The 144,179-nt window shown below is 41.5% G+C and overlaps 3 protein-coding genes across 6 annotated transcripts in view; 1 reads left to right on the top strand and 2 right to left on the bottom strand.

The window, feature by feature from the left end:
• The window catches only part of LOC144504330 (deubiquitinase DESI2), a 67,021-nt gene extending 14,370 nt beyond the window's left edge, over positions 1 to 52,651 (bottom strand). Inside the window, exons 1-4 of the mRNA XM_078229493.1 lie at positions 52,520 to 52,651; positions 14,810 to 14,882; positions 14,050 to 14,143; positions 11,155 to 11,296 (exon numbers count right to left, since the gene is read on the bottom strand). Coding sequence (XP_078085619.1) covers positions 11,155 to 11,296; positions 14,050 to 14,143; positions 14,810 to 14,882; positions 52,520 to 52,558 — 348 coding nt within the window. The 5' untranslated portion in view covers positions 52,559 to 52,651. The remainder of the gene's footprint in view (positions 1 to 11,154; positions 11,297 to 14,049; positions 14,144 to 14,809; positions 14,883 to 52,519) is intronic.
• A 21,449-nt stretch (positions 52,652 to 74,100) lies between these two features.
• On the bottom strand, positions 74,101 to 84,653 carry arv1 (ARV1 fatty acid homeostasis modulator). Its single transcript, XM_078229492.1, has 5 exons — positions 84,275 to 84,653; positions 80,527 to 80,646; positions 79,327 to 79,480; positions 76,552 to 76,776; positions 74,101 to 74,871 (listed from the first exon to the last, which is right to left on the bottom strand). Exons 1-5 carry the CDS (start codon positions 84,368 to 84,370, stop codon positions 74,744 to 74,746), a joined length of 723 nt encoding a protein of 240 aa, XP_078085618.1. The 5' UTR covers positions 84,371 to 84,653; the 3' UTR covers positions 74,101 to 74,743.
• On the top strand, positions 84,653 to 143,963 carry ttc13 (tetratricopeptide repeat domain 13). Of its 4 annotated transcripts, none has more exons than XM_078229489.1 (23): positions 84,653 to 84,861; positions 97,165 to 97,259; positions 100,204 to 100,279; positions 101,438 to 101,508; positions 101,955 to 102,020; positions 103,045 to 103,137; positions 103,268 to 103,384; positions 104,478 to 104,588; positions 105,755 to 105,837; positions 106,997 to 107,138; positions 111,178 to 111,352; positions 115,801 to 115,957; positions 116,943 to 117,073; positions 119,188 to 119,320; positions 120,321 to 120,413; positions 123,969 to 124,052; positions 128,029 to 128,113; positions 129,628 to 129,734; positions 131,603 to 131,738; positions 134,179 to 134,258; positions 135,367 to 135,445; positions 138,299 to 138,378; positions 142,239 to 143,963. In XM_078229489.1, the coding sequence occupies exons 1-23, from the start codon at positions 84,672 to 84,674 to the stop codon at positions 142,351 to 142,353; spliced, it is 2,499 nt and encodes an 832-aa protein (XP_078085615.1). In that variant the 5' UTR covers positions 84,653 to 84,671; the 3' UTR covers positions 142,354 to 143,963. The 4 variants fall into 4 exon arrangements, with proteins under 4 accessions (XP_078085615.1, XP_078085614.1, XP_078085617.1 ...); XM_078229488.1 differs by having other exon boundaries at positions 129,625 to 129,734; XM_078229491.1 differs by lacking the exon at positions 120,321 to 120,413.
• Positions 143,964 to 144,179: the final 216 nt, after the last annotated feature.

Genomic DNA, 144,179 nt, shown 5'->3' with positions numbered 1-144,179 from the left:
GCTGGGTTAGGTGAAGGAAAAGGCACATCAACAGCATCAATACTGCCACGAGTCAAAATTATCCGTTTACATTTTAAAAATTAATTCGTGGGACATGGGCATCGCTGGCTGGCCAGCATTTATTGCCCATCCCTAGTTGCCCTTGAGAAGATGCTGATGAGCCGCCTTCTTGAATCGCTGGAGTCCATGCGCTGTGGGTTGACCCACAATGCCATTAGGGAGGGAATTCCAGGATTTTGACCCAGTGACTGCGAAAGGATGGCGATATATTTCCAAGTCAGAACAATGAGTGGCTTGAAGGGGAACTCGCAGGTGGTGGTGTTTCCATGCATCTGCTGCCCTTGTCCTTCTAGATGAAAGTGGTCGTGGGTTTGGAAGGTGCTGTCTAAAGATCTTTGGTGAATTGCTGTAGTGCATCTTGTAGATAGTACACACGGCTGCTACTGAGCGTCAGTGGTGGAGGGAGTGGATGTTTGCAGATGTGGTGCTAATCAAGCGGGCTGCTTTGTCCTGGATGGTGTCAAGCTTCCTGAGTGTTGTTGGAACTGCACCCATCCGTGCAAGTGGGGAGTATTCCATCACACTCCTGACTTGTGCCTTGTAGATGGTGGATAGGCTTTGGGGAGTCATGTGGTGAGTTACTCGCCACAGTATTACTAGCCTCTGACCTGTTCTTGTTAATGTGGTGAGTCCATTGAGTTTCTGGTCAATGGTAACCCCGAGGATGTTGACAGTGGGAGATTCAGTGACGGTAACACCATTGAATGTGGTGCTAAGAGTGTTTCTTATTGGTGATGGTCATTGCCTGGCATTTGTGTGGTGCAAATGTTACTTGTCAGCCTAAACCTGGATATTGTTCAAATCTTGTTGCATTTGAACACGGACTGCGTCAGTACCTGAGGAGTCATGAATGGTGCTGAACATTGTGCAACCATCCGTGAACATCCCCACTTCTGACTTCATGACGGAGGAAAGGTCATTGATGAAGCAGCTGAAGACGGCTGGGCCTAGGACAGTACCCTGAGGGACACCTGCAGAGATGTCCTGGAGCTGAGATGACTGTCCCTCCACAACCATAACCATCTTCCTATGTACCAGGTATGATTCCAACCAATGGAGAGTTTGCTCCCTGATACCCACCGATTCCAGTTTTGCTAGGGCTCCTTGATGTCACACTCGGTCGAATGTAGTCTTGATGTCAAGTGTTGTCACTCTCACCTCACCTCTGGAATCCAGCTCTTTCGTCCATGTTTGAATCAAGGCAGTAATGAGGTCAGGAGCTGAGTGACCCTGGCAAAACCCAAACTGGGCGTCACTGAACAGGTTATTGCTGAGCAAGTGCTGCTTGGTAGCACTGTTGATGACCCCTTCCATCATTTACTGATGAACGAGTCAACCGTTATGGAAAAGAATTATGGTAGTCACTGGGCCTTAAGCAGCGAAAGCACTTCATCACTGATCACGAGCGTATCCTAAACATTCCCAAATACAAGGAGGGTTGGGGAAGTCTTAAAAAAGGATGCTGGTGATTTACATGACTCTTATGATGTAAACCATTACTGGAGTCAGTAAGCTGGAATTACATGTTTATAAATTTTGAACAGTGAACCCAATGATATGTTGTAAGTTCTATACAAGATCTGAAACTTTAACCTTATTTTACTCTCTATATAGACCCTGTCTGACCTGCTAACTGCTTCCAGTGTTTTCATTTTATGTTTCAGGTTTCCAGCTTTTTGCTTCACCGTTTGTAATTCCTGTTCTGGGATATCTTCCAAGAGTTTTGAAATTATATAATTGCTGAATTGCAGCCAAGGAGCACTAGGGATAACCAAAGTACAAAACCACTTAAAGATTGAGCAAGCCTATGATTCAAGGATCATGTTTTTGTTTAGTGTTTGCGTGCGAGAACTGATTGCAGTTTTAACATTTAGGGGAGTAACTTTTTAATGACTATAAATTAAACAACTGTATGATTACCGTTCATTTACCTGCTTAATGGTCAATTAATCTGCTTTGGTTCATAGCCTAAGCCACAGTGTTTGTTCTTCTGCCTTTTTGAAGTTGAAGACGTGGTAGCACATATATGAAAGAGTAAACCAAAATCCTGTGCAAGGGCTCTCTGCCCAAATCCCAAGTTAAACTAAATATGGTCACATATGGTCTGGACTATACAAAACTAGATCCACACAAGAGTTTGGACAGTAATGCTGAATCCAAGGAGAGTACCTAGTGTAAATCATCACAAAAAATGAAATTAATCCACAAAGATAAACCTAACAAAATTACAGTTTAATTCAGCTTGGAACCATTTCTAAATATTTCCGAACAAAATGCATTGGTTTTGGTGAAAACTTTCCAACTAATCAGCCACTAAACTTTTCCTGCTGACTGCATACTACCCTGCCCACTAATATTAAACATCACTGTTTAGCCAAGGCTCTGCCCAACTTTGAGCAGCATCTCCCAAACCTGTGATCTCCATTGCCTAGAAGGACAAGGGCAGCAGAAGCATGTGAACACTATCATCTCCACGGCCCACACCATATCGACTTGGACAAATAATCACTGTTCCTTCATCGGTGCCAGTTTAAAAATTTGTAACACTCTGGAGTATTATGCGCAATTTTGGTTTCATTACCCAAGAAAGGATATACTTGCCAAAGAGGGAGTGCAGCAAAGGTTCACCAGACTGATCCCTGGGATGGCAGGTTTGTCGTACGAGGGGAAATTGGGTCGACTGGTTCCGTATTCAATGGAGCTTAGAAGGATGAGAGGGGATTAATTGAAACAAAAAAAATTCTGACAAGTTTGGATAGACTGGATGGATGCAGGGATGATGTTTCCAGTGGGTGGGGATCGTGATCTCAGGACACAGGGTAGGACACCATTTAGGACTGAGATGAGGAGAACATTCTTCACTCAGGAGAGTGGTGATCCTGTGGAATTTTCTAGCACAGAAGGCTGTGGAGACCAAGTCACTTAATGTATTTAAGAAATAAATTTCTAGAGACTAAAGACAGCAGGATTAAGGAAAATCCCAAGGCTTTTTATACATATATAAAGAGCAAGAGGGTAACCAGGGAGAGGGTTGGCCCATTCAAGGACAGGGGAGGGAATCTATGCGTGGAGCCAGAGGAAATGGGCGAGGTATTAAATGAATTCTTTGTGTCAGTATTCACCAAAGAGAAGGGCCTGGTGGATGATGAGTCTGGGAAAGGATGCGTAGATAGTTTGAGTCATGTTGAGATCAAAAAGGAGGTGGTATTGAGAAACATTAAGCTAGACAAGTCCCCAGGGCCTGATGGATATACTTCAGAATACTGAGAGGAGCAAGGGAGGAAATTGCTGGGGCCTTGAGATAAATTTTTGTATCCTCACTGGCTACAGGGGAGGTACAGTAAGAAGTCTCACAACACCAGGTTAAAGTCCAACAGGTTTATTTGGTAGCAAATACCATAAGCTTTCGGAGGGGAGGTCCCAGAGGATTGGAGAATAGCCAATGTTGTTCCTTTGTTTAAGAAGGTTAGTGAGAATAATCCAGGTAATTACAGGCCCGTGAGCATTACATCAGTGATAGGGAAATTATTGGAGAGGATTCTTCGAGACAGGATTTATTCCCACTTGGAAATAAGTGCATTTTGGAAGGTCCAATACAGATAGGAAATATACAGTAAATGGCAGAACCCTTAAGAGTATTGATAGGCAAAGGGATCTGGGTGTACAGGTACACAGGTCACAAAGTGGCAATGTAGGTAGAGAAGGTGCATGATCGGTGCAGGCTTGGACGGCCGAAGGGCCTGTTCCTGTGCTGTAATTTCTTTGTTCTTTGTAAAGGCATCAAGTGGTATGCGTAGAGAGCGGGAACATGGCGTTGAGATAGAGGATCAGCTATGATGAATGGCGGAGCAGGCACGATGGGCCGAATGGCCTACTTCTGCTCCTATTTTCTTTCCAATCTTTCCAAGGTGGCGTCGGAGCGTGGCAACTTCTTGCAAGCTGTACCCAGCATACTCTTTAATTCTATCTTTTACTCTCGTTCTATGCTTCTAATACTTTATTCTAACACTTTTAAATTCTATGACAAAAACACTACATTCTGCCCTCTCTCCTTTCCTATATATGGTATGCTTTATCTGTGTAGCGAGCAAGAAACAATATTTTTCCACTGTATACTAATACATGTGACAATAATAAATCAAACCAAAATTTTGTTTCAGTGCAATGAGGAATGGGCAACAAATGCCAGTCTTGCCAGCCACACCTATACTATGAAAAGTAACTTTGATTTAAATACATCCTGTGGAAAAGGATGTAACAAGTTTTGCATGTCCATTTCATTTTTCTATTTTTTAATGTTGGATCTTTAGAGTTCAGTGCAATCTCAGCAGGTTGTTAAGAGCTTTTATGGTTGTTCAGTTATGTGGAAACTGGACAGAAAGAAATGTTTGAAGTTTAGCCAGCATGTGGCTTCCTATGACCTTTTGCCCCCGGACTTACAAAATATGTATTTTTAAAAAGTGGTTTATGAAAGCCCTTCATAGTTGAAATGCCGGTATTTTGGCAAACTGACAATATTTAAAATATGCCACAAAATTGAGAACTTAAGAAAAGTTATCTATACCACTTCAAAGCACTTCATAAAATAACTGGAGCTATTTTTTCAAATCTTTCATCGACACCGATTATTCTGGCATCTGGATTGAGGCTTATTTGAAAGCCTTATAATGATTACACCAAAGAAAATCTTGAATAGTGCGGCACAGAAAAAGACTTATGATTACTAAAAGCATGAGGTTCACAAAGGTAGGAGTTCATCCTTGTTTTGTTACAAGAACTACTTCAACTGCTTCATGACATAAAACAGGGGAGCACAGGATGCCAAGAAACTGCATTAACTTAAAATGAAAATAATTTAAATTCTTGTCTTTCCTATTTCCATGCAAAACAGCATGTTGCTCAAAGGCTGCCAAGGATTGTGACAGAATGGGAGAGATATTATTCAGATAAGAAGCTCTCACATATTTCCTATCCTTCCTGTCCCGTTTGGCTCACGTGCAACTCCTTTAACGAGATACGGATAAACATGAGCACAGGTAAAGACATAATCTGCTTTGCAAAATCTGGGAGGTCAGTTCAGGCTTGTGACAACAAAATCAAGAAAAATATCTATTGTGACATCTCAAATTCATCACCTTCCTTCTGCAAACTTCAGGCTTTTAAAACCCAGGTTTTAGGCTGTCAATCAAAATCTTCATCTATTTTAATCTTGATGATGCTTGGTGTAATGAACCATAACTATTTATCTTGGTTTTGGGGGAAAAAATGCAACCGCTTTGCTTTTGCTTTGAAAGTTGCAAGGCAAATAAAGTAGTTAAAGTCACATTAAGAATAGACAAACATCTAATCTTCCCTGTGCCCTTTCCTAAAAGCGCTGACATGTCTATCTTTTACCAATTAATCAAAAAAATATATAAAACTGGGTATGACACCAAGACCTGACACCCATGTGCTCTACTTTGAAATCAGTGCTGTTTGGAACATCCAAAACAAGAATGTGATTGCATGGGAGGGAGCGCAGGGAAGATTTACCAGGATGTTGCCTGGGATGGAGCACCTGAGCCATGAAGAAAGGTTGGATAAGCTTGGTTTGTTTTCTTTCAAGCAGAGAAGGTGAGGGGGGACCTGATTTGAGCTGCACAAGATTATGAGGAGCACGGGAAGCAGCTGTTCCTCTTAGTTGAATGGTCAATAATGAGGGGGCATAATGTTAAGATGAGGGGCAGGAGGTTTAGAGGGGATTTGAGGAGAATGTTTTTCATCCAGAGGGTGGGTGAGAGTCTGCATTGCACTGCTTGGGAGGGTAACAAGAAGCAAGAAACCTCACAACTTTAAAAAATACGTGGATGAGCACTTGAAATGTCATAACATTCAAGACTATAGGCCAAGTGCTGGAAAGTGGGATTAGTGTAGATTTAGTGTAGTTTTGTCAGTGCAGACTTGATGGGCTGAAGGGCCTCTTCTGTACTGTACAACTCTATCCCTCTTTTCAATAGACTGCTGGCACCTCTGGAGTAGTTAATCAACTTTTATCCAGCAGCATAATAATTTCTTGTTTATATAGTACAACAATTTTACATGAAAAATCTCGCACAGGTACGACATGTAGGATTTTTTTAAAAAAGGACGAAACTATTATCAAAAATAAAACATGACAATATGATAGGTCCCGACCAGGAAGTATTTGCACTCTCTCATCTGAGCAAATTTTTCCAAAGATAACAAGGTCATTTTGCAACAATAGTTTCTCAGCAAGAATGAACAAATCCTCAAAAACCTACTTGCACTGGTAGTTAGGAGTCTTACAATACTTCCCAATTACTGCAACACCTGAATTAGGAGTAGGCCAGTTGGTTCTTCAAGCCTGCTTCGCCTTTCAACGAGATCATGGCTGATCTGATTGTAACCACCCCCCCCCCCCCCCCCCCACTTTACATTTCCCGTCTACCTCCAAAAACCTTCCACTCCCTTAATCAAAAATCTATCTCACTCTGCCTTAAAAAGATTCAAAGATTCTGTTCCATTGCTTTTTGAGAAAGAGTGTTCCAGACACAGCCGCCATTTGGTCTAAAATCTAACAGGCATATTACTTAGATTTTTTTTTAATTCATTGGGCAAAGCCAATTTCCAGCTCCAGAAAGATTTGAAAGCTGTGGGACATCCCATAAGTAAACTTACTACAGTTCTACCAACACTTTTTTAATTAAGCAAACGTTTTCCATATTCCATTGTTATCTGCATATCCGTTCTGAGCACAGCACATACTATTCTCTCAGCCAAGTAGGTGACCTCCTTGTTGGCAGTAGCCAAAGCTATTCTTCAACCAACCTCCAGGAAATACACAAGCACGGAAAACTCATCCATTATTTTCATTCACTCTAAAGGAGCTATTAGCAACACAACAGAGACGGAGTACTCGCTGCACATAAAATTTATTCCCTTTGGCACAGTACGCTGGAATGCCAATGCATTGTTCCACATTGAATAAAATGCTGAGGGGATAAAAAGTGCTTTGCAGCTGAGTGAAAGCAGCACCATCAAGTGCAAAGGATCATCCTTCGTCAGGCCCAACTCTAACGGAGGGTCATCTGGACTCAAAATGTTAGCTTTACTCTCCCTCCACAAATGCTGTCAGAACTGCTGCGATTTTCCAGCATTTTCTGTTTTTGTTTCTAACAGATTGCCCATTTTGCAAATAATATCACTGATGACACGCGATTATGTGACTAAACAATAAGTGAGCAAAAGCAACAATATCAGACATCTGTCTGAACAAATTATTTGACACAAACAAACCCATACTTCAATTGTTTGTAGAATGCATTGAAGGTTTTAATGTTACCAAGGATGTAGTAAAATTTACCGTCTTCAATGCTCAGCACATTCCATATCATCCATAGTGTGGTTACACCTCTGAAATTTGCATTATGCTAATCAACACAACATTAAAACCATTAATGCTGCATTATTTCAATGAGTACATCGAAAGATCCCAGGTTTGATAGCCACCAATGCGGAGTTACAACAACTTTTATTTATATAGCACCTTTAATGTCATAAAACATACAAGATACCTCAGAGGAGCATTAACAAAATTTGACACCAAGCCACAGAAAGCGATGTTAGAGCAGAAAGAGGTCAGTGTAACGTCTCAAATTGTGAGGAGGAAAAGTAGAAAGGTGAAACGTTTTAGGGAGAAAATTCTAGTGCTTTGGCCTTGGCAACCATTGGTGGAGTGATTATAATTGGAGATGCTCAAATGATTAGAATCAACAGAGAGCAGAAACCTTCAAACTTGTGGGGCTGGAGGGGATGGGGAAGGGTTGGGGCCATGGAGGGATTTGAAAAGAAGGATGAGCAGCTTAAAATGGTGTCGTTGTTTAACTGGGAGCTAATGGAGGTCCTTCAGGGCCTATGAGTGAACAGGACCTCACATGGGTTTTAACGCAGGCAGCAAAGGTTTGGATGGCCTTAAGTTTACAGAGAGTAGAATGCAGGAAAGGCAAGCATTGTAATAGTCAAGTAAAGAGGTAACAAAGACAAAGTGAATGAAGGTTTCAGCATCAGATGTGCTGAGGCAGGGGCTGAGTCAGGCAACATTCCAGAAGTCATAATAAGCAGTGTTAGTGATGGTGCGAATATGTGGTTGGAAGCTCATCACAGGATCAAATATGACACCAAGGTTGTCAACAGTCTGGTTGAGCCTCAGATATGGAGAGGGATAGGGTCAGGTGTTAGGGAGTAGAGTTTGTGGCAAGGACCAAATACAATGGATTCAATCTTACCTGTGTCGAGGTGGGGAAAAATTTCTGCTCATCCAGTATTGGAATTTAGAAACAAGTGAGGTCAAGATATGTGGTAGTGCATCAAAGAGCTCCAGTAAAATTGATGCAAATTGCCATCGGGGAAAAACTCTCCACTGGTTGGAGTCATATCTAGCACCAAGGAAGATGATCGTGGTTGTTGGAGGTCAATCATCTCAGTCCTAGTAGTGCCCTAGGCCCAACTATCTTCAGCCACTTCATCAATGACCATTCCTCTATCAAAGTCAGGAGTGGGAATGTACACTGATGAATGCACAATATTCAGCATCATTTATGACTTCTCGGATACTGAAGCAGACTGTGTCTTGGCAAATTATATACGCACTACACAAGTGCCAGTAACGACCATCTTTTGTAAGAGAGAATCTAACCAACTCTCCTTGGCATTACCATTGCTAAACCCTCAGTATCAATATTCTGGGGGACTATCATTCACCGGAAACTGAACTGGACCTGCCAAATAAATATTGTGGCTACAAGTGAAGATCAGAAGCTGGAAAGTCTGAGGCAAGTAACTCGTGTCCTGACTTCTGAAAGCCTATCCACCAAAGCACAAGTCTGGAGTGCGATGAACTATTCTCCAATTGCCTGGATGAGTGCAGCCCCAACAACACGCATGAAGTGCGACACCATCAGGACAAAGCAGTCTGCTTGACTGGCACCCCTTACAATAGCTGAAGCATTCACTTCCTCCACCAACAACTTAGTGGGGAGCAGCGTGTACCATGTACAAGATGCTCTACCACAACTCACCAGTGCTTGTTCAACAGCACCTTCGAAACCTGAGACCTTTACCACTGCAAAGGACAAGGGCAACGCGCATGGGATCACCACAACCTGCAGCTTCACCTCTGTTCACACATCTTGAAACTATTTTGTCATTCCTTTACTGTTGCTGGATCAAAATTAAAATTAACTTATTTTCTAACAGTACTGTAGCTGTACCTGAACCACATGGATAGCAGCAATTTAAGAACTCACCATCACCTTCTCAAGGACAATTAGGAATAGGCAACAAATGTTAGCAATACTGGTGACGCCGACATTCCATGAAAGAACAGTAAACAAACTAGGGGCAATACAAGTATTTTCAGCACCGCGGTGTTAGGAAAGGCAAAATAAACCAGGTTGTGCTGCTCTTAATCAAGTAACCACTGTAGCCAGAGCTCGTGCAGGAACATTACATGCCCCAGGTGAACGTTAAGCTTTGCACCACCCTCCACAATTAACGTTGAAAATAAAACTTTCTACATTCTCATTGTCCCGCACTCGTCTCCACACACACACACACACACACACAATTGAACCCGGGTCCCTGGTGCTGTGAGGCAGCAGTGCTAACCACTATGCCACCATGCCATCCTAGAAATAAGGTATAGCTGTAAGTTGGTTTAATTAAATTTTTCTGGGGAAGGGTAAATAGTTAGATTCATGCTGGACAAACTTGTATGTGTGGGAGCTAGTTAAGTTCCAACCGTACTTCTATTGTGCTTAGAGAGGGCTACAGTGCAAAGAATAAACAAACTAGCAATGGTTGCTTAGCAACTGGGGGCCTTGTAAGATAGAAAAGCCTTTAAGGTTTTAGTTTTAGCTAGATATATTTCAGTTGGAAGGGAGTCAACCTCTCTCAACTCTGCCAGAAGAAAGACTGGACAAGATGGGGACTGCAAAGAGGCAGGCTTCCTAAAGAACCAGTTAGTGTCCAGACAACCAGGGAATTGGGACAGAAATAATGTCTTAGGAGCAACTGAAGTCAAGAGAGCCAAACATCAAAGTATTGTTCAGAAGAATTCAAGGAAGAGTAACCTAATTATTCCGAGTTAGAAAGACAATTGCAGTAACCAGATTTAAAGCGGAAAAGCAGACTTCAGAAGTAAATCAAAAGTTTGATGCCATTTTAATACAGTCTAGGAATTAAGAGTGAACAGCTTCAACAGCAGTCAAGACAAATAAATCCTAATTGAGGTGGTGTAAAACCTGGACTAGATTCACTGTTAAAATTAGAGCAGACACTTTTAAACAGTGTCATTTGGAAGACCTGGGCTGCAATTCAGAGTGAAAACTAAGAGAAAGCATTAAAACATTTTTTGGGGGGTGGAGTTTGGAAACTCTCATGTGACAATCACCTGGTGGGGATTCTGAGAGAAATCCATAGATACTAGCTTGGGTTCAAAACGGAGTGTGTGTATTTGACCACAGTCATCTTGGGTATGCCAATGAGACCATAGTGGTTTAAGATGTACTTTGTAATCTATATTAATCTTAAACTTGGAGTGTTATTGTTAAGGTAAGGGGGTAGTAAAAGAGTATTGCATCATAATCCAATTTTTAATTATTTAGTAATTATTCTTTCCTTGTTAAAACTAATTAGCAGCCCTATGACTCTGTTCCTCCACGTTTTGTTAAAAAAAAGTTAGTTTTTTGAGCCAGGGTTCCATTCTGTGATCTTCCCATCCAGTTACAATGTCATAACATTTTACAGCATGTAAACAGGCCCTTCGGCCCCACTTGTCCATGTCAACTGGGTTCATGACTGGAGACGCACAAAGAAAAATCCAGAATGCTAATATTGGTGTCACTGTCTAAATTACAGAAGGCCGAGTAAATTAAGTTGGGAGAAAGAAAAAGATAGAAAAGAGAAAGGCCGAGGTAAAAAAAAAATCTGAGCTATTTTGCTGTTGACAATGTGACTTCCAAATGCAATAGCCAATTAAAACAAAACTCAAATGAAATTAACTCGTGCTGGTTCTGTAAATTACAATGTACTTGCCTCGGATATAGCTGAAGAAAAATGGTTGCAATTTTTGTGCATTAAATGATACGCATTTCCCTTGTATTCCTTTCCAAGCTCCTCTACAATGCGCTCCACGTCATCCTCTGTAAAATCGGTGCTACCCATCACAATTGCTTCCCTATGGAACACAAATAGGTTAAGTGAACTCAGACAGGAAAGTAATGAATGTTGATCTTGTACAACAAATCCTATGACACTGAATTCCATTTATTTCATAAATTCTTATTTTACTGAACTATCTTAAGTTCCACAGATGGTTCTGAAGTTATCAGAAATATCCCTTTCCCCGTACCAGTCAAACTTTCTTGGATTTGGAAGTGGCCATGGTAGAAAGTGAACTATTCATATGTAAAAGTGGGCTTATCCACAATTCATTCTAGCCAAACATGTACATATAACTTCACCAACCATTGTGCAGAGTGGTTTTAAATGTTAAATACAGATAAGTTACCCCGAGTCTTAAATATTACACATTATCTAACATACCACAGAATCTGCACCGGATCTCCAAACAAGCAACATGACTTGGTGCCATTCCCCTGCCTTTTCCCCATAACCCCTACACATTGTTTCCAATCAAGTAAGCATCTAATGCCCTCTTGAATGCCTCGAATGAACTTGCCTCCACCACCCTTCCAGGCAGTGCATCCCAGACCCCAACCACTCGGTGTGGAAAAGTTTTTTCTTGCATTATATTTGCTTCTTTTGAAAATCACTTTAAATCTGTGCCCTCTCATTCTTCATCCTTTTAGGAGGGGGAACAGTTTCTCCCCCTCTACTTTATCCAGTCCCCTTGTGATTATGAACATCTCTCTCAAATCTCCTCTGAGTCTTCTTCTCTCGTGGAGAACAGTCACAACCTCTTCAATCTATCCTCATTCCTGAAATCATTCTAGTGAACCCTGAAGTTTTGCATTCCTGAAATCATTCTAGTGAACTTCTTCTGCACGCTCTCCAATGTGTACACATCCTTCTTACAGTCTGGCGTCCAAAACTGTACACAATGCTCCAGTGTCTTGTAGGAGTGCAGTATAACCTCCTTGCTCTTGTACTGCATGCACCTGTTAATAGAGCTCAGAATATTATATGGTTTATTAACTACGGTCTCCACCTATCCGACCACTCACAATGATTTATGCACATCTGCACCCAGCTCCCTCTATTTCTGCACCAATTTAAGAATTTCACCTGCTAATTTATATTGTCTCTCCATGTTCTTTCTACCAAATGCATCACCTCACATTTCTCCCAATTGAACTTCCATCTGCCACCTATCTGTCCCTTGTCTATGTCCTTTTGAAGTGCCACACTGTCCTCTTCACAGTTAATGGTTCCAAGTTTTGTGTAATCTGCAAACTTTGAAACTGTCCCTTGTGCATCGAGATCTAGATAGGTATATATCAGGAAAAACAAGGGTGCCAACCCCTGGAGACCACCACTACAAACCTTCCTCTAGCCCAAACAATCTCCATTACTCTCAGCTTCCTATTATTCCACGAATTTTGCGTCTATATTGCTACTGTCCCTATCAGTCCATGAGCTATAACCTTTCTCACAGGCTTGTGTAACACTGTATCAAATGCCTTCTGAAAGTCCACGTACATCACATCAACTGCATCATCGATCCTTACCTTCTCAAAAAATTCCACCAAGTTAGTTGAATACAATTTTCCCTTTAGAAATCCATGCTGCCTCTTCCTAATAAACCACACTTTTCTACGTAGCTACTAACTCTATCCCGATTAATTGTATCCAGAAGCTTGCCCACTACTGATATTAAATTGACTGACCTGCAATTGCTGGGACCATCTTTACATCTTTTTTGAACAAGGATTATTTTACAGCAGGAAATAGGTAGGCAGCTTTTATTCCCCCAACATAATAGTCAAAATTCTAGAGCCACTCAGATGAGAATGATTTTCAGTACCTCTATGTTGTAGAGTATTAAATCCAAAAGGGGAAACAGTCGATCGAGGTACTGGAAAATACCACTTCAAGTGAACACAATTACAAATGTTTTGGCTCCCCCTGTAAACATTATGTAAAATTATCTTGGACTTGGTACTAATTTGAGAATCATTCTGTAGTGCTACTGGTGCAAACTACAGAATTTCTACATAAACAACCATAATTTGTAAAGACAAAGGCAATTTGTACTAAACAGGCACTTGCTCTCAAGCTGGATATTATTTTAGGGCAGTGATTCATAGAAGTGAGGTAATGTCATAAGGTCAGTGCCCTGGAACTTCTTACATAACACCATGATGGAAGCACCACAAGCAAAAGACTGCTGGGTTCCAAGGACACGACATTCTCCACTAGCGATGGCAATACATGCAGTTTTGCCAGTGTTACCCACATCCTAACAACAAATGAAACATTCCATAGCCATTACCCCAATCCGTTTATCTCCCCCTTCTAATCCGATTCCACCCCATTTTCAACTATATATTCCAGCATGCACATTTCATACTCTGGCCCTGATTACAGGTTGCTCCCCAACAGCTCAGAAAGTACCAGTGAAGGTTGACCTTTTGGTCTTCCCAGCTCTATCCTCTGAAAATCCCATAAAATCACTTAGCATTGATACCCATCTAATTATGGCCAAAGAATACAACATCTTCAGCGGGGTGGTTGGGGGGGGTCAAATAGTGCTATGACACATGTCCTTGGCTTTTAGTTATACAGCAAGAATAGATGGCACTGCCCATCAGTAACTGCACCAATAATTTTGCGCATGCTTTATGTGCGGTTTTCCCCAAGTTCATCAAACCAGTTTGACTCTTGGAGTACGATGGATTCTTAATGAAGACAGATTATTGAACTTTCAGAAGCATCAGAAATAAAATAATTCTGGCACACATGACTTACTTAAATTTGAATGTGTCTCCTAGCTCTGTTGAGTCTCCAGGACTGATCTCGAATATTCCTGAAAATGGGTAAGGATGGCCACCATATGCAAACTCTGTAGAAAATAAAGTGACTTTACACAGATATTGAGTTCTAACCTATATTTTGCTTTGTAACAACATTGACATGAACTTATGTGATGCAATTTGAACCACTCAGCAGCAGGACAAATTGCAAATGAACTCCATTTTGAGCTACAAAATGAGAAACTGTATCAACTCTCAACAATTTATGATTCTCTGTTACTTACACTCAACGTTCTCAATTACAACATCTATTACAGTGTAGAAAGAGAGAAAATTTAAAATCAACATTATGCAAAGAAAGGTTGTGGTATGGATTGCAGTTTGCAGATTGAGAGTTTCAAAAGCAACTGTCAATTTAAAGCGTTGGTTTTAAATATCATTGTCCTTAGGGATGTTTTGCCTTGTCAGGAAGGAGACAGGCAGAACAGTCGGCAGAAGCAATCCCAGAACCAGGAGGCATTACAAAGCAGCAGTGAGAGCAGCTAAGTAGTAATCGATACCCAGCACTCTCCCACAATCTATGAGGTAATGCTGTAGGTATGGTAGTAGGGACTATAACAAACTGAGGCTCACCACAAACTTCACAGATAATGTCAACCATATGACTAAAGGAATGTCTGACAGAACTGTACAAGCATTTGATAGGGTGCAATTAAAAAGTAAATAATGGAGTTTTAATTTTGTTTAATCCTTACCTCTGCCATATATTTCGATGCCCGAGTGGAAGACCCCAATTCCCAATGATGATGTGTATTCATTAATCCAGTACTAGAAACGCAAAACAAAAACAACATTCAGAGAAATTATAAGTATCTGATAATAACAGCTCAAATTTGGGACAAACAATTTCTAAACAAAAACAGGAAATGTTGGAAAAACTCAGCAGGTCTGGTTGCATCTGTGGAGAGAAAAAATAGTGTTAAGATTTTGCACCTATATGACTTCTTCAGAGCTAAAGAGGGAGAAATGTGGTGGATTATCTACTGTGCAAGAGGGGATGGATCAGCTGCAGCAGAGTAGAAGGTCAGTGATTGGTGGGAGCAAGGAGAGATATGTGGGTCACGAGACAAAGGAAGAATTAATGGCAGGAGAAAGTGCTGGTAGTTGCATAAAGACCAGATATCAAAATGTGTTCAGGAGGGGATAAAGCTCAGTGAAAGCATAACTTAAGAACAAGTGACAGATGGCCCAGTGGCATAGGAACCAAAAATGCTTGGGATATTAAACAAAGGTTATGGAGGAGGAGAAAGATCACAGTCTAAAGTTGTTGAACTCAGTGTTGAGTCCTGAGGGTTTTAATATGTCTAATCAGAAGATGAGGTGCTGCGCCTCCAGTATGCATGGTAGGTGCCATTGGAGCATTGCAGCAGGCCAAGGACATGTGGGCATGAGAGCACGAGGCTGAGCTGAAATGGCAAGCGACAGGTTGGTTGGGGTCATGCGGGCTGAACGAAGGCATTCCGCAAAGCGGTTACTCGGTCTGCGTTTAATCTCCCCGATGTGGAGACTGCATTGGGAGCAGCGAATACAGTCGACCAAATTGAGGAAGGAACAAGTGAAATGTTGCTTCACCTGAAAGGGATGTTTAGGGCCTTGAACGGTGGGGAACAAAAAGATACTGGGGCAGGTGTTGTACCTTCTACAATTGCAAGGAAAGGTGCTGTGAGAAGGGGTTGAGCAGTTGGTGGTGATGGAGTAGTGGACCAGGGTGTCACAGAGGGAACAGTCCTTCTTACTAAAAAAAAGTTCTAAACAAAGATCAACATTATGATACTTCATTCAAGACATAGTTCAGTAGGACAGGTAGTTAATCTATTTACAAAGTATCTATAAAGTATACTGTGTATTAATGGGAGAGCGGTGAAAATATAAAAAGGTATAGGAGATTCAACCCGACATAAAAGAAAAAATGATTATGTTTTCCACGGATGATAACCTGCTTTACTGTATAATAATGTTTGTAGTCTGAGGGTTGTTGACAATGGACAAGGTCAATCTCCTTTTCAGTCCATGAAGTAATTTAATGGAAAAGCATTTTTGCTAAAACTTCTATTTGAGGAGGAAGAGCCTGTGTTTTTAAAATAGGATAAATCTAACAGTTGGGAAGAATTTAAATTTGAAAAGTGGGTGGTAGTGGATTAGAAGCAATAGTCAGGAAGAAAATACAGCAAGACTAAAGAATGAATTAAGATATATTTACATGAACGCTAAAGAAAAATAAAATGAATGGTTTATACAAAATTACACAGATTAAAAAGGTCGTAGATCTGTTTCCAGGCCATTGCATAGTTAGCTCAATTAGGCTGATGGTGGCAGCTACATATGGCTTGAGAAGGAGGAGAAAAACAGAAAGCATTCCTACTCCTGATAGCTTTCCAACAAGCTCTACAGTCAGCATGTATATCTAGTGAAGACAATATTCAACTTGGCTGTATTTCCCACTGACATCAAATAGCAGTACACCACCCCTTATGGTTTGTAAGTGAATGATAACCACATGTACAAGGTACAAATGGCAGCTAGTGAAACCATAATGTGTAATTGGGCATGTTGTGACCACTAACAATCACAACATACAGGATTAATTATCCAATCTGCATATTTAAAAAAGGTTACATTCGGATGGTACTTTAAGACTAAGAACCTGCAACCAGTTTTTTTAAGCAAAGTTAAAAGATTAAAAAATGTCAATGCTCTTGCCAGATTCATATAAAGAAGAATATATGTTTTGCATATATTGTTTTGCATTTTGTACCAGTGAGTGACCCAAGACACTGTCAGAACTGCCAAACTGAATAACAAACAGCACCTAAACTAACCCCTTGATTTTAAATACTAAGCTATGATTCTTGCGATTGCACCAAACATACTGAATCCATCATCATTGTTCTGGTTTGTCTGCGATGATCACAGTGGTTCTAATTCAGTAAATTCAAATTCATTACAATAGTGCTGTATACTGTAGATGCATCATAGTGCAGGCTTTCAATAAATTCTGGCCCAATAGTTACAATTTCTTGGAGTATTTGCTAAGATTTGTCAGCTAAGCAGACGCATTTGAAAAGAATAAACTGGCAGTGTAAAAGCTGTAAAAGTCCCAAAAAAAATGTAAGTGAATTATATCAGTGTTTACACCACAATTCCCTGGGACTTTTGCACTGGGTCACACACCTTTATTGAAGAAGTTGAAAAGCTAGTTATTGCACATTTGTACCTCATAAAAACCAATGGATATTTGATTTTCGAACTAATGAGTTAAATAAATTGGATAGTTCTTTCAAAGAGCTTGCATAGATATGCCATGGGCCAAATGGCCACCTTCAGTGCTGTATCTTCCTGTGATTTTATGACAGCCCTCACATTTGAGCAACATATTATTGAAACTGAGAAGTAATTTAATACATTAGATAGCACAATAAGCTGGGGAGCAAGTTTTAGACCAAATGTCCCACAGCATTGGTGCACCTGGATAAGATGATAAGGAAGGAAAGAGCATTTGAACGCATGAATTAGGAGTAGGCCATCTGGCCCCTCATGCCTGCTCTGCTATTCTGAATTGCTGATCTGATTGTAACCTCAATCCACATTCTTACCTACCCCCAATAACCTTTCAATTCCTTGCCTGTCAAGAATCCATCTACCTCTGCCTTGAAAATATTCAAAGGCACTGCTTCCACCACCTTTTGAGAAAGAGTGTTTCAAAGCCTCATGATCCACAGAGAAAAAAGTTATCCTCATCCCTGTATTAAATGTGTGACCCCTTATTTTTAAAACAGTAACTTCAAGATTCTTCCAAATGAGGAAACATCCTTTCTACATCCATCCTGCAAAGAAGAGGTAGGACAAGGAAACAAGGTAGAGAACAGTGGCCAAAAAGTGTAATCGGAAGTTATGCAATCAGGGTGGGCACTGTAAGGTGAAAATTAAGCACTGCTTCACTAGTCATAGAATCCCTACAGTGTAGAAGGTGGCCATTTGGCCCATTGAGTTTGCACCAACTTTCTGAAAGTTGAAACGGAGATGCCCAGGAAGAAGGCACTGAAAGAGAAAACAGATAAAGCAATTTATCTCTCAATTGCCAACTTCTTCCAGTTCTAATGAAATATCAACCTGAGCTAGTAACTCTGTTTCTTTCTCCACAGGTATTGCCTGACCTAAATGCTTCCAGTAATCTTTGTTTTCTATGTCTTAATTTACCTCTTTGTCCTAGTGGGACCTTGGTGTGTGCAAATCAGGCACGGCATTGGCCTGCAAGAGTGATTAGACTTCAATAGTACTTAATTATTTCTTAAACCTTTTGGGTACCGTGTTGTTCAAATGCAAACTCTTTTTTCCTTATAAAATGGAATTGGCCAGCATTGGTATTTACAGGCAAATCTTAGAAAGCAAGTCAGTGAACGAAATGCACTAATTAGAATGTGTCATGAAAATGTCAGGGAAATCCAAGAAACTAGAATACATTCTGTGGGTTCTGTTCTGGCCATATATTTTAAACTGTAGGAATATGTGAGCAAGATAATTAAGGCAGGGACAGAGTGACTGTCTGAATGGAACTAGTGCATTTGATAAGTTAATGAGCCCAGCAACACTTCAAAGAAATGGTTACCTGAGGCAATTTAGTAAAAATGGATACAGAAGAAGTCAAAGGAAGAGTTGCAATGTGTGAAGGAAATACCATAGGGAAGGTGTATAAAGTGAGTTTACTTCGCTTTTAAACTCTAAAATCTAATATAGAGAGATTAAGGTAAATAAGTCTGGGCGAGTGCAGTTCTAAAGAGATTAGGTCAGAAAAGGGAGAGGTCAAAGGGAAAAAGTATTTAAGGGGATACTGAAACCTATGCAGAGGTGCTGTTTTTTGGATCCCAGTCAACAGCAGGAACTCCCAGTGAGGTGTGTGTGTGAAGGAAGCCTGATTTGATAACCAAGCTGCTGGTTCACTTCAAAAGCAACCCCAAGAGATGTAAAAGCACTGTGTGGTAACAGTTACAGGATTTTTATAGATCGTAAATTCTATAAGGTGTTGTTGAACAGACTGGCGAGAGTTAGCTCTGAAGGTATGTTAAGATGGATTGGAACTGTTTAAAGTACGAATACTATGTAAAGCTGTTGTCTTAGTTGAGCACTTCTGCTTTACTTTTTTAATTCTATTTCTTAATAAACATTTTCTTTATTAAAATCATCAGAGTGTCAGGGACGTTATTTTCTGGATTTCAAACCTCTCCTCATGCTAAAGTCCACCTCAGTGTACCCGAACAGGCACTGGAGTGTGGCAACTAGGGGATTTTCATAATAACTTAATTACAGTGTTAATATAAGCCTACATGTGACACTAATAAATAAACGTCTGGGATCTAAATATTCACAGTCATAAAATTTTCAGCGGAGATTATATGGAAAAAAGCAGGCTGTTTTTGTGAGTTGAGGATACGTTGCACAGCCACAGAAAAGAAAGTTGAGAAAAAGAAAAAAGTCAATGTTAGTGCTCAGGAGGAAGCTGTCTGCATTCAGTTAAGTCAGGGTACTGTTACAGCAGGGCTTTTCAAAATGGGGGATGCAACCCATGCGTGGGTCATGGGGATGTTGGAAATGGGACACCGGGTATCCTGTTTAAAAAAAACGTGGGATGTTCTGTGGCACTTTTCAAAAGAAAAATAGACGTTCTGTGATTCTTTTCAAAACATTCCGAGGTGTGTTCAAAAATTGGAGAGATGTTCTGTGATCCTGCTCAAGAGAAAAGTGGGAAGTCCTGTTTATAGCACATATTTTGTAGAAGGCGATTTGACAATGAGGACCTCTCACCTCAGACGATGACGTAGCCAGCATGATGTATTGCTTGGTACAATTCAAGTTATGTACACTTTATGAATAAAGGAAAAGATAAAGTGGTGTATTTTTAAATGTAACAGTAAATCCCTTTTAGATTGTAACTACAGCAGCAGTATTGCAGCTTGCCTGGTCAGTGGGCTGCAAGGGGGTGGCCATTTTGTAAAAATGCGTCTCCCAAAAAAAATGAGAAGCACTGCGCTACAGTATCAAGAATACACTAAGATGTGACTGGGAAAGAAATCAAGATGTGGTTTGCAAAACTGACAGGGCTGTAAGAATGGTGGAATAAAAATCTGAGTGGGACTTGTGTAAGACAAACTTTGTGATTGAAATAATGAGTGTTTCCTGGAATGTTACCAGAACAATATTGGTAGTCAGCATATTTAAAATGAAAAATGCAGAACTAGATCTAATTTTAGGTAACATTTGAAAAATTAGGTTCACTCTGGAAGTAGGAAAAGTCAAAACAAGATGATTAACTGGGTGTCAGCGAAAAATCAATGGAATGAAAGAGGACTTTTAATCCCAGATTAATTGCTTGGGGAACCAAATGGGAGATCACAATTGACCATCATTGGGAGTGACTTAAATATAAAATGGATAAGTATTATGTTAAATATCTTTCAACTAAAAGTTAAGGGGGTGTGAAAGAATGCAGGGGCTCAATCAATAAAGTGATTAAAACCAAGATTATACTTCAAAAAAAGAGGTATATGAAAAGTAGAACCAAGAATAAGTATAAAATGTATGGAAGGAAAGAGAAAGCAGATCAGGAAATCAAGAGGAGCTATGAATGTGCTCACAATTCAGAGAAATCATAAGAAAATCATAACTGGTGACCAGGCAGTCAAAGGAAAGGTGGGGCCACTTAGTTTTAAAAAAACATCCTGAAAGTGAAGGAATGGTAAACATTGTTAAAATTACATTATTTTGCAGCAGGTGTAAGTGGGATTCCAAGGGTATTTGAGAGAATGTGAAAGATATTTTAGTGAAGATCGAAGTTCAAAATAAGTGGGTAAAAGAAAAATATAATAGGTCTAATAGCTGTAAATTATCCAAGCTCAGATGGTAATGAATACCAGAATGCTGAAGGTCGAGTCTGGTAAGGAAATAGCAGTAGCATTCACCATAATACTTCCAACTACTTGGAAATGGAAACTGTGCCAAAAGTCCAGACGGTGATCAATTTTACAGACTTGGCAAGGGAAAGGGATTGTCATAACAAGAATTTATATGGCAATTAATCTTACTTTAATTTTGTATAGAATTCTAGAAAACAGTCAAAACAAGACCGGGACTAGTCAGCATGGATTTGTAAATAGCCAGGCTGTGTTGAATTAATTGAATTGCACCGTTTGAGAAAGTGCTTGAAGGGGAAAACACTATCAAGTGTTTTCAGGAAATTGAAAAGATGCCGCATGGAAGCATTGTGAAAATTAAGACACATGGCATTGAAGGCAAATCAGCTGCATGAATAAGACGACAGAAAGGAAAAGGTAGCATAGTAAATATTTTTCAGATTGCTGTGTTGTTGATAGTAGCATCCCCCCAAATTACTTTTGTTTCTAGACATTAAACACTCAATCTGGTTTACCGAATGTCCTTTAGGGAAGGAAATCTGCCATCCTTACCCAGTCTGACCTACACGTGACTCTCGATCCACAGCAATGTGGTTGACTCTTAACTGCCCTCTGAAATGGACTAGCAAGCCACTCAGTTCAAGGGCAATTAGGGATGGGCATAAACTGGTGCCATCCACATCCCATGAAAGAAATATAGGAAAAAAAATTCCTTTTTCCATATGGAGAATTATTAGAACATAAAATGCTTCATCAAGAAGCAGTTATTGAAGTATAATTATAACATTTTTGAAAAGGTAACTGGTTAACTATTTCAAAGGAAAGAATGTAAAAGGATGTCAGGAAAGGGCAGATAAGTGAAGTTTCATAGCTCCCAGCGAAATTCAGCACAAGAGCATTAGATTTCTGTTGTGCTGTAATTTCTATAATGGTGACATACCTTGTAATTACAAAAGTAGTCCTATCTTCATACAGCTGGGGGTTCAAATTTCCTACACCCTCAGAACCTAAATCTATCAGCCACCAAGCTATCTTTGGTGGAAAACATGCAACTTTTCGCACTGTGCAAATAAAGGAGATCAGCATTGTATGGAATGGAACAAGAGATTGATGCTGACAAGTGAAACAAAATATATTCATAGAATCTCTACAGTGCAGAAGGAGGCCATTCAACCCATCGAGTCTGCAGTGACTTTCCAACAGAGCATCTTACCCAGGCTTTATCCACGTAACCGTCCGTTAATCCCCTTACCCTATCCATCTTTGAACAAGAGGAGGAAATATATCATGGCTAATTTACCTTCCCTGCACATCTTTGGATACTATGGGGCAATTTAGCATGGCAATCCACCTAATCTGCAGATCTTTGGACTGTGGGAGGAAACCAGAGCAGTCGATTGAAACCCACACAGACACGGGGAGAACGTTCAAACTCCACACAGACAGTCACCGATGGCTGGAATTGAATCTGGGTCCCTAGTGCTGAGGCAGCAATGCTAACCGCTGTGCCACCATGTACTTGTGCTGCTCTCAGCTTCTGTTCACTGCATTGTCGGTATGTGTTTGTAATATAAAAACAAAAAATTGCTGGAAATATTCAGCAAGTACCTGTGGAGAGGGAAACTCGGTAAACATTTTAGATTAATGACTTTTCAGCAGAACCAACAAAAAAACGATCAACCCAAAAAATTAATTTCTTAATGCTTAATTCTCAGATGCTGCCCGACCTGAGTATGTCATAGTAACACAGACAATAGGAGTAGGCCATTCAGCCCTTCGAGCATGCTCTGCCATTTAACATGATCAGGGCTAATCTTCTATCTCAACGCCATACTCCAGCGTTCACCCCAGACCACTTGACAGCTTTAGAGTCTAAAAATCCATTTATTTCCTTCTTAAATATATTCAGTGATTTGGCCTCCACAGCTTTCTTTGGTAGAGAATGCCACAAGTTCACCACCTTCTGAGTGAAGAAATTTCTCCTCATTTCAGTTCTGGTACAGTGGTTAGCACTGCTGCCTCATAGCATCAGGGATTCCAGCCTTGGATGTGTGTGTGTGTGTGTGTGTGTGTGTGTGTGTGTGTGTGTGTGTGTGTGTGTGGAGTTTGCATATTCTCCCCACGTCTGCACAGGTTTCCTCAGGATGCTCTGATTTCCTCCTACAGTCCAAAGATGTGTAGGTTTGGTGGATTAACAATGGTAAATGTGCAGAGTTACGGGGAGAGGACACAGGGGAAGACACCTGGGTGGGATGTTCTTTCAGAGAGTCAGTGCAGACTCGAGGTCTCTTTCTGCACTGTAGGGATTCTTTGATAAATGGCCTACCCCCAAATCTTGAGACGATGATCCCTTGTTCTCGAACCCCCAGCCAGAGGATACAACATTCCTTCATCTAATTCCTGTCAGAATTTTATACGCCCCAAAGAGATCCCCTCTCATTCTTTTAAATTCCAGTGAATACAGTCGACCCAATCTCTCCTCATATGATATTATCATTCCAGGAATCAGTCTGGTGAACCTTCTCTGCATTCCCTCAATGGTGTACATCCTTTCTTGGATAAGGAAACCCCAAAAGCTGCACACAATACACCAGCTGTCACCTCACCAAGACTTTGTCATCTGCTGTAAGACATCCTTGCTCCTGTACTCAAAGGTTTTCTTGCAATGAAGGCCAACATACCATTTGCCTTCGTAACTGCTTGCTGTACCTGCATGCTTGTTTTCAGTGACAGGTGTACTAGGACACCCAGGTCTCTTTGTACATCAACATTTCCCAATCTGTCACCATTTAAATAACACTGCCATTCTCTTGAGCCATCCAAATTGAATAATTTCACATTTATACACATTATACTGCATCTGCCACATATCTGTCCACTCACTCAACTTGTTTAAATCACCGTAACATCCTCCTCACCATTCACATTCCCACCAAGTTTTGTGTCATAGCAAATGTGGAAATATTACTTCTGGTTCACTCTTCCAAATCATTAATGTATATGGTGAATAGCTGGGGCCTAAACACCGATTCCTGTGGGACCCCACTAGTCACTGCCTGCCATTGAGAAAGACCCATTTATTCCTACTGTTTCCTGTCTGCTAACCAATTCTCAATCCATGCCAATATATTAACCCCAATCCCATGTGTTTTAATTTTGCACACTATTCGCTTATCCGAGACTTTATGAAAAGCTTTCTGAAAAGCCAAATACACCACATCCACTGGTTCTCCCTTATCCATTGTACTAGGTATGTCCCAAAAATCTCCAATAGGTTTGTCAAACATGATTTCTCTTTCATAAATTTCCCATGTTTTTATTTCACAATTCTCAGCATCAGCAGTATTTTGCTTTTGAACTGCACTCGTCACGCTGTTGCCAAACAAACCACAATGTTGCAAACATAATCAAGTTGTTCCATACAATACTGCACTCATAATGCAGTAAGCAGAAGCTTAAATATAGAGCAAGTTCCTGCCATAAGCATAATCAGCAAGTATATGTTAAAGTTTTCAATTTGAAGCAATCATAACTGAAAGAGCCTGAGAGAGCGCTCGTAAATAAAATTCTCCACATTTGCAAATGGAAATACATTTTATTCCACTCTATACATCACCAATAGCTAACTTAACACTCTAAAATACCAGTCTATTTCACTCTCTATAGAGTACCAAAAAATGGCTGCCATTCAAACATAGCACAGAGAGAGTGTTGTAGACGGATGTCCCAGCTGCTTCTCAAGTCTATGGAAAAGATCACATGCCACAATTTGAAGAGTGGCAGCAAGTTCTCCCAGTGCCATGGACAATACCCCCCTCTCAATTTCCACCAAAATGTTCTTCATCATTCAGTTGATCTGCTGTTTGAGAGCTTGAGCAAAAATGAGCTGCAGCGTTTGCCATATAACTGTGACAATCTTTTAAACGGTGAAACACTTGGCAGAGTTACAAGGTTGTGGGAGGATAAGCAGTTGTTTTCGGAAATTCTCCACAGCGTCAGTAACTCAGCTAAACTTTCAATGGAAAATACTATGGTTTTCCTTGCACCCAACTTTAGAATGAACATTTTGGATGGATCTTTCATACCCTCGAATAAGGATTGTCCTATGAAGCATATTTTCCCCAAATTAAAGTTGTCATGCACCTAAACGCAGGATTTTTGTTTTTGTTTAGGATGACACAGGGTTTTAGTAACATTTGTAATATGCATTTTGCATTGGGGATGCTGTCAGTAGACTAGTAATCCAAAGGCCCAGACTAATGCTCTGTAGGCATGGGTTCAAATCACAGAAGCCCTGGATTTTAAATTTAATTAATAAATATGGAATATAAAACTAGTCTTAGTAATGGTATCCATAACAAATATCATCAATTGTTGCAAAAACCCATCTGGCTCAACAATGCCCTTTAGGGAAGGAAACCTGCTTACCTAGCTTGGTCTACATGTGACTCCAGAGCCACAGCAATATAGTTGAATCTTAATTGCCCCTCTGAAATGGCTCAGCAAGCCACTTATTGCAAGGGAAAACTGGGTTGGTAACAAATGCTGGCCTTGTCCCACAGTGACGAGTGTCGCTGGCTGGACAGCATTTATTGCCATCCCTCCCGTTGTTCGGCAGCTGAGAGTCAACCACATTGCTGTGGCTCTGGAGTCACATGTAGGCCAGAGCTGGTAAGGACGCAGATTTCCTTCCCTAAAGGACATTAGTGAACCAGACGGGTTTTTTCGACAATAGTTTCATGATAGGTTCTTAATTCCAGATTTTTAGAAAAATCAAATTCCACCATCTGCTGTGGCGGGATTCAAACCCGGGGCCCCAGAACATTAGTTGAGTTTCTGGATTAATAATCTAGCGACAATACCACTCGGCCATTGCCTCGTTCAATGCCCACATCCCGTGAAAGAATTAAGAAAAATAACTGAATATTGGCAGCAAAGCGATACAAACAGTCACAGATTGTGACTTCACAAAATGCACCTGCAATAGTACTTCCTATTTTACAAGAGTGCCAACAATTCAGATCCCACAATTATTAATATGCAGACCTACATTTCCCTCTTCTTCAAAATTATTCTAAAACGCATAGAAGTTTTAGATTTTGAGGAGATTCACCCACCATTTCAGATCTGTGCATTGTTCCCAAGTCACTCTGGTGAGGTAGGTGACAGGGAAGCTCTGCTTTCTTCCCTAAACAGCTCAGGATATCAGACTGGCATGAGATCCCACATGTGCAATAGTTGGCAGGCTTGCTCAAATCACAAGCTCATGGACAAATGAGAGGCTACGCTAGGATATATGTGAAGCATTAGTATACTTATTTAATACGAGTAGCTCGTAAAAATAAAACCAGCCTCCCATCCATTGACTCTGTCTACACTTCCCGCTGCCTCAGCAAAGCAGCCAGCATAATTAAGGACCCCACGCACCCCGGACATTCTCTCTTCCACCTTCTCCCTTCAGGAAAAAGATACAAAAGTCTGAGGTCACACACCAGCCGACTCAAGAACAGCTTCTTCCCTGCTGCTGTCAGACTTTTGAAAGGACTTAGCTTGCATTAAGTTGATCTTTCTCTACACCCTAGTTACGACTGTAACACTACATTCTGCACTCTCTCCTTTCCTTCTCTATGAACGGTATGTTTTGTCTGTATAGCGCAGAAGAAGCAATACTTTTCACTGTATGTTAATACAAGTGACAATAATAAATCAAATTGCAAGAACCTAAAATGGTAGGAAGCCATGAGATTGAAAATGCTGCACAAAGGGTTTCTGACACTCGTAGAATTTACATTTATCTTGTATCTGATCAGGATGTCAAACTGCTTCACAGTCAATTAATTACTTTAAGTGCAATTTCTATTGTTGGGAAGGAACCAATTTTAAAATCGATGGGGTGAACGGAGATGGGGAGATGCACTTTTTTGAAGTACGTTTTCCTCCTTTAATAAAGTTAAGACTAACAATTCAAACAGGAAGCCAACATTTAGGAAGATAACTCATGTCATCCTCCACAAGCACTTGCGCAACTTAAAAATGTATAATTTGATACTGTGCAAATAAACAATTTGAAAGCCACAAATGGCACAAGCAACCATAAAAGCAGGTGAAAATGGGCAAGAGTGCCAACTTTTTAATCAAATGAAGAGCATTAACAGAAAACAACATATTGAGACCCAGGAGCAGCACACAAAACCAATGTAGCTCAATGGCCTAAATAAAACAAAACACACCGGCTTTGTGCTTTTTAAGTCTCCAAAATCCTGAAGATGGGGAAGCCTGTTTAACGATAAACTGAATAAGGTCAGTAGTAACTAAATGATAATATGAACAATAAATTCTGGGAAAAGTGGAGAACCCATTCAGTACACAAGAACTTCGATAAAGGATACACAGGAATACTAACAAGCAACAGGTTTGGTTCAACTGTAACACTCTCATTTCTAAGTCAGAAAGTGATGTTAAAGACCATTTCCAGAGACTTGAGCATGAAGACTATGCTATCACTTTGGTAGAGCACTGAAGGAGTGCAGCACTATGTGAGATGTTACTTTTTAGATAAGATGGTAAACCAAGGTCCGCATTTCCCCTCAAAGGGCCATACAGTTCTCCTGGTGTCTTGGAGAACACTTGGGCCTCAATCAACACCACCAAAAACAGATGACGTGGTCATTTACTTTATTGTTGTTTGTGGGGTCTAGCTTTGCATAAGATTTCTGTTGTACTTTATTACATTGCAACCATGATTGTCATGTGCTTTTGTTGTGAAGCATTTGGGATGTTTTTGATTTAATTTGATTTGTCACATATTGGCATACAGTGAAAAGTATTGTTTCTTGCGCGCTATACAGACAAAGCATACCGTTCATAGAGAAGGAAACGAGGGTGCCGAATGTAGTGTTACAGTCATAGCTAGAGTGTAGAGAAAGATCAAATTAATGCAAGGTAGGTCCATTCAAAAGTCTGATGGCAGCAGGGAAGAAGCTGTTCTTGAGTTGGTTGGTACGTGACCTCAGACTTTTGTATCTTTTTCCCGACGGAAGAAGGTGGAAGAGAGAATGTCTGGGGTGCGTGGGGTCCTTAATTATGCTGGCTGCTTTGCCGAGACAGCGGGAAGTGTAGACAGAATCAATGGATGGGAGGCTGGTTTGCGTGATGAATTGGGCTACATTCACGACCCTTTGTAGTTTTTTGCAGTCTTGGGCAGAGCAGGAGCCATACCAAGCTGTGATACAACCAGAAAGAATGCTTTCTATGGTGCATCTGTAAAAGTTGGTGAGAGTCGTAGCTGACATGCTAAATTCCCTTAGTCTTCTGAGAAAGTAGAGGCGTGGGTGGGCTTTCTTAACTGTAGTGTTGGCATGGGGGGGACCAGGACAGGTTGTTAGTGATCTGGACACCTAAAAACTTGAAGCTTTTGACCCTTTCTACTTCGGCCCCGGTGATGTTCTCCTCCACACTTGAAGTCGATGACAATCTCCTTTGTTTTGTTGACATTGAGAGATTATTGTTGCCACACCAGTTCACCAGATTCTCTCATTCCTGTACTCAGTCTCGTCATTGTTTGAGATCCGACCCACTATGGTGGTGTCGTCAGCAAACTTGAAAATCGAGTTGGAGGAGAATTTGGCCACACAGTCATAGGTGTATAAGGAGTATAGTAGGGGCTGAGAACACAGCCTTGTTGGGCACCGGTGTTGAGGATGATCGTGGAGGTAGTGTTGTTGCCTATCCTTACTGATTGTGGTCTGTGGGTTAGGAAGTTCAGGATTCAGCCACAGAGGGAGGAGCCGAGGCCCAGGCCACGGAGTTTGGAGATGGGTTTTGTCGAAATAATGGTGTTGAAGGCTGAGTTATAGTCGATAAATAGGAGTCTGACATAGGTGTTCCAGGGCTGACTGCAGGGTCAGGGAGATGGCGTCTGCTGTGCACCTGTTGTGGCGGGAGACAAACTGTAATGGATCCAGGCAGTCCGAGAGGCTGGAATTGATTCGTGTCATTACTAGTCTTTCGAAGCAGTTCATAATGATGGACGTCAGAACCACCGGACAATAGTTATTAAGGCACGCTGCTTGGCTTTTCTTAGATACCGGGATGATGGTCGTCTTCTTGAAGTAGATAGGGACCTCAGATTCTTATAACGAGAGGTTGAAGATGTCTGTGAATACCCCCGCCAGCTGATCTGCGCAGGATGCGAGTGCTCGTCTGGGTATCCCATCCGTGCCAGTCACTTTCCGTGGGTTGACCTTCGAGAAAGCTGCTCTGACATCTGCAATGATGACCTCAGATACAAGTCCATCCAGGGCTTCCAGAGTGGAGGGCATGCTCTTGCTGATCTCTTGCTCAAAACAGGGGTAGAATGCATTGAGCTCATCGGGGAGGGGTGCGTTGGAGCTAGCAATTTTACATGCCTTCATCTTGTAGCCTGTTATGTCTTGCAGACCTCATCATAGTCGGCGAGGGTCTGTGTGGCTAGCTTGTTCCTGTACTGTCTTTTGGCATCTTTGATGGATCTTCTTAGATCATATGTGATTTTCTTGTATAGTCATGATGTGGAGATGCCGGCATTGGACTGGGGTAAACACAGTAAGCGTTTTAACAACACCAGGTTAAAGTCCAACAGGTTTATTTGGTAGCAAATGCCATTTTGCGACCAAATAAACCTGTTGGACTTTAACCTGGTGTTGTTAAAACTCTTACTTTCTTGTATAGGTCAGGGTTGCCTGACTTGAATGCCTCAGACCAAGACTGATGTCTGGATATCGTGAAAGGCATTATACAAATTCAAGATAGTTCCTGATTTCTTTCCTACACAGCACAGATTAATACGTAAAAATAAGACTCACTGAAAGAAAATTTCAGACATACCTCATGAATTTGTGTTTGAAGCACTTCAAAAATACGATACATAAAAAATCAAAAGCGGAATTTAATTCTACAGTTTCTGACAGAAAATCTGAGGCACAAAAAAATCCGCCCAAACCATGCAGATCCTGAAAGGAATAATTAACTAAATTAAAAGCTCTCCAGGTTTAAAAAAAAATTAACCAATGGGATGTGAGCATTATTAGCATGGCCAACATTTGTTGCCCATCCCTAATTGCCCTAGAGAAGGCACTGTTGTGCCTTTTGAACCATTGCAGTCTATGTATTGTTGCAAGAACACCCACAGTGCTGTTAGGAAGGGAGCTCCAGGCTTTTGAACCAGCGACAATGGCAGACTGGTAAGATAGTTCCAAGTCAGGATGGTGTGCAACTTGGAGGGGAATTTGCAGGTGGCGGTGTTTCCATGCATCAGCTGCCCTTGCCTTTCTCGGTGTAGAGGTGGGTTTGGTGGACTTCATGGACTGCTGCACAAACAAACATGCCTACATCTTAAACAGACCACTGTTTGCAGCTTATTGGTCCCCTGCATGGCATTTCAGGATTATTATGCGGCCATGCAGCTGAGTGGGACTGTTGGTGGTTAGGCTGCCTTCTTGAAATGTGGAAATCTGGGGCGGTATGGATCTTTTCTGCATCCAGCGCATTCAACTCTGAGCTATGATGGCGGGAACCTCAGGAGGCGGCTGTGATGGATCATTTACTTGGTACTTTTGGTTGAAGATGGTTGCAAAAATGCTTCAGCCTTGTCTTTTGCTATTCTTTCTGGTTTCTCCTTTCATTCAGAATGGGGATGACCATGGTGTTGATGGTATGTTAATCATATTAACATCCACAGATGAAGGGCATTGTTTAATTAAGTATTTTGAGCACATATAAATAGGGGACAGCTGGGACACAGCGGGGGGTCGATGCAGAGAAGAGCCATGAGACTGAACAAAGCCAATAAACTCTATCAAGAAAGAAAAGTTGTGCATTGATTTTCACTTCATTCTATGAGCACATGTAGCCTCCTCCTTCTGTTAGTTGTTCAGTTATCCAACAATATTCCTCTCTGGATGTGTCAGGACTGCAGAGTTTTGACCTGATCATTGGTTGTGGATTGTCAGTTGTTAAAATTACAATTCTCCCACTAAAGAATATTTTTTTAAATAATGCCCTTCCTTGGCGTATGTCACTTTTGGGGGCAAACTGGCATAGTGGTTAGCACAGCTGCCTCACATCATCAGGGACCCAGCTTGGGTCCCTGTCTGTTTGGAGTCTGCACGTTCACCCCGTGTCTGCATGGGTTTCCTCCGGGTGCTCTGATTTCCTCCCACAGTCTGAAAGACGTGCAGGTTAGGTGCATTGGCCATGCTAAATTCTCCCAGTGTACCCAAACAGGTGCCGGAATGTGGCTTATGTACCACAGAATGCCAGTTCTTGACGTAGAGTTGAGTATTTTGGAGTTTATGATATGTGAGATTTCAGTAATAAATCAGCTCTGGCAGGTGCAAAAGCAGACAATGTTATGGAAGTGGAATAGGTGATCTTGGCAATGGCATGTGTGTCATCGTAATTTCATCTCAGGGTGAACACCAAGGTGGGTAACAAACTGATTCAACCGCACAGTTGCCAGGGAAAGAAATGGAGTTGATGGTTTGGGAAGGGAGTTAGTGGCAGGGACTAAAGACAACGGTTTCAGTTTTCCCAATGTTTATCTGCTAACTGATCAGCAATGATGTATCCGCATTACAAAATGTATAAAAGGATAAATAGGTCAGACTAATAATGCCTTGTGGTGAACTGTAAAGCCTCAATCTTACACACAGATTATGGCAGGCCTGATGATTCTCTTCCATTGCCTGTCTCAGAAATAATTAGTGACAGAAAGGCCACAAACTTCAAACTAAGGAGGTTCATAAGCTGCTGTAGCTTCGATCAATATGCCTGGATTCATTCAATGAAAAGTTAGCATTACATTGTCTTAAAAATATCTTCAATGTTTACACTTCAAGTTTATATTTGGTAATATTGACACTTTGAGCACCTTATCAAAAATACCTTGTCAGCGACTTAATCATCCAAACTCTAATTCCTCGATTTGATTTATTATTGTCACAGGTATTGATATACAATGAAAAGTATTGTTTCTTGCGCACTACACAAAGTACACTGTACATAAAGGAGGAAAGAAGATAGAGCAGTCATAGCTGGGTGTAGAGAAAGATCAACTTAATGTGAGGTAGGTCCATTCAGAAGTCTGATGGCAGTAGGGAAGAAGCTGTTCTTGAGACAGTTGGTACATGGCCTCAGACATAGAACATAGAACATAGAACATTACAGCGCAGAACAGGCCCTTCGGCCCACGATGTTGCACCGACCAGTTAAAAAAAAACTGTGACCCTCCAACCTAAACCAATTTCTTTTCGTCCATGAACCTATCTACGGATCTCTTAAACGCCCCCAAACTAGGCGCATTTACTACTGATGCTGGCAGGGCATTCCAATCCCTCACCACCCTCTGGGTAAAGAACCTACCCCTGACATCGGTTCTATAACTACCCCCCCTCAATTTAAAGCCATGCCCCCTCGTGCTGGATTTCTCCATCAGAGGAAAAAGGCTATCACTATCCACCCTATCTAAACCTCTAATCATCTTATATGTTTCAATAAGATCCCCTCTTAGCCGCCGCCTTTCCAGCGAAAACAATCCCAAATCCCTCAGCCTCTCCTCATAGGATCTCCCCTCCACACCAGGCAACATCCTGGTAAACCTCCTCTGCACCCTCTCCAAAGCCTCCACATCCTTCCTGTAATGTGGGGACCAGAACTGCACACAGTACTCCAAGTGCGGCCGCACCAGAGTTGTGTACAGTTGCAACATAACGCTACGACTCCTAAATTCAATCCCCCTACCAATAAACGCCAAGACACCATATGCCTTCTTAACAACCTTATCTACTTGATTCCCAACTTTCAGGGATCTATGCACACATACACCTAGATCCCTCTGCTCCTCCACACTATTCAAAGTCCTCCCGTTAGCCCTATACTCAACACATCTGTTATTCCTACCAAAGTGAATTACCTCACACTTCTCCGCATTAAACTCCATCCGCCACCTCTCGGCCCAACTTTGCAACCTGTCTAAGTCTTCCTGCAAACTACGACACCCTTCCTCACTGTCTACCACACCACCGACTTTGGTGTCATCAGCAAATTTGCTAATCCACCCAACTATACCCTCATCCAGATCATTAATAAATATTACAAACAGCAGTGGCCCCAAAACAGATCCCTGAGGTACACCACTTGTAACCGCACTCCATGATGAATATTTACTATCAACCACCACCCTCTGTTTCCTATCCGCTAGCCAATTCCTGATCCAATTTCCTAGATCACTCCCAATCCCATACATCTGCATTTTCTGCAGAAGCCTACCATGGTGAACCTTATCAAACGCCTTACTAAAATCCATATATACCACGTCCACTGCCTTGCCCCCATCCACCTCCTTGGTCACTTTCTCAAAAAACTCAATAAGGTTAGTAAGGCACGACCTACCTGCCACAAAACCATGCTGACTATCACCTATCAATTCATTACTCTCCAAATAACTATAAATCCTATCCCTTATAATTTTTTCCAACATCTTGCCGACAACAGAAGTGAGACTCACCGGTCTATAATTCCCGGGGAAGTCTCTGTTCCCCTTCTTAAACAATGGGACAACATTCGCTAACCTCCAATCTTCTGGTACTATACCAGAGGCCAACGACGACCTGAAGATCAGAGCCAGAGGCTCTGCAATCACTTCTCTTGCCTCCCAGAGAATCCTTGGATAAATCCCATCCGGACCAGGGGATTTATCTATTTTCAGACCCTCCAGAATATCCTGCACATCCTCCTTATCAACTGTAATACTGTCTATTCTACTCCCTTGCAACCCAGTGTCCTCCTCAGCTATATTCATGTCCCCTTGCGTGAACACCGAAGAGAAATATTGGTTCAATGCTTCACCAATCTCCTCCGGTTCCACACATAACTTCCCTCTGCCATCTATAACTGGCCCTAAACTTGCCCTAACCAACCTTCTGTTCTTGACATACCTATAGAACGCCTTAGGATTCTCTTTAACCCTATCCGCCAAAGTCTTCTCATGTCCCCTTTTAGCCCTTCTAAGCTCGCTCTTCAACTCCCTCTTAGCCAATCTAAAGCTTTCTAGTGCACTACCCGAGTGCTCACGTCTCATCCGAACATAAGCCTCCTTTTTCTTTTTAACCAACAAAGAAACTTTTTTGGTGCACCACGGTTCCCTAGCCCTACCAATTCCTCCTTGCCTGACAGGGACATACCTATCACAGACTCGCAGTAGCTGCTCCTTGAAAAAACTCCACATGTCGGACGTTCCCAGTCCCTGTAATCTCCTAGTCCAACCTATGTTTCCTAATTCTCTCCTAATAGCCTCATAATTACCCTTCCCCCAGCTAAAACCACTGGCCCGAGGTTCATGCCTATCCCTTTCCATCACTAAGGTGAACGTAACCGAATTGTGGTCACTATCACCAAAATGCACACCAACTTCCAAGTCTAGCACCTGGTCTGGCTCATTTCCCAGCACCAGATCCAATATAGCCTCACCTCTAGTTGGCCTGTCTACATACTGAGTCAAAAAACCTTCCTGCACGCTTTGAACAAAAACTGACCCCTCTAACGAGCTAGAGCTATAACAATTCCAGTCAATATTAGTCAAGTTAAAATCCCCCATAACAATTGCCCTATTACTTTCACTCCTAAGCAGGATTGACTCCGCAATCCTTTCCTCAACCTCTCTAGAACTTTTAGGAGGTCTATAAAAGACTCCCAACAGGGTGACCTCTCCTCTCCTATTTCTAATCTCCGCCCATACTACCTCAACAGATAAGTCCTCATCAAACCTCCTCTCTGACACTGTGATACAATCTCTGACCAATAATGCTACCCCTCCCCCTCTTCTACCTCCTTCCCTACTTCGACTAAAACATTTGAACCCCGGGACCTGCAGCATCCATTCCTGCCCCTGCTCTATCCATGTCTCTGAAATAGCCACAACATCGAAGTCCCAGGTACTGATCCACGCTGCAAGTTCACCCACTTTATTGCGAATACTCCTGGCATTGAAGTATACACATTTCAAACCCTGCTCCACCCCACCTCTGCAATGCCGTGCATTGCAGTCCCCATCCATGCATCCCTCACTTTCAGCCCCACTACTCAGGATCCCTCCCCCCCCCCGAATCAGTTTAAACCTCCCTGCATGGCCTTAGCAAATTTACCCCCCAGGATATTGGTCCCCTTCTGATTAAGGTGTAGACCATCCTTCTCATAGAGGTCACACCTTCCCCAGTACGAGCCCCAATTGCTTAAGTACCTGAACCCCTCCCTCCTGCACCATCCCCTCAGCCATGAATTCAAACCTTCCCTCTCCCTATTCCTCTCTAAACTATCCCGTGGTACAGGCAAGAGTCCAGAGATAACCACTCTGTCAGTCTTGGCCTTTAGTTTCCACCCCAACTCCATAAATCCCTGCCTAATATCCCCTTCCCCTATCCTCCCTATGTCGTGTGTCCCCACATGTACAATAACTTGTGGTTTATCTCCCTCCCCCCTAAGAGTCCTGAATACCCTGTCAGACACATCCCGGACCCCAGCCCCTGGTAGGCAACACACCAACCCTGAGTCCCTACCTTTAGTTCCGACCCTCCTATCTGTCCCCTTAATTGTGGAGTCCCCAATCACAAGGCCCAGTCTTTTACAGCCCCTAACCACCTGAGCTTTCTCACTCGGCTCACCCCCAGAGATCTGCTCTCTATGCTCAGTTGATTCCTCCTCAACTGTAGCCTCCAGCACCGAAAACCTATTATGGAGGGGAACCGCCCCAGGGGATTGTCTTCCCGATTGCTTCTTACCCCTCCTCCTGGCATTGACCCAAGCCTCATTTCTAGGAGTTACTATTTCTCTATAACTCCTATCAACTTCCACCTCCGCCTCCCGAATTATGCGGAGTTCCTCTACCTCCCCCTCCAGCTCCTTTACACGCTCCTCCAGAAGCTGCAATCTAATGCACTTCTTACAACTAAAATCTCCTGAAACACTACTGGATTTCCTCACCACATACATCCCACAGGAGATGCAGCATACTGCCTGAACTGCCATCCCTGAAGCCATTACCAGCAAGAAAAAAAGAAAACAAAAAACTTCCCCACACTTATAATTAGGTTAGAGGAGGATGGAAGGGTGGGATCCTCTACCAGTGTAGAGGATCGGGTATCTCCTCTGCACCAATTTATAGGGCTAGGGGCCCGAGAGAAAAAAAAACTACTACTGAGGGGGAACCTCCCAGGTAACTGACTTTTAAAGTTAAAATAAAAACCCTTCCCAGACTCCTTTGCTGCCCACTTCTAGTTTTCACTTTAAACTTGAAAAACTGCTGTTAAAGTAAAGGCCAAAAAAATACACACACTAGCTGACTAATTAAATAAATAAACAATTCAATTAATCCAATTAATCTCTTACCAGCACTGCTGCTTTTCAATCACCCCTCTCAGCTTGCTCCAGTGGATCAATGAGGGGGAACCTCCCAGGTAACTGACTTATAAAGTTAAAATAAAAACCCTTCCCAGACTCCTTTGCTGCCCACTTCTAGTTTTCACTTTAAACTTGAAAAACTGCTGTTAAAGTAAAGGCCAAAAAAATACACACACTAGCTGACTAATTAAATAAATAAACAATTCAATTAATCCAATTAATCTCTTACCAGCACTGCTGCTTTTCAATCACCCCTCTCAGCTTGCTCCAGTGGATCAATGAGGGGGAACCTCCCAGGTAACTGACTTATAAAGTTAAAATAAAAACCCTTCCCAGACTCCTTTGCTGCCCACTTCTAGTTTTCACTTTAAACTTGAAAAACTGCTGTTAAAGTAAAGGCCAAAAAAATACACACACTAGCTGACTAATTAAATAAATAAACAATTCAATTAATCCAATTAATCTCTTACCAGCACTGCTGCTTTTCAATCACCCTTGAAACTTGAAAAACTGCTGTTAAAGTAAAGGCCAAAAAAATACACACACTAGCTGACTAATTAAATAAATAAACAATTCAATTAATCCAATTAATCTCTTACCAGCACTGCTGCTTTTCAATCACCCCTCTCAGCTTGCTCCAGTGGATCAATGAGGGGGAACCTCCCAGGTAACTGACTTATAAAGTTAAAATAAAAACCCTTCCCAGACTCCTTTGCTGCCCACTTCTAGTTTTCACTTTAAACTTGAAAAACTGCTGTTAAAGTAAAGGCCAAAAAAAAATACACACACTAGCTGACTAATTAAATAAATAAACAATTCAATTAATCCAATTAATCTCTTACCAGCACTGCTGCTTTTCAATCACCCCTCTCAGCTTGCTCCAGTGGATCGTATCTTTTTCCTGACGGAGGAAGGTGGAGAGTATGTCTGGGGTGCATGGGGTCCTTAATTATGCTGACTGCTTTTCTGAGACAGCGGGAAGTATAGACAGTGTCAATGGGTGGGAGGCTGGTTTGAGTGATGGACTGGGCTTCATTCACGACCCTTTGTAGTTTCTTGTGGTCTTGGATAGAGTAGGAGCCATACCAAACTGTGATACAAGCAGAAAGAATGCTTTCTATGGTGCATCTGTAAAGGTTGGTGAGTGTCGTCGTGGACATAGCAAATTTCCTTTGTCTTCTGAGAAAGTAGAGGCATTGGTGGGCTTTCTTATCTATAGTGTCAGCATGGAGATGGGGGGGGGAGGGGCAGGACAGGCTGTTGGTGATCTGGATACCAAACATCTTGAAGCTCTCGACCATTTCTACTTCATCCCCGTTGATGTAGACAGAGGCATGTCCTCCATTACACTTGCTGAAGTCGTTGACAATCTCCTTTGTTTTGTTGACATCAAGGGAGAGATTATTGTTGTTGCACCAGTTCACCAGATTCTTTATCTCTTTCCTTAACTCCGTCTCGTCATTGTTTGAGATCTGACCCACTACGGTGGTGTCATCAGCAAACTTTAAAATTGAGTTGGAGGGGAATTCGGCCACCACAGTCATCGGTGTATAAGTAGTATAGTAAGAGGCTGGGGATACAGCCTTGTGGAGCACCGGTTTTGCAGATGATCATGGAGGAGGTGTGTTGCCTATCCTTACTGATTGTGGTCTGTGAGTTAAGACGTTCAGGATCCAGTCGCAGAGGGAGGATCTGAGCCCCAGGCACGGAGTTTGGAGATGAGTTTTGTAGGAATAATGGTGTTGAAGGCCGAGTTGTAGTCGATAAATAGGAGTCTGACATAGGTGTCTTTGTTATCTAGGTGTTCCAGGGTTGAATGCAGGGCCAGGGAGATGGCATCTGCGGTAGACCTGTTGCGGCGGTAGGCAAACTATAGTGGATCTAGGGAATCCAGGAATTCAGTAATCCCACCTGTTTACTATCACCTCCGTAATGTCACTTGACTTTGCTTTATCCATGGTACCACATTTCCTCAGACCTCATGCCCAATGTTTTCTTTCTTGAAACCTTATGGAACGTTTCCGAAAAGCCTACATAAACTAAATCTACTGCACTTAATCAATCTGTGTTAACGGTCATTGATTAATCTACATTTTTATATGCTGGCTAAAAGTAATCCCAATAAGTTACCTGGTTTATCCTTTCCTCCCTTGAACAAAGTTGTTGTACTGTCTACTTTCCAATCTAACAACACAATTTGCATATAGAAGTTATAGGAATTGGTGATACTCCATCACTGACTTTGACAAAAGTTAACCATCAAGATCCAATGATTCATCAATTTGGAATTATGCTCATATTTTTTCAAACTCAATTCCTCGTCTACAATCATCTGTTCCTTCCTCTAATATTCTTCTTCCACCATTTGTTAAAACTGATGGAAAACATTCAATATCCCTGCCATAATTTGGCCACAACTGGGATTCCATCCTTCAAACTATTAATGCAAAAATTTTCAGAATCATCCATTTAAAAAAAAAAAGAAAACCTAGTTAAGAGCAAGATTTAAGTTAAAAATGTATACAGATTAGGGTGACTGAATACGCCATGGAATATAAATGATTTATGAGCAATGATGACCACAAGGCAATCATTAAAAATTGTATGATTCATTCTTGCTCAATTTAATATCACTGACGGGAAAGGTTTGACAGAGACAGTGGAGAAAGAGCGAGAAACTCTGAGGAACATTTCCTCCGAAGGTTGAATGGGTTGGATAGAATCCTTACTAGAACAGATCATTTGTGCAAGAAATGGGCATGATGGCATTTTCTGACTTAAAGTTTTCTGACTGCATAGCTTAATTAACCCTGTGTCTGTGTGGGTTTCCTCCCGGGTGCTTCGGTTTCCTCCCATAATCTGAAAGACGTGCTGGTTAGATGCACTGGCCATGCTAAATTCGCCCTCAGTGTACCCGAACAGGCACCACAGTGTGGTGACTAGGGGATTTTCACAGTAACTTCATTGCAATGTTAATGTAAGCCAACTTGTGACACTAATAAACTATAAAAATTCTACCATACATGGCATACTTCACACTTAAAATGTGAAATGCATTGAAAAAAAATAACACTTTAAAATATATTAATTATAGAACTCTCAGAAGATATGGAATCGAGTTCTCTTTTGTTCAAACTAAAACCATGTAACAATCGGCCTCTTGTGCAGTTTATAAAGATTCTTTAGTTTGGACTGCTTGTGATTTTTGTTGTCCAAACACAAAATGACTTTGAATTACCAGTGTACTATTATGTAAATAGAATGTACAGTAGGTTTCCACAAACAGAAACAACTTAGTGAATAGGATTCAGATCCTTATTTTCTGTAAATTGCTTCCTAAATTCCTTATAGAAATGACTCAACTCTTCAATAAGATGATCATTTTGCAACCAATTTTTGGAAACCATTATTTTCTATATTGATGTTTCCCATTAATTGTGAAACCATTTTGCTCTTCAATGCCATCAGAATAATTGCTTACAACCTTTGATCAATGTAATTTCAGCACTATAATAACTATTTGTCATTATTTTTAGAACCAAAAATAGTCATTGCATTTGCCAGCGTGCCATCAATTTCATCTGTCCTTGGCTACGAACCATGTTAAAGCAAACTATTCTCAACTTTGGCATTGTATTTTGCCCAGGGCTGAGCTTCCGACCCATATCCTTATCATTTAAGACCATTTACTTCCAACTCCAGAATATTATCCACTTCCACTGATCCTCAGCCCACCTGCTGCTGGAATAATCATCCATGTCTTTGATAACTCACCCTCCACATACTAAGCTTCAACTAATTGAAATTCTGCTGCCTATGTCATATTTTCACTCACCTCCGTATACTGGTTTCCAATGCCTCCAATTCAAAATTCTGCTCTTTCAGCTCAAGTTCCTTCATTTCATAACCTTTAGCAATGAACCATTCAACCCCATGCCCCTTCCAAAAACTCTCTTCCTCTGATTTTGGCCTCATGCCTATCCCTTTTCCTATATCCACCGATGTGTATTCCATCAGCCTCTGGGCCCGAGATTCTGGAATTTCCTCCATAAAGAGATCTGTCTCTCCACCCGAAAACCTAAGTTTAGATCACCCATCCAATATCTCCTTGTTTGAATTGACACGCATGTTTGATTAGGCTTGGGATGTCTATGTTGAACTGACTAAACGAATACAAATTGTTATTGCATAAACAGTTTTAATTTATTCAGATTACTTTATAGAAGTGCTACATGGTAGAAAGTGAGATTGCAGCTGTAATTTAACCACAGGATTCAAATTACAGTCATAGGCAATTTAATCCTTGGGCCATCTGAATGCCTGTAGCATACTGTGGGATACAAATATATACTTTACTTTTACAAAGCTGTCTTTTTGAAAAAGATATACTGTGCTTAAGAGCTCAAGAGTCAGTAACAGTTCTTATAAAGCACATTTCAGTTTCCAAAAGCACATCAAAAGTGATGGAAACAGTTGACACTTTGAAGAGAAGTAGCCTAAGGAGGCATGAGAGAGTGTCTGAACTGCAAAGTGCTCAGTTTCAAATAGCTGGCATATTTGGTATTTTTAAAGTTTCAAAGATAAATCCAAAGCAGACAGCTATGATATAGAGTTCCCAATCCAAGACGATGGGGAACACCACCCATTGCTACCCACATTGTTTCCAAACAATCCTGTCCATTAATGATGGGCTCCAGACTCAATGCAGAAAATAACATAGAAATCATAGAAATCATAGAAACCCTACAGTGCAGAAGGAGGCCATTCGGCCCATCGAGTCTGCACCGACCACAATCCCACCCAGGCCCTACCCCCACATATTTTACCCACTAATCCCTCTAACCTACACATCCCAGGACTCTAAGGGGCAATTTTTTAACCTGGCCAATCAACCTAACCCGCACATCTTTGGACTGTGGGAGGAAACCGGAGCACCCGGAGGAAACCCACGCAGACACGAGGAGAATGTGCAAACTCCACACAGACAGTGACCCGAGCCGGGAATCGAACCCGGGACCCTGGAGCTGTGAAGCAGCAGTGCTAACCACTGTGCTACCGTGCCGCCCCACAACATGTGGACAGATTTAACACACACATACATATGGTTTCAATGACAGCAGATTGCTGTGACCTACAATGTTGGTAATTTCACATACAGCCCAGGTTTTCCGTTAGAAATAGTCACCACGTTGATTAATTTTGTTGCGGAACTCTCTTATTTCCTCTTTGATCTCTATCCAGCAACATTTCTCAACATTACTCAATTCCATTACAATAATTACATGTATTTTCACTGCTTCTGTTGTGACATGAAACATAAATTCCAACAATTGCATTACCATTAGGATTCTCATAGTCCCAGTTAAATAATAGCTTCTTGCACTAGTTACCAAATCTGAAAAAGTATCATGTTGAAAGTAAAATGTATAGTTAAGAAGGTTCACACATGCATGTGTTTGGATCTCATGAACACACAGAAAGAATTCTGTTCGTAGATATAATTTCAGCCAGTACGATACGTCATTTCAGAGTTCACAGTGGCGTCTCCATATCCAGACGTGCATGTATCAGCAACATGGCATATTTTAAATCCCAGCTGGCAGGTTCAGCTGAAATGAAGAGTCCAAATTATCGTGGGGAAGGGGAGAAAATAGGAGAAGCATCATCCCATCAAGCAATATGATATAGTACATCCCACCTTACCAGCTGAAGAGAGCTACATGATAGGACAGAGCTCTTTCAGGGAAAATAATTTAAGGGGACAATACGAGGAAAAAACAAATTGGCAATTCTACCGTTTCCTTAAGTCAAGCAATATTTTTTTCTAAATCAGGTTTTCATTAACTAGACCTTTACTGGATTTAGGGGAGTGATGGGCACAGAGGTTAAAGAACATTGCTGGTTGAAAGTGGAGTTAGAGAGATATAGTCCTTCCTAACATCATTGTGGGTGTTGCTCCACCACATGACTGCAGCGGTTCAAGGTGGCTCACCACCACCTTAAAGGGCAATAGGGATGGGCAATAAATGCTGGCCTAGCCAGTGACATTCACAACTCATGAAATAAAAAAGGAGGCATTCAGTCCGAGTCCATGGTGACTCTGACGAGCACTCGCATTCCACTCCAAGTTTTTAATTCCCTCAAGCGCCCATCCAATTTCCTTTTGAAGTCATGAATTGTCTGTTTCCACCACCCTGAGTCAGCCAGTTCCAGGTCATTACCATTAGGTGCGTAAACAAGTTCTTCCTCACATCCCCTGCATCACTTGCTCAAAAAGTTAAATCTGCATTCCTTGTCCTCAGCCATAATTAAACATAACTCAATGATCACGAGACAGAATTGTTAAATATCATGGAATGACATCGGATAGAAGGAGGCCATTCAGCCCATTGTACCTGCCCTGGCACTTTGAAAGAGCTGATCAAATAGTCCCATTGGCTTGCCCTTTCCCAATAAGCTTTCAAATTGTTCCCCTTCTTTGAAAGTTTATTACTGCTTTCAGGCTGTGTCTTCCAGGCCATAAACAACCTGTGTTAAACAATTCTCATCTCACCTCTGGTTCTTTTGCCACCCACTTTCAATCTCTGACGCTGGTTATTGATCCTTCTGCCACTTTGAAGGAGTCTCTAAGGAGAAACTATCAAAATCCTTCATGATATTGAATAATTCAACTGAATCTCTCCTTTTTTCTGTGCTCCAAGGAGAACCACAGCTTCTTGAGAGTGTGCGTGTGTATATATCCACACACACTCAGAAGTGCACAATGGCATTGTTTATAATGGGTCAGAGGTTAGGACAGGCTGGAAAGGCAGCAATTGGAAGTTTTAACAGAAAAAGTTAAGATTTCAAATAGCAGGAGTCTGTTGGCCAAACATTTACACATTTAAAATTAACATTTAAAGAAAAGTTTTATTGTATGGCACGACAGAATGTGATCAATACATATCTGACTTTTCAGGTTATTGGTGTATTGTGGTCTGTGAAATATATCTGGTTATTTTGGTTATCTGAACAGTCTTTTTATTCTTTTCTGTCATTATCTCTGTGAGCTCTTCTCTCCCCTTATTTGACTCATTCATCCCATATATGACTCCAGCCCCACAAACTGTTAATGGTTATAAGCAAATGCAGAGATCTTGTCTGTGTACTGGCTCAAAAGGACATGTGTTATACTGGGGACCTTTCTTATGTTTATTTATTTGTCACAAGTAAAGCTTACATTAACACTGCAATGATGTTACTGTGAAATTCCCCTAGTCGCCACAGTCCAGCACCTGTTTGGGTCAATGCACCTAACCAGGACGTCTTTCAGAATGTGGGGGGAAACCGGAATACCCGGAGGAAACCCACGCAGACATGGGGAGAACATGCAAACTCCACACAGACAGTGACCCAAGCCTGGAATCAAACCCGGGTCCCTGGCACTGTGAAGCAGCAATGCTAACCACTGTGCCCGGGGGCTAAAGCAGGCACAGGCACATTGGGCTGAATGGCATCTGTGCTGTCTCATTCTATAACACTTAATAATCTTGTCTTCTGATCAATGAGAGTAATATTTTATACTGACAATTTTCTTCTACCTCTTCAACCCTCTAAATTAGGTAAAGCTCTCCTTTAAGGAACCCTGACTTGTTAAAAAATGGGCTTCTCTTTCCTTTGTTCACTGGATTTGCAGTTATGTAGAGAGGTTTAGTTGTCACTTTTTTTTTCTTTTTTCTCTTTCTTATTCACCCAAAAGAGCTGGCTCCTATCATGCAGCTTCAGCTAGTAGAGTGAGGGCACTATGTGAGGGAGGCAAGGATGGCAAACTGGAAGGAGGGTCTGGTCAGGGTGTTCAGAAAGCTTTTGGTGGCAGGTCGGGCACAGAATGGCTTTTGTGTCAGATGCCTTGATGACCCAATCCAATTTGCTTGCCCCACCATTCACCTCAAATATCCCTTACCATGAGTCACTGCAGAATTGACCTTCTTGTTGTTTCCACCTTTGAGGTGCAGAGGGAATCCCAAAGAGTAGAATCAAAGATGCAGAAGGCTCTACCATAATAGGTGCAGCAGTGATTTAACATTGACGTTATCTGCTAAACCATTAGCCCACGGAGTTAATTCTGCAGACTCTCAATTTGAGTAGCTCATGAACTTTATCTGAACCTCAAGCTGGGTATATTGCTTTGCAGTTTATTGGCTTGTTTTTAAGATCAAGTTTATATCACTTGCAAGAAATGAAGTTCCTACCAAGGAACGTAAGGACTGCTTGTATTGTCACAGGATTGCCATGTAATTTTAACAGGATGCCACATACCAGAACCTCACCATTCTGTACAGTCACATTTGGCTCGAAACATTAACTATTTCTCTCCACAGATACTGCCAGACCGGCTGAGTTCTTCCAGCACTTTCTATTTATATTCCAACATCTCACAAGGTGGTTTCACTCCCAGGTGTTAGGAAGGAGTCCAAGTTCACAGATTGTATTTGTCTAATTGTAGGTCAGTCCTGTAAGAAAGGCCCACAGTGTAACAAATGTGGCTTTTAAGCTACTACACATGGAAGAGCCCAGTGCATTTGTTTGTAACCATTAACAATTTGTGGAACTGGAGTCATATGTAGGACAAATAAGTCATTACAGAACCACTTTACAGCCAACATTAGTGTCTGAGAATTCCCCATGTACCACTACCAGCGAAGTCTAACATACTCAAAAACACGTGACTAGAGGTTTGAACAATCATGTAAATAATAGGTAGCATAGTATTACAGTGCTGCCCAAAGCTGTCCATTCTAGATATTATGAAGATTAAGGGCCACTGTATTGAAAGGTAACATCACATCATGGATAGAGGGATGGCTGAAGAGTAGGAAGTAGCAAAGAGGGGGTAGGGCCTGGGTGGGATTGTGGTCGGTGTAGACTCGATGGGCCGAATGGCCTCCTTCCGCACTGTAGGGTTTCTATGATTTCTATGAGGGAGTAGACTACTATTATTTGGGAAAGTGACTAAATTTGACCAATTCACTCAAAGGAGGACATAATCAGGCAAGATGGCAGAGGAGACAAAGTACAAAATAGCGAAGGCACTCATTCTTATCACCATCAAATTCAGTTTCAACCAACTTTATTTTCAAAACATAACCAAAGCTAAATCATATCCAACCCCCCACTGTGTGTTAATAATGGAGAATTATTTATTACACCATACTGTCAATCTTGGGACAGAGGATTTTTTTCGGTCTTACAAAATCATAAAAATACAAGTATCTATAGTAATACTTTTTTGCAATACTTCAGTGCATCTCTGGTTGGTGCAATTACTTTAGATTGTCTACACTAAATGTCTTCACACTTTATTGGTCCAACAATTTATATTTATATATCACCTTTAAAGTAACGAGAATGTCTGAAGGAGCCTCATAGAAGCACTCTAAACCAAAATATGACATGGAGTCACACAAGGAGATGTTAGGTTAAATCATAAAATACTTGGTCAAAGTAAGTTAGTTTTAAAGAGTGTCTTAAAAGAGGGAGAGAGCGAGGTAGAGGGAGGGAATTTCAGAGCTTGGGACTGAGGCAACTGAAGGCACGGCCACCCGATTAAAATCAAGGGTGATCAACAGACCAGAATTCAACTAGCACAAATATCTCAGAGGGTTGTGAGGCTGGAGGAGGTGACAGGGGTAGGGAGGCAATGTACTTCATTCATGGTGTCAGCTTATGAGGTGGGAGATTGGTTATAAGTACACGTAATGAATGCCAGACAGGACTCAATAATTAAAAACACTGGCCCTAAGCTGCTTGGAGCTCCCAGCACACTGGCTACAAAATCATCTCAGGCTTCTACCTGAACAAAAGATGGAGCCACCAGAAATGTATACACAACACAGAGAAGGGCCATCTGGATAAGACTATTTCATTTATCAATACCTCAATGTTAATGCTCAACCTATGAGGCTCCAATGTACTCAAAAATCGCGAAACACTTAGAGAAACTTACAGTAAGAGCAATAAACATATAACAATATTCAAATTAAAATCTCAAGAATTTCACATAAATATTGCATAGAGTACACAGATTCTTTACATAACTTATGTGTGGCTCATATAACTTTGTCTTTCTGTGTTCTGTACCAGTGTTCCAAAATAAATGACCCCAATCTTGATCAGGAAATTGCCCTTCGGTCATGTCAGAGCCATTTATTACTGTCAATCAATGTGTCATGAAGAAATAAATCACTACTCATTTGGATGACTCACTGACACTGTTCAGGCTGAAGTTACTCAGCCAGTCTCACTCCAGGGGTATTCATCCCAGTTGAGCACATGCCTGCACATAAACTGCATTCCAAAAGAGAATGATCCCTGACCCAACCCAAGTTGATGAGCCGGAACCAACACTGTTCAGACAGGGGCAATGGTCACCTGCGTTGTAACCTTTGATTCGGTGAAAGACTATCAATGTACTGTAATTTGATGGAATTTTCTCCACAGAAACACTTACCTGCGTGTACTCTGGATTCTGAGGTCAGTGTGCTGTACAGCATATAACTGGAAGAACTGAGAAAGTCAAAACGAGGGAATGGTCTCATTTATACCATGGTTAGAAAGCACATCTGGAGCAATAAGGGTAATAATTGCTCTGAAACGTTGATGTGCAGCGTATGCACATAGACTGGCTCTCAGAATGATCAAGCATTACTGATTGGCTTCCAGATGTTCCAGTCATAGTGCGAGAAACAGCCAACATGGCTGCCAGATTGGTCCATGACAATTTATTGCTCAAGGCCAAAAGGTAGCAAATAATCTGCTCAAATACTATAAAATGCTCACCTCCCCCTCCAATTTTCTCTCCTTGGAAAATCGCTGACTGTTGGCCTAGTGCATAAACCTTGGCAGCTCTCTGCTCCCTCGCCCAAATAATCATTCAACTTTTCTGAACACCAAGAATTTCTACAGACTACTGAATAATTTGAAGGGATGAAATCTTGACCCAGCCCTTTTCTCACGACTTCCACACATACCCATTTACCAGATGCTTCCAAATAAGGGTGCGGAGTGGAAACCCTGGTTTGATTACCCACTGCTACTGTGTTATAGTGGTATTACAGTCCCTGAGCATGAGGCAAATAAACTCAACACACACTTTGGAGTCAAAACTGCAACTTTTTTAGTCCATACCCACATGGACATTGCTAATCACTAGACGAGACAATCTTGAACCTCAACGAATTCAATGAAAAATTATTAGAACTGGTCTGAATTACAATAATCACTTCTGTTATAGTGGTGCAAGATCAGAATCCAACCAAAATATTCTAACTATAAACTGCAGAGAGTTTCATTCAAGTAACTAATAACATACTTACATTGCAATATAACTACAATATGATATGACTGCCTGTGCTCGGAATTCAGTCAAATCAAACTACAGGACATATCCAGTGATTGGTAACATCAATGGAATAAAAGTTCAACATCATCTGAAAGCATGCTGCCTTTAAGAAAATGGGAATTACACAACTAATTTTAAGTTTAAAATTTTTTTTTATTCCTCGATGGGATGTGGGCATCGCTGGCAAGGCCAGAATTTGTTGCCCATCCTTAATTTCCCTTGAATTAAATGGGTTACAGGGCCATTTCCGAGAACAGTTAAGAGTCAACCACATATTAGTGGATCTGAGTCACATGTAAGCCAGATGAGGCAAGGACGGCAGATTTCCTTCCCTAAAGGGCATTAGTTACCACATGGGTTTTTACGACAATCAGTTATGGTTTCACGGTCATCATTACTGAGACAAGCTTTCAATTCCAGATTTTAATGAACCAAATTTAGATTCCACCAGCTGCCTTGGTGGGATTTGAACCCACGTCCCCAGAGCATTGTATCGTCTGTATTATTAATCCAGTGACATTACCACTACATCACCATCACCCCTATTTCATCCATGACAATGTATTGCGTTCATAAAAACTCATAACAAGCTTTTTTAAAAATTCCAAATGGAACAAATGAGTGATTTAAACATCAAAATAAAATTTTACGGTAAACAAACTCTTGATACTGCACACCATTACTCATCAAGAATGAAGTGGTAATTTTGATATGCAAAAGTGTAAAATACACTCCATTAAATTTTGTAAAAGTGGTTTCAGTTTTAATTTGCATATGATTTTACGACACACACTGCTTAATGTATGGTATTACAGTAAAGTGTGTTCTGTACTGTGGTACATGCAAACTCGGGATTTAAGCTGTGCCGGATTTAGGATCTTGCCCCATTTGGGCCAAATCAGGACAGGTCAAAGGTCACTCAGAGCACAGGAATAAGCCGGTGCATGAAAGGGTGTAGGTATCGACACCACACCAATGCAGCATTGTACTGTACAATAATTTTGTTTTCCAACTCCAAATACTTGCCATTGTTACCAAATTCAATATTATCCCTATACATGGAGAGCATTAATATTTGCGATTGGAGATGACACTACTTGAAATTGTGCAGGAGCCCAACCAAGAACAATACAGAACAGGAACAGGCCCTTCGGCCCTCCAAGCCTGCACCGCTCATGTGCCCACGAGACCATTCTTTTGTATCCCTCTATTCCCAGTCTGTTCATGTGGTTATCTAGATAAGTCTTAAACGATCCCAGCGTGTCTGCCTCAATCACCTTGCTTGGCAGCGCATTCCAGGCCCCCACCACCCTCTGTGTAAAATACGTCCCCCTGACATCTGTGTTGAATCTTGCCCCCCCCTCACCTTGAACCCGTGATCGTCACCCCCGACCTGGGAAAAAGCTTCCCACCGTTCACCCTATCTATGCCCCTCATAATTTTATACATCTCTATTAGGTCACCCCTCATCCTCCGTCTTTCCAGGGAGAACAACCCCAGTCTACCCAATCTCTCCTCATAGCTAAGACCCTCCATACCAGGCAACATCCTGGTAAACCTTCTCTGTACTCTCTCCAAAGCCTCCATGTCCTTCTGGTAGTGTGGTGACGAGAACTGGACGCAGTATTCCAAATGTGGCCTAACCATCATTCTATACAGCTGCAACATCATATGCCAACTTTTATATTCTATGCCCCCTCCAATAAAGGCAAGCATGCCATATGCCTTCTTCACCACCTTCTCCACCTGTGCTGCCGCCTTTAAGGATCCGGGCATTTGGCCTCTGATATTCGGGTAAGCGTTCTCCAAGGCGGCCTTCACGACACACGACGGCACAGAGTCGCTGAACAGAAACTGATAGCCAAGTTCCGCACACATGAGGACGGCCTCAACCGGGATATTGGGTTCATGTCACACTATGTGTAACCCCCCACAGCTTGCCTGGACCTGCAGAGTCTCACTGGCTGTCCTGTCTGGAGACAATACACACCTCTTTAACCTGTCTTAATGCTCTCTCCACTCACATTGTTTGTACTTTAAAGACTTGATTAGCTGTAAGTATTCGCATTCCAACCATTATTCTGTAAATTGAGTCTGTGTCTTTATATGCCCTGTTTGTGAACAGAATTCCCACTCACCTGAAGAAGGGGCTTAAGGCTCTGAAAGCTTGTGGCTTTGTTACCAAATAAACTTGTTGGACTTTAACCTGGCATTGTTAAACTTCTTACTGTGTTTACCCCAGTCCAACACCGGCATCTCCACATCATCAATGAGGTAATACAGATGACATATTAGCTACACCCTCACTGATGCAAGTTTCAAGATATTCAAATTCCTTTATAACGTCAGCTGTGGCTCAGTTGATAGCATTCTCACTCAAATCAAATGTCCCAGTTCAACAGTCACTCCAGATCTCGAATATGAAAATCAAGGCTGGCATGCCAGTGCATTTCTTATAGTTGGAGGTGCCATCCTTCGGGTGAGATGTTAAACGAAGGCCCCATCTGCCCATATGGGTCAATGCAAAAGGTCCTATGGCACCCTTTCAAAGAAGAACAGGGGGAGTTATCCCCAGTGTCCTGGTCAATATTTATCTCTTACTCAACATCACAAAACATACCCCCTGGTCATTTTCACATTGCTGTCTATGGGAGCTTGTTGTGTGCAAATTGGCAGGCCATTTCTTTCATTAGAAAAGTGACTGCACTTTTTAAATAAGTATTTAATTGCCGGTAAAGTGCTTTGAGATGTTCAGTGGTTGTGGAAAGTGCTACATAGATGCAAGATTTTATTTATTTATGGGTTCCAGAAGAGAAAATAAACTGTGTGTGGGTAACACAGCAAACCACCCTAGCATAACTCAAAACACTGGCAATTACCTCAAACTACACAAGTTCCAATCACTAACCAAATCATAAAGGAAACCTGGTATGAACGAATACAATGTTCCTCTTCTTTGATACTGCACCCATCCAGCAATTCACATGGGAATTGTTGAAAGAAAAATGAGATGTTTAAACGTCTAAGTCATGTCTCTGACTCTTTCCGCTTTGGTATTGAACAATCCCACTACAAGTACCAAGGATGAAATACATTTTAGTAAATACTGACTTTTAAAACTCAGGTTAGTCTCTGTGGTAAATTAGTTCCTGTGCTCGCTGTGTAATGCAACCATGCACTTTTAAAATATATTTACAACGCTGCTACAAATTGGCAATCAGAGTAACCCTTTGCCAACGCTTACTTGGAGAGGGTGGTGCAGGCAAGATTCCCAGTTAAACTGAACTTGTGTCACATTAAATCGATCCCATTGACCAAGTGAAACTATCACATTCAAGGTTAGATGGGAGGGGAAACATTTGTGAATACTTCCCCTTGAGTTTAACATGCTAACAAGACAGATATGCTTACTAATGGGAAGTGGACATCATTGGCAGGGCGGCATTTGCTGCCCATTCTTAATTGTCCTCAAACAGAAAGGCTTGCGAGGTCATTTCAGGGGCAGTTAAGAGTCAACCACATTGCTGTGGATCTGGAGTCACAGTAGGCCAGACCAGATAAGGATAGCAGATTTCCTTCCCTAAAAGACATTGCCGTCACTAATACTAGTTTTCAATTCCGGTTCCAGCAGCTGCCACAGTGGGATTTGAACCCATGTCCCCAGTAGCCGGAGTCTCTGAATCGATAGTCCAGTTACCACAACATCACCATCTGCTGGGCCAGTAAAGTTTACAATGTTGTGGAGATTTGCATAAATTTGTAACCCCAAAAGGGTTAGATTATTTTGGTCACACTCAATAAAACACACAAAGGGTAAGCTTTAAATTTTGTTTAAAAGTATCAGAATCAAGTTATTCAACAAGAACTAAAATTATCTCAAGTAAAAGTGGTATGACTGAACCTCATTGTTGAGAAGTGAAACAAATAGATGCAGTCACTAATAATTTAAAAGAAACATTTTAATCTGCAACAGAGCACCATTCAGCTTCAGACAAGGTTTCTTAGTTTTGAAAGGTTCCACTTCAGTTCCATTTTCACAATGACTTTCATCACGCAAACCATTTCACCATGTAGCACAGTGCAACAAATATATTCACAGTTTAAAAGGTTAGTTTATGCCTTTATTCGATCAAATCATTAAAGCAAAAGCAATAAGATCAGCAAAGTGCAAAGACACTGATTTAAGAGGAAACAGGAATTCAACTTCCAAACCACAAAAATCTCATGAGAAAAACTGAATTTGACTAATTTGCTTAAGGCAAATTAGATTCTTTTTGACTCAAAAGTGCAATTATATATATAAATAGATGTGTGTGTGTACATTTCATTTATATAGGCTTGAATGGATGAAATTTTAATGGTTTTTCAGATGGATTTTGGGAGGAGGTTTGAGTGGATTTTGGGAGGAGGTTTGAGTGGATTTTGGGAGGAGGTTTGAGTGGATTTTGGGAGGAATTTTGAGTGGATTTTGGGAGGAGGTTTGAGTGGATTTTGGGAGGAATTTTGAGTTAAAGTTTGAGTGGATTTTGAGATCTACTTCACTTCTTTAGTCCTAAATTTCTCGAGTAATTCAGCAGCAATGGAACAAATATCTTGAAGCAGCTTAAGGATTTGTAGTAGTTTAAAGGCAGACGGTATGAGTTAGTAAGTTGTGAGTGTTACTGAGGGTTAAATTGCCGCTCACTCACCATGTCGTACACATTGAGGATCACCAGCTCGTTGGCCATTCTCTCCCGGTTGCTCCAGCGGGCGGCGCAGGCTGGGCTTCCCCCTCCTCTTCCCTCACCCCAAGCCGCGGCTTCCCAGGGCTATCCCCTCCGGCTTCCCCCTCCCCCCGGCCCGACCCCGCCCTGCCCTGGCCCCGGCCCCCTCCGTCTCACCGGGCGAGACGCCGCCGCCCCAACGGCCGCTCCTCCAGCAAAGGCGCTCGAGCGACTCTATCACCGCATCCACCCTCCCCCCGTCCCCATCGTCGGCGGACAAAAGACGAAGCAGCTTCTCATCCCTCCGCACCGCCCGGGGGCGCTGCAGCGATAGGAGGAGGTGGTGGAGGTGACGGAAATCCAGACCTCCCCAACTCCCGGGGGCGCTGCAGCGATAGTGGTGATGGGAATCCAGACCTCCCCACCGCCCGGGGGCGCTATGCCAGGAGGAGGAAGTGGTGGAGACCCCGCCCCGGGCGACTACCCCACGGAAGGGCATCGCTGAAGGTTTCAATGAGAGGCAATCGAAAGGCGAGAGTGTCGATGCATCGGTAGTCAGGGAGATAAAATGGAGCGGGATACGGTCCTCGAGCCTCTCATCACGGCAAGGGTCCAGAAGTTATATTAGGGACGTTAATTGTCATTCGTTTTCATAATAGTCCAAATACTGTAACCAAAAGAGAAAATGCTGGAAAATCTCAGCAGGTCTGGCAGCATCGGTAAGGAGAGAAAAGAGCTGACGTTTCGAGTCCAGACGATCCTTTGTCAAAACTCTTGCTTTTGCCCAAATACTGTATTTTGTATCTTGTACATGTAATTGAAGGGTATTTTTCTCCAAATAGAAGTCCTGTCTTAACCCCAGATATACCAAAGGAGTATCAGCCATCCTTCAGCCAGAGTAAATGTTGACTTTTTAAAAAGTCAACCATTAAATGCTGGGAGTGCCACAGCAAATCAGACAGTATCTGGAAAGATACATTTTCAGGTATATTTATGAGCGGCAGGGTGGCACAGTGATTAGCACTGCTGCCTCAAAGCGCCAGACACCAAGGTTCGATTCCCGGCTTGGGTCATTGTCTGTGTGGAGTTTGCACATTCTCCTCGTGTCTGCGTGGGTTTCCTCCGGGTGCTCCGGTTTCCTCCCACAGTCCAAAGATGTGAGAGTTAGGTACAATGGCCATGCTAAATTGCCCCTTAGTGTCCCAGAATGCATTGGTTCGGAGGATTAGCAGGCCAAATACGTGGGGTTATGGGATAGGGCCTGGGTGGGATTGTTTTTGGTGCAGACTCGATGGGCCAAATGGCCTCCTGCACTGTCGGATTCCTATGGTATGTAACAGCACTACATCAAGTTCTGACACAGCAGCTTTCTTTGAAATGAGTACCTTTCTTTCTCTTTCAAATGCTAACCAATCTTACTGTGGATTCCTGGTATTGTCTTTAGTGTTTCAGATTTCCAGAACCTGCATTTATAAACCATATTTCCACTTCGTGCCACCTGTCCTTTGCACTAATAGTTTGATGTGGTTGTAATTGTGCTGCAACAAAATAAAGGCACTGGCAAGCCTTTAACTGGTACTGGCAAGGTTATTACATAAATAAATGAGGATTTATTTCATTTCTTTACAGCTGAGAGTTTCAGTGCCCCTATCACGATGGCTACAGTCACCACAGAAGTTGCTAGAACGATCCATGGCAATCTACCGTTGTTAAATGTCCTTGAACTGTGACACGGTTTTTGAGGTTTCTTTACAGAGTACTGCCATAAATAAAACAGAAAGTTAGGGTCAGCATACAAAACAGTGCTTTATTGGTATTACAAACATAAACCACAACTAAACAGTAATCAAGAAATTAGAAGAGTTCTGTCGAAGGGTTATATGGACTCGAAACATTAACTCTTGTTTCTCTCTCTACAGATGCTGCCAAACCTGCTGAGTTTATCCAGCATTTTTTTTTATTGCCAATTTCCAGCATCCGGAGTATTTTGCTTTTAATTAGAAGTGACTTATCACAAAAATTATTTGTTATAGTTTCATAGCCTTTAGGATTTAATTGAGCAATCGGTGCAGCAGTAAACTGTACAACAATTGCATAAAGGCAGAAATTTGCAGGATATCATACCAGTTCAGTTACCCGAACACTCAGTTCACAGAAATCACAGAAACCCTACAGTGCAGAAGGAGGCCATTCGGCCCATCGAGTCTGCACCGACCACAATCCCACCCAAGCCCTACCCCCACATATGTTTACCCGCTAATCCCTCTAACCTACACATCTCAGGATTCTAAGGGGCAATTTTTAACCTGGCCAATCAACCTAACCCGCACATCTTTGGACTGTGGGAGGAAACCGGAGCACCCGGAGGAAACCCACGCAGACACGAGGAGAATGTGCAAACTCCACACAGACAGTGACCCAAGCCGGGAATCGAACCCAGGACCCTGGAGCTGTGAAGCAGCAGTGCTAACCACTGTGCTACCGTGCCGCCCTTGTATCAGGGAATTGAAGACTGGCAGGTTGGTCGGACAATAAAGTTGTCACCATACATTCTGTCTCTTATCCTCAGCCTTCCATCCCCAGCACAAAATCTGACTTTATTGTTGATATTTATTCTGGTTCAGTTTCAGCTACGACCCATTTTTCTACGAATCTGTGAAGCTTTTGTAAATGATTAATTGCTCAGGCATCAATAGGAAACATTTGTCATTGTTTATGACTGCTGACACCCTATCATAAGCACCTGAAGAGGATTTTGGCTACTAGTTTAATATAGAACCAAGGAAGGCAAACAGTTATTTGGTAGTACAGAACTTGAATATTGCTGAAATAAAGAGACGTGTTGAAACTTTTCATCTTGCTTCATCAGGACACTTTGCAAAAATATCAATGTAAGGGAAAACAAAAAATGATACTGTATGAGAAGCGAATGCTGTTTGGTTTTGGCAGGTGACCTCTGATTGGAGAGGCATTGCCATGGAAAATGCACCAGTTGATGATGATTGACAGTTATCTGACGAGCATTGTTTGAAATTTAAAATGAAGTCCTTAAAGAGAGCAGGGTGTGAGGAACTGCAGCCTGACAATCAGTGGGTTTATAATGAATATTATTTGATAATAGTTGATAATTTAATATTCATTATTCCCTGTTAACATTCTGAAAGGATCGTTCCCTCTAAAACACCTTGGTCCACTTCTCAATTATGCCCAATCCTTCACTTCTCTCCGATGGCACCTCCTTAATGCAAACAAAGGAGGCGTAATACCTGCCCTGAGACCTCCTCTCTCATTGTGCAGGACCACAAGCACTTCTCCTGGATGGAATGCATCCCAGGGTACTGAAAGAAATGGCTGAGGTAATAGCAGATGCGTTAGTAGTAATTTATCAAAATTCGCTGGACTCTGGGGTAGTGCCGGCTGACTGGAAAACAGCTACTGTTACGCCGCTGTTTAAAAAAGGAAGTAGACAAAAGGCGGGTAACTACAGGCCGGTTAGCTTAACGTCCGTAGTTGGGAAGATGCTAGAGTCCATTATTAAAGAGGAAATAACAGAGCACCTGAATAAGAATGGTTCGATCAAGCAGACGCAGCATGGATTCATGAAGGGAAAGTCGTGTTTGACGAATCTACTGGACTTTTATGAAGATGTCACTAGTGCGGTTGACAGAGGGGAACCGGTGGATGTGGTGTTTTTAGATTTCCAGAAGGCGTTCGATAAGGTGACTCACAAAAGGTTGCTGCAGAAGATTGGGGTACACGGAGTTAGGGGTAAGGTGTTGGCGTGGATTGGGGATTGGCTATCTAACAGGAAGCAGAGAGTTGGGATAAATGGGTGCTTTTCTGGTTGGCAGTTGGTAACCAGTGGCGTGCCGCAGGGATCGGTGCTGGGGCCTCAATTGTTTACCATTTACATAGATGATCTGGAGGAGGGGACTGAATGTAGGGTATTCAAGTTTGCTGATGGCACGAAGGTGAGTGGGAAAGCGAATTGCGTGGAGGACGCGGAAAGTCTGCAGAGAGATTTGGATAGGCTGAGCGAGTGGGCGAGGATCTGGCAGATGGAATATAACGTTAGCAAATGTGAGGTTATCCACTTTGGAAGAAATAATAGTAAATTGGAATATTATTTAAATGGAGAAAAATTACATCGTGCGACTGTGCAGAGGGACCTGGGGGTCCTTCTGCACGAATCTCAAAAACTCAGTCTGCAGGTGCAGCAGGTGATCAAGAAGGCGAATGGAATGTTGGCCTTTATCGCGAGGGGGATAGAATATAAAAGCAGGAGGTCTTGCTGCAACTGTACAAGGCACTGGTGAGGCCGCAACTGGAGTACTGTGTGCAGTTTTGGTCCCCTTATTTGCGAAAGGATATATTGGCCTTGGAGGGAGTGCAGAGAAGGTTCACCAGGTTGATACCGGAGATGAGGGGTGTAGCTTATGAGGAGAGATTAAACAGATTGGGTCTGTACTCATTGGAGTTTAGAAGGATGAGGGGTGATCTTATAGAGACATATAAGATAATGAAGGGGCTGGATAGGGTAGAGGTGGAGAGATTCCACTTAGAAGGGAAACCAGAACTAGAGGGCACAGCCTCAAAATATGGGGGGGCCGGTTCAGAACAGAGTTGAGGGGGAACTTCTTCTCTCAGAGGGTAGTGAATCTCTGGAATTCTCTGCCCATTGAAGTGGTGGAGGCTTCCTCGTTGAATATGTTTAAATCATGGGTCGATAGTTTTCTGATCGATAAGGGAATTAGGGGATATGGGGAGCAGGCGGGTAAGTGGAACTGATTCGCTTCAGATCAGCCATGATCTTGTTGAATGGCGGGGCAGGCTCGAAGGGCCAGATGGCCTACTCCTGCTCCTATTTCTTATGTTCTAACTCCCTAACACACAGGTCACAATCAGTAAGGATAGACAACAACATCTCCTCCACGATCATCCTCAACACCGGTGCCCCACAAGGCTGTGTTCTCAGCCCTCTACTCCTTATACACCTATGACTGTGTGGCCAAATTCCCCTCCAATTTGATTTTCAAGTTTGCTGATGACACCACCGTAGTGGGTCGGATCTCAAACAATGACAAGACAGAGTACAGGAATGAGACAGAGAATCTGGTGAACTAGTGCTGCGACAATAATCTCCCTTAATGTCAGCAAAACAAAGGAATTGTTATCGACTTCAGGAAGTGTAAAGGAGAACAAGCCCCTGTCTACATCAACAGGGACAAAGTAAAAAGGGTCGAGAGTTTCAAGCTTTTAGGTGTCCAGATCACCAACAACCTGTCCTGGTCCCCTGCTGCCGACACAATAGTTAAGAAAGCCCACCAATGCCTCTACTTTCGCAGAAGACTAAGGAAATTTGCCATATCAGCTTCGACTCTCCCCAACGTTTACAGATGCACCATAGAAAGCATTCTTTCTGGTTGTGTAACAGCTTGGTATGGCTCCTGCTCTGCCCAAGACCGCACAAAAGTACAAAAGATCGTGAATGTAGCCTCAATCCATCACGCAAACCAGCCTCCCATTGATTGACTCTGTCTACACTTCCTGCTGCCTCGGCAAAGCAGCCAGCATAATTAAAGACCCCACGCACCCCGGACATTCTCTCTTCCACCTTCTTCCGTTGGGAGAAAGAGACAAAAGTCTGAGGTCACGTACCAACTGACTCAAGAACAGCTTCTTCCCTGCTGTCGTTAGACTTTTGAATGGACCTCCCTTGCATTAAGTTGATCTTTCTCTGCACCCTAGCTATCACTGTAACACTACATTCTGCACTCTCTCGTTTCCTTCTCTATGAATGGTATACTTTGTATAACGCGCAAGAAACAATACTTTTCACTGTATGCTAATACATGTGACAATAATAAATCAAATCAAAATCAAATCAGTATTCGTTGCTCACAGTACAGTCTCCTCTACGTTGGGGAAATCCAATGCAAATTGGGTGTCCACTTTGCAGAACACCTCCTCTGTCTGCAAGTGCAATCCTGAGATTCCGGGGGCTTGTATTTTAATTCTCCACCTTTCGCCCAAGCAGACATCTCTGTCCATTGTTCCATTGAAGCTCAAAACAAGCTTAAGGAGTGCACCTCATAATTTGATTAGGTACTTTTGGACACAACACTGAGGGTTCAACAATTTCAGATCATAAACTCTGCATCTACTGCTAGCCCCCCTGCACTGTTACCCCCTGTCCCCATCTTATTTTATTTTTCATGTTTTTTGCTTATGGACACAGCTGTTCACTATACACACCCATTCTGGGCACATATTTAGTTTCTTTACTATAACCATTACCCCTCACTTTGCCTTTTGTACCAATATTTTTTTGTCAGTTAATTTCTCCTGCCCTCCAACCTATCACAGACCTTCCCTTTTGTTCTTTCTCCTACTCCCACTCCAACCGCACCTCTGTTTTTTTTTATCTCCCTTCAATTCTGAAGAAAGATCCTTGACCTCAAGTGTTAATTGTTTGTCTCTCTCCACAGATGCTGTCAGATCTGCTGAGTGTTTCCAGCATTTCGTTTTTATTTCAGATTTTCAGCATCTGTAGTATATTGCTTTTGTTTGTGAATGGTGGTTGATAGTGATGTCCAGTTCTTCTAGAGAGTTAGTGCCCAGATTTATATGTGAAGTGGGGTGAAATTTACCTTGAGCTGTGGTACTTTACACTCAGTCTATTTTGTCTGTCATTCAACTCAACAGCGATCACTAGTTTTGTGCTAATGTTTCCCCTCACCCATCCTTGACAATTTAGTGAGACAATCTGCACCAGTGGAATCTTATGTAAGCACAAATGAGTCTATTTTGTAAAGAATGGTTCTGAAGTTAAATTCGACTTGACATGTTAATTGTGTTCCTCTCCACAGGCGCTGCCAGACCTGCTGAGCTTTTCCAGTAATTTCTGTGATGATAATATATTGTTGCTCCTGGATTTACTCTTTCATCACTTTATTCCATGTGATTTCTCATCTCATTTGAGAGTTTTAGACAAGTGCACATTTTTAGAACAACCAGAAACAGCTTTCTCTAAAACCCTAACAGAGATGGAGGTAAACCATTCAATTCTTGAACCAGCCCCAGCATTCAATTATATTGTGGCGAATCTGTACCTCAACCCCACATCCCTTGATACTTTTATCTATCAATATCAGCCTTGAAGACTTGTCCCAGCATTCGCAGTCTTTTGGGAGTGAGATATCCAGATATCAATTGAGTTTTGTATCTCCTCATCCTGGATTCACTTAACAGATTAAATATTTTCTCTTTATCTGCTTGGGTTTCCTCCGGGTGCTCTGGTTTCCTCCCACAGTCCGAAAGATGTGCTGGTTAGGTGCACTAGCCATGCTAAATTCTCCCTCTGTGTACCCGAACAGGCACTGGAGTGTGACGACTAGGGGATTTTCACAGTAACTTCATTGCAGTGTTAATGTAAGCCTACTTGTGATACTAATAAATAAGCTTAAACTTAAGGGAATGGAAGCTGGGCTTATGCAAGTTGTGCTCATAATTTAATCCTCTCAATCCAGCTATCATTCTGGTTGGGATGTCCATATTCCAATTTTAAATACCAAAATATTCCTGTGTTATTGTTCAAGACAAGCCAAAGGATATTCTGCTTTTCAGGATGGGAGGTTTATACAAAGCACAACACAAAGTATTATTCTGCTGGGTGGATCTGTGTCTCTTTAAAGCAAATACAGGTTAAATCACTCAGTTTAATTGTAGCTTGGTCAGGGAACTTAAAAAATTATGGCTGTCATTTCTGCTTCAGGTCAGGAGCACCTATCATTATGTAACTATCTCTTTTTTTCCTCGTGCTTTTTAAGTTTGTTTGCAATTGCAATAAAGAGTGTAGTGTAATTTATGTATGTTTTGTTTTCAGTATATTGCAGATAAAGGAGAACCTCTGGAATTTCCTGCTTAAGCCTCTCCTGTCTTTCTCCTTTAAGACACTCCTTAAAACCAATCTGCCCTAATATCTCACGTCTCTCAATGTCAAATTATAGATGTCCCTGTGAAGCACCTTGAGATATTTTAGTATATCAATAGAAGTTTTTGTTGTTGAACCCGAGGGAAAGCTGTATAATGAAATCTATACCACATTGTTTTAATACACAGGGGAAGATATTCAAATGACCTGCCAGAGTTGTGGTGGCTTCCATTCGGCTGTTGAACACACCTCATTGTCAAGCTGACATCCAACCTGAAAAACATCACTTGAATAGTTTTAGAAATGTTGGCTTTGTGTAACAGTGTGGCTGAGAAATTTGAGCATGTCTGCACGGTGAGGGCTGAGGCATCCCTGATTATGGGCCTATTAAGTCTCATCCATGTCGCTGCTGAAAGCATCAGACGAGCACAATGGGAGATCAGGCTACTGCTGGCACCATAGTGACCCCCAACTAATGAGGAAAGGGCATGAATGAGAGGCAGGTTGGGGGAAGGATGGTTAGGAAGCAGAGGCAGCAGTGATCTGGTGAGGATGGCAGGGAAATTGATGGCTGGAGGTGGTCGCAGTCCTTTGACTGTGGAGTCAGGAACAGGATTTTTGCTGTTACGAATTCCATATTCAGGTATGTACATTTCAAAATCTCACCTTGCTGGTTGCAGCCTTTGTGATAAGGACTAAGTTTAGAAATCTGCACATAATTATCAATCTCAGCTATGCTGTTGAAGAAGATTGAGGAGCAGAGGTCATGCTTTCCACAGAGAAACACAAGAGTCTTCTCAGGTTGCTGTCAAAAGGCACCCTGGGCTGGATGTTATCTATGGAGGACCGGACTGCAGCCATGACATGCTGCAGGTGGGCTAAACTGGATGATAATTCAATTGGAAGACAGATTGGCCAGTCCGGCCAGTGGAATAGCTGCTGGGACTGCAAGCACACCCATGAGGAAGACAAGATGGACTTTGGAGCCAGATAGGTTGGGTCTTTTTGGGCAGGGAGAGAATCAGGTAGCAAAAGGACAGGGACAGCTGGGGATGGGGGCGGGTGAAGGAGCTGGTTTTGGAGGCCAGGTGCAACTGATGCACACAGAGACACCCCCAGAGAATGTACCCCTCCCTGCCTTGCCCACTCCTGCCTGTCCATGTCAACCAGGGTATTGTCCGGGTTAACTGGCTTCTTAACGAGCTCAATTGACATTTATTTAAATATGGAGGCAGGCTGCCGAAGTGGAATGTTTGTGGGCTGGGCACCCCTCGTATTTTACATGCACCCACCCCTGCTGAAAACACGCCTGGCAGGCACTGTCAAATCCAGCCCCTTGTTTCTAATTTCTGTGCAAAGGATACATCATCATCCTCTGCTGAGAATGATACGCGGTGTGAGCTTCGAGTCCCAAAAAAAATTATAGGAAAGAAAAGGGAATCGTTCATCAAGAAAAGGTTTCCTTTCTCTTTGTAATGTCCATTATTTTTGCTTCTCGAACAGGACATTGACACAGTGGTTAGCACTGCTGCCCCGCAGCACCAGGAACCTGGGTTCGTTTCCGGCCTTGGGTAATTGTCTGTGTGTAGTTTGCACGTTCTCTCTGTGTCTGCGTGGGTTTCCTCCGTGTGCTCCAGTTTCCTCCTACACTGCAAAAGGCATGTAGGTTGGATGGATTAGCCACGGTAAACGCATGGTGTTATGGGGCGGGGGGGGGGGGGGGGGGGGCTGAGTAAGATGTTCTTTTGGAGAGTTGGTGCAGACCCAATGGGCCAAATGGCCTCCTTCCGCACTGTAAAAAAATTCTAGGACCATTATATGCTGTCCAGTCGCTGTGTCAACAATGTACATGCTTTGCTTACGTACAAAACAATTAAGAATAGATTGAAATCAGTGGCTCAAATAAGGCTGAAACCAACAATTCCAAAACCTGACTCTTAAACAGTTTCTTTATGAAAGTGTTTCTTCAAAGACGTGCTGCATATTACCCTATTACTAAAATTGCCGAAGCAAAAATAGAGTTCCAATATATATTTTTTAAATTTACGCAGAGTTTGAAATTAGTTTACATGTTGGTGAAGGTGCCACACATTTTGCTTACATGGTAACTGAGTGACCGTATATTCATTCAAATGATGTATTGGCTTAGAAGAGCAGAATGTTCAGGGCTAACCTACCCTGTCCTGACAAGGAATTGCTTTCCCCTGGTGGGATCTTATTTACCTTCTTGTGAAGAGCACTTCCTATATTGGGGTGTGCTATGGTCTGTATCAGTGTTACCAAACATAAGTTGCTCTAGCTGACTCTATCCACAAAAATCTATCGCAAAGAATTGATTTCTTTTGAATTGTTCCTTACCTGCCTCTCAATTAGTAATACTAACTCATTGTTGGTCACGTTCCGAAAAATTTCTGCTGCTTCCTCATGCTGTACATTAACAAGTGAAACTCCACCAGCCTAAAGACAGGAGATCAAACGAGGTACAATGAAGTAGCAGTGCAGTTGCAAGTGATAATTTTAATGCAAATTTTGGATGGGGACTAGATTGTGCAATGGGTTAGCACTGTTCTTTCACATTTAGAATGTGGATTCAAAAGTAGCTCAAGAAAAGGTTCTTTTCTGTCTATATGCTTTTCCTCTACTGAACATGTACTACTAATTAAACTTCATTGCACTTTCATAACTCAATTTTCAAAACTGTGAGAATCCTTACCTTCCAGTTACTCCTATAATTTTCAGCATTTAAACTCTGAGCTTAGCTTCAAAACAGTACACTATTTAACTCATCTTTTATTTTCTTCAATCTTGACTGTGTCATACCTTGATGGTTGAGCTGAAAATGGCAATCAAATGCTTTCCAAGCACCTTGCCAATCATGAAAGTAGGAAATGATCACCTCATTGGGATAGCTTCAAATAACGATTGGAGGAAGCCTGGTGGCATCCTTGTGGATAAGCTTAGAGGTGAAGATAGTTTTTTTTACGAAAGCTTCATAATTGAACCACTGACGGAGTTAATTTTGACCAACAGTGGCGTAGTTAAGTACTGTTAACCATCCACTCCCTCCATCACCAGTGCACCATGGCTGCAGTGTATACCATCTACAAGATGCACACCACCAACTCGCCAAGGCTCCTTCGACAGCAGACATAATTTGTCAGGTCCTTTCCAGTCCATAATCAGGATGTTTGTATGTAAGGTTTGTGTATTTCCTGGTTTTCAGATGATTTTTTCCAATTAAAAATGAATTCGAGCAGCAGGCTTTTGGTGGTTTTAAGTTATTTATTATCATACACTTGCTCCAATTTTGAAATGCAACATCTCAATCACGTATCTCACTCACACTACCACACATGCAAAGGTTAGATACAGATTAAGTTAAATCTGTAATTATAAAAATGGGATGTCTAACTCAGTCTCAATGTCAATGTAGGCCTGATATCTTCTTAGTTGAGTTGATACTTTAGTTGGAGTGAAGGTCATTTAGAAACAAAAAAAAAACTGCACAGCTTCTTGTCTACAAATAGCTAGGAGATTGGTTCTCAAGTCGACTTGGAAACTGGAACAAATAGAGTACTTTGGGCTGCATTAGAAGACATTCAGCTGTTTCAGATCATTCTTCCTCCCAGATTTGCTTCGCTCAGGTTATATTATACTGCAATCCCAGAAAGTTAGTTTCAGTCAGATGACAGACACATCTGGGGTTCAGACCACCATGATACAATAGTAGTTGACAATGGTCTTTCACTCTGTCCCAACTTGAGTTCAGATAGTTTCCTTTGTTCAATATGGCACCTGGTGGCCAGTCTAGTGATCCCATATTCCTCAAATATTGGTCCATCTTTAAACAATGAGATGTTTAAATTCATAGGTGGCTGCAAAATACCCTTATTCCAGTCCTGTTTAACTAAATGTTGGCCACAGAATCAAATACTTTTCATAGTTTAAATGCCCACAGTTACATGTTAAGTTGCAGCAACCTTATCAGAGTTTGTGGCCATTTCACAAAGTACAAACTTACAGTTGTCTTGAATATCCAAAATTCCCATACTTGCGCTGAGCATGATACTTCCAAACCCACAACCCCTACTGCCTATCATAACCAGGGGAGCAGGGACATGGGAATACCACCACCTGCAAGTTCCCCTTCAAATCACAAGCCATCCTGACTTGGAAACAAACCACTATTGACTGCTACTGGGCCAAAATCCTGGAACTTCCTCCTTAACAACACTGTGTGTGTACCTACACCCCATGGACTGCAGCTGTTCACGAAGACCTTCTCAAGGGTAATTTGGAATGGGACCAGCTGTGCCAGTGACACCCACATCATATGGACAAACTAAAACTTGTTAGCTGACCATTTAAGTGCTTCTCTTGTTCAATTTTCTGAAGCTCACACCTTTTGAGTTCTGACAAAAAAATACATAACAAATATTAACCAGTCTTCTCAGATGCTGGGAGACCTATCAAATTTTCTGTTTTGATTTTTTTTTTTCATTGCCATAATCCATAATTCCAGAAAAAAATCATGTTTAGATCAAAACAATTGCAGGAACATACCTCCAAGATCTTGTCACCCTCTCTAAGTCTTCCATCAAGAGCTGCCGATTCATTTTCTCTTATTTTAGCAACATAGATTCCAAAATTTCCAGGATAACAGGGTTTATCCACTCCTCCTAAGATGTTAAACCCAAACCCTGTAAATAAGTACCAAGCATGAATGTAAATCAAAATGACACTGAATTGTAATGTTAGGTACAATAGAACTCTTCAATAATAATCTTGTTCGCACTGGAGATAGCTATTATCATCTATTTATACATATAAAATCATTAAGGCAAGTGAGTTGAAACTGCGAAAAAAAGATGGGGCACTTATCGGTTATTGAGGTGTTTATTACCAGGCTAAAAATCCAGAGAAATAACCCAAGGAATTTTAGTGCAAATCCCACTATGGCAGTTTGAGTATTTGAATTCAGTTGAAATCTGGTCAGTAAAAGTGACCATGAAACTGTCAGCCTGTGACAAAACCCTAGCTTGTTTACTAATGTTCTTTTAAGAAGGAAACTGCTGTCCTTAATCAAGTTTAAGTTTAAAGTTTATTTATTAGTCACAAGTTAACACTGCAATGAAGTTACTGTGAAAATCCCCTAGTTTCCACTCCGGCGCTTGTTCACGTACACCAAGGGAGAATTTAGCATGGCCAATGCACCTAACCAGCATGTCTTTTGGACTGTGGGAGGAAACTGGAGCACCTGAAGGAAACCCATGCAGACATGGGAAGAATGTACAGACTCTGCACAGACAGTGACCCAAGCCGGGAATCAAACCCAGGTTCCTGGCGTTGTGAGGCAGCAGTGCTAACCACTTGCTGCCCAGTGATTCAAGTCAGATGCCAAAATGGTCAAAAATAACTACCTTCTGAAGAGCCAGTCAGGTCAACAAGTGATGGCCAGCTTTTTCAGCAACACCCACTTTCCAAAGATGATACAAAAACTTGCTGGGGAAGTCTGAATGTGGCTCTCTGACCTAGGGCAATTGGTGGAAACACAGGTGAAATGGAACAGTGGAACAAAAGCAGGCTATTCAGCCTGTTCCACTAATCGATCAGACAATGACTGATGTGTATATTGCTGACAGTGATACATGTGGGCAGTTGGACCGAATAGGACATCTGGTCAGCTGTAGAACATTTCACTCATCTCTGTACTCCAATTTTAAACACTACTTCCTGCAATATGAAGTCATAGTGCTACTCTTCTGTTCCTCTTCACCCATTTAACACTGAAGAAAGTTTCCAGCTGGCTCTTTTACATTCAGCAAGCATTCAGTCCATGATGTTGTTTAAAATTTGTCTAAATTGAAATGCTGGCTTCCATTCAACAACTAATTCACTGCAATTACTTTATCACGCATAAATTCTGGAATCAGCTTTTCCCATGTAACAAGCTACATCATCTCATTTTGTCATGCGTCTTCTGTTCCACTATTAGGAAGAGATTACACTTATTTAGCACGTTACCACTATCTCAGGATGTTCCCAAGTGTGTAACAACAAATTAATTACTTTAAAACTATGGTTCTGTTAGATTCACAACTAAGTTTATGATTTAAAAGTCCATAGGGCAGACTTAATTCAGTAAACTGGTTCTTTGTGGTAAAAAAAATAACCTCTAAGATAGCAAGAGAGTAGGGTAGCATTAAGGAAAATGATAATCAGAGAGTGGCAGGAAGAGAGAGAGCAGACAAACTTGAGTGCACCAACAAATAAAGCTCGAGATTGTGAAAATACTAACGAGAATGAAAGGCATTCTAAATGAATGCACACCACATTTGCAGTAAGGAAGATGAATTGATGGCACAAATAGAAGTAAACAAATCCATGGGCCATATGTGAGTTGTGACAGAGATGTTAAGAGTCTTCAAGGTGATTTAGAGGGGCGAACTCAATGGGTAAGAACATAGCAGTTGGAATTTAATGTGGAAAAATGTGAAGTTATCCAGTTTGGGCAGAAAAACAGAAATGCAGAGCAATTCTCAATTTTAAAAATTCATTTATGGGATGTGGGCGTCACACACTGGGTCAACATTTATTGCCCATCCCTAGTTGCCCTTGAGCTGGTGGTGGTGAGCTGCCTCCTTGAACTGCTACAGTCCATGAGGTGTAGGTACTCCCACAGTGCTGTCAGGGAGTTCCAGGATTTTGACCCAGCGACAGTGAAGGAATGGCGATATATTTCCAAGTAAAGATGGTGAGTGACTTACTCTTGTCCTTCGAGATCAGAGATTCACAAATTGGGTTCCATGGGATGCCTGAGATGTTCTGCAGTCAGTCTGAGAAGAACTGAGGCCGGGGGACAGCGAGAAGAGCCGAGTTGGGGGAAGGCAGTCCAAAAGGATCCAAGGTTGGGGTTGGAGGGCCCCTGAGAAAAACCATAGTCAGGGGCACCAAGAAGAGCCAAAGCTGTGAAGAGTAGGGGCCCAAGTGGAAGATGAGTGGGTGACAGTGTGGGTGGGTGAGGGTGAGGATGAGTGGGGTGAGTTTCCATTAAAAATGACAAAAAGGTAAGACTTGGAAGTATTTGTTGAATAATAGGACTTTTTATTATAACTGTACACATACAAGACACAAACACATTTTAAGTTTGTTTTTGTATGTTTGTACCTATTGCATTTTTTTTGTGGTTTGATTCTTCAAATAATAAGGATGTTTCTCAGAGCTTCTTTGTACTCTTGGGAGGTTAAAAGGGTTCCGTGGCTGGAAATGTTTGGGAAACCTGTTCTAGATGGTCGAGGTTGTCAGTTTGAAAGGTGCTGCCTGAGGAGCCTTGGTGAGTTCCTGGAGTGTGTCTTGTGGATGGTACACACTGCTGCTACTGTTCATCGTTGGTGGAGGGATTGGAAATTTGTGCAAAGGTTACCAATCAAGGAAGCTGCTTTCTCCTGGCTGGTATCAAGCTTCTTGAGCGTTGTTGGATCTGCATTCATCCAGGCAAGTGGAGAGTATTCCATCACACAGCTGACTTGTGGTCTTGTAAATGGTGGACAGGCTTTGGGGAGTCAACAAGTGAGTTACTCACTGCAGGATTCCTAACCTTGGAACTGCTTTTGTAGCACAGTATTTATATGGCCAGTCAAGTTCAGTGGTAACCCCCAGGATGTTGATAGTGGGGGATTCACATTTGTGCTGCAAAAGTGCCAGGCAATGACCATCTCCAATTTGATTAAATGTCAAGAGGCAATAGTTAGATCCTCTCTTGTCAGAGATGGTCATTGCCTGGCACTTTTGCAGCACAAATGTTAATTACCATTTGTCAGCCCAAGCCTGGATATTGTCCAAGTCTTGCTGCATTTGGGCATTGATTGCCTCTGTATCTGTGGAGGCATGGATGGTGTTGAACATTGTGCAATCATCAGCGAACATCCCCACTTCTGACCATATGATAGAAGGAACATTGTTAATGAAACAGCTGAAGATGAGGAGCTCCTGCAGTGATGTCCTGGAATTGAGAGAATTAATCTCCAATCATCTCAACCATCTTCCTTTGTGCCAGGTATGACTCTAACCAGTTGAGCGTTTCCACCCTGATTCTCCTTTACCCCAGTTTTGCTAGGGCTCCTTGATGTCATGTTTGGTCAAACGCTGCCTTGTTGTCAAGAGTAGTCAGTCTCACCTCATCTCTGGCATTCAGTTCTTTTGTCCATGTTTGAACCAAAGCTGTAATGAGGCAAGAGCAGAGTGGTCCTGGTGGAACCCAAACTGAACTTCAGTGGACAGATTATTGTTAAGCAAATGCCATTTGTTGGCGCTGTTGATGACCCCTTCCATCATTTACATTCAAAAGGATCATCCTCCTCCATTTCCACCAACTCCAGCACGATGCTACAATGAAACACATCTTCCCCTCAACTCCGTCAGCATTCCGCAGGAAGAGCTCACAATACCCTTGTTTTCTCCTCAACCATGTCCAATTCTCCATCCCCTTCCCATGGCACTTTCCCTTGCAATCGCATAAAGTGCAACACCTGCGCCTCTATATCTCATATTGCCTCACCATTCAAGGCCCCAAATATTCCTTTTAGGTTAAGCAGTATTTCACTTGCACTTCCTTTGGTTTGGCCTGTTGTGTCTGCTGTTCCCAATGCAGTCTCCTCTACAGTAGGGAGACCACTTTGCGGAACACCTTTATTCAGTCCGGAAGCATGACCTTAACCTTCTTGTTGCTTGCCATTTTCACATGTCCATCCTTGGCCTGCTGCAATGCTCCAGTGAAGTTTGGTGCAAGCTGGAGGAGCAGCATCTCATCTTCTGGTTATTAAGCATTTTCAACTCGCTGGACTCAATGTTGAGTTGAGCAACGTTTGATTGTGTCGGAAAGAGAAAATCCAATCCATCATGCAAACCAGCCTCCCATCCATTGACTCTGTCTACACTTCCCGCTGCCTCGGCAAAGCAGCCAGCATAATTAAGGACCCCACACACCCTGGACATTCTCTCTTCCACTTCTTCCTTCGGGAAAAAGGTACAAAAGTCTGAGGTCACGTACCAACCAACTCAAGAACAGCTTCTTCCCTGCTGCTGTCAGACTTCTGAATTTGAAAACCTTGCATTAAGTTGATCTTTCTCTACACCCTAGCTCTGACTGTAACACTACATTCTGCACTCTCTCATTTCCTTCTCTATGAACAGCATGTTTTGTCTGTATAGCGAGCAAGAAACAATACTTTTCACTGTATGTTAATACATGTGACAATAATAAATCAAATCAAATGCTGGAAAATCTCAGCAGATCTGGCAGCATCTGGAAGGAGATTGGGTCATTTGGACTTGAAACATCAGTTCTTTTCTTTCCTTTACAGATGTTGCCAACCTTCTGAGATTTTCCAGCATTTTCTCTTTTGGTTTCAGATTCCAGCAGCTGCAGTCATTTGCTTTTATTTAGATTGTGGCCTTTCTCCTCCATTTTAAACGCTTTTTAAAATATCACATGTGTGTAGATGCCTCAATGCAATGCCCCTATCTCCTTCCACACCAGACCATTTGGATTTTGTTCTTAAAGTTGCTACTCTTTGTTGCAATCTCTCACAGCTCTACCACATTCTCCCTCCCTTCAGTTCTGAGGAAGAGTCAAAAGACTTGAAATCTACTTTCTCTACTGGTAGATGCTACCAGACCTGCTGAGTTTTTCCAGCATCCTCTGTCCTTCCTCCAGATTCTAGTATCTCCAGTATTTTGCTTATTTTATTCATGAGATTATTTTCCTTGGTGTCCTGGTAAATATATAACGCTGAACCAGCATCAATCATCAAGTGGTCATTATTTTGTTGCAACTTGTGCTACTTCCTACATTACAGCAAAAGCTACAAGTACAAAAGGTTTTGGGAAATATGCTATTACCATATAAATTTCAATCTTAAGACTAATTTTCCTTTACCAGTCTTTGTAAGGACAGAATACTGGTGAGAATTAAAGTATTGTAAAAATGCCATTTAAAAAAAATGTTGGATGCACTTTAACAACCCCAGTACTGCTGATCCAAGATAACAATTTATATCCTGTTCCGAACTGAGCATGGAGGATGCCAGAATTTCTCTGCTGACCTGTACTTCCTCTTTTCAATACAATGATGTGAGATTCCGTTTTCAGTCTGGGAATGTCTCTCCTGCCCCTGGTCACCATGTTGCTGGTCCCACCCAACCTCGCCGCTGTTATCAGACGTTAGTCAGTCACACAAAGACGCTTTATTGCGTCTATTCTCTGACACACACATCGTCATTAGCAGTTTCTGTAAGACGATTCAAAATGCCAGGAGAGAGACAATACAAAAAAAATCACCTCCGTGGTCTGATTGCTTTTCTTTCACTTAGTTGGTACATAATCACAACTGAGAAACTGATCCGAATTTAACTTATTGTAATTGAACGAATTAGCCTTAAAAGTGGAATAAAGGGTATGTCATATCTCAAAATACGACCATACTTATCTCAAAATAGCAGAGTTCAAAGTTGGCTATTCGGTAAAATTGTAAATTGCCTCATTAAATAAAAAAATAGTTTTATAAATGTATAGCATGTGTACAGCTACCAATGCAATCATGTGATAAGTTCGTGATTTTCGAACTTTTCTGGAAGGGCTGTAGACTGAAAATTCAAGTTAGTTAAATGCAGATAGAATCTCTAACTCGTGGACCTCTTGCCATTCATCAATGGGCACGAGTGGGAGTGGTGAAGCTGAAAGTTTATTAAAAAAACAAAAACTTACATTTATATAGCACAATTCATCATTTCTTTATTCATTCGTGGGAATTCATTTAATGCATTATTAAGTAATTTACAATCAATTAAGTACTCCTAGATATGCAATCATTGTTGTAATGCTGAAAGGGTGCAGCCAAATTGTACAAAAGTAGCTCCCGCAAACAACAATGAAATAAATGACCAATCTGTTTCAGCTATCACCTTTTGGCTAAGATCAAGCCCATGATGGGCTTATCTTGTACGTTTCCTCTGTGGGGACAATGAATTGGATTCAATGATGAATTTGGTTTTTTGAGCAAACAAGGAGATTGATTCAGGCTCGCCAAAAGTCAGTGCAACACTCTCTTGTAATTCACTGGAGTATCTGTTTAACTTATATGCACAACTCTAAAATGGGACTTCAGCCCATAATTATTTAAAACTAGTGTATTATGACCATTGTTTATGGTGCGGTCTCTATATTGGGAGGTCAAGAGCAAATTAGATACACACCTGCAAAACCCTCCTTTCTGTTGATCTCAGCTCACATTTTAACTCCATTTCCTCTTCCTAATCTGTTTGCTGCTGTTTGCCGCACAAACCTGTTTTAATGAACATTGCCAAGACAGTTGAGTATCTTCTTCAGATAATTTGAGGCTGATAGATCAACTGTACTAGGAGGTATATTTCATTTTTTGACTCACCTACATCTCAGGAATCAATCTAGTGAACCTTCACTGTACTGCCTCCAATGCAAATATATCCTTCCTTAAATATGGACACCCAAAACTGCACACAGTATTCCAGATCCCTGAACAATTGTAGTAAGACTCATTTTACTTGTACATTAATCCACTTACAATAAAGACCAAAATGCTATTTGCTTTCCTAATTCTTGCTGTACCTGCCTGTCAACTTTGTCTTCCTTGTATGGTTTTACCCAAGCCCCTCTTAAAAATCAGTATTCACAAGTTTCACACCTTTTAAAAAAATATTCTGCCTTTCTATTGTGAACAAAATGAATAACTTCTCCAGGCTTCTCCACATCTGTCTGCTTGATGCCCCCTCAACTTATGTTTCTTTGCAGTCTTTCTGTGTCCTCCTCACATCTTGTATTCCCATTTAACTTTAGATAGTCTGCAAACCTAAATACATTACTGGTTCCACATCGAGGTCATTAATACTGTGATGATACTATGCCTTTAATAAATGTGTTTGTGTCATGTTTTTTGGGCAGGATTTGTTTTAGCAGTCAGTTCTTTTAACAGCAGCATAATTGATCTTAATTACTCAAATAAAAGCAAATTACTGCAGATGCTGGAATCTGAAACCAAAAGAAAAAATGCTGGAAAATCTCAGCAGGTCTGGCAGCATCTGTAAGGAGAAAAAGGTTTGACAAAGGGTCACCTGGATTCGAAACATTAGCTCTTTTCTCTCTTTACAGATGTTGTCAGACCTGCTGAGACTTTCCAGCATTTTCTCTTTTGGTTAATTACTCAAATGTTTGTTTTAATATGGGCTAACACTTGTTATTTTTGTGTTTTACCCTGGGTTTTTTTTCAGAATAGGGCTTAATGAGGTTGATGAACATGAAAGATCATGTGACTGGGTGGGATTAGGCTTACACAGAGAAATCAAGTCAGGTGCTACTTGGAATCTTTAGAGAGAGGTAGCTTTCTCTCTGGATTTGGAGACTGGGATCTGACAGGAAATAAGTCCCTTTCCCTGGAGGCTGCTGCTTGGGAGTCAGAAGACAGGTAGGTGTCTTTCTCTATCTGTCCAGAGGGGTTAAAAGGATGGGAATTCAGCATCCATGTGAGACTATTTTTTTTGGTGCTAACAGTCTGAATAGTTATGTCTGTAGGGTTATTGCTTACACTGGAACTTTTGAGATGGTTAGCTGTTAAGAACTATACCTTGTCATGTTTAAGTATTTTCAGTTGGTAAAAATTATGTTGATTCTTTTTGTTAGAGTTTACTTGTTTTGTTCAATAAAGTTTGTTTTAATAAAAGCTTCCTAGTGGGTTCATTGAACCATACTTGGAGTGAAACACCTTATGCTCGCCCTATGTCACAATCAAAAAAAGTTGGCGTTTCGACTAACTTCATAAAATACCTTGAAGTTTCTGATCTGGTCCCTAACAATATAGATTGCAAGTAGCTGAGACTCATCACTGATATTTGTGGCACTCCAGTCACAACCTACCAACTTGAAAATGCCCCACTTATTCTTACTCTCTGTTTCAAATCTGTTAACCAATCTTCTATCAATGCCAACATATTACTCCCGACTTCATGAGTCCTTATCTTGCATATTAACCATCGTGTGGCACCTTATTGAATGCCACTTACAAGGGACAAATTACGAGTGATTAAATACTTTCCGCAGACCTGCATGAGTCCAACAGCATAAGAAGTTCAACACTATACAGCAAAAAGCAGCATGCTTGATCAGTACCCACTGCACCATCTTAAATATCCACTCCCTCCAACACCAGTGCACTGTGGCTTCTTAGATAGCACCTTCCAAACCCACAAATGCCATCACCTGAAACAAGGATAGCAGGCACATGGGAACACTGGCACTTACAAGTTGCCTTCCAAATCACACACCATCCCAACTTGGAAATACATCGTTGTTCCTTCATCATTGCTGGGTCAAAATCATGGAACTTGCTCCTTACATCACAAGGATTTGCAGCGGTTCAAGCAGGTGCTTACCACCACCACCTCAAGGATAATTAAGGACTGTCAATAAACGCAGGCCTTGCCAGTGATGCCCAATTTTAAAATTATTATTTAAGAGATGTGATATAATATCACACTTATTTCAATTATTGTTAACCAAGATAAACATATAAGAAAACAATAAAAGTTCAATAGCAGTAATGGTCAATGTTATTTCAGTGGCATGGCAGAATAAACTTCTTTATTGGAATAATTCAGAAGTCAGCCAGTTGAGCTTACAACAAACTAATGGATTGCACTGCAGATCTTACATGAAGCTGATCTTTTTACAGTTTTCCTTTCTGGTAAATACAACTGGCAAAGTAGTAACATGTTTTTTTAGGATGAGTTTGAATAATTATTGTATAGCCATATAATAATTTAAGTACAAAAACTACAACAGAATATTTAAGATTCATAATCTTGTTAGAAATAAACAATAGATAGCTAAAGTTGTCACTGCAGCTGTCGATGAGTGGGGAAAAACCTGCTTGTTATTTTGTACAAAAAGCCATACAATTCTTCAGAATCTGAATTTTATCTTCATACAATGTCTGCCTGTTCTGTCCATGATATGCATGAAGTCACTGAATATGATTTTGACCATAAGTAGGACACATGTGATTGTTACATACAGATTTTGAAGTTTAATGTTTGATTGCCTTTATGATAAGAAAGGCATCTTACAATCTTGCCTATTTACCTGTGGCTGTTAAAATCTCTCAGGAGCTTATTGTGGAAAGTGTGCAAACCATAAAAGTTTTTCAGATAGAACAATGTCAGATGGTTCAAGAGCCTGTATGTGTGCTCTTAGGTATTTGTAACATATGCTGATGTACTCAATTTGAGCTGTTGAAAGATGCAGGCTGTAAACTGCTCCACTATCCATCCAACGAAAATGACAGACAATGCAAACCTCCTGCTGCTATTCAGCACCACTGTAAGAGAAAACAAACCATTAGAGTACATTAAAATAAACACAGAACAGGAATATAACTATGTAAAAAATGGAATGTATATTTTTACATTGGTCCTTGAACTGAAAAAACAGGATTTTGAATTATTTGTGAAGGTCCCATGAAATTTCTAATTGGCAGTGTGTGTCTAGAGATTGGAGGCTCAACACAGTAACAGTGCAGAAAGGAAAATAAAATTAAAAGGTGGTGCACTGTCATTGTGGGAAGGGGATGAAGATAAAAATTAGCTATTCACAAGAGAAACATAGAACTTGGCATATATATCGCACTTTTACAGCCTAATATTGCACCTTTCACAACCTAACGTCCCAAAGTCAGCAGGTATCACTGAGCCAAGGCTGACATACAGGAAAAAAATGAAGTAACTACACAAAATTCAGCTTAATAGACAGAAATAAACTAAATTGGGAAAAAAAAGTGTTGAGTTTCACAGAGATAAACCAGAAAAGAATTTCTAACAGAGCAGCAATTGTGCTATTTAAACATTAACACAACGTAGTCAGAATAACAGATCAGAGTTCAGCCACATTTAATATCCTAAGAATGTCTGCATAGTATATGTTTTTTGAGGAGAAGGGCTGTGGAGGTTGCAGTTGTGCCACTTTGTGACCAATAAGGAGTTAAGGCTCCTTGATGCCATATTTGGTCAAATGCTGCCTTAATGTTGAGGACAGTCATTTGCACCTCACGTCTGGCATTCAGCTCTTTTGAATGACCCTGGCGGAACCCAAACTGAGCGTGCGTGAGCAAATGCTGCTTGATAGTGCTGTTGATGACCCCCTTTCACCACTTTCCTGATGGTCGAGAGTAGACTGATGAGGCAGTAATTGGTCAGGTTGGATTTGTCCTGTTTCTTGTGCACAGGACATACCTGGGCAATTTTCCACAATGTTGGGTAGATGCCAATGTTGTAGCTGTTGTAATTAATACTTGAAGACAATAAGTACAAAATATTTTAAAGAAAAACTCAACCAAGTTCTTTGTCCTTTGAGGGCAGACAGGGGCAGAATACATTTTCTAACCATGAAAACTGAAACTCAGAAAAGGGTACCACAATCTAACCTGACCTAGACAGAATGACTGATAAAAATCTGATTTTTGCACAAAAGGATTGACTTCTAGGGCATTTTCACAATAACTTCATTGCAGTGTGAATGCAAGTCTACTTGTGATACTAATAAATAAACTTTTCAATCATGAATATTCATAATTTAAAAAAAAATAAACCTGCAGCATTTCCACTTAGCTTTTAATGATGGAAGCTATCAGATAGCTGTTCCTGAAAACCACTTAAATACAAACTACTTGTCACAATTTTGAATTAACAGTAAACATGACTTTTGTACATAAATTAAATTTACCACATTCAGAATCTTTCTAAAAAGTTGATCAGAGAGGTGGATAAGTCATATGGATCTTATTACACACAAACCAATAGTGCTTTCATATCAATTGCCTCCTTTCATTGCAAATGTAAAATAAAAATGTCTGTAGATAGATTTATCACCAATTTAAGCTAGTTATGGAAACTTACTTTTACATTGCAAGCTCACAGAATGAAACACAGTTAACAAAGAAGATTACAACTTTAACATTTCTTCAAAATGTTAATTAGTTAATCTGATATAATGAGCAGGTTACCTCTGACGGCTTGTGCATTTGATGCAAGAACAAAGAATTTGATGAGATTAATGTATAATGGTGAGTAGTCATGTTCCCAGATCACAGCTGGAATGACAAGGAGCTTCCCGTAACCAGACAATAATAAAGCTATTAGCAAGGTGTTGCGATTTGATTTTTTCTGGATGAAATCATCTTTTGTTAACCACAAGAAAAAAAACGCCCCACTCAGGAATCCTGCCAGCTCTAGAAATAAAAAAAAATAGCATATTTGCCTTTTTTTGCAGGATTGTTGCAAGTTGTACTCTATTTTTAAAAAACTTTAATTTATATACTGCTTTTAACATCAAACATACCAGACTGCTTCACAGGTGCATTAGCAAATTAAAGTTCAACACAGAGCCACATAAGGAGGTGTTAGGTCAGGGGACCAAACGTTTGGTTGAAGAGGTAATTTTTCAGGAGTGTCTTAAAGGAGAGAGAGGTAGAGAGGCTGAGAGGTTAAGGGAGGGAATTCCAGAGCTGAGGGCCAACGCGGCTGAAGGCACAGCTGGCAATGTTGGAGTGATTAAAATTTGAGGTGTACAAGTGGCCAGAATCAGAGTTAAGCAGGGATCTCTGAAGGTTGTGGGATTGGTGGAGATTACAGAAATAAGGAGGGACACTGATGAAAGGATTTGAAAACAGAGAAGAGAATTTGAAAATCAATTTGGACTGGGACCAATATAGGCCAGTGAGCACAGGGGTAATGGGTGAAAGCAACTTGGTGCATTAAGATACAGGAAGTTTTTTTTTAGATGATTTCAGGTTTATGGAGAACGGAAGGTAAGATGCTGACCATGAGAGCATTGGAATTTAAGTCTAGAGGCAACCAAGACATGGATGAAGCTTTCAATTGATGAGCTGAAGCAGGGGCAGAGATAGCCAACATTATGGAAGTAGACGTAGGTAGCGCTAATTATGGACTGGATTTGTGGTTGGAAGCTTGGCATCAAATAAAATACCGAGATTTCGAATGGTCTGGATGAGGGATAAAATCAGTGACTAAGGAATGAAGTTTGTGGCAGTGACTGAAGACAATGAGTGAAATCTTCCCAATTTGGGCGGCACGGTAGCACAGTGGTTAGCACTGCTGCTTCACAGCTCCAGGGTCCCGGGTTCGATTCCCGGCTCGGGTCACTGTCTGTGTGGAGTTTGCACATTCTCCTCGTGTCTGCGTGGGTTTCCTCCGGGTGCTCCGGTTTCCTCCCACAGTCCAAAGATGTGCGGGTTAGGTTGATTGGCCAGGTTAAAAATTGTCCCTGAGATGTGTAGTTAGAGGGATTAGCGGGTAAATATGTGGGGGTAGGGCCTGGGTGGGATTGTGGTCGGTGCAGACTCGATGGGCCGAATGGCCTCCTTCTGCACTGTAGGGTTTCTATGATTCTAATATTTTGTGGGAAGAAACTTATACTCATCTGGTATTGGATGTCAGAAAAACTGAGAGATAAATCAGATGGTGGAGGAGTCAAGCGATGTGGTGGTGAGGTAGAGCTGAAGGTCATCAATGTATGATGTTTTTGGATGTCAGCAAGGGACAGCGTGTAAATTAGAGCTTGGGTAGGGCTCCAGAGGTAACAGTGAGGGAAAGGAGCAGGAAGAGAGGCCAACGCAGATGATTATCTGGTATGGTTAGATAATAATTGAACAGTTGAGTCATAACTCATACAAGGCATAACTGATGACTCGATTAAGTTTTTGAAAGTTGTCTAATCCTCATTCTAATTATCTGGTAATCTGAATTTTTGAGAACATTTCTGTTTTAAATTATTTACATAGCTTGATTTACATAGCCTAATCGCTTAGGTGGCACAGTGGTTAGCTCTGCTGCCTCATAGTGCCAGGGACCCGAGTTCAATTCCAGCCTTGGATGACTGTCTGTGTGGAGTGTGCATGTTCTCAATGTGTCTGTGTGGGTTTCCTCCGGGTGCTCTGGTTTCCTCCCACAATCCGAAGATATGCAGATTAGGTGATCAGTCATAGTAAATGTATGGCATTACGGGGATAGCCACAGTAAGAGTTCTAACAACACCAGGTTAAAGTCCAACAGGTTTATTTGGTAGCAAATATTTGCTACCAAATAAACCTGTTGGACTTTATCCTGGTGTTGTTCAAACTCTAACTGTGTTTACCCCAGTCCAATACCGGCATCTCCACATCATGGTTACGGGGATAGGACAGGGGTTGGGCATGGGCAAGTTGCTTTCAGAGAGTCAGCGTGGACTTGATGGGCCAAAAGCACTGCACTGTAAGGAATCTATGGAATTCAAGTTGGTGGATAATTGTATTTGTTGTTTTTCCTTTCTAGTCCACTTGCTTTCCCCCAGGTCACATTAACTACGGTGATCTGCATTTCATGTTTGTAACAATGTTGCTTAAAGTCCATTGCAAGGAGGGCAATTGTGCTCTTCTTTGACTTTCTGTCACCAATTGAAGCAGAAACGTTCTTGTAGCATCCTGGGAAAGCCTTTGTAGAATTCAAAAGCATGCAGGATCAAATGTAAATCATCTACTGGGGGTGGGTGGGAGAACGTAAATGATGAAATGGGATCAAAGAGAAAGAGAGTTGAAGATATCACAATCTGTTTCAATCAAAGTAGACTTTATTTTATTAAACACGAACAAAGTTCACATATATATCTCCTCAACAGGGCTACGAGACAAACAGGTTCCTTCCAGTTCAAATGACATTCTTTCACTCGAGAAGGATAAGCATTTAAGTTGATTTTCTTATGAGGTAAAACAATGTGATCTTACCCAAACTAGCTAATCCAAACATTTGGTAGAAGTCCCACTCTTTGGCATAACGAATTATATCTGTAGGATCAACAGTTTGTTGTGAATCCTGCAGCTGTGACCACCTAAGATACGCTTCACACAACAAGCAGAATATGCACAGCTTCCAATGAATCTGAAGGAAAAGGTTATTAAAAAACACTGAATTAACCATGCTGACATTTTAAAAGGCTAAAATAAAATAATTATGCATGACTAATTGAAATCCAAGAAGGATGCTGGAGGGCTCTTGATGCCTTTTCACCATTGAAGTGGGGAAAAATATACAGATGAGTACACTTTAAAAAATGACTGCCTGGCACATAAACAGTCACCTGGGAAGGAGACATAAAACAGGCACTGACTTTTAGTACAGACAACACCTGAGATTAAAACAAAGGACAGACAGCTATTTAAAGTTAAACATGCAGGAATCAGATCCTGCAGGAAGCCAGTCAGGGCTTGAGGCACTCTTTAGGATAAGGACAATAGGGTTGGGTAAAGAGATTAGCTACAGGTGGGATCGGGAATACATAACTGCAGGAAAACCAATTACTGTAGATTACTGTCTGAATAGACTGAAACTAAAATCATTGATAGCCACTGATGTAGGAAATGTATCCATTCATCGAACAATGCGATGTTAACATGCTTATGTCTATATCTGTCTGTATTTGTCTATAACGATCGATCACCTACTTGATTACAACGATGTGATAATGGCTAAATGTCCGGTCCATCTATTGTGTAAAGGATATAAAGATGGACCGCTCCTATTATCTCATTGAGAAGGTTTGCTACTTGTTAGTGCCTTGTCTCCACGAAGCTTCGTTAAAATAAAATTGTATTCTTGAAACCTTCAAGCCTGACTCAGTGGTACATTTCCCACAACAACCATACACTCAAGAGTCAATGCCTTAGAGAGGAAAAGATAGAAAATTGAGAGGGGAAATAAAGCAGCAATTGATTAGTGTGACCAGAAAGGTGTCATCATGCTAGGGGATTATCACAGTAACTTCATTGCAATGTTAATGTAAGCCTACTTGTGACTAATAACTAAACTTTATCAATTTTACTGGTAAGTATCAGTCACATGAGGCACAAAGAGGATATTTGTATTGTATTTTAAGGTAATTACCAAGGAATTCATTATGAAATAATCTACAATTTAGACATACTTACATTAATCTTGGTGTTGAGGATTATATGCCTATAAGCTTGAACTTTACATAAGATTGCATCAATGAGAATTATCACTGGATCATATTCAATATACTTGTCAACCGGTTTCTGGCATGATTTCTGGAAGTAAAAGTTAAAATTATTTTTCAGTGCCACTGATAATTAATTGTTATACTATTAGGTTAACATTTACGTATTTATAAGCCTTAGCACCACTGTGACCCTAGAGCTATAATGTCACTGTACAATCATGAAAAAAAAGTTGAAGAAATGTTTTGCAAACATAAGGATGTAAGAAATAGGTGGAGATCATTACTGAAGTTAAAAATGTAACATTGTGTGAAATGCCAGCAAGGGACATTAAACAACTTATTACATAAAAAAGAAAATGGATGTGGGCTTTTATGTAACACAGACTAAAGTGTAAATTAAGTGCCACTCTTCCCACCTGAGGGCTAGGAATGTCTTTTTTCAACACTATATTCTGCTCCCTCTCCTGGGTACTCTATGAAGGGTATGTTTTTATCTGTATAGTGTGCAAGAAACAATACTTTTCACTGTATCCCAACACATGACAATAATTTTTTTAAAACTGGCATAAAAGAATGCCGCATTATCAGAGATGCTGATTTTTGGACACAGAAAATTGCCATGCAGTTACAATCAATCAGGAAGACAAATGGCATGCTGACCTTTACTACAAAGAAATGGAGTACAGGAATAAAATGGTTTTGCTACAATCGTACAGGATTTTGATGAGACTACATCTGGAGTAGTGTGTGCAGATTTTGTCTCCATGTTCAAGGAAAGATATTGGAAGCATTGTAAGTGGGTACAGCAAATGTGCTTTAGAATGGTGCCTGCAATGAATGGATGGAGATGTGTTTAGAGGCTGAGTAAATTGAGCTTAAATTCTCTGGAGCTAAGAATGAGAGGCGATCACACTGAAAAATACAAGATTCTGAAGGAGCTCAATAAAGTAGACACTGAAAAATTATTTGCCCTGGCCAGGAATCTAAAAAAGGGACACAGTCTCAGGATAAGGAGGAACAATTGGATATATTGGAAAGGTTGGGACTGTTTTCCTTGAAGTGAAGGTTGAGAGATTTGATAAAAGTATTCAATATCATGAAGAGTCTGGACAAGATAGCAAGAAATTGTTTCCATGATGTAAGGACTGAGAGCCTGAGGGCACAGGTTTAACATTAATTGGTGAAAGAAGCAATGGAGACATGAGGAAAAGCTTTTTCATTCTATCAGTGGTTAGGATTTGGAATGGACCACCTAATAAGTGTGGTGGAGGCAGATCCATTGACGGCGGCTACACTTCCTGCTGTCTTGGAAAAGCAGTCAGCAGAATCCAGGACCCCACACATCCCCTCTTCCACCTTCTTCTGTCAGGAAAAAGATACAGAAATCTGAAAACAAGCACCAACCATCTCAAGAACAGCTTCTTCCCTGCTGCCATCAGACTTTTGAATGGACCTATTATATATTAATTTGATCTTTCTCTGCACCTTAGCTATGAGTGTGACACCATGTTCTGCACTCACTCCTTTCCTTCTCCCCAAAGTACTCTATGAACGGTATGCTTTGTCCGCATAGCGCGCAAGAAACAATACTTCTCACTGTATCCCAATACATGTGACAATAATAAATCAAATCAAGTTCAAAGGAGGTGTACAAAAGAGAATTGGAGTATTATCTGAAAAGGAAGAATGCGGAGGGCTACATGGAGAAGGCCGGGGGAATAGCATGAGATGAACTGTTCTTTCAATGGGCCAGCACGGCGACGACAGGTCGAACCGCCTCTTTCTGCGCTATAACCATGGTGTGCGATTGTAGAGATAGAACATAGAACATAGAACATTACAGCGCAGAACAGGCCCTTCGGCCCACGATGTTGCACCGACCAGTTAAAAAAAAAACTGTGACCCTCCAACCTAAACCAATTTCTTTTCGTCCATGAACCTATCTACGGATCTCTTAAACGCCCCCAAACTAGGCGCATTTACTACTGATGCTGGCAGGGCATTCCAATCCCTCACCACCCTCTGGGTAAAGAACCTACCCCTGACATCGGTTCTATAACTACCCCCCCTCAATTTAAAGCCATGCCCCCTCGTGCTGGATTTCTCCATCAGAGGAAAAAGGCTATCACTATCCACCCTATCTAAACCTCTAATCATCTTATATGTTTCAATAAGGTCCCCTCTTAGCCGCCGCCTTTCCAGCGAAAACAATCCCAAATCCCTCAGCCTCTCCTCATAGGATCTCCCCTCCATACCAGGCAACATCCTGGTAAACCTCCTCTGCACCCTCTCCAAAGCCTCCACATCCTTCCTGTAATGTGGGGACCAGAACTGCACACAGTACTCCAAGTGCGGCCGCACCAGAGTTGTGTACAGTTGCAACATAACGCTACGACTCCTAAATTCAATCCCCCTACCAATAAACGCCAAGACACCATATGCCTTCTTAACAACCTTATCTACTTGATTCCCAACTTTCAGGGATCTATGCACACATACACCTAGATCCCTCTGCTCCTCCACACTATTCAAAGTCCTCCCGTTAGCCCTATACTCAACACATCTGTTATTCCTACCAAAGTGAATTACCTCACACTTCTCCGCATTAAACTCCATCCGCCACCTCTCGGCCCAACTTTGCAACCTGTCTAAGTCTTCCTGCAAACTACGACACCCTTCCTCACTGTCTACCACACCACCGACTTTGGTGTCATCAGCAAATTTGCTAATCCACCCAACTATACCCTCATCCAGATCATTAATAAATATTACAAACAGCAGTGGCCCCAAAACAGATCCCTGAGGTACACCACTTGTAACCGCACTCCATGATGAATATTTACTATCAACCACCACCCTCTGTTTCCTATCCGCTAGCCAATTCCTGATCCAATTTCCTAGATCACCCCCAATCCCATACATCTGCATTTTCTGCAGAAGCCTACCATGGTGAACCTTATCAAACGCCTTACTAAAATCCATATATACCACGTCCACTGCCTTGCCCCCATCCACCTCCTTGGTCACTTTCTCAAAAAACTCAATAAGGTTAGTAAGGCACGACCTACCTGCCACAAAACCATGCTGACTATCACCTATCAATTCATTACTCTCCAAATAACTATAAATCCTATCCCTTATAATTTTTTCCAACATCTTGCCGACAACAGAAGTGAGACTCACCGGTCTATAATTCCCGGGGAAGTCTCTGTTCCCCTTCTTAAACAATGGGACAACATTCGCTAACCTCCAATCTTCTGGTACTATACCAGAGGCCAACGACGACCTGAAGATCAGAGCCAGAGGCTCTGCAATCACTTCTCTTGCCTCCCAGAGAATCCTTGGATAAATCCCATCCGGACCAGGGGATTTATCTATTTTCAGACCCTCCAGAATATCCTGCACATCCTCCTTATCAACTGTAATACTGTCTATTCTACTCCCTTGCAACCCAGTGTCCTCCTCAGCTATATTCATGTCCCCTTGTGTGAACACCGAAGAGAAATATTGGTTCAATGCTTCACCAATCTCCTCCGGTTCCACACATAACTTCCCTCTGCCATCTATAACTGGCCCTAAACTTGCCCTAACCAACCTTCTGTTCTTGACATACCTATAGAACGCCTTAGGATTCTCTTTAACCCTATCCGCCAAAGTCTTCTCATGTCCCCTTTTAGCCCTTCTAAGCTCGCTCTTCAACTCCATTCTGAACTTACACAAATGGTTATCTTGATAATACCATGACTGTAATCCCTGTGCAGCTCGGACGCCTCCTCATTACATTCGACGCAGCGATAGACCAGCGCCGCCATTACCGGCAAACGGCGGTTTATTTTCAAAACGGCAAGCGCGAGGCCCAGACCAACCGTCCCGCCCCTTCCCCCACCTCCCTCCAGACCAGCTGGTCGCCGTTGCCCCAGTTACCAGCTCGCGGCGCTGGGGACTGTTGTGGTGGTCGCTGGAGGGAGAGAGAGCGTCGCGCACGGCCTGACGGGAGATGTAGTCCTTCCCTCTGATGACGCAAACTGGCGCCCGTGCCAGGGGAACTGCATCTCCCAGAGGGCACAGCGGCCGCTTTCCCTCTCCCCCCGAACAAGCCGCAGCGCAAAAAAAATGGCAGCTGCCAGTCAGCGAGTGGCGGTGGCGGCGGTTGTCGCTCAACTTTTATTGTTTTCGTTGTGCCGATCGGCCTGGGCCGAGTACTTTTCTTCCCTCTTGTCCTTTAGCAATAATAACCAGGTACAGAAGCAAGGCTGCGTCACTCAGTCTGAATTTGGGAACTCGGAAGACTTTGTGGAGTGCGGTGAGAGCCTGGACTTTTATTTTTTTTTGCCACGTCCTTTTTTTTGCCCATTGCGAATTGTTTCTGATTTCCGCATCCGCGGTCAGGACAGGTAGCTGCTAAGTCACTGTGGAGATTGGGTCCAAGGCAGGGTTGGGTTGTATTGATAGATTTCCTTAAATATGTATTCTGAATGCCCTGAAGTTTTTTTTAAATGCATGGTGACATTGATATAAACGGTTTGCAATGTTTTTGTGCACAATGGCCAACAGTCTTGACATCTGACTGTTCAAAAAACATCTGAATTTAGTGCATGCTTTATTCCCTCATTCCTTGCAAGAGCAACAACAGATTTAGCCCTCAATGCAGTGAACATGTCAAGGTCTTTCAGGAGACTCTCAATTATAGGAAAAATACGGGAGGTAATCAAAAGTTGAGACATGTAGGCTTTATGCAGGCAACGAGAGAAATTGGAAGCTACAGGGATTGGCGGAGGGAGTTATAGTGAGTTCAGATTTTTATGAAAAGGTAAGAAAAGTCAATTATGGCTTCACGGTTCAATTGGAATTCTCTCTTTTTTTGGCAAGGCAATCTTTTAGTTATTCGTCTGTCAATCCCTTGCTTCCACTCCGGGGAGGTGGGTTTGGTGGTGGCTAAATAGTCCAATCCTGGCTCCGCAGACTATGGTATAGGTTTGGCAGGTTTTTGATGTGGGGTGGGGGTGCTCTGGATTCTACGTTTTCTTTCCACTGTTTACGCTTGGCCTCCACGTAATCCACCCAGTGACGCTGGAGGTGATTAGCACCTTCTCGGATGCTTCTTCTCCAGTTTGTGCATTCCCAGGCAGGATATTGTCACATGTTGATGAGGGTTTTGCATTTATTTGGAGAGGCTTTCAGAGTGTCCTTGTAGCATTTCTTCTGTCCTAGTGATCGTTTGCCATTGTGGAGCTCGGATTAGAGCGCTTGTTTTGGGAGTCTTGTGTTGGACATGCAGACAATGTGGCCTATCCATGCAGCTCGTTGAGCATGACCAGTACCTCGATACTGGGGGTGTTGGCCTGGGAGAGGACACTCATGTTGGTACGCCTAACCTGCCAGTGGATTTGTAGAATTTTGCAGAGGCACCATTGGTGATATCTCTCCAAGGATTTGAAGTGTCTGCTGTACATTGTCCATTTTTCTGATGCGATGCATACAGGGGGGCAGGAACCACGGCTGCTCTGTAGACCATGCGTTTGTGCTGGATTTGAGGTCTCTGTCTTCAAACGCACTTCCTCAGGCATCTGAAGCCTGCACTGGGGCATTGAAGTCGATGATGAGACGGAGTACTGAAAGAAATAGAGAATCTGATGAACTGGTGCAAAGGCAGTAATCTCTCCCTCAATGTCAGCAAAACAAAGGAGACAGCCATTGACTTTAGGAAGCATAGAGGAGAACATGCCCAGCCTACATCAACAGGGATGAAGTGTAAATGGTCGAGAGTGTTCTAGGTGTCCAGATCACCAATGTCCTGTCCTGGTCCCTCCACGCTGATGTTATAGTTAAGAAAGCCCACCAATACCTCTACTTTCTCAGGAGGCTAAGGAAATTTGGCGTGGCCACTATGACTCTCACCAACTTCTACAGATGCCCCATTAGAAAGCATTCTTTCTGGTTGTATCACAGCTTGGTATGGCTCCTGCTCTGTTCAAGACCACAATAAACTACAAAGGGTCATGAACGAAGCCCAGTTCATCACGCAAACCAGCTTCCCATCCATTGATTCTGTCTACACTTCTCACTGCCTCGGAAAAGCAGCCAGCATAATCAAGGGCCCCACGCACCCCGGACACACACTCTTCTACCTTCTTCCGTCAGGAAAAAGATACAAAAGTCTGAGGTCACGTACCATCCGACTCAAGAACAGCTTCTTCCCTGCTGCCATCAGACTTTTGAATGGACCTACCTCGTATTAAGTTGATCATTCTCTGCACCCTAGCTATGACTATAACCCTACATTATGCACCATCTCCTTTCCTACTCTATGTATGGTATGATTTGTCTGCATAGTGCAGGAAACAATACTTTTCACTGTTTACTAATACAAGTGACAAATCAAATTGATGATGGATTTCATTGTTGATGTCTTCCCGCGCCAAGAGGAGGTTCCTTAGGTATGGGAAATGATCCACACTATCTGGGGACTCACCATGGATCTTGATGGTCGAGGGGCAGTTTTGTGTGGCAGGAGCGGGCTGGTAGAGAACTTTTGTTTTCTGGATGTTTAGTTGGAGATCCATTCTCTCATATGCCGCGATGAATGTGTGATGTTGGTTTGTAGCTCAGCCTCAGAGTGTGCACACAAAAAGAGAGCGGGCTATTTTAGATTTGCTTGTGTATAATGAAGAAGGACTGATAAGGGATCGTGTAGTTAAGGATCCCCTAGGGGGTACTGACCACAATATGATAGAATTCCAGGTACAGTTTGAGGGTGAACACCATAGGTCCATAACCAGTGTCTTCAACTTAAATAAGGGCAATTATGATGATATGAGGGAGGCATTGTCTAAGATGAAATGGATAAACAAGCTAAGCTACAGGTCAGGAGATGAGCACTGGCAGATATTCAAACAGCTGGTCCAAAATGCTCAGCAGGAGTTTATTCCAATCAAAAAGAGGGATTCCATGGGAAAGAGGCAAGCTCTATGGTTAACAAAGGAGCTCAAGGATAATGTTAAATTAGAAAGTAGGATATGCAAAGTGGCAAGGGATAGTGGTGGGCCAGAGGACTGGGAAGCTTTTAGGATCCAGCAGCAAAAGACTAAAAGGCTCATAAGAAGGGAGAAAATGAATTTTGAGAGAAAACTTGCAGGCAGCATAAAAACAAGCAGTAAGAGTTTCTATGGAAATATAAATAGGAAGCAGGCAGCTAAGGTAAATGTGGGACCTCGACTGAATGAGGCTGGTGAATTGATAACGGCAAACAAAGAAATGGAGCATATGCTAAATAAATATTTTGCATCAGTCTTCATCATGGAAGACATTGCAAGTATCCCTAAGATATCAGATGGGCTGATTTCAAATAACCTGCTAGAACTTATAAAAATCCCAATTACAAGAGATAATTAGAGAATCTCAAAGGGCTAAAGGCAGATGAGTTGCCAGGACCTGATGAACTGCATGCTAGGATTTTAACGGAAGTAGCTTCAGAGATAGTGGATCCATTGGTTGAAAATTTTCATAACTCGCTAAATTCGGGAAGGTACCCAAAAGATTGGAAAACAGATTGGACTCCCTTGTTCAAAAAGGGAGAAAGACAGAAGGTAGGAAAGTGTAGGTCAGTTAGTTTAGTATCTATTATTGGCAAGATGCTGGAGTCACTATTCAAGGAGGAAATAGCTCATCATTTAGGAAAGCAGAATATAATCAAGCCTTGTCAACATGGTTTTATGAAAGTTAAATCATGTTTGACAAATTTGCTTCAATTCTTTGAGGATGTAACAGGGAGAGTAGATAGAGGAGAACCTGTAGATGTAGTGTATTTAGATTTCCAAAAGGCATTTGACAAGGTGCCGCGTAAGAGGCTGATGCATAAAGTAAAAGTCCATGGAATTGGAGGAAGCATGGATTGAAAACTAGCTGTCACATAGAAAGCAGAGAGTTGGAATAAATGGGTCCTTTTCAGAATGGAAAGATGAAACTCGTGGAGTACCGCAGGGGTTAGTTCTTGGCCCACAATTATTTACATTAATGACCTGGAAGAAGCAACAGAGTATAAGGTTTCCAAATTTGCCATTGATACGAAGATGGGTGGAAGGGCATGCTGTAATGAGGATGTTATGACTCTGCATGGGATATAGATAGATTGGGTGACTGGGTGAAAACCTGACAAATGGAGTTTAATGTGGGGAAGTGTGAGGTCATGCACTTCGGCAGGAGAAATCAAAAGGCAGAGTATTATCTAAATGGAGAGAGACTGCAGGTGAATGAAGTACAGAGGGATCTAGGTGGTCTATTGCATGAATCGAGTGCATGCACTAAAAGCTACCAGGCAGTCTAACAAGTCGTTCAGGCAAACGGCTTTATTGCAAAGAGGTTGGAATTTAAAAATACATTTGTTGCAATTCTGTAGGGTGTTGGTGAGGCTTCAGCTGGAATACTGCATATAGTTTTGGTCCCCTTACCTAAAAAAGGATATTGTGACAGTTGAGGCAGTCCAAAGGAGATTCACCAGGCTAATTCCTGGGATGAAAGGATTGCCCATCAAAAGAGACAAAGTAATCTGGGTCTGTATTCCTTAGCATTTAGAAGAGTGAGGGGTGACCTTATTCAAATGTATAAGATCCTGAGGGGGCTTAACAGGGTAAAGGTGAGATGTTTTCACTAGCGAGTCTCGAAAAAGGGGATACAGCTACACGATAAAGGACGGGTCATTTAAAACTGAGGTGCGTAGAAATTTTTTCTCGCAGAGGGTGGTGAATCTCTGGATTCTCTGCCCCAAAGGATGGTGGAGGCTGGGTCATAAGAAGTATTCAAATTAGAGAAGGATATATATTTAGATTGAGGAATAGAAGGCCATGGGGAAATGGCCCAGAAAAGGAATTGAGGCCGGCATAGATCAGCCATGATTGTATTGAATGGCAGGGAAGTCCTGAGGGGCCTGGTGGCCTACTCCTGCTTAGAATCATAGAAACCCTACAGTACAGAAAGAGGCCATTCAGCCCATCGAGTCTGCACCGACCACAATCCCACCCAGGCCCTACCCCCATATCCCTACAGATTTACCCACTAATCCCTCTAACCTACGCATCTCAGGACACTAAGGGCAATTTTTTTTAGCATGGCCACTCAACCTAACCCGCACATCTTTGGACTGTGGGAGGAAACCGGAGCACCCGGAGGAAACCCACGCAGACACGAGGAGAATGTGCAAACTCCACACAGACAGTGACCCAAGCCGGGAATCGAACCCAGGTCCCTGGTTCTTGTGTTCTTGTGTCTGCGTACTATAGCTTGATGACAGAAGTTGGGGTGGTCTTGGTTCTGGTCTGGAGGCATTGGAGGTTAAACAGTTTCCCGCTTGTCCAGTAGATTAGCTCCACTCCAGTGGGGAGCTTCAAGGTTATAGGGTGGAGTGTTGCAGCGAGAAAGATGAAGAAGAGCATTGGTGCGATGACACAGCCCTGTTTGACTCCAGTTTGCACTCGTATTGGATCTGTGGTGATTCTGTTGGTGGAGATCACAGCTTGTGTGTCATCATGGAGCAGGCAGAGAATGGGGATGAATTTCTGCGGGCAGCCAAATTTGAGGAAGATGTTTCACAATCCCTCACTGTTGACGGAGTCAAAGGCCTTTATGAGATTGAAGAAGGCTATGTGCTCCCTGCACCTTTCCTGGATTTGTTGTGCGCTGAAGATCATGTCCATTGTGCCTCTTGATGGGTGGAACCTACACTGAGCCTCAGGGAAGAGCTCTTCAGCCACTGGGAGTAGGCGGTTGAGGAGGATTCTCACATTGGCCTTTTCCGTGGCAGAGAGTAGGGAAATCCCTTTGTCATTTCTGCAGTCAGCCCTGTCCCCTTTCTTGAAGATGGTCACAATTAAGGTATATCTGAAATCTCCTGGCATGCTCTCTTCCTTCCAGACAAGGGTGATATGGTTGTGGATTTGCTCCGCCGCATTTTAATACCTCAATGGGGATTCCATCTGCCCGAGGCCTTGTTGTTTCTCACCTGTGGGATGGCTTTTTCGACCTCACGGCAGACTGGCGGGTAGTGTGTTGCGGGATGGTGTCGAGGGCATTTGCATCGTAGGCTGTGTCTTGGTTGAGGAGGTCCTCGAAGTGCTGTCTCCAGCAGACGTTGACTGCCTCTCCGTCTTTGAGCGCCTGTCCAATTATGGCTCTGTGGGGTGGGTTCCTGGATACTTGGACCATAGATCATTTAATTGTGTTGAAGAAGCTATGCACGTTGTTGTTGTTGGCGAGTTGCTGTGTCTCTTGCACTCTTTCCACTCACCAATTGCTTTTGAGGTCGCGGGTTCTTTGCTGCACCTTGGCCTTCAGTTGCCTGTAGGCTAGCTTTAGGCTTGTATTAGAGTTTGGAGGGTTGTATTTTGTCCCAAATGGTAAATTAGTCTCCAGTGTCTTATTAGAAGACAAGTGACTGTTATTAGTATACTGAAAACGTAACTGTTTGTAAATATTGTCTGTCATGTGGAAAGGATAGCAGCTGTTTGCCAATTTTATTTATTTCCTGCATCGTGAAGGATTATTATTGACTGATACCACCTGTTTGGTGGCATCTATTTTAAAGAGGCACCAGATTTATGGAAAATTGTTTGCAAACTATTTATCATTTGTACAATGATGATTAATGTTGGAACACATCAAATTCAATTGATTATATTGTTTTGAAAGTGATGCAGCTCCTTTATGCAAATTCACAGTTGCCAAAGAAAAGGAACTGCTGGCTCTAGCTTACTGCCATGGAATGTTATTTTCTTAGCCATTTTCTCAGGAGTGCAGTTTCATTCTGCTGTTTCTCTATTTCTGTGTGTGATGTGTCTGCCAGGTGTTGATAGGTCAGTTGTGCAAGTTCACCGGAAAACCAAGAGGGGTGGGAATTCAGACCATTTTCCCTTCTCTAATCTGAAAAGCTGAGGGAAAACCGAAAGATGTGCCGGTTAGTGCATTGGTCATGCTAAATTCTCCCTCAGTGTACCCGAACAGGCACCGGAGTGTGGCAACTAGGGGATTTTCACAGTAACTTAATTACAGTGTAAGCCTACTTGTGACACAAATAAATAAACATAAAATTAGGAGTTGCCCTCTGCTACTGGAGAAAGACATGGGAAGCTTTTGAAAGGTTTATTTCCTCCTTGCTACACTTTTGATTTTACTTCCTACGTCTAACTGAAAGGAGATGTGCAAGAGTAACAAGGAGTAACAAAGAGCGCTCTTTTGTCTGCACTCCCATGGCACCTCAAATTTATACCATAATGATTTTGAATGTAGCACTGTTAGCATTTGTAGCCCAATCCTAATTGCCTGGGTGTAGTAATTCTTGGAAAGGTTTCATCTCAATGTTGTGAGATGAATCTGTGGCAAAAAGGCAGGGGTGAAGGTTCAATCAGAAGCCACCTTGACACTGGGCCCCTAGAGAACATGTCAAACTGCACTTGTCGTAGCCTAATTATTAGCTTAATTGGAGGGTGGGGAACTAGATAAATGGTCTGTCTGGAGTTGATATGGTTCTTATCTGACTTGTCCACTGATGGGAGAGTGTAACAAACCTAATCATCTGTTGTAGCTTCAGTTGAGTATGAGCTGAGTTGGGCATAGGTGGTATTTATTTGACCAGTCATTATTGGCACATCAGTGGAACCTGGAAGAGTCGAATAGTCACTGAATTCTTCTTGCTGAGGTTCTTGCCTGTCAGAAGAACCAGAGACAGGAGTAGGCCATCTGGCCCCTCAAGCCTGCTCTGCCGTTCAATAAGATCATGGCTGATCTTTTCGTGGACTCAGCTCCACTTACCCGCCCGCTCACCATAACCCTTAATTCCTTTGCTGTTCAAAAATGTATCTATCCTTGCCCTAAAATCATTCAATGAGGTAGCCTCAACTGCTTCACTGGGCAGGGAATTCCACAGATTCACAACCTTTTGTGTGAAGAAGTTCCTCCTCAACTCAATCCTGAATCTGCTCCCCCTTATTTTGAGGCCATGCCCCCTAGTTCTAGTTTCCACTGGAAACAACTTCCCTGCTTCTATATTATCTATTCCCTTCATAATTTGAAATGTTTCTACAAGATCTCCTGTCATTCTTCCGAATTCCAATGAGTATAACCCCAGTCTACTCAGTCTCTCTTAATAAGCCAACCCTCTCAACTCTGGAATCAACTGAGTGAATCTCCTCTGCACCCCCTCCAGTGCCAGTATATCCTTTCTCAGGTAAGGAGACCAAAACTGTACACAGTATTCCGGGTGTGGCCTCACCAGCACCTTATACAGCTGCATTAAATACGATCTTAGATAACCATCTACACTCTAACATATGTTGATGCTACACATTTCGATGCTTGGTTTTAGACATGAGTTCATGGGAAATTGTTGTCGCTTACAAACTATAAATTACACATTAAATTGCAGATACACTTTATGCAGATCTTACAAATTGGCTGTGCATATATATATATCTCAATCTCAGTCATAAAAGTCCTCTTGAAGAATTTCAATTCTTCATCTTGTTGGATTTAGCCTGATTCCCAACAGCAGTAGCACAATCAATCTGAGTTCCATGGGCACCATCTTCACCAAAAATGGTATGCATCTGCAGAACCTCAGTCTGATGGCATAGATCCACTAATGTTATGTCAGAGTAACTGAGACAGCTCTAGCCATTATGTATTTACTTATTCTCAGCTTCTGGGTATAGCCTCTTCAGCTTGCCTGTACTGCACTTATGGACTCATCAGTATTTACTGAGCTTGGATTGATCTGTGTCCTTTTATATGATATCCTGTCTGGTTCAATCTCCCTGGAAGTTTTTGGTTTTCAACCAATGTTTCAATTTTTGTTTTCTGAAAGGGCCAGTTTTCTTTCTCTGTTTCCCTTTTCAGTTGGGGTCTGTCTGAAAATATCTACAACTTTAAAACCACAGATTCTATCCAAATGTAATATTTCCAAGTTTGCAGATAACACAGAGCAAGGTGGGAATGGGTGTTGAAGTTTGAAGTTTATTTATTATTGTCACAAGTAGGCTTATATTAACACTGCAATGAAGTTACTGTGAAAATCCCCTAGTCGCCACATTCCAGTGCCTGTTCGGGCGCACTGTGGGAGAATTTAACATGGCCAAACCACCTAACCAGCACACCTTGTGGACTGTGGGAGGAAACCAGAGCATCCAGAGGAAACCCACGCAGACACGGGGAGAACATGCAGACTCCACACAGACAGTGACCCAAGCTGGGGATCGAACCCAGGTTTCTGGTGCTGTGAGGCAGCAGTGCTAACCACTGTGCTACTGTGCCGCCATGTTACGACAAAGATACAAAGTTGCATCAAGAGAATTTGGACAGATTTAGTGGGCAGGATTTGGGCGAGACTGGAAATTCCCGCCTGAGGTCAAAGGAGATTTCCGTTGTCGGACCCCCGCCCGCACCGATTCCCTGGCGGACGAGGTGGTAGATTTCCAGCCAGTGAGTCTGAGCAAGAACATGGAAGATGGAATATGATAAGTTCAAGTTTATTTATTAGTGTCACAAGTAGGCTTACATTAACACTGCAATGAAGTTACTGTGAAAATCTCCTAGTCGCCTGTTCTCTGGCGCCTGTTCAGGTACACTCAGTGAGAATTTAACATGGCCAATGCACTTAACCAGCACATCTTTAAGACTGTGGGAGGAAACCGGAGTACCCGGAGGAAATCCATGCAGACATGGGGAGAACATGCAGACTCCGCACAGACAGTGACCGAAGCCAGGAATCTAACCTGGGGCCCTGGCGCTGTGAGGCAACAGTGCTAACCGCAGCAGAAAACTGAAAGGTTATCCACTTTGGAAGGAGGAACAGATGTGCAGAGTATTTCTTAAATGGTAAGAGAATTGGAAGCGTAGATATGCAAAGGGACCTTTGTGCCCTTGTCAATAAGTTACTGAAGGCCAACATGCTGCTGTATCAAGCAATTGGGAAGATTAATGGCATGTTAGTATTTATCACGAGAGGATTGAATACCTGAGTGGTGAAGTTTTGCTTCAATTGTATTCAAATGTTTCACTCAGATGGTTGTGAATATTTGGAATTCTCTATCTCGGGGGGCTGTGGAAGCTCAATCATTGAATATGTTTAAACTAAATATTGATGTTTCGGCAACTGTCAATGACGTTAAAGGATAAGAGGATAGTTTGAAAAAAGGCATTGAAATGGATGATAGGCCATGAAAGTATTGAATGGCAGGGCAGGCTTGTTCTTTTTCGTCACAAGTAGGCTTACATTCACACTGCAATGAAGTTACTGTGAAATTCCCCTGGTTGCCACCCTCCGGCACCTGTTCGGGTACACTGAGGGAGAATTTATTATGGGCATTCCACCTAACCTGCACATCTTTGGACTGTAGGAGGAAACCGGAGCACCCGGAGGAAACCCACGCAGACATGGGGAGAATGTGCAAACTCCACACAGACAGTGACCCGAGCCAGGAATCAAATCCGGGTCCCTGGTGCTGGTGAGGCAGCAGTGCTAATCACTGTGCCACCGTGCCGCCCCTTGATGGGCTGAACGGCCTACTCCTATATTCCTATCGCAGTATTGACAATGAAAAGGCGGACATACTCCAGATGCCTGCAAGGATTTCTCAATAGTTTGGAAATTTTTCAGTTATGATAATGTCTGTGTTTCATCAAACTTTTGGCAGTCCAGAAACAAACTGTATATCAATCTATCTTCAAACCTGTAGTTCTGCATTCTTCAAGTCTCACCCTGGGACAAGAGCATAAAATCTAAGAAGACACTCCCAGTGGATTTACTGCACTTTCAGCGGAGACATTAACTCTGCCCTGTCACTTGAACGTAGATATCCACAGGAGTTCTCCTTGGTGGTCTGACCAATATTTATTCCTCAGCCAGCAAATTATCCAGCTGTTTGTTGCAGCTGCTGTGTGTAAATTGGCTGCCACACTTCTTTCATTCCAACAAGGATCACACTTGGAGTTGATGAGGCTATTAAGTGTCCTGTTATAATTTTCAACCTTAGATCAATATCAAGTACGTCTTTTAAGGGGCGTCTTGACAAATACATGAGTGGGATGGGGATGGAGGGATATGGTCCCCGGAAGGGTAGGGGGTTTTAGTTCAGTTGAACTGCATGGTCGGTGGAGGCTTGGAGGGCCGAAGGGCCTGTTCCTGTGCTGTAATTTTCTTTGTTCTTTAGTGAAAGTTTCTATGACACTGGTTCAGCCTCAAATGATATATTGTGTCCAATTCTGGGCACTACAGTATAGGATGAATGTGAAGGCACTTATGAGAATGCAATGGAAAAAATATGAAAATCATTCCAGGGATGAGAGACCTCAAGTTACATGGATAGATTGGAAAAGCTAGGCTGTTCTGCGAGGAGATCAGAAGCATTGTGAACCAAAGGCTACAGATTTAAGGTGATTGGCAAAAGCACCAGAGGTGACTTTTTTACACAGCATGTGGTTAGGATTGAGAATACATTGCCTGAAAATGTGATGAAGGCATATTTAATCATGGCTTTCAAAGGGAATTAGTTAAATATCTTAAGAGAAAATATGCAAGGATACAGTAAACAGGCAGAATATGGGACGAGCTGGATAGCTCATAAAGAGAGATGGCATGGATGTGTTCGGCCAAATGGCCACTATCTGTGCTGTTACCATTCTATCATTACATGTTACTGATTACACTTTGTTAGTTCATTTGCTACAATGTCTTTTCACATATGAGGCGACAATAAAGTTTTTTCACTTATGTGATGTGGCAATGTATCAATGCAAAATCTTCAGATATAAACAAATATATTTAAATGTTAATGCCTATCCTTTGGAAATGTTGTTTAGTGTATGTTCGTTGCTTTGACTATTCAAAATAATATTACTGTGTGCACTTAGCTCATTGCTATACTTCAGAAAAATATCTTTGCATCACTATCATCTTAAGAAAAGATGAAAAAATAGAACAGCTTGAATTGTGCCACACAATTAATTGTTTTGCAGTGACATTTTATGCAGAACAACATGACATCCATTATGTAACAACAGTGTCCCATCGGAGGCAATGCAATATTGGTCGAAGAGGGAAACTAGATCTCTCCAGTCTTCAGTTAGTATCATAAGATCTTTAATGTCCACATGAACAATCAGGGGCAAAAAGGTATTTGCCTAAAGTCTGACAATGAAGCTAGCTGCTAGTACAGCTATGGGCCTGATTCATGAGCTCTGGTTTCCTTAATCAAATTAGATGTAAATTACCCTCTGTTATACCTCTGTAATGACTTTATCTAACAAGTTTTTCCATATTTACATAGCCACAATTCTATTTTATCATCCCAGTGGTCCTGTGAAACTTCATTCATCTAAGTAACCCATGGAACAAATATTTAAAATATAGTGGGATTTAAAAAAAAACAAAGTTCAAAATGAAAACCGAGAATGTTGGAATTGTGCGGCAAATCAGCCAGCACTCAAAATTAAGACAGATTATGATGTTTCAGTTATGTACCCATCACCGGACTGAAGGCTGAGGTTAAGATTGCAAAAATAAAGAGGAAAAGGGTTAATGTTTTGTGACCCCATGAAAGATTTGTTTTGCTTAATGTTTTAGAGTCTTCATTTCTGAATCCTGAAGACACTGACTGTGTGCCCAGTGGAGCTCCACCATGTGAACCAGTACTGTCCCTTGATACAGAAAAAATCCTGGTATGTTGTTCTGTTTATTTTTAAAAAAATACTTGGCTAGCGCAAATCCATTCATGATTCTGAATCTACTTGTTGTTTTGAAATAAATGATTAATTCAGTCTTGGCTTAAATGCTGGTCAAATTTGTACCTGTGGTTTACAACTGCAGTTTAATGAGTCATAGAAGTACCAAATGAAAAGGATTAAGTCAACTGGAGCAACTCCAGTCATAAAATCTGTTAATTTTGTAACTAACCCTGTATTCAACTATAGGTTTCAAAAAGATATGTGTAGCATTGGGTACAGTGAGTTAGTAACTAACCCTGTATTCATTATTCAGACATTTCATAAGATTTATTTTGCCTTTGCTCCAAGAAATTAGAGTTTTCAGGTGTCTCGCATAATTAATTTGGCCCAAATTATAAATGCTTTCTGGGGTATAATATAAAAATGTAGTACGCTATTGTTCATAATAAATATAGTTGAATCACAGAATGGTTACGATACAGAAGGAGACCATTCAGCATGTCATGTAGAGAGCCAGCACATACAAGAGCAATTCACCTGTGTCACTCCCTGCCTTTTCCCTACAGCCCTGCAAATTCTTCCTCTTCAGATAAGGACTCAGTTCTCTCTTTAAAAGCGGTGACTGAATCTGCCTCCACCACATTTTCAGGCAATGCATACAAGATCCTAATCACCGGCTGTGTAAAATACAAAAATAGGACTTTCACCATGAGGCATTGATTCTTTTGCCAATCAGCTTAAATCGATGTCCTCTTGTCCATGATCCTTCTACCAATGCACAAATGAGAAAAGTTTCTTCCCATCTACCTGCCTAGGCTCTTCATGATATTGAACACCTCTATCAAATCTTCTCTCAAATCTTCTGTTCTCAGCCCTAGCTTTTGCAATTTACTCACATAAATGAAGTTTCTTATCCCTGGAATAATTCTCATGAATCTTTTCTGCATCTTCTGTTTACATGAATAATCTTCAATTTACATGAATAATGGTTGGAATAATCTTCAATTTACATGAATAATGGTTGGAATGCGAATACTTACAACTAATCCAGTCTTTAAGAAACAAAACAATGGGAGTGGAGAGAGGCATGGTACATTGGGGAAACTATGCAGACGCTGCGACAACGGATGAATGAACACCGCTCGACAATCACCAGGCAAGACTGTTCTCTTCCTGTTGGGGAGCACTTCAGCGGTCACGGGCATTCGGCCTCTGATATTCGGGTAAGCGTTCTCCAAGGCGGCCTTCGCGACACACGACAGCGCAGAGTCGCGGAGCAGAAACTGATAGCCAGGTTCCGCACACACAAGGACGGCCTCAACCGGGATATTGGGTTTATGTCACACTATTTCACATAAATATTTCTGCTTTTTTCCTCCTGAGTCTTTATCATGCGATCCTAGAATCAGAATTTATGTCACACTATTTGTAACTCCCACAGTTGCGTGGACCTGCAGAGTTTCACTGGCTGTCTTGTCTGGAGACAATACACATCTTTTTAGCCTGTCTTGATGCTCTCTCCACTCCCATTGTTTTGTTTCTTAAAGACTGGATTAGTTGTAAGTATTCGCATTCCAACCATTATTCATGTAAATTGAGTCTGTGTCTTATAAGTTCTGTTTGTGAACAGAATTCCCACTCACCTGAAGAAGGGGCTCAGAGCCTCGAAAGCTTGTGTGGCTTTTGCTACCAAATAAACCTGTTGGACTTTAACCTGGTGTTGTTAAACTTCTTACTGTGCTTTTCTAACCTGTGCTCTCAACTTACCCTTCCGCCTTCAATGATTAGGCGCATAAATCCCTCTGCTCCTGCATCCCTTTTAGATTTGTACCCTTTAATTTATATTGCCTTTCCCCATTCTTCTTACCAAAATTAATCCTTTCACACTTCTCTGGATCAAATTTCATCTGTCACTTGTCTGCGCATTCCACCAGCTTGTCTATGGCCTTTTGAAGCTCTACACTATCATTCTTCATTTGCAATGCTTTCTTGTCACCCGCAAATTTTGAATTGTGCCTTGTGTGCCAAGTCTAGGTCATGAATGCATATCAAAAAGAGCAGAGGTCCTATTGCAAACTCTGGGGAATTCCATTATAAACTTTCGTCCAGTCGAAAAATGACCATTCATCACTACTGTTCCTGTCACTCCCCCAAGTCCTTGCTGTTACAGTTCTTTTTACTCCAAGATGTCACAAGGTTGCTTGAGATTTTTGATGTGGTAGCAGAGGGGGTGGATGAGGATAATGCGGTTTGTGTGGTGACTTTCAAATATTGCAGTGTCGAGATTGTGCCAGAATTCTAATAGTCTCCAGTTGAACAGAAAGGGCATGTTTTAATAAATGGAAGATCGCTTTGCTAATATGGCCTGCAACGGCAGAAATTAAATGCCTCTGCGAAACCACAAATATTTAACTAACAGAGCAAATTGGTGAGCTTCTCCCTCTGGCCTTGCTGTGCTGCTCTTGAGGGGTGCATGAGACAGTTTGCTATTTCACCTTTTCCCACCACTAAGACTGCGGAGCCACTGAGCAAAGGCACTTCATTCTCTAAATGATTCATAAGTTATTGCCTCTTGGAAGGAACACAAGGCATTTGATACTTTTTAAAACTCACAACAGGCGAATGTAGCACCACTAGAGACCAGGAGTTTGTGGAAAATTAATCAGAACCATTATTTTTCGTATTATGGACAGAGGTTGATTCAGACAAGCAGAAGGAATGCTCAACAGGATTTCATGACTTCAGTCTGACTATATTGAATTTTTTGTGGTGGTGAACACATGTAAAATCAGTTACATAACGCAAAGCATCTGAACTGCATTCTTTGAGGATTAGTGATGGTGATCTGTGTAGCGATAACTTCTTGAACAATGGAAGCAACATATTTTGTATTTTCATGGCATATTCTGCACCAGTGCATTACGTTTCTCAATTTCAGAGTCAGGCTAAAGTATTAGCAGAACAAAAGAGGTTCCCCTTTTCCACGGTCGATGCAAATACAAACGAGGAATTGGGTATGTATTCACTTGAGAGTTGTCAGTGATTTTTAATTTGGATTGTCAAATCAACAAAAAGCCACAGTTTTTCTGCAGGATAAGTATTGTACTGTTTAAGGTTGTATCCCATTTCCAACTGAGATAATGGTCATAGGAGCTCTGACCTGACAGCCTTCCGTCAGCACCTGCCACTTGTGAGAAGTGTTATGTAAATCCCACAAACCTAATTACTGCAAGCAGTTCTTGGATGCTATATTTCAGCAATGTCCCATTTGGGATCAACTGTGTCGTGGTTGGGTAGCTGTATTTGAAGCTGATTATCCGTAAAACATTTAGATAATTGTTGATTATGGGAAAACTGTGACATGGTTAGAAGAAAAACATTGTTTTGTACCCTAACAGTTTCTTTTATTGTAACCTCCTGAAAGATAATTCCATAAATATATTCCACCCTTTGATATGTTTCCCAAAAGACCATTCTTATGTGTGAACCTCAACAGTGAAGCCCTACCTTGTCAAACTGTTTGGCTGTGAGGGGCAGTATGGACAGACATGATCCTGATGCACCTCGCATCCATATTCTTTTAGGTCGTTGTTAGATGGCGAGCAGGAAGCATTTCCTTTGTCTTGACCTGGGCACCAGAGCCTGTTGTTGCTCTAGATCAGCGGCCAGCATAGGATAGGGGTTGTACCTTGGAGCTTTCTGTTTTATATTGCATTCAGTATCTCATTAGATTGGACGGATACAACAATACCATTGATAAATTTAACATTGTTTTTGCTGCATCTTTGCTGGTTTTGAATATGATGAGTGTTGATGACCCCTTTGGGGTGCAGAGTGCCTGTGCTAAGCTCAGTCATTCCAGACATGAAATATAGCAGTTGAAATGAACAAATTGCTGAATTTTTCTGTTAGTGACTGTTGCTGCTTTTAACAGTTACTCACTCAGTTATTAACCAACAAGCTGATCTTTAATTTCCATGGGTTAAATCCATCTCCCTCATGGTCTTACTTTCAACTGACCTTTTGATGCCATCTGTGCTTAATTGCTTATAAATTATAAGAAGATGAAACAAAATAAAAATATTTAGAATTCGTTGGAGATAAATTGCAGCATCGCTTAGATTTTGAATTATTTTAAAAGGTGATGTTAAACCACTTTTGTTTCTCCCCAGCATTTGGCTACGCCTTGATTGGAAACAGCTTGTATGATGAAGCAATAAAACATTTTTCAGCATTGCTGCAAGTATGTACATTTTGTAAAAATTACAACAAAACTGACGCACAGCTTTAGCTGTACACTCCGATGCTCATTATGCACGTGTGTGTGCGTGATATGTTTTCTGTATTCAATAAATGAGTGCCTGTCATCTGAAAAGCATGTTCTGAACATGCGGAGACTGCATAGTTGGATATTTATCACTGAGCCAGTACTGAATGTAATATACATTTCACACACATTTTGCTTTGTTTGAGACCCGATGGATTAGATGGAAAATTTCGGACAGAGGCATTGAATAAATTACCTTTGACAGGATGCATTCCTTTTGAATATATAATTCGATGGTAAAATACAATTTGCGTCGGTCGTAATGACGTAGGAGGTGTAGCATCTGTTTACAATGAAAATTTGTCTTGAAGTAGCTACATTTCTACTACTTGCCTTTCCTTTGTTCTTATGTCTGGGAGTAGGGAAACCCGGAACTCGTGGGTGCCATCTATGGAAGGGGAATAGCATATGGAAAGAAGGGTTTACAGGTCAGTGATTCTCCTGTTAGAATTACAGCCCGAGGTGTGATCCACAAAAGCTTGTGATATTTCTGTGAATTTGTCATTAGCTTGATTTTTAATTACAAATTTGGAATTTTTTTGGAATAAGTTTATCTGCATTGTAAATGTAATTATAAACAAATCTATTTATGCCAATCATTGTTTCTTATTAACTGACCACCATCTACCACATTAGCCTCAAATGCTCATGTAAGCGTAAGGGAGGGGGACCAAAAGGAAATGACCCATATAAGGGATATATGGCACTGAAACAGGCCATTCAGCCCAACCTGGCCATGCAGGTGTTTATGCTGCACTCCAGCCTCCCCTATCTTTGCTTCTCTAAATCTATTATTGTAACCTCTCTCTCATATGCTTGTTTTGCTTCCCCTTAAATGCATCAGTACAATTTGCTTTAGTCGCACCCTGCGACATCTTCTAACTCTTTGGAGAAAGAACATTATTCTGAATTCCCTATTGGATTTCTTGGTGGCTATCTTATATTGATGGCTTCTGGTTATGTTCTTCCCCACATGAGGAAGCATTTTTTTCTCCATATCCATTCTATCAAAATATTTCTGAATTTTAATGGTCAGCCTTTTTTTAAGGGAAAAGTGACCCAGCCTGTTGATTCTTTCCTGATATGTCTACACATGCATTTCTGCTGCTATCCTTGTAAGTCTTCCTTGCACCCTCTCCAGAGATGGCCAAACTAAGTGTGGTCTAACCAACGTTCGATATTGGTTTAACATAACTTCCCTACTTTGCAATTTTATCTCTCTGGAAAGAAAACCTTGAATTTGGTTTGATTTTGTAATGGCCTTGCTACAACTTTGATTGGGTGTATTCATACACAAATCACTTTGTGCCTCTTCGCCATCAAAATTTGCATCATTCAAGCTATAAGTGACCTATCTCCTTTTCCTACCAAATTTAATCTCCCCTTCCTACCATTTATCTTTATTGAATTTACTGGAGTGTACTGGTTTTCAAAGTGATATTTATGTTTCAGGATATTAAAAATGCTGAACTTGCCCTCTTTGAACTGAACAGAGTTATAACCCTAGAACCAAATGCACCTGAGGTATTTGAGCAGAGAGCAGAGGTAAGATTTGTCTTTATTCAGTGACTCCTTATTTATTTCGGATGACATGAATGTTATTATGCATAGCATTTAGGAGGGTTTACATGCACATTATGATATTGGATGGTGATTCTGTGTTTTAACTCTACAGATTTTGTCCCCACTTGGTCGAATTAGTGAGGCGTTAAATGATCTTAGCAGGGCCATTCAGTTGCGCCCATCAGCGCGCTTGTACAGACATAGAGGTACCCTTTACTTTATATCTGAGGTATGTACATAGGTGATTATGCTTCCTGTAATTATCAACAATTTTTGTATTACATTGTGGTAACAAACTAATTACCCAACCATAAAAACTGAGTTTAAGAAATGTTATAAATATTATTTGTTGCATTGCAAAATTTTAGCTATCAGAAATATGACTGATGTTAAACCCTGCAGTCTAGCAGAGAGGGAGCTCATTGAAATATCTAAAACACTTAAAGAACTGAAAAGATAAAATCTGATTACAATTTCAAGGTCTGCAAAGAAAGTTATGACCATAAACAACAGCTAGCAAGACTCATTAAAGCCAAATTCTTGAGGCAGACAAATTTGCTCAAATATTACCATATATGTAGATAAGCCCATTTGATGGATCAGCTGATTGAAGCAGAGTTTTTTTTCCAGTCTATCTTCACACTCCTTTTTCCTCCTTTTTTGGTAGATCAACCATACACAGAAGGGGTGCACCGATATTCATTACAGGTCTAGACTAAATTATCCTTTCTTAGCTGGAATGGCACTAGGGGTGTTACAATTTAATACAGTGCCCTTGGTGAATGGAAAATTGGCCAGAGATGCCACCCTGATTGCTATCCAGCAATTTTGACTAATAGTGCAGGGGTATACATCTTCAAGATTCAGTCTTCCTCTGAAGGAATATCCTCCAAACACACTCTTTAGGTTGATGCATGAAAGAAGGGCAACCAGAAAATATGGAACTGTAACTCAGCAATGACTTAGCATTCTGAGGAAAGGGAGAGAAGATAAGGGCCTGGTGTGTGAGAAAGTGCACTTATCAAAGCTAAGATATTGGAAGAATTTAAGTTTTTTTTAATGTAAATGGACCTCGGGATATTTTTCACTTCCCTCTTTCACCATAGGCACCTGTACTCATTGAAGGCCTGACTGATTTGGATCTGTTAATGTGTGACAAAACACAATGACATGTAAACTTTGTTATAAGGAAGATATTAAGTTGGATGCATTTGCGTAATAGAATTGGAAAAATAGTTATCTGTGTTAAGTTTTTAAAATATTCTACTGGTTTTATTTGAAAGTTTTAAGTATGTTAACTTTTGTATGTTTACATCGTCTAGGATTATGCAGCAGCACATGAAGACTTCCAGCTGTCCTTAGAAATGAAGAAATATCAGCCAATTGCAATGCTATACAAAGGGCTGACCTTCTATCACAGAGGTATGCTGAAGGTGAGTGTATTGTGCAAGAATAAAGATTTTAAACCTGATCTGTCTGCTTTAGGTGTCTGATAAACCTGGAATTACAGATACTGTTGAGGAATAAGTTTTGGATTAGACACTTTTGACAGCTGACCAGTTATTTAAAGTTAAAATCTATATGTTTGTAGGTAGCAATGTCTCCACAACCTGTGTGACCACATCATAAGCTGGAGTGGATTAACTGGTTGCCTCGTTTTCCTTTGGGAGAATGGAGTTGGCCTTCTGAGATGCAAGAGTGATGAACATCCATCTGTCGAGGTGTTACCTGTTCTTCCTGAATTTCAGTTCCTGGGTCAATTCACCATCCATGCTGGTTTCTCTACCTCTAGTCAACTGAAATCTCCTCTCTCTCGATCTTGGAAGAACTTGTTACTGCTCAGTGATGTGCTTTTATCTGGGATTATATAGCTATACAATTTTAACTTCTGAAACTGTTGTCGCTGTATTCAGGATTTTGCTGCGAAGCCATTTTCCACAAATTCGACACAGTACACCCACAGCTTCTATAAAACGACTACACAAATTACTAAAAGAATTATAGCTCAATAATCCCTGAGCAATGAAACATTTAGCACCTGGACATGCAAAGTTCCTTGTTTACTCCATAGCTTCATGGGGCTTTACTAAGAAAGCGATTACACATAGGTATACTTAAGATGGAGCTTCAGTGCCTGGTGCAGCATGTGTTGTTATATTGGACCCTTCCTGGTTTAATTAGCATTAGCTCTTTTCTTTCCTAGAATTGAATCAGACTACCGACTGTAACTGGAGGACACATTAAAGGCAATTCTTAGAGCAATTCTCCAACACCGTCCTTCAGCTCCGTGCAATCCCTATGATTGAGACAGGGAGTTGACATTTAGGATCACAGCTCAAACTGGCACTTTACCAATTTATGCTGCAGTGTGTTGAGGCTCAGTTATTTGGGTCACAATGTTGCCTTAGGTACTTTCAAATCTATCCTCTTCTGTTAGTGAATAGTGTAAATCACTTGCAGTTTGTGTTGATCTGCTGGATGGATGTAAATAATGATTTAGAGAAGAATTATGCTGCAAAGATAAAAATTGGCAGATTTATGTTTATTTCATGTGATTACATGGTAAACTGAAGAGTCTTTTTGTTCTTTTATCTTGTAGGAAGCAATTGATGCTTTCAAAGATGCCGTTAAACTCAAAACAGATTTTACAGATGCTTATAGAAGTCTAGGGCAAGCCTACAGGTTGGTTTGATTTTGAATCTGGGAAGGGAAGTAATAAATTATAATTAATTCTGTTTGGTAATAAGTTAGAATAAATATAATCTCCAAACCAGCAACTGAAAATCACTGGTTTTGATCCACAAGTAGGATTGTAAAGACTACTTTACTCTCCAGTGACTCTCCCTTGGTATCTCTATGTTTTTTACATTCCTGTTTAAACAAAATCAAGAGTTATATTTTTGTACCTTTTGGAGAAGATCAATTTTGGCTGGACGTACGAAGGAACATACAAATTAGGAGCAGGAGGAGGCACCTCGGCTGCTCGAGCCTGCTCCACCATTCAATAAGATCATGACTGATCTGATTGTAACCTCAACTCTACATTCCCATCAGCTCTTTTGAACTAATTTTCCAGAATGCTAACGCTAATATCTTCCCATTATAACAGTTCCTGTTTTTTTTCTAATGAATGCTTCAATTACCCATCTTGTTAACCAGTTCACTTTATTGATCGCTGCTACTGTCATTTATTTCTTATGTATTCATGGATGTGGGCACTGGTAAACTTGGCATTTATTGCTTATACCTGAGAAGATGGTGGTGAGCCTTTTTGACAACTGAGTAGCTTGCTAGTTCATTTCAAGGACAGTCAAGAGTTAATCACATTGCTTTGGATCAAAATTGACAATCCGCTACTCTATCTTGTTCTTTTCTAGAACCTAAAAACTGAATAGTTTTTTTACCCTCAGTATGTCTGTCTTCAATCTCCTAGGCTTATAGGTCATAGGCTTGACCTTGCCTAATCACTACTTCCTTAATGACCATGTCTCTCTCAACTTTTTACAGTCACAGGCTTGTGCTCCATGATGGGTCTTGGCTTTTCCTCTGGGTTTCTTAATATTTGGAAAGTGTTGACAGCGTTGATATGAGTTTGCAAATGACTTTTTGCACACAAGATTAATGAACTAATCAGATGTTAAACAGATGGAAAAAAAAGAAGGAAATTGAGAAGTGCTGGTCTGTCTGTCTGAAGTACAGAAAGTACACTAATATTTATTTACAGTGGCAAATTCTTGTCTCAGGTCCTTATGAGAATTTGGATATATTTTTTAAAAGTTGCACCTGTACAGTTATTAGTACCATGCCTATGAGATTTTTTTCTATTTGCATTTTTCTGTAGAGAGCTGGGTGACTTTGAAGCAGCTATGGAAAGTTTCCAAAAGGCTTTAATATTGAATCAGAACCACATTCAGTCTCTCCAGTTGAGAGGAATGATGCTTTATCATCATGGTAGTCTCCAAGAGGCTTTGAAGGACTTTAAGGTATAGGATATTTGAAGATATTGCATGTTTTTCAAATAATGAATAAGGTGTTTTAGATTTATTTCTTCTCCTCCTACTCTGTTTTCCCCGATCCCTGCGCCCCACCATCTTGGCCTGGAGTACTGTGGGCCAGAGGGATCGTAAGGTATCTGGCTTTCTCTCTAACCTCATCGTTGCCATTGCTCATATTTACAAAGTGTCTGGGATGACTTTTCCGCTATCTGACTTGTTTGTTTTTCTTTTTCTTTCCTTCCTGTGGGTGGGATCTCTGGTTGGCAGTTCACAACAGTGCAGCCAAGGCCGCAATTTCCATGTGAAAATAAATGATCCTTCCACACGTTGGCATGAATTGAAATTTTTTCTGATTTTAAAACAATTTATTTCCTTCAAAAGTTACAAACCAATTCGCAGAGTGGACAGGCAAGTCCCTAAACTATCTTCTTGCTTGCTCCAAAAAACAATTCAAATTCAAACTGAATCCCATTCATTGTCCCCGCAACAGAGACATACTAGATCGAAGCTGACAAGAACAAGCGTTAGACCTGATCCTGAGTTTGATCTTACTATGCTTGATCTAACCAAAAGGCTAGCCCTGACATATAGAATCCCTACAGTATAGAAGGAGGTCTTTTGGCCCATCGAGTCTATACCAACCACATCCCACCCAGGCCCTATTCCTGTAACCCCACACATTTACCCTGCTAATCCCTCTGACAATTTAGTATGGCCAATCAACCTAACCCGCACATCTTTGGACTGTGGGAGGAAACCGGAGCACCCAGAGGAAACCCACGCAGACACGGGGGAGAAAGAGCAAGCTCCACTCTGACAATGACCTGAGGCTGGAATTGAACCCGGGTCCCTGGCGCTATGAGGCAACAGTGCTAACCACTGTGCCGTGCCATATTCGGAGTCTGAATAGAAGCTTGAATGCATTTCACCATGCTTTTAAGAACTGCTCTGGCAATTTGACCAAAATACTTTTTCTGATGACATTGTGGAAAATGTAATCCTGTATCTGGCACCAGGTTTACTTTATGATGTTCCAAATGACAGCAGAAGTGGAGGGGATTCAGTGAAGAATTTTTCTTTTAAAAGGGAAAATGGAAATTAGCAGAGTAATGATATCTCCTTGTGAGTTACAACTCTCTCAGCACATCTCAGGCTTCAGACAATGTCAGGCACTGAGCTCAGCTTGTGTTTGTTATTTAATCTCCCACAACATTCCAGTGCAGTGCAGAGTTGCCTCTTTGGCAGTTGTGACTTTTTGTGAGCAGTCTATTTTGAGAATGGAAGTATTTCATTTTATGTTGATTGTCTGTGCTGTCATTTCCCTTGGTGCATGATTTTTTATCATGGATTACAAACATACATACAAACATATGTATGATTAAGGACCAGAAATAGGCCACGCAGCCTTTCAAACTTGCTCTGCCATTCAAAAAGATCATGGCTAAAGTTTATTTATTAGTCACAAGTAGGCTTACGTTAACGCTGCAATGAAGTTACTGTGAAAATCCCCTAGTCACCACACTCCAGCACCTGTTCGGGTACACTGAGGGAGAATTTAGCATGGCCAATGCACGAACCAGACTGTGGGAGGAAACCGGAGCATCTGGAGGAAACCAACGCAGACACGGGGAGAATCTGCAGACTCTGCACATACAGTGACTCAAGCCGGGAATTGAACCCGTGACCCTGGCGCTGTGAGGCAGCAATGCTAACCACTGTAATCTCCCCCCTATTCTTGATGAGCTCTCACCCTTTGTTTATCAAGAATCTATCGACCTCTGTCTTTAAGATATTCAAAGACTCTGCTTCCTTGCCTTTTGAGGAAGAGAATTCCAAAGAATCATGACTCTCTGAGAGAAAAAATTCTCATCTCTGGCTTTAATGGGCGACCCCTTATTTTTAAACAGTGACTCCTCGTTCTAGATTCTCCCACCAGAAGAAACAATCTCTCCACATCCATCCTGTCAAGACCTCTCAGGATCTTGTATGTTTCAATCAAACTGCCTCTTACTCTTCTAACCTCCAATTGATACAGGTCCAGCCTCCCTGACCTTTCCTCATAAGGCAACCTGCCCATTCCTGGTATTAGTCTATTAAACCTTCTCTGAACTGCTTCAAATGTATTTACATCTTTCCTTAAATAAGGAGACCCAATACTGTACACAGTACTCTAGATGTGGCCTCACCAATGTCCTGTTCAACTGAAGCATAACTTCCCTACTTGTATATTCAAAATTGGTGTCAACATAAGGCTATTAATAGACATAATGCATGATGCTTTCTTAGGGTCTCGGTTCTTTGGTACATGTCAAAGGCACTAAATCTTCATTTGTTATCTATAAGTTGGAAAATGAAAACCCGCTTTCGGGTTTGAAGATGAAATTAAAACATGTTGTCTATCTTGAATTGTGATTGACAATGCATTTAAAGCTTGGTGTTAAACACAAAGTCTATATGTATCTCACCAACAGGAAAAACGGTCACTTCCTCCCTCATTCAACTATCAGTGTTGTCTGAGTATCAATGTGGTTTTAGCCTCCACAATAGTCCAGCTGGTGAAATTGTGAGTGCACAACCCCCTACAAACCACTGCACAGTAGTTTGTCCCCTGAATTGTTAGTGTGATGCTTAGCAGTGCACCCTGATGCTTTCTGTGCTGTATCCTCAACTCTCTTAATCATTGTATCAGCCCTTGTGTTTCTCAATTCCAGTCTCATTAAGAATCTTCATATCCATTCTTCTGTAAAGCCAGAGCATTTAATTTCCATTGTAGGCACCTCACACGTCTATCTCTGTTTTCAGCTGCTTGCTTGCAAATTTCAGCTTTCTTTGCATCTCTTGATCTGTGTACCTAACAAAAACCATCAGTTCCACCGTGTGCATGCCATTTATCAACTCTGATCACAGTACCATGTCTGGCTTGAGGTTGAAGCACAGGCAAAGTGCCTGCTTGCCCAAGATCTTCTCTGATTTTCTAATGTTTTATGAAGAAAGAAATTGAAGAAAATAAGATCAATTTTCTGTTCTTCCAAGCATTTCTAGCCTGCTACTCCTCCTTCACAATCTCAGTCACTGCTCTTCTTTGTTGATTAACATTTTTATCTTCACTTTCTGTTACATTCCACCTTCAGCACCTAATGATTATAACAACAGGTTGTGCTCCAAAGTGGCCACACTCTGCCTATAGATCCATACTGTCAGGTTTGCTCAAGTTGGTAGCACGTCCTCACCTCCTTCCCACCCCTGCTTCTCTTTCCTGACCCGCCACTAAAACAGGAACCTAAATTGATCCATTGGCCAAAGCTAGCTCCTTGATATATTTTTCCACACTTCTCCTGACTATGTCACTCCATCCATGCAGTTTGTTGATTCTGCTGTTAGTAGTCTACTTTGTCTATCTTCAGAGATTTAATCTATTTATACCAGCTACATTGGTTTTTAGTTTGCTGCACCAATTCATGTCTACTCTTGTCTTCTGCTTATTACAGCATATTGTCAGTCTATAAATAGCCTTCCCTCTTTCTTAAGTTGCTTCTAAGAATTTTGCATGGTCAAGTGGATCTGCATCCAGTGACCTTCTGAACAACACTTGTATTTCTTCACTAAAGTGTGCTCTACCAGCCCCACAAAATACAGGAGTGAAGTATGTTTAGGTGCCTATCCATCCCCTTAAACCATTTCCAGCACTATCTTATCCTATAGTCGTGTCCAAAAGCCACATTAAGTTAACTGAAGCACAACATTGTGGGGGTTACTGTCACCTTACAACTTGAACTTGGCATGTTTTTCAATCATCTTTCTTGGTAACAAACTTTCATTGGTTTGAATGTTATCCCTGCACGTTTTACCACTCTGAAATTTTCTCAATACTGCTACTGCCAATTTCTTTGTGCAAGTACAATGAAGGAGTTACGGATCAGTTTAATATTGTTTAAGTATCCATTTCTACAAATACTGCCACAGAATTTATGAAGCTTAAGAAATTAACTCAGCAAATATGCTTGGTTCCTGTTTTTAAAAAATGTAGGGATGCCTGCAGTTGGAACCATACAATGAGGTTTGCCAGTACATGAGAGGCCTGGGCCACGTTGCTATGGGCCAGTTTTATGAGGGAATTAAAGCTCAGACTAAAGTGATGCTAAATGACCCACTTCCAGGTCAGAAAGCAAGTTCGGAATATCTCAAAGTGAAATACCTCAGAGGTGAGTCTATAATACTTTAATTTTGATACCTCTGATACAAAGGCGTATATACTTAGGAAAAAAACCATTCTGGATATTTTGATGGTTTTTCTCCGGGCATATTGGAATACCGTGCAGACGTTGTATTCTGTAATCTTACTGCATTAATTAGCTAAATTAATTATGGGCAGGCGATGATCTAGTGGTATTATTGCTGGGCTATTAATCCAGAAATTCAACGAATGTTCTCGGGACCCAGGTTCGAATCCCGCCACAGCAGATGGTAGAATTTGAATTCAGTATAAAATACCTGAATTAAGAATCTACTGGTGACCATGAAACCATTGTCGATTGTCAGAAAAACCCACCTGGTTCACCAATGTCCTTTAGGGAAGGAAATCTGCCGTTTTATCTAGTCTGGCCTACATGCGACTCCAGAGCCACAGCATTGTGGTTGACTCTCAACTGCCCTCTGAACAAGGGCAATTAGGGATGGGTAATAAATGCTGGCCAGCCAGCGATGCCCATGTCCCTAAATTAATAAAAAAAAAATACTGGTCCATTACAAGTATCATTGGGATTTATTGTGATAACTCAACATCATTTCCTTATTCTATTGTTCTTACGAAATTTATTACAATGCAAAACTGAAGCTATTTGTACTTTAATAGCAGTACTTCCATCATTGAGTAATTCTGTGAAATTTTTACAAACCTCTTCGGTCCTTTCTCATCTGCGTGAAAGGTCCCTGATCGATGAAGGAAATAGGGAACAAGATGAAGCAGGAAAAGGGGGCAAATAGCTGGTTGATAATGGAGTGAAGATTGGGCTAAATATAGAAAGTTCAGAGGATAAGTTTAAAAAAGAAATCAGATAAGTGAGGCAACAGGAAAATATAAGAAGGAACCTGCAGTTAATATAAAAGGGAATGACAGTCTTCTCTCGATGCATAAATAGTAAAACTTAGAAAGAGGAAGATGGAACTGATTATAGATCAAAAAGTGGATCTATATGTGGTGGCAGAGGGCATGATGAGTATTTTGCATCTGTCTTTACCAAGGCAGGAGATGATGCCAAAGTCACAGTGAAGGAGTTGGTAGTTCGATAGACTTAAAATAGGTAAACAGTGTATTCGATAGACTGGCTGTACATAAAGTTGATAAGTCACCAAGCCTTGATCAGATATATCCATGAATATGGAGGGAAATGAGGCTGGAAATTGAGGAGTTACTGACCATAATCTTCTGATCCTCCTTAGAGACAGTGATGGAATCAGAGAACTGGAGAATAGCAAATGTTTTACACCCTGTTAAGAAAATGGTAGAAGGATAAACCCAGCAACCACAGACCAATCAGTTTAACCTTAGTGATAGGAAAGCTTTTAGAAATGATAATCTGAGATAACATTTACACCAGGACAAGTGTAGATTAATTAAGGAAAATGAACACACATTTGTTAGAGCAAATTGTGCTTAATTAACTTGATTTGAGTTTTTTGATGAGATACTAAAGAGAGTTGATGAGGCTAAAGTCATTAATATGTATATGAATATCGAAAAGATATTTGATAAAGTGCTAGAATGTTGAAGCCCATGGAATAGAAGGGGAAATGCAGCTTGGAAATGAAGTTGAAAGTGGCAGGACTGGTTGAGGAAGTGGTTAAAAAGACATGGGATCCTGAGCTTTATAAATAGAGGCATAAAATACAAAAACAGGGAAGTTAGGATGATCAAATTATGGTTCAGCTTCAACTGGAGTATTGTGTCCAATTCCTGGCATCACACTTTAGGATGAGAGTGAAGGCTTTAGAGAGGGTGCAGAAAATAAGCACGAGAATGCCCTCAGGAATGAGGGACTTCTGTTATGTGGATAAATTGAAAAAACTCAGGCTGTTCTGCTTGGAAAGATTGAGAGGCAATTTGATCGAGGTATTCAAAATCATGGCCAGAATTTTATTGCCCCGACCGCCACAGGAATCGGAGCAGGCGAGGGAAGACCATGGAAAGGTCCGTTGACCTCGGGCAGGATTTTACGGTTTCGGGATGAGAGAGGCTGTAAAATCCCGCCCCATGAATCTAAATTTATCAGGGAGGGAAACAGTCCCATAGGTAGAAGGTTCAAGTACCAGAGGACACCAATTTAAGGTGGTTAGCAAAAGAACCAACAACATGCTGCATATAAAATTTTTTCTTCAAGTGGTTAGGGTCTGGAATGCACGACCTGGGAATGTGGTGGAAGCAAATGCAGTTCTGGCTTTCAAAAGAGAATTGGATAAACCTCTGAAGAGAGAAAATTAGCAGGACTTTAGGAGCTGGGATGAGCCTATTTGCTCTTTCGGAGATATAAACAGAAAATGCTGGAAAATCTTAGCAGGTCTGGCAGCATCAGTGGAGCGAGAAACCGAGTTAACATTTTAAATCCACATGACTGTTGTTCAGAACTTGCTTTTATTTTGCTCTTTCAGAGAGTTGGCTGTAACCAATGTAACCATTTTTTAAATTTCAAAAATATATGTTATTCATAAAAGAATCTCTCAAATAAACCATTGCAAAACGACATATCCAATAATTACAAACAGTGCAAAAAAAGGTTATTTTTAAAGTACTATTCGATGCTTATTTACACGACGTTACATTCATTACATTTCAGTACTTGAAACTATATACCTACATCAGATTTTACTGTGTGCTGTTGTTTTTCAGATTAGCACACAGTCACGCAGGCCGAGGGTGTTCTGCAGTTACCGGGCCCTCGGTCTGCCTCGGTTGAAAGGCTTTACACGGTGGCCTTTCCCCATTGTGCCTTTGCGGCGGCTGCCCCAAGCTTGTAACCAATGTAACCATTATCTTGTGTTGCTACTGATCGTGTGCAGATGGGCAATTGGTTTTTGCCTTTAACTTCATTTTTAAATGATCCCCTCCATCACTTTTTGGTGAAGATTGAACATTGCCAACTGACGGATCATTGAATTTCGGAGATTAGCATATATTTTCAGTAACATGAACTATTTAATGTCAGTTCTGAATGCTTCTCCCTACTTTTCACCAATTCTCATTCTTTATTCTTCAATTGTTTATGCCAATTTTTCTCTGCTCCCTTCTCCTAAAAGCAGTTTTCATAATTGTCAGTTACCCTCCTGTAATTCACCCTTGTGGCCTTCATTTGTATACGTTGGAACAAGGAGCCCTGTTGGATTTTGTTTCTTCTTAGCCGAGAGTACGGATGTTATATATAATGTTCCCATCAGAAACCCCGCTCAAAATTAATGATCTATGTAATTTGCTGCAACATTCAGCTAGTGACCGTTTGTTGCTTCTTGACATATTATCTTTGTTCATTCGTGGGATATGGACTTCGCTGGCTGCCCAGCATTTATTGCCCATCCCTGGTTGCCCGAGGGCAGTTTGGAGTCAACCACATTGCTATGGCTCTGGAGTCACGTGTTTTAAGACTTGATTACCTGTAAAGACTCGCATTCCAACCATTATTTTGTAAATTGAGTTTGTGTCTTTATTTGCCCTGTTTGTGAACAGAACTCTCACTTACCTGATGAAGGAGCAGCACTCCGAAAGCTAGTGGCTTTTGCTACCAAATAAACCTGTTGGACTTTAACCTGGTGTTGTGAGACTTCTTACTGTGTTTACCCCAGTCCAATGCCGGCATTCCACATCGTCACATGTAGGCCAGACCAGATAAGGATGGCAGATTTCCTTCCCTAAAGGACATTTGTGAACCAGATGGGTTTTTTTGACAATGCTTTCATGGTCATCAGTAGATTCTTAATTCCAGATTTAAAAAAAAATTGAATTGAAATTCCACTATCTGTCGTGGCGGGTTCGAACCTGGGTCCCCAGAACATTAACTGAGTTTCTGGATTAATAGTCTAGCGATAATACCACGAGGCCATCGCCTCCCCCATATAATAGCTGGTGTTGTTTCTCCTGGTCATACATTGTCCCTTTTATGCCTCACATGTTCCCAGGGCTAGGAAGAGGGCTGGTAAGCCTCTGCTAATTCCATGATCTATGCAAGCGTATACAACAATGATTGTTTGTCTGATTTTTCTTTTCTCTCCAATCTATCTTTTATGGTGAGCACCTAGCCTCTCCTTGAGATTTGTGCACAGCAACTCACTGTGTGTGCAAACCTACTTATTCATAGAATAATAGACTAGCACAGCAGAGAAGGTAGCTGTTCAGCCCCTCATGTCTGTGTGCGTCATAGTTTATTGGAACGCTAATGTGTGCTGTTAAGGCTACCACCCCATTGGTGCTCTTCATTGTAAGTGAAATTGTTATAGAGGGGGTCAACTCAAAAGTTCCAGCAAAGCCTGTTGCGACATTTAGTAATTAGTAATGCATCAATTAATGCATTATATGGGCTGGAATTTTGTGGTAAATCTGAACATGTCTTGAATTAGCGTGTATGCTTTATAAACACTTTGCACATTGTTGCTTAACCCTTTGTAGAATATTCACGTTACTTACATGCACACCTCGATCTGCCGGTGACGGAGTACAATATAGACCTTGACCTTCCTGGAAATTTCAAGGATCACTGGGCCAAAAACCTTCCCTTCCTTATAGAAGACTATGAAGAACAACCAGGATTGCAGCCTCACATAAAGTGAGTTTGATTTTAAAAGTGAAATTCCTGCTGTGTATTGTCAAGCTGTTGGTTCTTTGCTGCTTCCTCAGTCAGACTTTTTAATGGGTGTGTGTATTGTTTTAAGCGTAGAGCTGCTATTACTGGTGAATAGGGGCACCAATTGCAAGAGACTGAAAGAAATGAATGAACTGTCTCCTAGAAGAATCGGATGAAATTTTCAGAGCACCATCAAAGGATATTAAGGAAATCAAGATACAGTGATTCGGTATTTGCATTGGAGGCTGTGAGCACTGAGGCAGTCAGCTTGAAGAAAGATGAATGTAGAATCACGAGGGGTCACGGGCTCAAGCTGAGAGGGGCGAAGTATAACTCAGACATCAGAGGGACGTTTTTTTACACAGAGGGTGGTGGGGGCCTGGAATGCGCTGCCAAGTAGGGTGGTGGAGGCAGGCACGCTGACATCGTTTAAGACTTACCTGGATAGTCACATGAGCAGCCTGGGAATGGAGGGATACAAACGATTGGTCTAGTTGGACCAAGGAGCGGCACAGGCTTGGAGGGCCGAAGGGCCTGTTTCCTGTGCTGTACTGTTCTTTGTTCTTTCTTTGTTCTTTGTTCTAGACTGGAGGGATTAAATGCAGCCTATTTGGAATAGGATTTTTGGCACTTCCCGTGATTGCTCAATGAAGTTAGCTAGTGCCGAGTGAGGATTTGCCAATCCGGAGATCCCAGGTTCCAACTGTGCTAAGTAAATACACAAATGGTGTCAGCATTCCTGACTTAGAAAGGAAATATTGAGAAAAGATTCTCTTCCAAATGTGGGAGCTTCAGAAAAGTTGTCAATATCTTGAGGTGAATGGGGGGAGTCACTTGGTTATGAGAAAATAAAGAAAATGTGGCTCTTTGGATCACATTCTCAAAAATTTCTGTTTTAAATATTATCTTACTTATCTGTTCCCTGTATATGCTGTGCTTGATTGCAAACTTTTTTAAAAAATCACAGGGATGTTCTACCTCAGAAGTTTGAAAGCTATAGTGTAGAGGTCCAAGAGCTAATTTGCGCTGCAGATCGCTTGGGATCTCTTATGCAATATGACACACCTGGCTTTCTTCCAAACAAAAGAATACATCGAGGTAAGATGCTCCAGCTGAGGCAGTCAGAGTATTCTGATGTGTACTTTTAGCCACGTAGGACCCTGCTTGATTACATTTGTATCGGCTCCTGCCCTTGGAACATTCTGTGCCCCTTTTAACAACAAAAGCGATAGAACCAGGAGCAGGCCTCGTGGCCTTTTCAGCTTGCTGCACTAATGCAGAAGATCATAGCTGATCTTCTGCCTCAAACCCACTTTCTCACATTATCTCCATATCCTTCAATTTCCTTAGTTACCAAAATCTCTTGTCTTGAATATAATTCATTGACTGAGTTCCAACAGCTACCTGGAGTAGAGAATTCCAAAGATTCTTAATTCAGTAAAGGAACTTCTCTTCATCTCAGTCTTTGTTGCTGCAGTCAACTGCATAAAGCCAAGATGTAGTTTTTAAACTCTGTGGGTGGAGTTTGGTGTACCACCATTGAGTTTCAATGAGAGAAATGGCTCACCATCCCATCTTTTCTCTCACTGGAATGCTCTCACTGGCAGTCAGTTGATGAGTAATGAACTGTGTGTGTTTATGGGCACTTATCACCGTCTAACTTGAGTAAACAGCTGCATGTAATAGTGACTGCTAAATTCATGTGTTCATTTTAAACATCTCCTTCAATATGTAAGATGGTGAACATGCAGCAAATCCAGTTTCTTTTTTATGTTTGGCCGAGGCATGGCTTTAGGAGGCTGAGCTGCCTTGCATCTGAATCCCCGCAACCCCAACTCCCAATCCATGCTGAGATGGTTGCAGGAGTTGTTGAAAAGGGCTTGCTTGAAGGAAATACCGGCCATCTAATGGGATTCTACTCGATTTCATATCGGGTTTACTCATCCCTATGCTAACTCTCTCTTGATGTTATTGATGTTCGTGTTAAAGGTGGTGCCCAATAAGGTGTGGGCCATTGCCTCATCGCTGTGCAGGTATTAATTGCTTCTCGAGGCCATTCCAGCAGAGGACCTCATTGCCTAGGTGGCCCAGGCCATGGACTCTACCACCTCAACTTCTGATTCCCCTCCCCCCAGCCTCAGCACTAATCCCCTCAATAAGAGGAACACTTATTGAAATGTTTGCTGTGTATAGGAGTGGTTAATGTCTAGTGGTTTTAAATAAGCAGTTTTCAGTGCCTAAAATCACAGTTCACTAATGAACAATGGCACCCTCTGCAGTTTGAGAACGGAATATTTTGTTAGGCCCAATTTTCCTGAAGAATCTGTTTGGTTCTAACCATCCATACTTGCAGTAACATTCTACTGGAACAATGTACTTTTTGTTGAATCCTTGTCTTTAAGACCTATTTAAGTTCTGGCGACAATCATGAATTATGTAAAAGAAAAAAAAACCTCTTTTGTGAATGTCATTCTTTTTTTATTAAAAATATATATTTTCTCTTCATATAATTGGATTTCAATCTAGGATCATAGAACCCTACAGTGTAGAACGAGGCCATTTGGCCCATCAAGCCTGCGTTGACAACAATCCCACCCAGGCCCTATCTCCGTAACCCTATGTATTTACCCTGCTAATCCCCCTGACAATTTAACATGGCCAATCAACCTAACAAGCACATCTTTGGAGTTTGGAGGAAACTGGAGCACCCGAAGGAATCCCATGCAGACACAGGGAGAATTGTGCAAACTCCAGATAGTCACCCGAGGCCGGAATTGGACCGGGGTCCCTGTCGCATGAGGCAGCAGTGCTTACCACCGTGCCAACATGCAGCCCTATGATTGGCTTTCTTAACAAAGGTCTGACATTGGCTGTTTTGAGTTTTAATTCTCTGTTAAATGGTGGCAGAAGAAATGTGTACCTTCTAGTTTACAGCAAGATGCTCTTCTAGATAGTTCTTTACTGCGAACTTATGCCTTCTGATGCTCTATCGAATATTGTAAGGTGACAGCAGAAGTTCTTACTGTTGTATCTTCACAAGACTCTGAAGAGAATATCTTGCTGAACATCATCTGAATATACGGTACAATTCACGGTAGACTCTGATATGGAACCAAGGAATAAAATACACAAACCAATTTAAAAACAAAAGTTGTAAATTTTTATCCTCAACGCGTTTTGTTTTAATTTACATCTATTTTGTGTCTCTGCAGCGATGGGGCTTGCAACATTAGAAATTATGCAGGTTGTGCAACGAGCATGGTCAAATTCAAAAATTCGTGTGAATGGCAAAACCAGATTGATGCAGTGGAAGGACATGTTTGATATTGCTGTGAAATGGAGGAGGTAATGGCAGACTGAGATGGTAGGATTCAAACTGAGAAGGGACTTGTACCTTTGTAATCTTTCCAGCACAATGTACATTGGTACTTTCAGTGTCCATAACAAAATATACTTGTGACTAAACAGTTATAGCCATGAACCATGTTAAAATTTGGAGATAAAAACAACAGCTGAATCTGGTTGCTGTTGTTGGGATATTGGCCAATTTTGGTATGAAATGTCCAATCTATAATACAAATTCTCTTGTTGACATTGTCATCGTTCTACACATTTTGATTGACAATATAGAAATGCCCTTGATTTGTTTAAGGAATCCTATTTTGTAGCTCTTTATTTTGAGCCACGTGAAGAGGGATTGCAATGAGCTGAGCATTTGGATTTTACGTTGGCTGTAAGTGCGTCTTTGGAGGTTTTGAAATTGAAGTTCTTGTCAAACCCAAGTGCAAACTCAACCTGACCAGTTGTTGCAATCTTGATGTTGCTTAAATGCAATCTATGTCTAAATTTCACTGAAAGTGTACTTGGCTCATGCTCTGAATCCTCTAATCCCTTGCTGTCTTGTTGACTCTCAATTGGATGGTACTTTTGTACTTTTAAGAAGCAAAACTGCCTTTTGCTGTTGTTGCTGCTCAGTAAGAAGTCTCACAACACCAGGTTAAAATCCAACAGGTTTATATGGTACCACGAGTTTTCAGAGCGCTGCTCCTTCATCAGGTGAGTCACTCACCTGAGGAAGGAGCAGCACTCCGAAAGCTCATGATCCCATAGAAACTTGTTGGACTTTAACCTGGTGTTGTGAGACTTCTTACTGTGCCCACCCCAGTCCAACGCCGGCATCTCCACACCGTTGTTGCTGCTGCCACAGAAAAGATTGGCTTACTTGGCATTTAATGTCACAATAAAAAGCTCATGCTAAACTGGCGATACTGATATGTGGTTGATTCTGGATCATTTGGGTTTACTGCTTATGTTAATTCAGCCTTTCTTTGCATTTCGACCATAGGATTGCAGATCCTGATCAACCAGTACTATGGTTAGACCAGATGCCAGCTCAGAGTCTGAGCAGGGGTTTCAATAATCATATAAATCTCATCAGGTATATGTTCATTTTACTAAACCAGTGAAATTGACTGTTTCAAATCATGGAAATTTTACACCCTGTTTTTGACTATTGTTCATTTATTTTGTTTTCTGTAACTTTCTTCTGGTTTTATTTTCCTCATGAAAATTGATTTTCTCATCCCAAAGGCAACATAATGTGAATAGATGGCATGGGAGTTTAAAGCAAAGACCACTTTGTTACAAGTAAAAATGCTTCTCCTTCATAGAGGCTATAAAGAAAGAACTTGCAATTTTATAGCACCATTCATGACTTCAAGGTATCCCAAAGCGCTTCACAGCCAATAAAGTACTTTTGAAATGTACTCATTGTTGTAATGTTGGGAAACATGGCTGCAAATATGAGCATAGCAAGCTCCACAAACTAATAAAATAAGTGACCAGACTTTTAGTGATATAGAGTAAAGATAAATGTTGGCCAGAACATCAAGGAGAATTTCTATGCAGTTTGAATAATGCCATGGGAATGTTTATGTTTTCCTGATAAACTCAAGTCCCACCTGACTAATGTCTCGTCTGAAAGAAGCTCCTCCAACACTTGAAGAGATTCTGGCCTGAATGAGAGTGCTAGTATTAAGCCAAGACTGATACTTAGCTTACACCATTGCCATGCATAGTTTTGTTTCTGTGACAATTAACTAGATGAATTAGCATATTGAGGCTGGGGAGGAGTAGAAGTTTTTATTGTGGGTGTGCAGAGATGCTAATTGTCGAAATTTTTCAAAGTGCTGTTCTTTGTTGGCTCAAAAAATAGACTAACTTGTGACATGTTTGTGATCTGTCCCTCATATTTATGTTGGAGCAAGTGGAGGAAAGAGGGAGGATGGATATAGAAATACTGCTGTTGTCCTTGGAGCAGTCTGCTGCTACAGCTTCTGGGTTCAGTAAAACAGAGTCTCCTGACTGTGGCACATGGACCATATATACACCCCATAATGACCCTTGAAGCCCAGTCAACTCATTCCCACATGTGTTTATGTTCCTTGTTCCCTAGTTTGTTTAAATAATGTGAGCCTGAAGGTTCAGAAATGGCTGGATGGCAACAATTTCTAAATCCAGAACACCACAATCTATCAGTATCACAAACCACAAATATGTGCATGTGAATGGGAATACTGATTTAAACTTTATGTAGTCCCCAAGAAGAAGGAAGCACATGAAATGCATAGGCAGCTGGGATCAAGGGAATCCTTTGAAGAGTATAGGGGGGTGTAGGAGTAGAGTTAGAGTTAAGAGAGAAATCAGGAGGACAAAAAGGGGACATGATATTGTTTTGGCAGATAAGGCAAAGGAGAATCCAAAGAGCTTCTACAAATACATAAAGGCCAAAAGAGTAACTAGGGAGAGAGTAGGGCCTCTTAAGGATCAATAAGGTCATCTATGTGCAGATCCACAAGAGATAGGTGAGATCCTAAATGAATATTTCTCATCAGTATTTACTGTTGAGAAAAGCATGGATGTTAGGAAACTTGGAGAAATAAATAGTGGTGTCTTGAGGAATGTACATATAATAGAGAAGGAGGTGCAGAAAGTCTTAAAGCGCATCAAGGTAGATAAATCCCCGGGACCTGATGAAGTGTATCCCAGGACATTGTTAGAGGCCAGGAAGGAAATTGCGGGTCCCCTTGCAGAGATACTTGAATCATCAATAGTCACAGGTGAGGTGCCTGAAGATTGGAGGGTGGCAAATGTTGTTCCTTTGTTTAAAAATGCTGCAGGGAAAAGCCTGGGAACTACAGGCCAGTGAGCCTCACATCTGTGGTGGGTAAGTTGTTGGAAGGTATTTTGAGAGACAGGATCTACAGGCATATGGAGATGCAAGGACTGATTAGGGACAGTCAGCATGGCTTTGTGAGTGGAAAATCTTGTGTCTCAAATTTGATTGAGTTTTTTGAAGGGGTAACCAAGAAGGTAGATGAGGGCAGTGCAGTTGATGTTGTCTACATGGACCTCAGCAAGGCCTTTGACAAGGTACCGCATGGTAGGTTGTTGCATTAGGTTAAACCTCACGGGTTCCAGGGTGAGGTAGCAAAATTGGCTGGATGACAGAAGCCAGAGGCTGGTTGTAGAGGGTTGTTTTTCAAACTGGAGAACTGTGACCAGCGGTGTGCCTAAGGGATCGGTGCTGGGTCCACTGTTACTTGTCATTTATATTAATGATTTGGATGAGAATATAGGAGGCATCGTTAGTAAGTTTGCAGATGACACTAAGATTGGTGGAATAGTGGACAGTGAAGAAGGTTATCTTGGATTGCAACGGGATCTTGATCAATTGGGCCAGTGGGCTGACGAATGGCAGATGGAGTTAAATTTTGATAAATGCGAGGTGATACATTTTGGTAGATTGAACCAGGGCAGGATTTAATCAGTTAATGGTGGGGCGTTGGAGAGAGTTACAGAACAGAGATCTAGGGGTACAGGTTCATAACTCCTTGAAGGTGGAGTCACAGGTGGACAGAGTGGTGAAGAAGGCATTCGGTATGCTTGGTTTCATTGGTCAGAACATTGAATACAGGAGTTGGGACATCTTGTTGAATTTGTACAAGACATTGGTAAGGCCACACTTGGAATACTGCGTACAGTTCTGGTCACCCCATTATAGAAAGGATATCATTAAGCTAGAAAGAGAGCAGAAGAGATTCACTAGGATGCTACCAGGACTTGATGGTTTGAGTTATAAGGAGAGGCTGGATAAACTGGGACTTTTTTCTCTGGAGCGTAGGAGGCTGAGGGGTGACCTTATAGACGTCTATAAAATAATGAGGGGCATAGATCAGCTAGATAGTCATTATCTTTTCCCAAAGGTTGGGGAGTCTAAAACTAGAGGGCATAGGTTTAAGGTGAGAGGGGATTCTTACAAAAGTGTCCAGAAGGGCAATTGTTTCATACACAGGATGGTGAGTGTCTGGAACAAGCTGCCAGAGGTAGTAGTAGAGGTGGGTACAATTTTGTCTTTTAAAAAGGATTAAGACAGTTACATGGGTACGATGGGTATAGAGGGACATGGACCAAATGCAGGCAATTGGGACTAGCTTATGGGGTTAAAAAAAAGGGGCGGCTTGGACAAGTTGGGCCGAAGGGCCTGTTTCCATGCTATAAACCTCTATGACTCTATGTACTTACGTGGCCCACAAACCTAGTGTACAAAACTTGGTCCGTATTAATCAGCTTGCACCACTGAATGATGGAACACAATTGTGCTCCTGTGGTACTCAAATTGGTAAGTTCCAGGGCTGGCATATTTGTGGATGAGAGCAAGTGAGTGTGAGGGAAACAGGTAAAATTTAAGATAAGTGCACTACTCGCAAACAATGTAACGACTGAGAGCAGTTCTTCCAGCCACCTCTGCTTATTTTCTGATCGTGATTTCCTGGTATATGGGAACCTCCAAATCCTCTTAATATGAGGGTTCTATGTGCTTGTCAATTTATTGATTTCACACAACCCCAGTTGAAGTATTTAACGTTCTTGTGTTCTGCAGATTGTGCAGCGCTTATACAGGCAGTGAATAATTGTGTTCTTTCTTCCTTAGGGGTCAAATCATTAATATGCGGTACCTGGCATATTTCGACAAAATACTCAATTTTATAAAAGACAGAATTCTAGTCTATCATGGGTAATTCATTTTTCTTTTATTTTACTGGGCCAGTTCAAAAATTGCAGGCTAACCTTTCATGTTGTGTTATCCTATTATCAAAGAAAAGACTTGCAACAGCACTTCCAAAATATTGGCTGTGGAGATCTGTAACTACAGTGGATGCTTTTGATTTACAGTAGAATAAATATAAAGGCAGCTCTGTTGGGTGCTTTGGCTTATTTTTAACTGGTTCTGTAAGTGTGGTAGAGTTATTAAGATGTTATGATTCCTGTAGAGACTGAACTTTTAACAAGAGATTCAGTGACCAACTGAAAGGGTCACAAGGCAAGATTTCCAGTTTTTAAGACATTTAACTAACAAACAAAGTAAATGCAACATCAACACTATTTGCTAGGCAACTGACACTCTAAACTACAGAAAGATATCCTCCATTTAACTTCTTAACACAACCAAGGACCCCATACTGCAGCTGGACCTCACTGCTTACTCTCCACAGAATTGCAGGTTTTGCAGGAGCTGCTCCAGTACCACTCGCAGTTTCCCACGGCTTCGCTTCTCCCCATTTCAACAAGTTGTAAAGCTTGAGTGACCGTCATGAGGTGCTAACTTCAGCTTTTGCAGAAGCCCCGAACTGAATACCAGCAGTAAGTCCCACTCCGATGATGAATACCAGCAGTAAGTCCCACTCCGGTGATGAATACCAGCAGTAAGGCCCCACTCCGACGATTCTCCCCCTTGCCGGAAATACCAGGGCAAATTTTTTGGATTCCTTAAATTGCTACTGAATGCATTTCTTTCACCAAAGACCGTCTTTCTTCCCACATTTCCGCTTGGTAACTTTGAGATCTTGCAGCCTTCTTCTCCCTGCTGACCACAGCAGCTGCAGCCTTTGTCTCTCTCTCTCTCTCTCTCTCTCAGACTTGGAGACTGAAAATCTATCCGCAATTAGTCCAGCTGTTTTTACCTTTGTTGTCATTACGGAGTTGGGGGTAGTGTGTTAAAGTGGATTGGGGACTGGCTATCCGACAGGAAGCAAAGAGTCGGAATAAATGGGTGTTTTTCCAGTTGGAGGAAGGTAACTAGTGGCGTGCCGCAGGGATCGGTACTCGGGCCGCAACTATTTACCATTTATATAGATGATCTGGAGGAGGGGATGGAGTGTAGGGTAACGAAGTTTGCAGACGACACAAAGATAAGTGGAAAAGTGAATCGTGTGGAGGACGGAGAAGATCTGCAGAGAGATTTGGACAGGCTGAGTGAGTGGGCGAGGATATGGCAAATGGAGTATAACGTTGAGAAATGCGAGGTTATACACTTTGGAGGAAATAATAACAAATGGGATTACTATGTCAATGGAAACAAATTAAAACATGCTACCGTGCAAAGGGACCTGGGGGTCCTTGTGCATGAGACGCAAAAGCCCAGTCTGCAGGTACAACAGGTGATCAAGAAGGCAAATGGGATGTTGGCCTATATTGCGAGGGAGATAGAATATAAAAGCAGAGATGTCTTGATGCACCTGTACAGGGCATTGGTGAGGCCGCAGCTGGAATACTGTGTGCAGTATTGGTCCCCTTATATGAGGAAGGATATATTGGCATTGGAGGGAGTGCAGAGAAGGTTCACCAGGTTGATACCGGAGATGAGGGGTTTGGATTATGAGGAGAGGCTGAGGAGATTGGGTTTGTACTCGTTGGAGTTTAGAAGGATGAGGGGGGATCTTATGGAGACTTATAAGATAATGCGGGGGCTGGATCGGGTGGAGGCGGAGAGATTCTTTCCACTTAGTAAGGAAGTTAAAACTAGAGGACACAGCCTCAAAATAAAGGGGGGTCGGTTTAAGACAGAGTTGAGGAGGAACTTCTTCTCCCAGAGGATGGTGAATCTCTGGAATTCTCTGCCCACTGAGGTGGTGGAGGCTACCTCGCTGAATATGTTTAAAGCGCGGATGGATGGATTCCTGATCGGTAAGGGAATTAAGGGTTATGGGGATCAGGCGGGTAAGTGGTACTGATCCACGTCAGATCAGCCATGATCTTATTGAATGGCGGGGCAGGCTCGAGGGGCTAGATGGCCTACTCCTGCTCCTATTTCTTATGTTCTTATGTTCTTATTACACTTTGCTCCCACTAAGTCTGACCCCGGATCTCCATTTCCCTATGGTAACCAAGCTTGTCAGGCAGAATGTGCCGCAGCTCACCTTCGACCATCTTCGCTATTCCATTTTGCCTAGAATTAGAGAAACAATCCTAAAACATTTTCATCTTATAAACCTCGTAGTCATAACAAAGCTTCCTGTAAATGATGGCATAGTTTCCTTGTGCAGCGGAAGAGAGTCTTTTTATTGATCGACAGCTCATTGCCTGAGGAACCTGGTGAAGCTTCCTACCTCAAGGAGTGTTTGACCAGCCAGTAGCTTTTAAATAAAACTATTCAATCCAGTAAAGGTCTCTTCATTTTGGATCTGATTATTAGATATGCCAGGGTTTGGGAAGTTTACAGTATTTTGTTTCTGGATTTCGCACCCTTGTCTCTAAAGCAGCTGCTGTGTCTGAAGTAGTGTTAACGGAGAGTCAAGTCACCAAATGCCTATAACCTAACCATGCAACTCTAACAGCAACACAAGTGAAATCTTGATGACTGTCCAGCTTTGTCCATTCAGATTGATTTTTTCCTTATTTTCTAACAGTGATGCTGTATGGGTGGGCTTTTATGAAGATTAACTTCAAGGATTCGCCTTATTTGAGCCAATTTTACCCTTTTAATTACTTATATAACCCTGTGATAAAGAGTTTACGTTTTTAAAAAATAATTCTTGGTTTCTGTCACAACAGCTAAATAACACTGCTTCCGCACAGCCACCGCTGAGCGGTAGAGGTAGCCAAGGGTTCAAGTCCCACTCGAAGCTTTAATACAAGAGTTACAATCTGGAGGGTTATGGTACTGGATCAGCAACCCAGAAATTGAGAGTTGAAATTCCACCATGGCAATGATGAAACTGAATTCCTTAAGTCTGGTAATTTGTGGCTGACACTAGAAAATGACCATGAAAGCAGTTGGAATATTGTCAAAATCCAACTAGTTCTCTAATGGCTTTCAGGCAAGGGATCAGCACCTAGTTTGGCCTACATGTGACTCTTGTCACATGGTGTTTATTTCGATAATGAGTCCACAGTTTCGAACAAGCCTACCAAACCTGACAGACTTATTGCTCTTGATATTTTTTGCCAATTTGCTCAACACTTCCTTGCTTGAAGGCATTAGCAATTGCCGATCATATTCTGTGGCACATCACCCCTTTAAATATAAACTTGTAAAGTTGAGTGTTGGCAGGCTTTCTAACCAAGGGAATATCACAACTGAGCCCTATCCTGTCCTCACTCAATATCTCCCCCTCATGGTCTTTTTAGCTCTCGTCATTCATAGTGATTGGGATAAGGAAATTTGACTTTCTTCTGCCTTTCTGTCCTGGATTCAGGGATGTTGAATCCAGACTACTGCAATGTGTCTGACATCATTTAATTTAGTACAGACTAGGAATCTATCTTTGCATTTTCTGTTTTCTATGGCTCAGCTAGACGCTGCTGTTTATTAAGTTAGTATAATTTCACACTTCTTGATTTCTTAATCTATCTAAGCATGCTTGCTTATGTAGTGTCTTTGTAGACATCATTTAATCGTATGATTTGCTGCACTGGTTTCAATCACCAAGGTAATGGAGAGTGGAGTCCGGGATTTCCAAGAGTATTTTTTTCCTCTTACTGATCCTGGATGTTTCTGTGTTTTTACCTGTTGCCCGGATATTGCATGACAGTAATACGGAGGGAGGGAAGACATTTTTTAGGCACATTGTTTGTGTGTCATGGTGTGGGGCAGGCCAGGTGGTCATTTTTACATGCCTGTAGTTTTCAAGTATGTAGAAAAGAATGAAGAGACTTGAGACAATTTTGACTTCAGTTATAATTGGAAGTAACTTTTCCTTTCTCCCTTCTAGTGCTAATAATCCCAAAGGCCTTTCCGAAGTGAGAGATGCCCTGGAGAAAGTGAAAAAAATTGAAGACCTCCTTCCAATTATGAAAGTAAATGCACCCAAAATATTTTTGTTTTGATACTTGGACCATTAGATTTTGATGTTAAGACTGAATTTCTCTTGAGGTATCTGGGTTTGAATGAATGAGTGACTGTTTGAACACTGGAAGTTACTGACCTCATTTTAATTTGGGTTCCATGAGAGGATTCTTAATGTTTACACCATGAGATAGATCAGGACCTATGAGTCTGCAGCTGGGATAGGGAGCTGGATATAGTAAGTAGTACAGCCCCCAGTGTCCTGGAATCTGAAAATGACATGCAACCTATTTAAAACTGTTAGCTCACAGCAGAGACCTGCCTGAATTCACACTGATCTTACAGCCTCACTTTCAAAGCATTATTAAAATTGGAAATTTGGGAATAGCAATCAGACCAAATGAGGCTGAGGCTTGGGAACAGGAGCTCTGCTCTGTGGAGAAACAGTCGATGCCTTTCCAGTCATTCTAAATTGTGGGGAGACTGAGCTGTTTTTTGCTAACCTATGCTAAACTTTGTCAAATGTGATGCAAATAGTCAATATTTTGATATATTAAAGTTTATTTATTAGTCACAAGTAGGCTTACATTCACACTGTAATGAAGTTACTGTGAAATTCCCCTAGTTGCCACACTCTGGTGCCTGTTCGGGTACACTGAGGGAGAATTTAACATGGCCAATGAACTTAACCTGCACATCTTTGGACTGTGGGAGGAAACCGGAGCACCCGGAAGAAACCCACGCAGACACGGGGAGAATGTGCAAACTCCACACAGACAGTGACCCAAGCCGGGAATCAAACCTGGGTCCCTGGCGCTGTGAGGCAGCAGTGCTAACCACTCTGCCACCGTGCCCCTCCTCATTGCTTTTGTGAATCTGTGATTTGCCGAGGTGGATTATTGGAAAATGTTTAACCAGCTGGTAATCTTTGCGTACAATCCAACACTGAAATGTCATGCAATTTCAGCAAGTTAGACCTCCAGCTGATCAAATTAATATGGTTCAGGTCCATGTTAGAAATTTACCAAGTGAGAAACCTCGACTTTCTGTACATCTGTACATGTAACCAATGCATTATGAAATTAGGGTTCTTTGAATGAAAAACAGATATGTATTTGAACGGAGACATAATGTCAGGAATAAGGGTTCAATCATTTAGGACCGAGTTGAGAAATGTCTTTACTTGGGTTGTGAATCTTTTGAATTGTCTACCCCAGAGAGTTGTGGTTGCTCCCAACATTGAAGATATTCATGGACAGATGAATGGACAGAGATGGACAGATCTCAGGATCAAGGGATATGGGGAACAGATGGGAGAGTGAAGTTGAGGCAGAAGATGATTGTATTGAATGGTGGAACAGGCTTGAGGGACCTTGGGGAAAATTCCTGCTCCTAGTTCTTATGAGCTTTAAGCTTATTGGGGAGAAGGCAAGGAATTCTTTGGAAGGTACAAGTTTTAAAATGTTAGACACAACTTGAAAATTACCAATGGTAATGTTGACATTTTTTTCTTTTTTGGAAGCAGTTCAACAGCAAAACTAGGGATGGCTTCACAGTAAACACAAAGGTGCCCAGTTTAAAAAATCAAGGAAAGGAGTTTGATGGATTCACCATTACCATAACGGGTGACAGGTTGGTTGATTACTCAACAAGTGAATAAATAGTTGGTGTAAAGTTTGTCTTTTATTCATGTTGTAGTTATAATTGAATAGGAATGGCACATGTATAAAGATGAGGCAAGAGAATAGAGCTGTTCAAAATACAATCAGATGTCAAGATGAAAGAATGACTTCCATTCCAGAGAAATGACCTTTGATGGGCCAAATTTCTTCTTCTCTGAATTTTGTGTCTTGGTGATCCATCTGAGGAGTAGGCTTTTAAAACCTCAGTTAAATCCCAGCTCGACTGATGGATAAAATTGCCCTTGATTTCTGTTCTGTTAGTAAGTGGTCTAAGTGACACGTTTTAGCCAGTTCCTAATTACACAATACTGCCCAAAATTCAGCAGAGAATTGGGATGGTCACTTAGCATATATGCATAGCTGGTGTGGAAAATGCAGGTATTAATCAGTTGCAAAATTGTGTACAATTTTTGAGTTTGGGATGGAGGCACAGTGTTGCAATAGAACAGGGTATATCTGATGATTATACTGAATGCAAAGAATAATATGTCCCATTGCCGTCCATTGATGAGCATCGGCAGATGATGGAATTTAAATACTATAAAACATCTGGAATTAAAAGTCTGCTGATGACCATGAAATCATTGTCGTCAAAACCCATCTGGTTCACAAATGTCCTTCAGGAAAGGAAATCTGGTCCTTACCTGGTCTGGCCTACATATGACTCGAGACCCATAGCAATGCAGTTGACTTTTAAATGCCCTCTGAAATGACCTAGCAAGCCACTCAGTTGTATCCAACCACTACAAAGAAAACAAAAAGGAATGAAACCCGATGCATCACCCGGCCTCAATATAGGTACCGGAAGTGACAATGGAAAATCCAGCTCTGTTGACCCTGCAAAGTCCTCCTCACTAACATCTGGGGGCTTGTGCCAAAATTGGGAGAGCTAGCTCACAGACTAGTCAGGCAACAGCCTGACATAGTCATACTCATACCTTACAGATAATGTCCCATACATCACTATTCCTGGATGTGTCCTGTCCCACAGGACAGAACCGGTAGAGGTGACAGCACAATGTTATACAGTCAGGAGGTAGTTGTCCTGGGGCCACCGTGCAGTCCTTGTGGAGACAAAATCCCGTCTTCATATTGAGGAAATCCTCCATTGTGTTGTGTGTCACAACCACCATGCCAACTAGGATAGACCTCGAACAGATCTAGCAACTCAAGACTGGGCAACCATCAGGCACTGTGGGCCATCAGCAGTAGCAGAATTATACTCAACCACAATCTGTAACTTCATGGCCTGGCTTATCCCCTGTGCTATAATTACCACCAAGCCAGGGATCAACCCTGGTTCAGTGAAGAGTGCAGGAGAGCATGCCTGGAGCAACACCAGGCATATCTAAAAATGGGATGCTGACCTGCTGAAGCTATAAACACAAGACTACGTGTGTACCAAACAGCATAAGAAGCAAGTAATAGACAGAGCTGAGCAATCCCACTACAAACAGATCGGATCTCCTTTCTGCAGTCCTGCACATCAAGCAGTGAATGGTGTTGGACAACTCACTGGAGGAGGCTCCACAAATATCCCCATCAATGATGGAGGAGCCCAGCACATCAATGCAAAGGATAAAGCTGAAGCATTCGCAACAATCTTCAGGGACTGCAGCAACTCAAGGTTGCTCACCACCACCTTCTCATGGACAATTAGCCAGCGACGCCTAGATCCTATATCTGAATTTAAAAAAAAATTAAATCAAAATTTGTTTCTTAATTGACTTATTCTCTGAAACTGTGATTGAAAAGTACAATGCATTTTGAGTATTACTTATCCTTCAATGCTCTCCATGTCATTTATTTTGTCACCAGAGTTGGCAACATGCTCTTTTCTGTGGAAACCCAAACAACAGAAGAGAGGACTCAGCAATACCATGATGAAATAGAAGCACTGTATAAAGACCTGAGTAGCAAAGGAAAGGCATTGATACTTTCCACTGAGCTTGGGGTAAGAACAACCATGGTGTTTCCTTCAAAATCACTATTTCTGGAGGCATATCATATAATTAAGAATATTTCTAGTTACTGGTGTATTGGGGTTGATTATTTACTCTTTCAAAAGATGGATGTAATGTCCCACTATGGCTCAACCTACAGTTTGTTCAAGATAACTTGTCTAAACTTCCCTATTCCCTCAAAATAGTCACCTTAAAAGGTTACAATTTAGGATAGGATAATAATGTAAAGTTGCCATAATCCCAGATGACCATAGGCTCTCTCCCCTTTCATGCTTGAACCTGAGGGTCAGGCAAGGGGCAAGGTTGAGAAGGCTGGGCCTTCGTGAATAACTTCAGCCGGTACAGGAATCGATCCCTCATTGTTGGCATCGCTTTGCATCCAGCCAACTGAGTGAAACAAATATACAGTATATACTGAGCTGTAATCTTCCATTGATCAGGCATATGATACATATGCAAACCTGTCACTATGCTAAATAATCTCCAAGCCAAGGTACTTAGATATGTAGACTTCCTGCCTGCCTGATGTGGAGCGGATGCTGGTCATTTATCTGGGCTACTTGGGCTCAAAATAGTAAGGATGGAGGCGAGCGGTCTTCCAACTGCATGTTGTAATAATGCTAATGCCAGCTAATTTACCAACATAGAACTTCCTGCTGTAAGCCAAGGTAGGACGATATCTGTAGGTTTCCAAGTTGTCTAGAGTTGAGTATAACGAATCCCATTTTTTAATGACAAATCCATTCCTGCAGTGCCCAGGATTTTTTTAAGGAATCAAATGAATTTGAAACACTAATAAGCAGGAGAAAAGTGTGAAATTTATCAAGTTTGCTTCCAATATCCACCCCATCTTCACATGGTACATCTCTGACACTTCTCTTCCCTTCCTTGACCTCTCTATCTCTATTTCTGGTGATAAACTGTCCACTAGTATCCATTACAAGCCCACCGACTCCCACAACTACCTTGACTACAACTCTTCACACCCCACATCCTGTAAGGACTCCATCTCATTCTCTCAGTGCCTTCGTCTCCGCCGCATCTTTTCCAATGATGCCACTTTCCAAAATAGCACTGCCGATATGTCTTTCTTCTTCCTCGATTGTAGTTTTCCACCTGCTGTGGTTGACAGGGTTCTCAACCATGTCCAACCAATCCCCCAGGCCACTGCTCTCACCTCCTCTCCTCCCTCCCAGAACCAGGATAGGGTCCCCATTGTCCTCACTTTTCACCCAACCAGCCTCCGGATTCAAAGGATCATCCTCCACCAAATCCAGCATGATGTCACTACTTAATACACCTTCCCTTCACTCCCTCTGTCAACATTCCGCAGGGACCGTTCTCTCCGGAACACCTTGGTCCACTCCTCCATCACACTCAACACCTCACCCCCTGCCCACAGCACCTTCCCATGCAATTGTAGAAGGTGCAACACCTGTCCCTTTACCTCCTCCCTGCTCACTGTCCCAGGGCCTAAACACCCCTTTCAGGTGAAGCAGTGCTTCACGTGCACCTCCTTCAATCTGGTCTATTGCATTCGCTGCTCCCAGTGCGGTCTACTCTGCATCGGAGAGACCAAACGCAGACTGGACGACTGCTTTACAGAACACTTTCAGTCCATCCGCAAGCATGATCCAGACCTTCCTGTCGCTTGCCACTTCAACACACTACCCTGCTCTCTCCTCTCCCCCCCCCCCCCCCCCCCCCCTACCCTAATAGTATAAATCTCTCCTGATTTTCTTTGCTCTTAGCTCTGACGAAGGGTTGAAACTTTAGCTCTATTCGCTGTCTCCACAGATGCTCTCAAACCGGCTGAGGTTTTCCAGCATTTTCAGTTTTTGTTTCAGATTCCAGCATCTGTAGTATTTTGCTTTTATTATAAAAGTGTGAAGTATGTGTTAAATGGGGATTCGAGACATCGCGTGTCTGTTATCTAACCGTGCATCTCTAACAGCAACAAAAGTGAAACCTTGGTGATTGTTCAGCTTTATTCATTTATTTTCTATTTGCAATTTTCCTTATTTAGTGGCACTATTTAATTTTATTTGAGGTTTGTGCTGATGTTCCTTTTATTGTATGAAAGCTTGTTAAAATGAGAATTAAAAAAAATAATGCAACTTTATCAGTGTGAGCTATTGGTGAAGCAGTGTACAGTGGCAATGAGTATATTCTGATCTGACATTAAATTAGACTGCACGTAATTCCTCAACGCAGCCTTATTTTGTGGGTGAGCTGAATGGAGGTGAAGGAAGAGGAGAGTAAGTCACTCCTGAAATCGCTCTCCAGTATCTCTAAACAGGGAACTCAGTAATGAGGCTGACAAGCAAGCCTTCTCTGCCCATGAGAAATGTATTGTGCCTTCTCTCTGTCCATTGTCAATCAAAATCTGTGCTGTTTCCAGGAATAATATTTATTTTCTCTTTAAACCAGGAGGCGGATGCAGTGTGCAACCTAATCCTTTCTTTGGTGTATTACTTTTACAATCTAATGCCTCTCTCTAGAGGTTCCAGGTTAGTAGAGTATAAATTTTTTTATTAAATGTGCTAGAGGAGAAATTAAGTCTGAAAAAAGTACTTTGAGAAGGAGAAGTGTAGGTGTTGGCCAGTTGTTAGCACTCCGCCACTTCAGTCAAAATGTGGCGGGTTCAAATGCCGCTCCAGTGACTTGAGCACAAAAATCTAAACTGATACTCCCAGCACAGAAGCACTGGAGGAGTTCGAAAATGTCAGCGGTGTTGTCTTTCCAGTGGCTTGTTTAACTGAGGCACTGTTAGCCCTCTTGTGGATTCAAAAGATCACAATGCTATTTTGAATAAGAGCAGGGGAGGCACGACCATGTACATTATTTAACCCTCCATCAACAACACTATAAAAGCAGATTATCTAGTCATCGTCACACTGCTGTTTGTAGGAGCTTGCTGCGTGAAAATTGGCTGCTGTGTTTCCCACATGATGCAGTTCCAAGTACTTCATTGACTGTGAAGTGCTTTGAGACACCCTGAGATCGTGAAAGTTGCAATATAAGTATTTTTCCTAACAATTTGCTCAGTTGATTTGTTTTTTGGTTTTCTGTCATTTCTTCTTGGAGGTTCTTGAAGGAGCTTTCAGGTGGATATTCGATTTCTCCCTGAGCGGTTTGAAGACTCATGCTGTGTTGTTTCCTGTCTGTTACCCCTGCCTTATCAGAGATGCAGCTGGTGCATTAGCAGAAACATTCAAAACGTATTTTCAGAAACAAAACCGTCCCACTGAATTGCTGTTGAGCTTTAATTTTTTTAAAATGGGGACATAGGAGAATTTCCCCCCCTGAAAATCACTTCCAATTGTTCTCTAAACAGGCCCGCTGCACTCCAGCATTGCTGGCCATGAGCCTAGCGAAGTTCCTTGACTAGTTTCTTTTTTGGAGAATGACCATTTGTCTTGAACTGGGTGAAGTCTCTATTGTAATGTTTGGAGCTGCTTTTTGAGGACACATTGCTACCAAGGAGAATTGCTAAATAGCAATCTGATACCAGTCAGGAGTGTAAATAATTACCATTCATTGTATGACCTTGTAGAGTTCCATTCTGCTTTAAGCTGTGTTGAACATTTCTGTGTTTTGATATCCTTCATCTTCTAGTGTGGTGGCATATTCAGTAATCATGGGAGCACTAATGGCTAGTGGGAAGGAGATCACAGGGAGAATCCCCAAAGGAAAGGTAAGTCTGAATATGAACATACAAACATATAAATTAGGAGCGGTTGGCCAGCTGGCCCCTTAAGCTTGCTCCACTGTTCAATGAGATTATGGCTGATCTGACTGTGGCCTCGCCTCCACGTTCCGCTTACGCCCGATAATCTTTGACTCCTTTGTTTGTAAGAATCTGTCTACCTCTGCCTTAAAAATATTCGATGACCCAGCATCCACTGCTCCCTGGTGAAGAGAGTTCCAGAGATTCATAACCCACTGAGAGAAAAATACTTCTCACCACCATCTTAAATGGAAAAACCCTTATTTTTACACCGTGTCCCCATGTTCTAGTCTCTCCCATAAGGGGAAACATCCATTCAGCATCCACCCTGTTAAGTCCCCTCGATCTTGTATGTTTCAGTAAGATGACCTCTCAATCTTCTAAACTCCACTGTATACAGGTCCAGCGTGTCTAACCTTTCGTCATAAAATAACCTTCATCTTCACCCTCCATCCCAGGTATTAATCGAGTGAACCCTCTCTGAACTGCTTCCAATGCATTTATCTTTTCTTAAACAAGGAGACCAAAACTGTGCTCCAGATGTGGCCTCTCCAAAGTCCTAGTAAAACATCCCTGCTTTTACATTTCATTCCCCTTGCAGTAAATGACAACATGCCTCTGGAAATCAGCACATCCGAAGGTTCCCCATTTATCAACGTTGTTTGTTAGTTCCTCAAAGAGCTCCAATAACTGAGACAAACATGATTTCCCTTTCACAAAAGCATGTCGACTCTGCTTGGTTTCACTGGAATTTTCTAAGTGTCCCAGTATGACCTCCTTAATAATAGATTCCAGCAATTTCCCTATAATAGATGTTAAGCCAACTGGCCTATAGTTTCCTGCTTTCTGTTTCCCTCCTTTCTTGAATAGAAGAGTCACATTCACTTATTTCCCAAACTGATTGGACCTTTTCTGAATCTAGGGAATTTTGGAAAATTAACTACCTCAGCAGCCACTTCTTTTCAAGACCCGAGAATGAAGTCCATCAGGAGTTGGGGACATGTCACCCCTCGTTCTAATAATTTTCAAAGTACCCTTTCCTTGGTAATTGTAATTGCTTTAAGTTCTTCTCTCCCTTTTGCCTCCTGATTCATAGGGAGGAGAAACTTGTTTCCACCCTCAGGAGTTGGGATTTCTTAATCCATCTTTGAATGGAAAAAATAGGGCAGTGAAAAGAAGAGTGCATGTTCTGAGGAGTCACAGATGGAGGAGTTTTTGTCCACATTTCAAGCACAGACAACATGGGTCATTTATCATCCTGTCCAGCTAACCTCAGCTCGGTGCGGCACTCCTAAATTTTAAAATGGACGATTGCAAACTTTGCTTTTTGGATTTGTAAGAATTTGGGGAATGTAGTCTGCCATGTGCTAAATATATTTTTGTTTACATTTCATAAAAAGATTAGGATTTCAGTGGCACCTGACTTCTGACGCAGGAGACGAAAGCATAAATGGGACACGTTCCAAAACAAAACTCCTTCTACTTGTCTTTAGACTCTTAGAAACTGCAATATTAAACTTCTAACAACTGTCGGAAAAACTTTCTCCTTTGAAATATTCATAACAGCACATAATAATTTGTACACAATAGTGGCAATTTTCTGATTTTTCAGCCCTTTATTGCAAATTCTTGGGTTGGTTGTTATACTGTGAAGCACACCTTCCATCTGCATTACTGGAAAGCTTCACAGGACTTTGAATGATTCAAAATATATATTCACAAATGGCTCTAACATTTGCTGCAGAACGCTCAGTTGTATTCAGTTAGAGCTCCAGCTGACATTAGCTTGCTGAACACAGAATGAAGATCAAACTTGTGACTTTTTAGCATACCTCAGTAAAACACAAGGTTCTGCAACTTCGCTGCTTGCTCATTGAGAGAGAGCTATACTTGAGCTTTAATGTTTCTATTATGCTCCTGCGAAGATCAGAAGAGTCTTGGGAAGCCTAATGGCACAGGTTTTCTGATGCTTTATCTCACAGCATGAAAAGCCAAACTATTGAAAGCATCTCAGTGATAATTCAACATTGTTGATTTGCAAGTGAGCCACGTAGCAAGTGCCACAACAATATGAATTGTCTCTATATAATTGTCAATTCACATCCAAGCTACCTCAATGTTGAGTAGCTTGGGGTTAGTTGTATCTTGTGATATAGTCAATATTTTGCTTTTTACAAACACGTTTTAAAAATGATGTGGAGATGCTGGCGTTGGACTGGGGTGGGCACAGTAAGAAGTCTCACAACACCAGGTTAAAGTCCAACAGGTTTATTTGGAATCACGAGCTTTTGGAGCGCTGCTCCTTCATCAGGTGAGTGACTCACCTGATTGGCTCACCTGATGAAGGAGCAGCACTCCAAAAGCTCCTGATTCCAAATACACCTGTTGGATTTTAACCTGGTATTGTGAGACTTCTTGCTATGTTTTTAAAAAGTAGAAAAGGTGATCAAACACAAAGTTGTTGAAGCAGGTCTTTACGATATTTTGACCTGGTGGACTGCTTCGGTGGGTAACATGGAGGAACTTTGAGTGCCACATATCAATTTGCAGTCAGTATCCATTTATGTTTTTATCTTCAGCTGCAGATACTGATAGGTTTTCTATTGTAGCACTAAGAACAGCCCTTCCCTAAATTTGACAAAATTCAAAAATGTGAGAAATACAGAAGAAAATCAGATTTGCATTGCTTGGGTTCAGCAGCTGGGAATAGCCTTTGGCCATAGTTCGGACACTCGTGTATTAATCTGTTGACTTTTGTTGAAATGTGTTCTTTGTTAACTTTTTGGGTGAGAATTTTAATCACAGTTTCATCATTTTCAGTTAGTAGATTTTGAAGCTATGACAACACCAAGTCCAGAGGCTTTCAGTAAAATAGGAAAAAACTGGATGAATTTGAAAAGGTAAGAAATTTAGGAACAAGTTGATGACGCTTTGAGTCTTGAGTTTAATGACACTAGGGTTCCATGAAAATTTTGCACCTTGTGTTTTATTCCATTGACCCATAGGGAAACTTGTGTCGTTTCTCAATTGAAACTATTGGTGTGGTGCAGAAACCATTTGTAATCGTCACCTTGGCCTGTGTCAGCAAGGTGGGTTCAGCATCAGTCCAGACTGACTTCATTTGATCAAAACCAAATTGGATGTGATATCTCAACATCAGGCACTGGGTTTTGTTTTTGTAACTTGGTTAGGGCATGTTAACACTGGTTGCTGATTAAGGTTGCAACCTTAATGATAACATAAAATGCATATTTAGAGGAATATGCCAAGCATATTTTGATAGTGTAGTGCAGTAACAAGGTGTCTCTTTCTGGCCTTGGCTGAGCTGACTCGAACAATGAGATTGCTTCACTGAGGGGAAACATCTCATGTCAAACTGAAAAGCATTCAGTTGAAACAAAGAACATGCCAAAGCCTAACAAGGAGGGCAAATGCTAAAATAGCATGAGCTAGTTTTTGGATTCCAGGTTTAAATTCAGCATTTTTATTTTAATATGTTTGTAGTTCACAAGATGCTTTGTGTGTGCTGAATAACTTGAATAACCATCTCGTTAACATTGATGTTTTCCCATGGAATTATGTTTGGACATTGCATGCAGCAGCACGTGATTATTCCACACTGCTCCAGTTACTATATTTTGTTTATTTATTTAATTGAAGACGATCATTCTGACACATCAGTTTAAGCAACAGCAAAATGTTTGTGTTATAAAGTCATTTCCAATGTTCAAAAGTGACATCTGTTTTCTGTATAAACGTGATGTGTTTGTGTTGTTGCAACATGGGAACTACCAAGTTGAGATCATTGGTTAAAATTATTTACCTGATGCATGAAGGAATTGATTATAATCTTAAATACTACAAATACCAATGGGAATGATGATTGATTCATTCTAACAGCTTAATTTTATGTCCCATCTTTAATGTAATAAGATGTTCCAAGGCATTTCCAAGGAGCTTGATGAACCAAAATGTGACACTGAGCCACTTAGTCATAGTCATAGAGTCTTAGAGGTTCACAGCATGGAAACAGACCCTTCGGCCCAACTTGTCCATGCTGCCCTTTTTTATAAACTACTAAACTAGTCCCAATTGCCTGCATTTGGCCCATGTCCCTCTATACCCATCTTACCCATGTAACACTTAAGTAGATATTAGGTCAGAAGAGCGAAAGCTTGGTCAGAGGTGAGCTTTAAGGAGATGGTGAGGTATGAGCAGGAAATCCTGGAGGGAAAGGAATAGAGTTGGTAGCTAGGGAATGGAGTTAAAAGCAGGGATTGCAAATGACGGCCCCAAGAACAAAGAACAGTACAGCACAGGAAACAGGCCCTTCGGCCCTCCAAGCCTGTGCCGCTCCTTGGTCCAACTAGACCAATCGTTTGTATCCCTCCATTCCCAGGCTGTTCATATGACTATCCAGGTAAGTCTTAAACGATGTCAGCGTGCCTGCCTCCACCACCCTACTTGGCAGCGCATTCCAGGCCCCCACCACCCTCTGTGTAAAAAACGTCCCTCTGATGTCTGAGTTATACTTCGCCCCTCTCAGCTTGAGGCCCGTGACCCCTCGTGATCGTCACCTCCGACCTGGGAAAAAGCTTCCCACTGTTCACCCTATCTATACCCTTCATAATCTTGTATACCTCTATTAGATCTCCCCTCATTCTCCGTCTTTCCAAGGAGAACAACCCCAATCTACCCAATCTCTCCTCATAGCTAAGACCCTCCATACCAGGCAACATCCTGGTAAACCTTCTCTGCACTCTCTCCAATGCCTCCACGTCCTTCTGGTAGTGTGGCGACCAGAACTGGACGCAGTACTCCAAATGTGGCCTAACCAGCGTGCTATACAGCTGCATCATCAGACTCCAGCTTTTATACTCTATACCCCATCCTATAAAGGCAAGCATACCATATGCCTTCTTCACCACCTTCTCCACCTGTGTTGCCACCTTCAAGGATTTGTGGACTTGCACACCTAGGTCCCTCTGTGTTTCTATACTCCTGATGACTCTGCCATTTATTGTATAACTCCTCCCTACATTATTTCTTCCAAAATGCATCACTTCGCATTTATCCGGATTAAACTCCATCTGCCACCTCTCCGCCCAATTTTCCAGCCTATCTATATCCTGCTGTATTGCCCGACAATGCTCTTCGCTATCCGCAATTCCAGCCATCTTCGTGTCATCCGCAAACTTGCTGATTACACCAGTTACACCTTCTTCCAAATCATTTATATATATCACAAATAGCAGAGGTCCCAGTACAGAGCCCTGCGGAACACCACTGGTCACAGACCTCCAGCCGGAAAAAGACCCTTCGACCACTACCCTCTGTCTCCTATGGCCAAGCCAGTTCTCCACCCATCGAGCCACTTCTCCTTGTATCCCATGAGCCTTAACCTTCTTAACCAACCTGCCATGTGGGACTTTGTCAAATGCCTTACTGAAATCCATATAGACGATATCCACGGCCCTTCCTTCATCAACCGTTTTTGTCACTTCCTCAAAAAACTCCACCAAATTTGTAAGGCACGACCTCCCTCTTACAAAACCATTCCAAAGACGTTATGGGGAAAATTTCTGCTCATTTCAGTGTTGGATGTTGGGTAAGCAGTTTGACAGTTTAACGACAGTAGAGTTAAGAGAAATGATGAAGTAGAGCTGGGTGTCATCAGTGTTCGTGGGAAAATTCGATCCCGTGCTTTGGATAATGACAAGAAGGGGCAGCATATAGATAAAAAAAGATGGGCCCATGGATAAATCATTGAGGGGCACCAGAAATAAAGTGGCTCTCTGGCTACAATTAGATAGATGAAAATGGAGCTAGGTGAGAGCAGTGCCACCCACCTGGATGATAGTGATGAGATTTTGGGAGGAGGATGGTATGACTAACCATATCAAAAGCCCCAGAAGCCTTAAGAATGATGAAGAGGGAGAGTTTACCTTTGTTAGTCACATAGGATGTGATGTGTGGCTCTGTTTGAGTATTGCAGCAGGATGGAAACCTGATTGGATGGATTTAAACTTGAGAGTTTGAGAAAGATGAGTATAGATGTGGGAGGCGACTTTGAAGAGAAATTGAAGGTTGGAAATGGGACAGTAGTTTCCAAGAACAGCGGACTCAAGTGTTGAAGTTTTGGAGCGGGTGATGATACATTTCAAGGGGAGGGTGAACACCTCGCTAGAGAGACCTGTTTATATTATCAGCTAACATTGGAATCAGAAGGGGAAGTTGTGTCAACAGTTAAGGGAGCTGGAGGTGGGCCTTATTGAAAAGGAGCTCGGAGGGGAGAGGGTAGATAGCAGAAAAACTAGAAAAGGCTGCGGGTTCAGGACTATGCCAGGGAAGGCTTATAGAGAAGGTTTAGCCAGATAGGTAAGTGAAAGAGAGGGATGCAGAAGAGCAGCTGATGGTATAGTCATTATCTTTGTGACAAATAAATCTGTGAACTCCTGACACATTGGAAGATAGGGCAGGGAATTTAAGATAGTCAGTAATGGAGAAGAGAAGCTGGGGGTTAGCTTCACAGGCCAGGCTGATCCTGGAATAGTGAGAAGTTTTAGCAGACAAGGGCGAGACCCAATTGTGCTTTTGCCAGACCTGGTAGTAGATGGCTGAAGCAGTTGTCTGCGATAACCTTTCAAGTCTTTAGGTTTGTGATCGCGTTGTACTGGTTTATTTAATAAAAAATGACATTTTAAAATTAAGGTATTGATTGATGTAGCATATAATATTGTCATTTATTTCAACCCTTCAGCCTACCAGCATCGTACTCTAGTCTTCCAGCTGTATTGGAGACTTTTCCAACAAAACGAACAATGCTAGAAGTGCTTAATACAGACTCCTCTTCTCATTGTCCCAAAAACTCATAGGAACCCGTGAAGACTGAACAAAGTACAGCTTTCTTTGCTTCATATTAAGTTATTTTTATAATAAAGATGTAAAGCAATGAGGTCCTTTTGATTTTTGGTACTTTTTGATATTGCTTAATTTAATATTTGGAAGAAAAGAACTTTAACCTCTTCATTGGATTTCTTCATGAAAAAAGGAATGGGTATTGCTTATTTCTGATTAGGATATTGAGAGGTACAGTACTTAAAGAACGGGTTGATAATTTATAAACAGACTACTACCTGACGACAATATGCAAGTAATTTTTATCAGTGATCAAAGTGCTGACAGCAATTTACCTTCAGATCAGGTCTTGAAGATATTGGTTAACTGATCCCTGCATCGATGCTGCAGGGCTGTCAAGTGTTGTGTTTTCTACATGTAGCGTTTCAGACTCTGTTCATACATGTAAAATAGTTCTCAATAACACCTGTGGATTTCAGAAGCTGTTGCATTTTAGTCGAAGCTTCGCCTGTTTTGGTTTACTGTTTTTTGGTGGATTTTCTACAGCAGACCACCATGAATTGTAGGGAGCATTGAGCATTTGTTAAATCTGTGACTTGAATTAGTATGAATTTATCCACTTTAGGAACTTGTGAACTTGAAGCAGTTTGGCAAATAAGGACACCAAGAGCTGTATGAGAAAACTCTGTAAGAAGTTTAACAACACCAGGTTAAAGTTCAACAGGTTTATTTGGTAGCAAAAGCAAAAGGGTGGCTTTTGCTACCAAATAAACCTGTTGGACTTTAACCTGGTGTTGTTAAACTTCTTACAGTGTTTACCCCGGCATCTCCACATCATGAGAAAACCCTGTCAGAGCTGTCACTGCAATGGGGTCCCCTAATCTGAAAGCGATTCACTGTCATCGCCATAAACTCAGAATTCAATTTGAGTCATAAAAACTTTATCTCTCACCTGGATATGTGATATACAGAAATAGAAGCTAACCCTTATAGCACACATCCATCTAGCTATGGTGCTATAATCTCCCTTGCCTCTTTTTGATATTTCAAAACCTACGCAGACCAGTGGGCTTTAACACACATTTCTGCTTGCAGTTTTTGTGTGAATGGGAACTGGAAACTGGGACATGTTCACAAGATTAAGTGCAATGGCAACACTCATATGGGAAATTTACAGCCAAGTAATTGTTAGAAGACCCTGAGCTTCTGCCCATGAGTATTTTTTAAACTAAAAATAATTTATTTTACTGGAAAGCCAGATTGGTTGACATGGATTTGATTGCCTGAAGTTTGTGATTTTTTTTGTCTCAAATTAATTGTACTTTACCCCATGGAATAAAGTGAACATGTTTCATGTTGTCCAACCATCTTCCAGAAAATCTAACCTTCCATTGACTCAACTTTATTTGCTTCTTTTCACAATGCCACTGAGATTCAGTTTTAAATTTGCACTATATTTTCTTAAACTGTTTTGCAGAAACTTCTAATTACAAACATGCTTTTTCTTCTACATTATGGTAGAACTTTCAGTGGCATTTTGTACGTTTGGTTTACTTAAAATTAATGTTCATATTAATACATTTTGTAACGGAAATGATTTTTGTCTAATTAAAGATGCTGATCAGTCTCGAGTTGTCCTTTTATATATTCTCAAATAAACTATGGGAGTGGTAGCTGGTTGCATGTTTGTCAAATGTAGTCCCAAGTGCTATTTCCAAATAGGGGGTGGGGGAGTACAGTTCACCTGTTAACATGCTTCTTTCTTGATAATGTTTTGTTCCAATCATCTTGTGATGAAGGACCCCTTCCTTGCTAGACTGACTTCCATTTTTGAAAAGCTCTA

The sequence above is a fragment of the Mustelus asterias genome, chromosome 15, assembly GCF_964213995.1.
Source record: "Mustelus asterias chromosome 15, sMusAst1.hap1.1, whole genome shotgun sequence".
NCBI lineage: Eukaryota > Metazoa > Chordata > Chondrichthyes > Carcharhiniformes > Triakidae > Mustelus > Mustelus asterias.
This window is presented reverse-complemented; position numbering and strand designations above follow the sequence as displayed.

Bases quoted from the DNA above. Each gene is read 5' to 3' on its own strand.
- arv1 (XM_078229492.1), bottom strand. From the start codon at position 84,370: ATGGCGGCGCTGGTCTATCGCTGCGTCGAATGTAATGAGGAGGCGTCC. The intron at 79,481-80,526 runs GTAAGTATGTCT...CTTTTCCTTCAG, and splicing joins TCCTCAACACCAAGATTAAT to ATTCATTGGAAGCTGTGCAT. The intron at 74,872-76,551 runs GTAACCTGCTCA...TTTCTCTTACAG, and splicing joins AAATGCACAAGCCGTCAGAG to TGGTGCTGAATAGCAGCAGG.
- ttc13 (XM_078229488.1), top strand. From the start codon at position 84,672: ATGGCAGCTGCCAGTCAGCGAGTGGCGGTGGCGGCGGTTGTCGCTCAA. The intron at 103,385-104,477 runs GTATGTACATAG...TACATCGTCTAG, and splicing joins CCCTTTACTTTATATCTGAG to GATTATGCAGCAGCACATGA. The intron at 105,838-106,996 runs GTTGGTTTGATT...ATTTTTCTGTAG, and splicing joins AGTCTAGGGCAAGCCTACAG to AGAGCTGGGTGACTTTGAAG.